This window comes from Salvelinus fontinalis, chromosome 13 (assembly GCF_029448725.1).
Source record: "Salvelinus fontinalis isolate EN_2023a chromosome 13, ASM2944872v1, whole genome shotgun sequence".
NCBI lineage: Eukaryota > Metazoa > Chordata > Actinopteri > Salmoniformes > Salmonidae > Salvelinus > Salvelinus fontinalis.
In genome coordinates, this window is record NC_074677.1 from 15,032,977 (window position 1) to 15,173,572 (window position 140,596).

General features: G+C 41.0%; 3 protein-coding genes across 7 annotated transcripts in view; 1 reads left to right on the forward strand and 2 right to left on the reverse strand.

Annotated features, from left to right (window-relative positions):
* Positions 1 to 5,207: 5,207 nt before the first annotated feature.
* Positions 5,208 to 73,477, reverse strand: rasa4 (RAS p21 protein activator 4). 2 transcript variants are annotated; one of them, XM_055941831.1, is made up of 21 exons: positions 73,098 to 73,475; positions 61,092 to 61,148; positions 59,411 to 59,524; positions 54,540 to 54,601; positions 48,283 to 48,409; positions 40,336 to 40,417; positions 40,062 to 40,196; positions 39,331 to 39,422; positions 31,100 to 31,217; positions 29,025 to 29,178; positions 26,846 to 26,910; positions 22,479 to 22,591; positions 21,674 to 21,866; positions 16,400 to 16,537; positions 16,064 to 16,208; positions 11,515 to 11,687; positions 10,828 to 10,965; positions 10,000 to 10,135; positions 9,246 to 9,366; positions 8,865 to 8,923; positions 5,208 to 6,638 (listed from the first exon to the last, which is right to left on the reverse strand). In XM_055941831.1, the coding sequence occupies exons 1-21, from the start codon at positions 73,160 to 73,162 to the stop codon at positions 6,511 to 6,513; spliced, it is 2,415 nt and encodes an 804-aa protein (XP_055797806.1). In that variant the 5' UTR covers positions 73,163 to 73,475; the 3' UTR covers positions 5,208 to 6,510. The 2 variants fall into 2 exon arrangements, with proteins under 2 accessions (XP_055797806.1, XP_055797807.1); XM_055941832.1 differs by lacking the exons at positions 5,208 to 6,638; positions 8,865 to 8,923; positions 9,246 to 9,366 and having other exon boundaries at positions 10,047 to 10,135; positions 10,833 to 10,965; positions 73,098 to 73,477.
* Positions 73,478 to 83,034: 9,557 nt separating this feature from the next.
* Positions 83,035 to 129,366, forward strand: LOC129868146 (myelin protein zero-like protein 1). 4 transcript variants are annotated; one of them, XM_055941833.1, is made up of 6 exons: positions 83,043 to 83,415; positions 90,356 to 90,528; positions 93,097 to 93,310; positions 93,596 to 93,725; positions 101,985 to 102,105; positions 104,140 to 106,079. In XM_055941833.1, the coding sequence occupies exons 1-6, from the start codon at positions 83,343 to 83,345 to the stop codon at positions 104,239 to 104,241; spliced, it is 813 nt and encodes a 270-aa protein (XP_055797808.1). In that variant the 5' UTR covers positions 83,043 to 83,342; the 3' UTR covers positions 104,242 to 106,079. The 4 variants fall into 4 exon arrangements, with proteins under 4 accessions (XP_055797811.1, XP_055797808.1, XP_055797812.1 ...); XM_055941834.1 differs by having other exon boundaries at positions 83,044 to 83,415; positions 101,985 to 102,093; XM_055941836.1 differs by lacking the exons at positions 101,985 to 102,105; positions 104,140 to 106,079 and adding an exon at positions 122,283 to 122,693 and having other exon boundaries at positions 83,035 to 83,415.
* Positions 129,367 to 134,641: 5,275 nt separating this feature from the next.
* The window catches only part of klhl35 (kelch-like family member 35), a 7,464-nt gene continuing 1,509 nt past the window's right edge, over positions 134,642 to 140,596 (reverse strand). Inside the window, exons 2-7 of the mRNA XM_055941838.1 lie at positions 140,031 to 140,596; positions 139,381 to 139,565; positions 138,830 to 138,948; positions 138,418 to 138,606; positions 135,826 to 136,014; positions 134,642 to 135,253 (exon numbers count right to left, since the gene is read on the reverse strand). The exon at positions 140,031 to 140,596 is cut by the window's right edge and continues 327 nt beyond it. Coding sequence (XP_055797813.1) covers positions 135,056 to 135,253; positions 135,826 to 136,014; positions 138,418 to 138,606; positions 138,830 to 138,948; positions 139,381 to 139,565; positions 140,031 to 140,596 — 1,446 coding nt within the window. The 3' untranslated portion in view covers positions 134,642 to 135,055. The remainder of the gene's footprint in view (positions 135,254 to 135,825; positions 136,015 to 138,417; positions 138,607 to 138,829; positions 138,949 to 139,380; positions 139,566 to 140,030) is intronic.

Genomic DNA, 140,596 nt, shown 5'->3' on the forward strand with positions numbered 1-140,596 from the left:
TTGTGTAGCTTTGAGTAATTATCGGTTAGCTAGCCAGCTATTTTTCGCCTGCCGCGCTGCCGTCCTCCTACCTAGCCAACACTGCTAGCTAGCCAACTTCTACCGAATAGCAGCACTGTAGAAACTTACATTACAACGGAACGACTTGATTAGCGTAGTGTTAGCTAGTTGTCTTTGCTGTCCTTGTATCCATGATAATTGCGTAGTTTAGAGAAATTTAGTGAAATTGTCGAGGTTACCTAGCCAGCTTCACTTTCAACGTAGCCACTGCTAGCCAGGCTACTTCACCAGCCAGCAGTACTATATCATTTTAGTCAATAAGATCTTGTATTTTATTCTTATTTTTTTGCAACGTAAGCTTAACTTTCTGAACATTCGAGACGTGTAGCCCACTTGTCATTCTAATCTCCTTTGCATTAGCGTAGCCTCTTCTGTAGCCTGTCAACCATGTGTCTGTCTATCCCTGTTCTCTCCTCTCTGCACAGACCATACAAACGCTTCACACCGCGTGGCCGCGCCCACCCTAACCTGGTGGTCCCAGCCCGCACGACCCACGTGGAGTTCCAGGTCTCCGGTAGCCTCTGGAACTGCCGATCTGCGGCCAACAAGGCAGAGCTCATCTCAGCCTATGCGTCCCTCCAGTCCCTCGACTTCCTGGCACTGACGGAAACATGGCTCACCACAGATAACACTGCTACTCCTACTGCTCTCTCTTCGTCTGCCCACGTGTTCTCGCACACCCCGAGACCTTCTGGTCAGCGGGGTGGTGGCACCGGGATCCTCATCTCTCCCAAGTGGTCATTCTCTCTTTCTCCCCTTACCCATCTGTCTATCGCCTCCTTTGAATTCCATGCTGTCACAGTTACCAGCCCTTTCAAGCTTAACACCTGAAACCCCACCTCTTCAAGGAATACCTAGGATAGGATAAAGCAATCCTTCTGCCCCCCCCCCCCCCCTTAAAAGATTTAGATGCACTATTGTAAAGTGGCTGTTCCACTGGATGTCATTAGGTGAATGCACCAATTTGTAAGTCGCTCTGGATAAGAGCGTCTGCTAAATGACTTAAATGTAATGTAAATGTTAACATCCTTATCATTTATCGCCCTCCAGGTTCCCTTGGAGAGTTCATCAATGAGCTTGATGCCTTGATAAGGTCCTTTCCTGAGGACGGCTCACCTCTCACAGTTCTGGGTGACTTTAACCTCCCCATGTCTACCTTTGACTCATTCCTCTCTGCCTCCTTCTTTCCACTCCTCTCCTCTTTTGACCTCACCCTCTCACCTTCCCCCCCTACTCACAAGGCAGGCAATACGCTTGACCTCATCTTTACTAGATGCTGTTCTTCCACTAACCTCATTGCAACTCCCCTCCAAGTCTCCGACCACTACCTTGTATCCTTCTCCCTCTCGCTCTCATCCAACACTTCCCACACTGCCCCTACTCGGATGGTATCGCGCCGTCCCAACCTCCGCTCTCTCTCCCCCGCTACTCTCTCCTCTTCCATCCTATCATCTCTTCCCTCTGCCCAAACCTTCTCCAACCTATCTCCTGATTCTGCCTCCTCAACCCTCCTCTCCTCCCTTTCTGCATCCTTTGACTCTCTATGTCCCCTATCCTCCAGGCCGGCTCGGTCCTCCCCTCCCGCTCCGTGGCTCGACGACTCATTGCGAGCTCACAGAACAGGGCTCCGGGCAGCCGAGCGGAAATGGAGGAAAACTCGCCTCCCTGCGGACCTGGCATCCTTTCACTCCCTCCTCTCTACATTTTCCTCTTCTGTCTCTGCTGCTAAAGCCACTTTCTACCACTCTAAATTCCAAGCATCTGCCTCTAACCCTAGGAAGCTCTTTGCCACCTTCTCCTCCCTCCTGAATCCTCCTCCCCCTCCCCCCCCCTCCTCCCTCTCTGCAGACGACTTCGTCAACCATTTTGAAAAGAAGGTCGACGACATCCGATCCTCGTTCGCTAAGTCAAACGACACCGCTGGTTCTGCTCACACTGCCCAACCCTGTGCTTTGACCTCTTTCTCCCCTCTCTCTCCAGATGAAATCTCGCGTCTTGTGACGGCCGGCCGCCCAACAACCTGCCCGCTTGACCCTATCCCCTCCTCTCTTCTCCAGACCATTTCCGGAGACCTCCTACCTTACCTCACCTCGCTCATCAACTCATCCTTGACCGCTGGCTACGTCCCTTCCGTCTTCAAGAGAGCGAGAGTTGCACCCCTTCTGAAAAAACCTACACTCGATCCCTCCGATGTCAACAACTACAGACCAGTATCCCTTCTTTCTTTTCTCTCCAAAACTCTTGAACGTGCCGTCCTTGGCCAGCTCTCCTGCTATCTCTCTCAGAATGACCTTCTTGATCCAAATCAGTCAGGTTTCAAGACTAGTCACTCAACTGAGACTGCTCTTCTCTGTATCACGGAGGCGCTCCGCACTGCTAAAGCTAACTCTCTCTCCTCTGCTCTCATCCTTCTAGACCTATCGGCTGCCTTCGATACTGTGAACCATCAGATCCTCCTCTCCACCCTCTCCGAGTTGGGCATCTCCGGCGCGGCCCACGCTTGGATTGCGTCCTACCTGACAGGTCGCTCCTACCAGGTGGCGTGGCGAGAATCTGTCTCCTCACCACGCGCTCTCACCACTGGTGTCCCCCAGGGCTCTGTTCTAGGCCCTCTCCTATTCTCGCTATACACCAAGTCACTTGGCTCTGTCATAACCTCACATGGTCTCTCCTATCATTGCTATGCAGACGACACACAATTAATCTTCTCCTTTCCCCCTTCTGATGACCAGGTGGCGAATCGCATCTCTGCATGTCTGGCAGACATATCAGTGTGGATGACGGATCACCACCTCAAGCTGAACCTCGGCAAGACGGAGCTGCTCTTCCTCCCGGGGAAGGACTGTCCGTTCCATGATCTCGCCATCACGGTTGACAACTCCATTGTGTCCTCCTCCCAGAGCGCTAAGAACCTTGGCGTGATCCTGGACAACACCCTGTCGTTCTCCACCAACATCAAGGCGGTGGCCCGTTCCTGTAGGTTCATGCTCTACAACATCCGCAGAGTACGACCCTGCCTCACACAGGAAGCGGCGCAGGTCCTAATCCAGGCACTTGTCATCTCCCGTCTGGATTACTGCAACTCGCTGCTGGCTGGGCTCCCTGCCTGTGCCATTAAACCCCTACAACTCATCCAGAACGCCGCAGCCCGTCTGGTGTTCAACCTTCCCAAGTTCTCTCACGTCACCCCGCTCCTCCGCTCTCTCCACTGGCTTCCAGTTGAAGCTCGCATCCGCTACAAGACCATGGTGCTTGCCTACGGAGCTGTGAGGGGAACGGCACCTCAGTACCTTCAGGCTCTGATCAGGCCCTACACCCAAACAAGGGCACTGCGTTCATCCACCTCTGGCCTGCTCGCCTCCCTACCACTGAGGAAGTACAGTTCCCGCTCAGCCCAGTCAAAACTGTTCGCTGCTCTGGCACCCCAATGGTGGAACAAACTCCCTCACGACGCCAGGACAGCGGAGTCAATCACCACCTTCCGGAGACACCTGAAACCCCACCTCTTCAAGGAATACCTAGGATAAAGCAATCCTTCTGCCCCCCCCCCCCCCCCTTAAAAGATCTGATGCACTATTGTAAAGTGGCTGTTCCACTGGATGTCATAAGGTGAATGCACCAATTTGTAAGTCGCTCTGGATAAGAGCGTCTGCTAAATGACTTAAATGTAAATGTAAAATGTAAACATCGGGGCCTACCAGGGGTGCATAATTAGTCCCCTCCTGTACTCCCTGTTCACCCTTGACTGCGTGGCCACGCACGACTCCAACACCATCGTTTTGTTTTCCGATGACACAGGTCTGATCACTGGCGATGATGAAACAGCTTATAGGGAGGTCGTCAGAGACATGGCAGTGTGGTGCCAGGACAACAACCTCTCCCTCAATGTCAGCAAGAGAAAGGATCTGATCATGGAGTACAGGTAAAGGAGTGGCCGGGCACGCCCCCATTCACATCAACGAGGCTGTAGTGGAGCGGGTCGAGAGCTTCAAGAACTCCCTGTCATCCAGAACCTCTATACCAGGCAGTGTCAGAGGAAGGCCCTAAAAAATGTCAGACTGTGCTTGAGCACGGCAAGCATTACCAGAGCACCAAGACTGTGACCACAAATATCTTGAACAGCTTCTATCCCCAAGCCATAAGGCTGCTGAACAAAAGGCTACTCAAACTATTTGCATTGACTCCTGTTTTTTGTTGTTGCACTGACGATGCACACTCACTGGACTTCTCACACACTCATACATACTAAACTGACAGGGGTTTAGACTGTTTGGTGCCAAAAATAAGGGGTTAAATGATGTACAAAAATAATATACAGAACAGACACTTCAGAACAAAGTTCCTTTAGATTTTCTTTGGGGGGGGGGGGGGGGGGGGGGGGAGACTATCTGTAGTTCCATAGTGAATCAGTGATTCTATGCATTTGTATGTGCTAATAACAGTAAAGCCAAAAATAATACACTTGCTGTTAATAATACAATTAAGCATGTGCTCTGGTCACATGCAAAACATTTAAAATTGTTAGAATCTAATAAATATTGCACTTGATTAAATCTTAAATTAATGCATTTGGTTTGTAAATAAACAATAGTTTATATGGTTATCTACAGTATATCCACAGTCACTATCCAAGCCAGCACCATATTGGTGTTCAATGTTTAGGTCTATTTTTCTAGCTGGTTTGAATTATATTTATAATTTTCAAATGATTAGGGAAAGAAGGAATTTCAAACTGTATTTGCAGGTGCTATATTAAAAAAATGTACTCATATGCCACATGGAGGTAGATACTGCATAAAGTCCTCCGGTCCTCTGTAGCGCAGTTGGTAGAGCATGGTGCTTGCAACACGAGGATAGTGGGTTTGATTCCCTGGACCACCCATACGTAAAAGATGTATGCACTCATAAATAAACTGCTTTGGATCAAGTGTCTGCTAAATGGCATATATTATTAAGTACCCTGTACCGTCCAGCTCCGGGTTAAAGTTTCACCAAGGATCAGCTTCCCTTCCCCCAATCATAACATTAACCATTATTGGTTAAAATGCTAAGCTGACCCAAGATCAGTGTCCAGGGGCAACTTCACCATACAGTTTAACATGGCAGTATAGCACTTCACAAGTAAACAAATGAAACTGAGCCACCTAGTGGTTAATAACAATAACCTATTTTAATGGTTGAACATTTTACATTCACATGGCAAAACAGATAGAAAATGCAAACTCAAATGCTCAATATATAAAAATTTACAATATTTAAAATAACACACACACATTGACATACAATAAAAACCTTACACATAAAAAGGTTAGAATTTACACTGAATGCAACAAAGGTTTTCGAATATATTCCACAACACATTTCTGAGAACGTATGAGACTAATCTTTCAGAGGTCTGTCTATTCATTCTCAGTTAATACATGCATTATTATATTTATACATAAATGTATTTTGGTATGCATTTTGCCCCTTGTCTGTAAATTCTTTGTGCATGTCAAAAGTCTGTTTACATTAGATCTTGACAACGCTGTTACGCCAGTTTGTTCTTTACAGTATTTCAAGCACATAGTCACTTTGAAATGGCACATAGAACACACAACAACAAAACACAGATGTAGCCCATGGCATTAAAAGCCTGTAAGAAAGATTTGGGAACATTACAGATTCACAAGTAAGACAAAAAAAAATTGAATTTTTGAACTTTCAATTTTCTGACAATAAATTAAACTCCTGTGACAATGGTGCATGAACAATTAAATCACGCTTAACAAAGAAATTAATAAACAACCACAGAAAAAGAAGATGCACCCTCATGGAGAGAGCGCTACTCTATTGATATTCAGAATGTCAGTGTTGCCATCAGTTGATATGCTTTCAATAGGCTGATTACTTTACAAATACTTCAGCAATACTGCTCTTGGTCTCAATCTACTCTTTACTATCGCTGCATTATTCATGTACAGTATAAACCCATTGTTAAAATATCATGTTAAAATTTCCATGGGTAATATTTACCATACATTCATAACCGTTACACCTGCACTATGTATGGGGGGTGGGGTTGTTGAACCTCAAACCCAATGTCAAACACATAACAAAATCCAGTCCCCATCAGTGCTTCTTAAAGGGATGTTGCTGGTAGACCTGTGAAGTTAATATGAAGAGCAGAACATCGCCCAACAACTCATCTACAAGAAGAAGTTTATGATGAACATGGTGTAATGACCAAAATGTCTTCACTGATGTTCCATACAGGTTTTCTTGACAAGGACAAGTCAAAATTAATTAATGTCAAGAGCTGAGTAAAAGGAGTAACATTGAGACTAGGGCTCTGTCCCTTTATAGCGCATTTACCCTATGTGCCCTTGTCACAAGTAGTGCACTATAGAGGGGATTAGGGTGCCATTTGGGACACTAGGCCTGAGAACTGCCGGTTGCATTGACATTCTGTTACGTTTGCAGCTCCAGGAGAAAGTTCCTATTCTTTAACCTCTCCTCCTCCTCCACTGCAGTGTGGGAGTTCTGCAGGTCCTGTAGGACACTGAACAACCTTGTGATCCCATCCAGCTTCTTCTCACCTGGGACATGAGAGGTCAGATAACAGATTACAGAATGGGCCCAACCAGCACAGAAATACAGACACACATCTTTCAAAACACACTTTAGACTCAGCAATATGACGTTGCACGAGCATCACCGCAGATGTTGCAGATGAACACGATGCACTTGTATACACACGAGGGCACGGGTAAGCTTCAAAAGCTATTACCTGAAATCTGCAGGACCAGAAACAGCAGAGAAGTTTAGCCTCGCACTTCAATGCTCTTAGTTGTTGCAGAAATCAACACGATATTGCTAGTTCACTTTGTCGATTGCTGACTCTACCTTTAAACTATAGGGTGGTAGGTAGCCTAGCGGTTAGTGTTGAGCCAGTAACGGTCGCTGGTTCAAATACCCGCGGCGACAAGGTTATAAATCTGGCAAGTTTTTTTACTAAGTTAAAACAGTACAGTATATAAAACATTCTAGTTAATCATGACAATCCCGTGCCCTCTTCTAGGAAGGCATACAAGGGTATAGAAGGCCATATCATTAAATGATTTTGATGAGCCATAGAAGAGGCTTTTGTCTTTCTTTAATATTTTTTTATTTTTATGACATGCATTCAAAAGAATAATAACCATTATCTTGATTATACACTGCTCAAAAAAATAAAGGGAATACTAAAATAACACATCCTAGATCTGAATGAATGAAATATTGTTATTAAATACTTTTTTCTTTACATAGTTGAATGTGCTGACAACAAAATCACACAAAAACTATCAATGGAAATCAAATTTATCAACCCATGGAGGTCTGGATTTGGAGTCACACTCAAAATTAAAGTGGAAAACCACACTACAGGCTTATCCAACTTTGATGTAATGTCCTTAAAACAAGTCAAAATGAGGCTCAGTAGTGTATGTGGCCTCCACGTGCCTGTATGACCTCCCTACAGCGCCTGGGCATGCTCCTGATGAGGTGGCGGATGGTCTCCTGAGGGATCTCCTCCCAGACCTGGACTAAAGCATCCGCCAACTCCTGGACAGTTTGTGGTGCAACGTGGCGTTGGTGGATGGAGCGAGACATGATGTCCCAGATGTGCTCAATTGGATTCAGGTCTGAGGAACGGGCGGGCCAGTCCATAGCATCAATGCCTTCCTCTTGCAGGAACTGCTGACACACTCCAGCCACATCAGGTCTAGCATTGTCTTGCATTAGGAGGAACCCAGGGCCAACCACACCAGCATATGGTCTCACAAGGGGTCTGAGGATCTCATCTCGGTACCTAATGGCAGTCAGGCTACCTCTGGCGAGCACATGGAGGGCTGTGCGGCCCCCCAAAGAAATGCCACCCCACACCATGACTGACCCACCGCCAAACCGGTCATGCTGGAGGATGTTGCAGGCAACAGAACGTTCTCCACGACGTCTCCAGACTCTGTCACATGTGCTCAGTGTGAACCTGCTTTCATCTGTGAAGAGCACAGGGCGCCAGTGGCGAATTTGCCAATCTTGGTGTTCTCTGGCAAATGCCAAACGTCCTGCACGGTGTTGGGCTGTAAGCACAACCCCCACCTGTGGACGTCGGGCCCTCATACCACCCTCATGGAGTCTGTTTCTGACCGTTTGAGCAGACACATGCACATTTGTGGCCTGCTGGAGGTCATTTTGCAGGGCTCTGGCAGTGCTCCTCCTTGCACAAAGGCAGCGGTCCTGCTGCTGGGTTGTTACCCTCCTACGGCCTCCTTCACATCTCCTGATGTACTGGCCTGTCTCCTGGTAGCGCCTCCATGCTCTGGACACTACGCTGACAGACACAGCAAACCTTCTTGCCACAGCTCGCATTGATGTGCCATCCTGGATGAGCTGCACTACCTGAGCCACTTGTGTGGGTTGTAGACTCCGTCTCATGCTAGCACTAGAGTGAAAGCACCGCCAGCATTCAAAAGTGACCAAAACATCAGCCAGGAAGCATAGGAACTGAGAAGTGGTCTGTGGTCACCACCTGCAGAACCACTCCTTTATTGGGTGTGTCTTGCTAATTGCCTATAATTTCCACCTGCTGTCTATTCCATTTGCACAACAGCATGTGAAATGTATTGTCAATCAGTGTTGCTTCCTAAGTGGACAGTTTGATTTCACAGAAGTGTGATTGACTTGGAGTTACATAGTGTTGTTTAAGTGTTCCCTTTATATTTTTGAGCAGTGTATATTGTTACAGTATCTTTATGAAAAGAAAAAAGCTTCAAGAACCCTACCTTCCAAAGTCTCCCTGTCATCCTCGTCTTCTGGCTTGATCATCTCTTGGTATCTTTTCCTGAAAGAAAACAAACAATCAAAAGTAAAATGTGCATCAGCCTACAGTACCAAAACACAGGAACCTGCAATGCATCTGTGAACAGACTTGGGTTCAAATAGTATTTGCTTTCTTTCAAATACTTTGAGCAATTGATTGAGCCAGAGTCCCAGATGGGTGGGGCTTGCACTTTTGGGACTATTCCATTGGATCCATTGCGCAAGACAAGCTTGATCGACCGCAGCTAAGTATTTGGAAGAAAACAAATAGAATTTGAACTCAGTTCTGTCTGTGAGAACAAACAAGGGGGATATAGGTTTCTCCAATATGTTTTGAACTGTACCTCAAAGCTTGTCGGACTCCAATAAGGTGTCGATAGATGAGCTGGGATTCCAGATCTGGGTCGAGGGGATCGTACCACTCCTGTAACGTCACCCCGTGTTTGGTCTTGTCACATCCTGGGTCTGGACAGACAAGAGCAGCTATTGACTCAACCCCATAAACATTATTAACCACCTGTCCAGCACTTGCCACTGGAGTGGTCAAACCAGCTCTGTGAGCACTACTATGTGCGCACAATTTTGTTCCAGCCCTACTCCAACACACCTGATTTAACTTATCATCTGGAGTTTGATTTTCTGAACTAGGTGTGTTAGAATAGGGCTACCTTGTACTGTATACATACGGTAAGAGATCAATAGAACGCAGACCATGGGTGATTGCACCGTGGGTGGTAGGAGGCGACAGCCTTGTGGTTAAGAGCGTTTGGCCAGTAACCAAAAGGTTGCTGGTTTGAATCCCTAATATGCCCTTTACCAAGGCACTTAACCCTAATTGCTCCTGTAAGTCACTCTGGATAACAGCATCTACTAAATGACTAAATGTAAAATGCAAATGTGACATGAACATATATTGGGGTTGACATTCCATCCAAGCATTTTACCCAAACAGTATGAAATACACATGAATAGTAGCCTATATTTAGGCTAATTTTGATGTGCGGCAAATGAGGAGATTCTGGATCCATACCCCAACTCTTACCTGATCTATTGTAGCATTGTATTGCATTGCATGGCAGACACGCCAATCTGTGGTACCTGCTTTGTCCTTCTGGTGGCAGCAGCTCCATCGATCTCCTTTGTATATCCCTGGGTGGTAGGAGCTCATAGTGTCTGTGTTGTGGCTGCAGGCTTTTCTCAGGGCCGAGAGCCACTGATTCAGCTCATTCACACTCTACGGGGGAAAGAGATAAAGAGAGGGGGTAGAGACCCAAGTGGGTGCTACACATTGGTGGTGGATGAGATGAGCATCCCGCTTACTACAATATGTAAAGTGCTTTGGGTGTCTAGAAAAAAAGCTAAGTCCAATCAATTATAATTTTTATTATTATCATCATCATCATCAATTAATTATTATTAATCCCATAATTCAAATCTGGGCCAGTATTCATAAAGTGCCTCAGAGTAGGGGTGCTGACCTAGGATAATTTCTGCCTTTTAGATCATAATGAATAAGACTAAATGGATAGGTCGGACCTGATCCTCGATCAGGACTCCTACTCTGAGACACTTGATGAATACAGGTACTGTACTACCAGTGACCGGCAACAGTGCTGTATGTGGTATGGGTTGCGTATTGTGTGATAATCACGTGTTCATCTTGCATGTGTTACATTATGTATTCTGTATTGATGTTTTTTAACTCGTGTGTGTGTGTGTGTGTGTGTGAGAAAACCAATCAAATTTATTGTGAACATTTATGGCTGTAATAATGTTGACTGATTCTGATTCAGAAATACAGTAGGCCTGCATGGCTACCCTATTCCCTATATAGTGCACTACTTTTGACCATAGCCCTGGTCAAATGTAGTGCACAATATAGGGAATAGGGTGTTATCTGCTTTGGGGTCTTGTGAAGAAGCTGACCTTACAGTCCAGGTACAGTGTCTCCACCAGGCCATTGTCTCGGCTGGAGATGATCTGCATGACGTTGGCACTGCCAAAGCTCTTCTCCTCCACCTTCTCCACTGCTCGGATCCTGGGCAGGGAGATGAAGGAGCTCTTCTGTGATAGCAGGGGAAACAATTTAATTCAATTTAACCATCTGTCACCTTACCTTAGAATTACTACTGCCCGAATTCCAGTCTGTTTGTACTATCATGCCAACCCCTCGTCACTCATGTTCATGCCAAATAACATGTTTGGCTTGACAAAGACAGCAACGGAGTTTGCAAGAGCACAAACAGATCTGGGACAAGGCTAGAATGAATATACTACAGTGGTATTTCAGACATACAACACACAGGCACAGAAATAGACAATAAGACAAGAATACAGTAATAAAATACATTCCTCCATGATAGTGGGAAGACAACAAGGGATGTGGGAGAGATTGTGTTTCATGTAGCGTTTTTCACACAATAGTACAAGGGCCTTGAACTAGTTGCCATTGGACGCCTGGAAACAAATACCTGGGTAATGTTCATTATAAAGCAAAAGGAAGATAACGGGCTGAAACAGAAATTCTCCAATAAAAAAAGTCTACAGTATCAATAAATGTCAATGATTGACTAACTACAACAGGTGATCTTCTCAAGCTGAGAAGGCACTCACCTTGGAGTGCTGGGTCCGGGCGTAAGACAGGGTGTCTTTGCTGAGGGTGACGTAGTACTTCTTAAAAGGTGATGTCATCAGCATGCTCTTGTCCTTGGTCCTGTGTAGGAGAATGAAGCCCTCCTTCTCCATGGAGCCACACTGGAGACTCATCCTCTGCTGCAGGCCCAGGTCTGGAATACACAGTAGTGTCAAGCCATAGGGAATCACTCACAACTAGCTAGCATGGCTAAAATCTTATCATCCCTAAACATAACAGTAGCGTTTGACATAACCTCTACTATAGCTCTAGGTCTGGAACACACAGCAGAGTCATGTCAGCCCATAGTGAATCAGATGAATGAAAAAGGAAACCGCACATTGCTCTTGATAGTATCACTGATCTTCAATAAGCTTACGTATCAGCCTCATGGCCTTTGTGAATTTTTTTAAATTGGCACCCTTATGTAGACCTAGCCCCACCTACATGGGTGGCCCATAGGGAATCACAGCTAGCATATAAGGCTAACTACTTTGTAAGCAGAACTTGTGTTCTGTTATAATCTCCACCCGGCACAGCCAGAAGAGGACAGCCACCCCTCATAGCCTGGTTCCTCTAGGTTTCTTCCTAGGTTCTGGCCTTTCTAGGGAGTTTTTCCTAGCCACCGTGCTTCTACACCTGCATTGCTTGCTGGTTGGGATTTTAGGCTGGGTTTCTGTACAGCACTTTGTGACATCAGCTGATGTAAGAAGGGCTTTATCAATACATTTGATTGATTGATTTAGCATCCCTAAACACACAGCATTGTCAGTCCATTGGAAACCACACATAGCTAGCATGACTAACATCTTAGCAGCCCTAAAAGGTAACATACTGTTTGATCTCTACTATCAAAAAAGATAGGCTGAAATAGCTGAATTATACTGAACAAAAATATAAAAAACACAACATGTAGTATTGGTCCCATGTTTCATGACCTGAAATAAAAGATTCCAGATATCTTCCATATGCACAAAAAGCTAATTTCTGTAAAATGTTGTGAACAAAAATTGTTTACATCCCTGTTAGTGAGCATTTCTCCTTTTCCAAGGTAATCTATCCACCTGACAGGTGTGGTATATCAACAAGCTGATTAAACAGCCTGATCATTACACAGGTGCACCTTCTGCTGGGGACAACAAAAGGGCACTCTAAAATGTGCAGTTTTGTCACAACACAATGCCACAGATGTCAGTTGAGGGTGCACCCAATTGACACAGTGACTGCAGGAATGTCCACCAGAGCTAAGAGATAATTGAATGTACATTTCTCGACCATAAGACATAATTTTAGAGAATTTGGCAGTACATCCACCCAGCCTCAAAACCACAGACCACGCCAGCCAAGGACCTCTTCAACTGCGGGATCGTCTGAGACAGCCACCCGGACAGCTGATGAAACTGAGGAGTATTTGTGTCTGTAACAAAGCCCTTCTGTGGGGGAAAAACTCATTCTGATTGGCTGGGCCTGGCTTTCCAGTGGGTGGACCTATGCTCTCCCAGGCCCACCCATGGCTGTGCACCTGCCCAGGCATGTGAAATCCATATATTAGGGCCTAATTTATTTATTTCAATTGACTGATTTCTTTACATGAACTGTGATTCAGTAAAATCGTTGAAATTGATGCATTTTGCTTTTATACCTTTGTTCAGTATAATTGTATTAGTGAAGTCAGTGATTTGAGTTATTGGCATGGCAAACACTTCAAAGCATTCCACATTAAATCACAGTCAAATACATGTTGTTTCTAACAACCAGCAAACCATAAGGAATTAGCTAATAACCACCAGCTAAAAACATAAGAGCATGGGAGAAATCTTGTTGAGTTTACCCTCTACATATCTAGGGAATTTGCTTATAGCTAACCACATATTATAAGCGCATGGAAGAGATGTTGTAGTGGTTACCCTGTAAAGAATAGGAGATCTTATAGAGTTTTCCCTTTGAGGACTACAAATATGCTAAGGATATAGCTATTGGCTAACTTCAATTCCGCAAGGAAACATTCTATGTTATCAATAACAGGGAAGGCTGAATTACCATAATAATTGCATAGACTATACAAAAGTACAATACAAGTCAAAAGTTTGGACACCTAATCATTCAAGGGTTTTCTTTATTTTTACTATTTTCTACATTGTAGAACAATAGTGAAGACATCAAAACTATGAAATAACATATTTGGAATCGTAGTATTTAGATGTATAATTTGTAGTAACCAAAAGTGTTAAACAAATCAAAATATATTTTAGATTTGAGATTCTTCAAAAAGCAGCCACCCTTTGCCTTGACAGCTTTGCACACTTGGCATTTTCTCAACCAGCTTCACCTGGAAGGCTTTTCCAACAGTCTTGAAGGAGTTCCCACTTGTTCTGAGCACTTGTTGGCTGCTTTTCCTTCACTGAGGTCCAAGTCATCCTAAACCATCTCAATTCGGTTGAGGTCAGGTGATTGTGGAGACCAGGTCATCTGATCCAGCACTCTATCACTCTCATTCTTGGTCAAATATCCCTTACACAGCCTGGAGGTGTGTTGGGTCATTGTCCTGTTGAAAAACAAATGATAGTCCCACTCAGCCCAAACCAGATGGAATGGTGTATTGCTGCAGAATGCTGTGGTAGCCATGCTGGTTAAGTGTGCCTTGAAATATAAATAAATCACAGTCAGTGTCACCAGCAAAGCACCCCCACACCATAGCACCTTCTCCTCCATGCTTCATGGTGGGAACCACACATGCAGAGATTATCCATTCACCTACTCTGCATCTCACAAAGACACAGTGGTTGGAACCAAAAATCTCAAATTTGGACTAAACAGACCAAAGTACAGATTTCCAACGGTCTAATGTCCATTGCTCATGTTTCTTGGCCCAAGTAAGTCTCTTCTTATTGGTGTCCTTTACTAGTGGTTTCTTTGCAGCAATTCGACCATGAAGGCCTAATTCATGCAGTCTCCTCTGAACAGTTGATGTTGAGATGTGTCTGTTACTTGAACTCTGTGAAGCATTTATTTGGGCTGCAATTTCTGAGGCTGGTAACTAATGAACCTATCCTCTGCAGCAGAGGTAACTCTGGGTCTTCCTTTCCTGAGGCAGTCCTCATGAGAGCCAGTTTCATCATAGCGCTTGATGGTTTTTGCGACTGCACTTTTAGAAACTTTCAAAGTTCCTGAAATTTTCCCGGATTGACTGCCCTTCATGTCTTAAAGTAATGATGGACTGTCGTTTCTCTTTGCTTATTTGAGCTGTTCTTGCCATAATATGGACTTAGTCTTTAACCAAATAGGGCTATCTTCTGTATAACACCCCTATCTTGTCACAACACAACTGATTCCACAAACTAACTTTTAACAAGGCACAACTGTTAATTTAAATGCATTTCAGGTGACTGTCTTCACTATTATTCTACAATGTAGAAAATCGTACAAATACAGAAAAACCCTGGAATGAGTAGGTGTGTTCAAACTTTTGACTGGTACTGTATATTGTGAAGTGGAAACGTCTAGGAGCAACAATGGCTCAGCCACAAAGTGGTAGGCCACACAAGCTCACAGAATGGGACAGAAGAGTGCTGAAGCTCGTACAAATCGTCTGTCCTTGGTTGCAACACTAACTACCGAGTTACAAACTGCCCCTGGAAGCAACGTTAGCGCAATGACGTTTTGTCAGGAGCTTCATGAAATGGGTTTCCATGGCCGAGCAGCCGCACACAAGCATAAAATCATCATGCGCAATGCCAAACGTTGGCTGGAGTGGTGTAAAGCATGCCGCCATTGGACTCTGGAGCAGTGGAAATGCCTTCTCTGGAGTAATGAATCACACTTCACCATCTGGCAGTCATGAATCTTGGTTTGGCGGACGCCAGACCAGGAGAACGCTATGTGCCCAAATGCATAGTGCCAACTGTAAAGTTTGGTGGAGGAGGAATAATGGTCTGGGGCTGTTTTTCATGGTTCGGGCTAGGCCCCTTAGTTCCAGTGAAGGGAAAACTTAACGCTACAGCATAGAATCATCTAGATTATAATTGTATGTTTCCAACTTTGTGGCAACAGCTTGGGGAAGGCCCTTTCCTGTTTCAGCATGACAATGCCCCCATGCACAAAGTGAGGTACATACAGAAGTTGTTTGTTGAGATTGGTGTGGAAGAACTTGACTGGCCTGCACAGAGCCCTGACCTCAACCCCTACGAAGACCTTTGGGATGAATTGGAACGCCGATTGCAAGCCAGGCCTAATCGCCCAACATCAGTGCCCGACCACACTAATGCTCATAGCTGAATGGAAGCAAGTCTCTGCAGCAATGTTCCAACATCTAGTGGAAACCTTCCCAGAAGAGTGGAGGCTGTTATCAAATGAAATGTTATTGGTCACATACACATATTTAGCAGATGTTATTGCGGGTGTAGTGAGATGCTTGTTATTGCAGCAAAGTGGGGACCAACTCCATATGAATGCCCATGATTTTGGAATGAGATGTTCGACGAGCAGATGTCCACATACTTTTGGTCATATAGTGTATGTTATAGTGTTTACCTTCAGAGTTGTCACAGCTGACCAGTCTAATGATGAAGTCTTTGAGCTGGGTGATACCCAGCTGGATGGCTGGCTGCAGTGGCACCATCCAGGGCTCTTTGGAACAGCAGGTCAGAGTGTCCAGGTTGCCAATGGTCTGAATGGCCTGTAGGGGTATGGCGGATGGGAGAAGAAGAGTTGTACCACTAAAAGTATATTTCTAACACAGATGGCAACCGGGAACTAAATCCACAATTTTGTGCCTACAGTAGCCAGTAGCAGCAGTGCGTAGCACCACCATTTTGTGCCTACCTTAGCGAGTAGCAGCAGTGTGCGGCACCACCATTTTGTGCCTACCTTAGCCAGTAGCAGCAGTGTGCGACTGGTGCGGGCATCCGCATGTTTCTCCCGGAGGTGGAAAAGCTTGGGGGACATGATAGCCGGAGAGATGAAGCGCAGACACAGGAAACTGGTCACGGCTATAAACTTCACCTTCTGCAAACACAGGCCACACAACAGAGATTACACTGAGTGGGGGAGTTATCATTATCATTTTAAGCTTAATTTTGATTTCAACATCCAATGTATTGAAAATAAACCAAAATGTAAAAAAAAATGTCATGCAAACAACGGGCTGTTTTACTATAATTTGCAGGTAATTAACAAACACATTTAGCATCCCCTGGTTTCCATGCATTGCCTACAAACTACTGATTTGGACCTTCAGCACATCTACATTTTAAAAAGTAAAATCCATTTAATATAGCCTACACCGTCACAATAAATCCATTATATATTTTAGATAGGTCCAAAGAAACATGAAATGTAGCCTGTTTCAGAAGAACATTACAGCACAATCTGAGTTGTCCTTATGTTAGGCCCTGATCTGGCTATGGCTGTGGGCTATACTAGTTCATTTAGCAGACAATATTTGCTTAGAATTCCATGGTATTGTTTTATAGTATGGAGAATAGGCCTATAGTTGAACATAGCTGAATCAAATAGAAAGGATATTTTCCCCAAATTATTTCTGAGGGACTGCGCCCATGCGGCTATTTTGTGTTGAGCAGTTAACAAAAGAACAGGTCCATTTAGAGTTATTCATGCAACTTAAGATGTGAAACAAACCTTAGAATGTATCAAAAATCAAAACATATAGCCTAAGGCTGCATGACGCAACTAATGATGATTTGAAAAAAGTTACATGAAAGGCAAAAGCTCTGCTCCGATTCTTACTCAGGCTACACACTTCAGTCTCTCATTCACAATTTGACAAACACTTGATAATACTCTCATCCATCAGACCATTCTTAATTTAACCTGTGCTCTACATATAGCTTACACTATATATACACACAAAAGTATGTGGACACCCCTTCATAGTAGTGGATTTGGCTATTTCAGCTACACCCGTTGCTGACAGGTGTATAAAATTGAGCACACCGCCATGAAATCTCCATAGACAAACATTAGCAGTAGAATGACCTTACTGAAGAGCTCAGTGACTTTCGACATGACACAACAAGTCAGTTCGTCAAATTTCTACCCTACTATAGCTGCCCCGGTCAACTGTAAGTGCGGTTATTGTGAAGTGGATATGTCTAGGAGCAACAGCAGCTCAGCCGTGAAGTGGTAGGCCACACAAGCTCACAGAATGGGACCGCCGAGTGCTGAAGCGCGTTGCACATAAAACTTGTCTGTCCTCGGTTGCAACACTCACTACCGGAGTTCCAAACTCCATCTGGAAGCAACGTCCGGAACAAAACTTTACATGTTGAGTTTATATTTTTGTTCAGTATATTAATTAGCCTAAATTATGACTATCCAATCATCACATTAAGAATAGTAGGCTATCTTACATAAGTCTGCAAAATGCAATGATTCATGGAATGCATTATTATAAAAGGAGCTTTTTTAATGGTGAAAATTACCTTCCCCAAACTTGAAATTTATACACCGCCTATGTAAACCAAGGTAGGCTACACTGTTGTAAAGCAGATTAATGTGCTTACTTTTAAGAATTTAGCATTAAACATAGCAGCTTGACCAAGCCGGGGTCCTCTTTTTTTAAGTGTCCAGTCAAAACTCACACGCGATTGTGCAATGACGGATTATAAGAACACGTTTCACCAGGCTCTGCAGGGTACATCCTCTCCAATTGTGTTACAGGAGTCCTAGGCCTATAGGCTACGTTTTTTTGTTATTGGGTCACTTTAGTTGTGATACAAACCTTATCAAAACATATAGGCCTATGGGCTAGGCTACATGTGTGCGACTATGATTTGAAAAAGTCACAACAAAAAAAGGCATGCACTGTTTCTTGCCTTAGAATGCACACGCTGAGCACAAATGATAATACATCATTCACAAGTGATAATACTGTCAGCCATCAGACTATTCTCAATTTAATCTTGTCTTTACATATACTAAATAATATATACAGTATGTGTGAAATTAGTTTTGATTTAGAATAGACCGTAATCATGTATATGTCGTAACAGGGGCAGGAGAAAGAAATACGTAATTTTCATGCCACCAAGGTAGGGTACTTATGTTGTAAAGTCTGTGGTGGTCCTGTGTGGCTCAGTTGGTAGAGCATGGCGCTTGCAATGCCAGGGTTGCGGATACAATTCCTAAGGGTGACCAGCACGAAAATGTAGGCACTCACTACTTTAAGTCGCTCTGGAAAACATGCATATGCTAAAATGTAAAAGCGAAGCAATGTGCTTAATATTAGAAAAGTTGAGAAATAGAGGAAGCTGATGGGATGCGCTTCTTTTTAAGAGGCCATCAAAACTTTGTTCTCACACACAATTGTGACCCGATTAAGGAAACTAGGCATATGTCGCAAGTCACGACTTCACAGGAGAGCCGTTTGAACGTAAAACACATTTTTTTTCCATCAAAATGCGTTTTGTTTTGGCAGAAATGCCTTCTCGAACATGTGAACTTTCATGTGCCTTAATAACAAACTTGTATGCCATCTGTAAATACGAATAAAAGTGTTAAATTACAAGCCTTGTTGGTTAAGCCACAGAAAAAGACAGCAACCTTCTGACTAGCCATGATTGGCTGAGATAATGAGTGGGCTGGACATGCCGAGAGATGAGTTCGGATTGTTCTGCCATATACTGTAGGACTCTGTCTATTTGAACTTGTCAGTCTGTGTTGGTAATCCTGTCCAACGTGGCTTTAAAACCTTTCTAGCTCAGGGGTTCCGCTAGCGGAACACCCACAACATTCCACTGAAAAGGCAGCGCGCGAAATTCAAAAATATTTTTCAGAAATATTTAACTTTCACACATTAACAAGTCCAATACAGCAAATGAAAGATAAACATCTTGTTAATCTACCCGTGGTGTCCGATTTCAAAAATGATTTACAGTGAAAGCACAACATATGATTATGTTAGGTCAGAGCCAAGTCACAAACACACACAGACATTTTTTCAGCCAACAATAGGAGTTAGAAAAAGAAGAAATATAGATAAAATGAATCACTAACCTTTGATTATCTTCATCAGATGACCGTCATAGGACATCATGTTATACATCTATTGTGTGTTTTGTTCGATAATGTGCATATATATATATATATATATATATATATATAAAAAAAATATATATATATATATATATATATATATATATATATATATATAAAAATATCAGTTTACATTGTTTTGATTCCAAAACTTCCGGTGATTTTGCAGAAATACTCATAATAAACATTGATAAAAGATGCAAGTGTTATTCACAAAATGAAAGATAAACTTATCCTCTATGCAACCTCTGTGTCAGAATTCAAAAAAACTTTAGGGAAAAATAATAATCTGAGAACGGCGCTCAGAACCCAAATTAGCCAAAGAAATAGCTGCCATTTTGGCGTAAACAGAAGCTACAAAAACACTATAAATATTCACTTAACTTCAAATAACTTCATCAGAAGGCACTCCCAGGAATCCCAGTTCGACAATAAATGACTGATTTGTTCCATAAAGTTCCATAAAGCCCATCATTTAGCCACTTGTTGTTAGCATGTTCAGCCCAGTAATCCATCTTCATGACGCACGAGCAATCCCTCCAGACAAACTCAAAAAGTTATGTTACAGGTCGTAGAAACAAGTCAAATGATGTATTCAATCCATATTTAGGATGTTTTTAACATGAATCATCAATAAGGTTCCAACCGGAGAATTTCATTGTCTGAAGAAAAGCATTGGAACGAGAGCATACTCTCTCAAGACCTCGCATAATGAGACCGAGGCTTTCTGCAGACCACTCAGTAAAATAGCTCTTATGAGCCCCTCCTTTATAGTAGAATCCTACAACCAGTATCTAAAGACGGTGACATCTAGTGGAAGCCCTAGGAAGTGTATGCACATCCATAACTAACAGGGAAATCAATTGGCACCGTTTTGACAATCGAGTTCTCACTTCCTGTTTGGATTTCTTCTCAGGTTTTTGTCTGCCAAATGAGTTCTGTTATACTCACAGACACAATTCAAACAGTTTTAGAAACTTCAGAGTGTTTTCTATCCAATAGTAATAATAATATGCATGTATTACCATCTGGTACATTGTAGGAGGAAGTTCAGTTTGGGCACGCAATTCATCCAAAGTGAAAATTCTGCCCCCTATCCAAAACAAAATATTGTGTAGTGGAGCTGCATAAGAGTTCCTCTCCACTTTCTGGAGGATCAAGTTTTGAAATCAGTGGAATTAGAGTAAGATACCTAAAGAGATGCAGAAAACACCGGTCTCCGGATTACATTTTCAAACTAAGGGAGATGCATCCATCATGCACGATGATGTATACAGGTAAGACAGTCTAGCTTCAGCTAGCTATATTTTCAGACATTACACGTTTCTAATTTTGACAGAAAAATGGTTTCATTTCAAGCTAAAGTGTACTGTTAGCTAGCTAGCGGACATTATTACTCGTATCCCAAAGCCGTATTCATGCAGGGTAGTAACGACATGATTTGGCACTGTGTTTATTGTTGTTTAACTACCTAACGTTACCTGGCTGGCTCGTTACGTGCCGTGTGTGATCTTAAACATCGTTTACCTAGCTAGGTTCATTGTTTATGTAGCTACATGTTGTGGCAAACCTCTTCAAGGTTAGGAGCATTTGTCACAAAGTAAGTGGGAAACTGCTACCAAAATGACCCAAAATGACTGCAAATGCAGTGTATGATATACCATTTTGTAGCGCTGAGTCTCTACTTTTATCCAATGTAAAAAACAATTTCAAATTTTGCTACATAAGACTGAATCCAGGTGGTGAGTCACAATTGCATAGCCTTTAGAAATGTTGCGCAAAATGAGCTCTCATGAAGTGTTCTATTTGATTTTGGATTTAGTTTGCATTGATGACAGAGTGATTAGAGGGACAATAGAGTGCTGAGTACCAGGCCATTAGCGACTGGCAGTTAGCAAGTTTGGTAGGCTACTAATGACCGTCAGCGGCATCAGAGCAGTTTTGGAGCCTAGATACCGTGATCGTGACCGAAACCATGACTCATGACCACCGGTGTGTCGGTAATATGGTGACAATAACAGCCCTAGATGGGATTCATATAGGACACCACCAAAACAATGCTAGGGGAAACACTGCTGTTGTACTAACCCTATACTCAGGCTCAGGAAAGCGCTTGTTGACGCACTGGTAGAGCTGTTGGAAGGCCTGGCAGAGTGCAACAGGGCAGTAGGAGGCTGACTGGACGATCGCATGGAGCAACTCAGAAAGGTAGGACTGCAGGAGGCTGGTGCTCTGCTGGATCACCTCAGCCTCAGTGTGCACCCGGTGGAGGCCCGTACACCTACACAACACACACACACACACACGCACACGCGCGCGCGCACAAGCAGGCGCACACACACGCAGGCACACACACGCAGGCAGGCAGACGCACGCAGACACGTGCACAGGCACACATAAGCGGACACACGCACGCAGGCACCCACCCACACACGCACGCAGGCAGGCACCCACACACGCAGGCAGGCACACACACGCAGGCACACACACACACGCAGGCACACACACACACGCAGGCACACACACACGCAGGCACACACACACGCAGGCACACACACAAGTCATCTACAATAGTCAGAGACTGAATAATGAGATGTAGCATGTGTGGCTAAGTGTAAAAAATTAAGATGCATCTTTTCTTGTGAAAACTAGGAAAAAGTCTCTGCACACTTCCAGTCAGATGCACATTTCTTAAAATTTTACATGAGCTTTTCGGTCAGTCGACCTTCATCGGAGCATCGACTGACTGAAAGCTCAGCTACAATTAAAGCAATGTGTATTTGACGGGAAGTGTACAAAGACTTTTTCCTATTTCTCCAGTTGCCTTCAGCACCTTCACTAAATCAACACTGGGTGTGAGGTAGATTCTGCCTACATCATCTTGAAATCTTACCCAGCCTCCTTCAACTCCACTTTGTTAGGGTCCAGCTCTACATACTTCTTCTCCTCAAAGATCCTGTTGATCAAGGGGCCCAGAAGCCTGTGCAGATACTGCATGCCTGCCACCTGTGGTAGTCAGATGGCAAAATGTCCGCCATGCTACAGTATTTGTGGAGCATCTGTCCAATGCTCCACTTTTCAATGAAAACATAGCTTATGAATTAAAATCATAGTAAAATGGATATCCTTCAATACACATGTATATACACTACCGGTCAAAAGTTTAGAACACCTACTCATTCAAGGGTTTTTCATTTATATTTTTACTATTTTCTACATTGTAGAAAAATAGAAGACATCAAAACTATGAAATACTACATGATTCAGTATGTGTTAACCCTCCCCAAAAAGTATCAAACAAATCAAAATATATTTTATATTTGAGATTATTCAAATAGCCACCCTTTGCCTTGCCTTCTATTATGTTTTGCACACTCTTGGCATTCTCTCAACCAGCTTCACCTGGAATGTTTTTCCAACAGTCTTGAAGGAGTACCCACATATGCTGAGCACTTGTTGGCTGCTTTTCCTTCACTCTGCGGTCTGACTCATCTCAAATCATCTCAATTTGGTTGAGGTCAGGGATTGTGGAGGCCAGGTCATCTGATGCAGCACGCCATCACTCTCCTTCTTTGTCAAATAGCCATTACACAGCCTGGAGGTGTGTTTTGGGTCATTGTCCTGTTGAAAAACAAAATGGTAGTCCCACTAAGCCCAAACCAGATGGGACGGCGTATCGCTGCAGAATGCTGTGATAGTCATGCTGGTTAAGTGTGCCTTGAATTTTAAATATATCACAGACAGTGTCACCAGCAAAGCACCCCCACACCATAACACCTACTCCTCCATGCTTTACGGTGGGAAATACACATGCGGAAATTATCCGTTCACCCACACCGCATCTCACAAAGACACGGCGGTTGGAACCAAATATCTCCAATTTGGACTCCAGACCAAAGATCAAATTTCCACCGGTCTAATGTCAGTAAATGCTTGTGTTTCTTGGCCCAAGCAAGTCTCTTCTTATTGGTGTCCTTTAGTAGTTCTTTGCAGCAACCATGAAGGCCTGGTTCATGCAGTCTCCTCTGAAAAATTGATGTTGAGATTGAACAGCTGCCTCCGGTAAGACAAGGGGTAAAGGTCTGTGTCTATTTGTAAATAACAGCTGATGAACAAAATCTAATATTAATTTGGTGGATAAATGTGCGGATTTTCTTTATGCGGATTTTTGAAGATTTGCCTGAAAATCTATCGCCAATTGGATGGAAACTAGATACTGTAATTTGTTTTTAATGGTCAAACATAAAACAAACAGCTTCTTAGCAAAGAGCAATTTCTCAAGCAAGAATTTAGCAAGGACAGTCAGAGTGGTTCGAGGAAAACTGAAATCTAGCAGAGAAGTTTGGAGGTCTTATTGGTCTATAAACTAATTTACCACCTGGTGATGTCATCAAGCAGGCCAAAACACCATCCCACCAAAACAGGCTCTTACACTAAAAGGGCATAATCATAATTTTCACAGTATTATTATGCACAAAGTAGATGTCCTAACCGACTTGGCAAAACTATAGTTTGTTAACAAGAATTTTGTGGAGTGGTTGAAAAACTAGTTTTAATGACTCCAACCTAAGTGTATGTAAACTTCCAACTTCAACCATACATACATACATACATACAGTGGGGAGAACAAGTATTTGAAACACTGCCGATTTTGCAGGTTTTCCTACTTACAAAGCATGTAGAGGTCTGTAATTTTTATCATAGGTACACTCAACTGTGAGAGACGGAATCTAAAACAAAAATCCAGAAAATCACATTGTATGATTTTTAAGTAAATAATTAGCATTTTATTGCATGACATAAGTATTTGATACATCAGAAAAGCAGAACTTAATATTTGGTACAGAAACCTTTGTTTGCAATTACAGAGACCAAATGTTTCCTGTAGTTCTTGACCAGGTTTGCACTCACTGCATCAGGAATTTTGGCCCACTCCTCCATACAGACCTTCTCCAGATCCTTCAGGTTTCGGGGCTGTCGCTGGGCAATAAGGACTTTCAGCTCCCTCCAAAGACATGTGTTTTCTCATATATCTACATATCATACACACACACACACACACACATATACATATACATATATATATACACATGAGAAAACACATGTTTTTGTTTTGTATTATCTTTTACCAGATCTATTGTGTTATATTCTCCTACATAAATTTCTAATTTCCACAAACTTAAAAGGTGATTTGGGTGTCAATGTCATTTTAGGCGGAAATTTAAAAAAATGGGTCCAATCCTTAAGGAAGTCTTTTGCTCGCCTGAGGTAGAGCATCTCATGATAAGCTGTAAAACCACACTATTTACCAAGAGAGTTTATCTATATTTTTCGAAGCTGTCTATTTATCACCACAGACTGATGCTGGCACTAATACCGCACTCAACGAGTTGCCCTAATATGGACTTGGTCATTTACCAGATAGGGATATCTTCTGTAAACCACCCATACCTTGTCACAACACAACACATTAAGAAGGAAAGAAATTCCACAAATGAACTTTTAACAGTGCATACCTGTTAATTGAAATGCATTCCAGGTTACCTTATGAAGCTGGTTGAGAGAATGCCAAGAATGTGCAAAGCTGTCAAGGCAAAGTAGCTATTTTGAACAATTTTTAATAATCTCGAATATAAAATATTTTGATTTGTTTAACACTTTTTTGGTTACTACATGATTCCATGTGTGTTATTTCATAGTTTTGATGTATTCACTATTATTCTACAATGTAGAAAATTGTAAAAATAAATAAACCCTGGAATGAGTAGGTGTCCAAACGTTTGACTGGTACCGCACGCACGCACACCGCCCCCCCTTCAGAAAGTATTCAGACCCATTGACGTCTTCCACATTTTGTTACGTTAGAGCCTTATTGTAAAATGGATTACATTTTTTAAAAGCCTCAGCAATCTACACAAAATACCCAATAATGACCAAGTGAAAACAGAAATACCTTATATAAGTATTCAAACACTTTGCTATGAGAATCGAAATTGTGCTCAGGTGTATCCTGTTTCCATTGATCATCCTTGAGATGTTTTTACAACTTGATTGGACATGATTTGGAAAGGCACACACCTGTTTATATAAAAGGTCCCACAGTTGACAGTGTATGTCAGAGCAAAAACTAAGCCATGAGGTCAAAGGAATTGTCAGCATTGAAGGTCCCCAAGATCACAGTGGCCATAATTCTTAAATGGAAGAAGTTTGTGACTGCCAAGGCTCTTCCTAGAGCTGGCCGCCCGACCAAACTGAGCAAGCGGGGGATAAGGGCAATGGTCAGGGAGCGGACCAAGAACTCGACGGTCACTCTGACAGAGCTCTAGAGTTCCTCTGTGGAGATGGGAGAACCTTCCAGAAGGACAACCATCTGTGCAGCACTCCATAAAATGAGGCCTTTATGGTAGAGTGGCCAGACGGAAGCTACTCCGCAGTAAAAGGCACATGACAGCCCGCTTGGAGTTTGCTAAAAGGCACCTAAAGACCCTCAGGTCTGATGAAACCAAGATTGAACTATTTGGCCTAAATGCCAAGCATCACATCTGGAGGACACCTGGCACCATCCCTACGGTGAAGCATGGTGGTGGTAGTAGTATCATGCTGTGGGGATGTTTTTCAGCGGCAGGGACTGGGAGACTAGTCAGGATCAAGTCAAAGATGAACGGAGCAAAGTACAGAGAGATCCTTGATGAAAACCTGCTTAGGACCTCAGACTGGGGCAAAGGTTCACCTTCCAACAGGACAACGACCCTAAGCACACAGACAATGCAGGAATGGCTTTGCGACAAGTCTCTGAATGTCCTTAAGTGGTCCAGCCAGAGCCCGGACTTGAACCCGATCGAACATCTCTGGAGAGACCTGAAAATAGCTGTGCAGCAATGCTCCCCATCAAACCTAACAGAGCTTGAGAGGATATGCAGAGGAATGGGAGAAACTTGGCAAATACAGGTGTGCCAACCTTGTAGCGTCATACCCAAGAAGACAAGGCTGTAATCACTGCCAAAGGTGCTTCAACAAAGTACTGAGTAAAGGGTCTGAATACTTATGTAAATGTAATATTTCCGGTTTTTATTTTAAATAAATTAGCAAGAATTTCTAAAAACCTGTTTTTGCTTTGTCATTATGGGGTATTGTGTGCAGATTGATGGAGAAAAAACGATTTAATACATTTTAGAATAAGGATGTAACCTAAAAACAAAAAAAGTCAAGGGGTCTGAATACTTTCTGATAGCACTACATGTTGCCGGAAATAGGGTTTACCTTTAAAAATGACTCCATGGACTTCGATGCCAAGGAGTTGCTGCGAAACAAGGTGTTGGGTTCACCTGAGGAAAGAGGTCAAAGAGAAAAGCCAGCAATGACATATGTAAGGAATAATCAATGAGGTGCTATGCGTACTCTGGAAAATATAGCACGACGTGGATGCTGAGTGGGACTTAATGCAACTCCGTTGATGGTATCTTCTAGACAACGCATAGAGCCCTGAGTTTATTATCCCTTTTATACCATGGATATAAATCTACATTTTCCGCTAGAAATTTATTCATTTGCCAGTAGAAATGTGACAACATCCACTGAAGTAGCTTGCAAGTGTAGTAGGTACTTCAGCGGATGTTGTCACACTTAAAGTTTACAAGCTAGCTACAGTAGTTGCTGTGGTAACCAAACAAACAGACTGCTAGTTTAGTAAACCAAAGCATCCTCCTTGCTTGCCATTTTGAAAATCTAATTCAATAATGCCAATGTTTTCAATTTGACTTTTGCTTTCAAAAGCAGCTCAAAATAATTAACTTCATAGCCATTGAATTATACCGGGCTTTATAGGGAATTATACAACAGATGTGTCTAATCCTGTATGCTGATTGGTTAAAACCACATTCCAGCCGGTGTGTATTCCACAAATAACCACCAGCTAAATCTATGATGTTGAAATGCCTATTTACTCTGTTCCATCTGACTGAGCAATCCACTGTCTCATCAGCCCAGCCAGGCAATTTATAAACTAGATCTACACTGTAAAAGGCATCTTGGCAGTATCTCCCATTTCTTTAAGACTAGCAATTGGTTTTCAACAGCGGAGATTTGTAATAACTTTGCTGTCTGTCTCTCCTACATTTGCAGCATTATTTCAATATTGAAAGTTGATCTCCAGCTTTCTGAGACAGACAGGATAGCAGCTTTTCTCAGCCAGTCGAAATCATTAAATCAGCATCATTTTTATGGATATAATGTATACAAAGAAATGTCAATTAAAAACACAAAATGCAGCTAGTTTGCTGTCATTGCAGCTTAAGTTTGAAGTGATTGTGTTAGCTGTGTAGTTAGCGATCTCTTCTGAACAGTGGTCTGGCGAGAGAAAATGTTCTGTCAGGCAAAATCGCTCATTTGCTCATTGTTATGATGTATCCCAAACAAATAACTAGAAAAATGCTTAAACAAACACAAATGCAGCTACTTTGCAGTTATTATGGCTGCACTGTTTGACTTGACTGTTAGCCAAAGTTGGAACGTTGCCAGCCATCAGGCCAACGGATCATTTGGAACGAAAAACTGTGCCCATACATTTAGAACAAAAAATAGATAGAACCAATAGCACGAGCTGGCTTGGACAGCAACCCTAGATGTGTGTCGGGACTATATCTCGTGGAAGGATGAAATAGTATTTATAAATCCATAAAAATAATGTTTTTAAAATGAAAATGTCAATCATTATTTGAATATGTTCATAACGCGTTGTATAAAAGTGATAATGCCCTCGAAGCCGGTATTTGGAGAATGTCTGACCAGTTTCAAGAAGCTAGGAGTATGTCGCACATCACTACTTCACAGGAGAGGCATTTTAATGTTTTTTTTCCCATGTGGCTTAATAACAAAGCTGTAAAAAAAAGTTAGCCTTCTCGTCAGGACACTCATCAACACTGACTGTTAATAATGAGGAGATCACATTACATTGCATGAAAACAGCTAGTCAAACTAGAAACGTGGAAGGATTTGATAGCTTTAGCGGCAGAGGGGACAGGATGAATTCATGCATGTTCATCACTCACATTAGGTTAGGTCATCAGATGCTCCCAAGAAAATGTGTCTAAGATTTGTTTGTGTAATGCTAGCTAGCATTTTTTTCCTTGTTGAACATGCTTTTACAATGTATCCAATTTCAGTTTGTGTGGTTGTTGGTTTACCTTTTCTGTCCTGTTTTCTGGTTTTAATGTTCATTCTATAATGCCCTTCTAGGCAATCAGAAAAAGAGTATTCACCAACACTGTGGTATTATTAAGCAATAAGGCCAGAGGGGGTGTGGTATATGGCCAATATACCACAGTGAAAGACTGTTCTCATTTGAAATAATATATTTAAAATCTAAACATTCCACATTATTGGGCTGTGCTTAACACAAGTTTTGTCCAACTCCAATTTAGGTGTGTGAAGTCTGACTTACTAGTCTTGTCCAACTCCAGCTTGAAGAGAACATCAAGGAACTCCTTGGCCAATCCCTGACCCAGGAAGAGCTTCACCAGGTTGGAGGCCACTTCCTGTCGACTCTCAGCTGTAGTGGTCTCATCGATGAGCATGATCAAATCTGGCCAATTGCCCTATGATACCAAGCCAAGATTTATCATCACAAGTGCTTGTGGTCCTGTGTAAGAGCATGGCATTGGCAACACCAAGGTTGTGGTTTTCATTTCCTACAGAGGTACACCTACTGAAAATGAATTCTGTACTGTAAATTGCTATGGATTAAACAGTCTGCTAAGAGGCATATTGTATTGTGCTGCATACCATGCAGTAAATCAACACAATATAGGATTAATAGAATCAGGATTAACACCAAGCATATTAAACTCAGCAAAAAATAAGAAATGTCCCTTTTTCAGGACCCTGTCTTTCAAAGATTATTCGTAAAAATCCAAATAACTTCACAGATCTTCATTGTAAAGGGTTTAAACATGGTTTCTCATGCCTGTTCAATGAACAATGAACAAGTAATTAACATGCACCTATGGAACCGTCGTTAAGACACTAACAGTTTACAGACGGTAGGCAATTACGGTCACAGTTATGAAATCTTAGGACACTAAAGAGGCCTTTCAACTGACAATGAAAAATACCAAAAGAAAGATGCCCAGGTTCCCTGCTCATCTGCGTGAACGTGCCTTAGGCATGCTGCAAGGAGGCATGAGGAATGCAGATGTGGCCAGGGCAATAAATTGCAATGTCCGTACTGTGAGACGCCTAAGACAGCGCACAGGGAGACAGCTGATTGGACAGCTGATCGTCCTCGTAGTGGCAGACCATGTGTAATACCTGCACAGGATCGATACATCCGAACATCACACCTGCGGGACAGGTACAGGATGGCAACAACTGCCCGAGTTACACCAGGAATGCACAATCCCACCATCAGTGCTCAGACTGTCCGCAATAGGCTGAGAGAGGCTGGACTGAGGGCTTATAGGCCTGCTGCAAGGCAGGTCCTCACCAGACATCACCGGCAACAACGTCACCTATGGTCACAAACCCACTGTCGCTGGACCAGACAGGACTAGCAAGAAATGCTCTTCACTGACGAGTCGCGGTTTTGTCTCACCAGGGGTGATGGTCAGATTTACGTTTATCGTCGAAGGAATGAGCGTTACACCGAGGCCTGTACTCTGGAATGGGATCGATTTGGAGGTGGAGGGTCCGTCATGGTCTGGGGCAGTGTGTCACAGCATCATCGGACTGAGCTTGTTGTCATTGCAGGCAATCTCAACGCTGTGCATTACAGGGAAGACATCCTCCTCCCTCATGTGGTACCCTTCCTGCAGGCTCATCCTGACATGACCCTCCAGCATGACAATGCCACCAGCCATACTGCTCGTTCTGTGCGTGATTTCCTGCAAGACAGGTATGTATGTCAGTGTTCTCCCATGGCCAACAAAGAACCCGGATCTCAATCCCATTGAGCACGTCTGGGATCTGTTGGATCGGAGGGTGAGGGTTAGGGCCACCCCCCCCCCCCAGAAACGTCCGGGAACTTGCAGGTGCCTTGGTGGAAGAGTGGGGTAACATCTCACAGCAAGAACTGGCAAATCTGGTGCAGTCCATGAGGAGGAGATAAACTGCAGTACTTAATGCAGCTGGTGGCCACACCAGATACTGACTGCTACTTTTGATTTTGACCCCGCCTTTGTTCAGGGACACATTATTCCATTTATGTTAGTCACATGTCTGTGGAAATTGTTCAGTTTGTCTCAGTTGTTGAATCTTATGTTCATACAAATATTTACATATGTTAAGTTTGCTGAAAATAAACAGTTGACAGTAAGAGGACGTTTCTTTTTTTGCTGAGTTTATTTAATGTACTTAAAATAGCTTAGAAAAACTGTTAATTCAGTCTTTGGTTAAAATGCAAAGGTTAAAAACCAGCATACATGGCCCGTGGCCCTCAATGACCAGAGCTGTTTAGCCCTGATCTTATGCAACCCAGGCGACACTTGAGAGACTGAGGAGTGGCATTGACTTGGTGCTCACATTAAGATGGGGGCCCACGGATTGGCACAGCAGCTCCGTAAGTGGTTGGTAGTGGCCGGAGGGCAGGACCGTCTCATCTCGGAAGCGCAGCTGCAGGCGCAGAGATCCTAGACTGCCCCTGGAGCAGAGTAGAAAAGAACTTAACGGGAAGTCATATCAAAACAAAGGAAAATATTTTGGGGGCAAACCCTTGCAGAAAATACAAATGAAATGAATAAATAAAAAAATCTTCAAACATAAATATCTTAAAATATATACAGTACCAGTCAAACATTTGGACACACCTACTCATTCAAGCATTTTTCTTATTTTTATTTTACTATTTTTCTATAAATAATAGGGAAGACATCAAAACTATGAAATAACACATATGGAATCATGTAGTAGCCAAAAAAAGTGTTAAACAAATCAAAATATATTTTAGATTTGAGATTCTTCAAAGGTGCCACCCTTTGACTTGATAACAACTTTTCACACTCTTGGGATTCTCTCAACCAGCTTCATGAAGTAGTCACCTGAAATGAATTCAAATTAACTGTTAAAAGTTAATTTGTGGAATTTCTTTCCTTAATGTATTTGAGCAAATCAGTTGTGTTGTGACAAGGTAGGGTTGGTATACAGAAGATAGCCCTATTTGCTAAAAGACCAAGTCCATATTATGGCAAAAACATCTCAAATAAGCAAAAAGAAACAGTCCATCATTACTTGAAGACACGAAGGTCAGTCAATGCAGAAAATTTAAGGACTTTGAATGTTTCTTCAAGTGCAGTTGCAAAAACCATCAAGCGCTATGATGAAACTGGCTCTCATGAGGACCGCCACAGGAATGGAAGACCCAGAGTTACCTCTGCTGCAGAGTATAAGTTAGAGTTCAACCTCAACCTCAGAAAATGCTTCACAGAGTTCAAGTAACAGACACATCTCAGCATCAACTTTTCAGAGGAGACTGTGTGTGTCAGGCCTTCATGCTCGAATTGCTGCAAAGAAACAACTACTAAAGGACACCAATAATAAGAACAGACTTGCTTGGGCCAAGAAACATGAGCAATAGACCGGTGGGAATCTGTCCTTTGGTCTGAGTCCAAATTTGAGATTTTTGGTTCCAACCACCGTGTCTTTGTGAGATGCAGAGTAGGTGAACAGATGATCTCCATAAGTGTGGTTCCTATTGTAATGCTTGGAGGAGGAGGTGTGATGGTGCTTTGCTGGTGACACTGTCTGATTTATTTAGAATTCAAGGCACACAACCAGCATGGCTACCACAGCATTCTGAAGTGATACGCTATCCCAGCTGGTTTGCGCTTAGTGGGACTATCGTTTATTTTTTCCAACAGGACAATGACCCAACACACACCTCCAGGCAGAGTAAGGGCTATTTAACCAAGTAGGAGAGTGATGGAATGATGACTGCTGGATCAGATGACCTGGACTCCACTATCACCCAACCTCAACCCAATTGAGATGGTTTGGGATGAGTTGGACCGCAGAGTGAAGGAAAAGCAGTCAACAAGTGCTTGGCATAAGTGGGAACTCCTTCAAGACTGTTGGAAAAACATTCCAGGTGAAGCTGGTTGAAAGAATGCCAAGTGTGTGCAAAGCTGTCATCAAGGCAAAGAGTGGCTACTTTGAAGAATCTCAAACAAATCAAAATATATTTTATACTTAACTTCTCTAGGGTAGGGGCAGCATGGGGAATTTGGGATGAAAGCGTGCCCAAATTAAACTGCCTGCTACTCAGCCAAAAAAGCTAGAAAATGCATATTAGTAGATTTGGATAGAAAACACTCTGAAGTTTCTAAAACTGTTTGAATGATGTCTGTGAGTATAACAGAACTCATATGGCAGGCAAAAACCTGAGACAAAATCCAACCAGGAAGTGGGAAATCTGAGGTTTTTAATTTTTCAACTCTTTGCCTATCGAATACACAGTGTCTATGGGGTCATATTGCACTTCCTAAGGCTTCCACTAGATGTCAACAGTCTTTAGAACCGCGTTTGATGCTTCTACTGTGAAGTGAGGGCGAATGAGAGGGGATTGAGTCAGAGGTCTGCCAGAGAGCCATGAGCTGACCATGCGCACTCATGTGATAGTTAGCTTGCGTTCCATTGCATTTCTGAAGAAAAAGGAATTCTTCGGTTGGAACATTATTGAAGATTTATGTTAAAAACATCCTAAAGATTGATTCTATACATCTTTTGACATGTTTCTACGAACTGTAACGGAACTTTTTGACTTTGTCTGCACCTAGTGATCACGCCTCATGAATTTTGATTACTGGGCTAAACGCGCTAACAAAAAGGAGGTATTTGGACATGAATGATGGACATTATTGAACAAAACAAACATTTATTGTGGAACTGAGATTCCTGGGAGTACATTCTGATGAAGATCAAAGGTAAGTGAATATTTATAATGCTATTTCTGACGTCTGTTGACTACACAACATGGCGGATATCTGTTTGGGTTGTTTGGGCTCTGAGCACTGTACTCAGATTATTGCATGTGTGCTTTTTCCGTAATTTTTTTTTTTACAATCTGACACAGCGGTTGCATTAAGGAGAAGTGGATCTAAAATTCCATGCATAACAGTTGTATCTTTTAGCAATGTTTATTATGAGTAGTTCTGTAAATTGCTGTGGCTCTCTGCAAAATCACCGAATGTTTTGGAACTACTGAACTTAACGCGTCAATGTAAACTCAGATTTTTGAATAAAATATTAACTTTATCGAACAAAACATACATGTATTGGGTAAAATGAAGTCCTATGAGTGTCATCTGATGAAGATAATCAAAGGTTAGTGATTAATTTTCTCTATTTCTGCTTTTTGTGACTCCTCTTTTTGGCTGGAAAAATGGCTGTGTTTTTCTGTGACTTGGCTCATAACTAACAATCGTTTGGTGTGCTTTCGTCGTAAAGCCTTTTTGAAATCGGACACTGTGGCTGGATTTACAACAAGTGTATCTTTAAAATGGTGTAAAATACTTGTATGTTTGAGGAATTTTAATTATGGGATTTATGTTGTTTTGAATTTGGCGCCCAGCAGTTTCACTGGCTGTTGACGAGGTGGAACGCTACCATCCCACATACCCTAGTGAGGTTAACCCTTTTTTGGTTACTTCATGATTCCCTATGTGTTATTTCATAGTTTCTCTCTTCACTATCATTCTACAATGTAGAAAATAGTAAAAATAAAGAAAAAACATTGAATGTGTAGGTGTGTCCAAAAGTTTGACTGGTACTGTTTATAAACAATTCAAGGGCTGTAAGTTCAGGGTGTGTTTAAAATAAAGTCAGAAAATGTTTTGAACACAACCTACTATGCAGGTACATTACAGACTACATACAGCACGCCTCACACTCAACCTTTATGTGTGTCCAAAAGATGAAGTGGAAAAAAGATCTGAAAAACACTTTTCCAATAGTGGTAAGAATGGCCCAGACTGTGGAATGTGGTTATTTATACAATGGGTGGGTCTAATCCTGAATGTGGATTGGTTAAAACCGCATTCCAGCCAGTGTATATATTACACAAGTCACCACCATCTAAATCTTTGATGTTAAAATTCCAATTTACTCTGTTCCATCTGACTGCGCAATCCGATGTCTCATCAGCCCAGCCAGGGAAGTTATAAACTTGATCACCACTATAAAAAGCATCTAGACATTATCTCACATTTCTTTTAAACTAACTTTTATTTTTCAACAGCGGAGATTTGTATAGGCCTTGCTGTCTGTCTCTCCGACATTTGCAAAATCGTTGCAATATTCAAATTCGATCTCCAACTGTCCCATAGTAATAAACGTGTAGGGGTTGGGTGTCGGGGCGAGAGAGGCAGGCAGTGTTTCTCAGCCAGTCGAAATCATAAAATCAGCTGGCATCATTTTTATGGATATTTACAACAAAATGTGAATTGAAAAACAAAATGCAGTGAAACGAAGTGCAGCTAGTGTGCGGCCTTTTCAGCTTCAGTTTGAAAATGTGTTTGCTGTGTTGTCTAGCTCCTCTGAACAGTGTCCTAAACAGAGAGCACATTTTCTATGCCAGGCGAAATCGTGCCTCATTAGCTCATTGTTATGGATGTATCTAAATAAATGTCACTAGAAAACAGCTTTAACAAATGCATATACTATTGTTATTATGTCTGCACTGTTTTACATGACTAAGTTAGCCGTAGTTGGCTAGCTAGCAAGCAAGGTATAATAACGTTGCCAGACCGTTCTAAATGTTCCATTGCCATACTAACGACTGGGTCGTGTCCGTAGATACAGAACAAAAAGACTGAACGACTGGGTCGCGTCTCTGGCAACTGAACCAATAGAACGAACGACCAGCCGGTTTGGGAGCAATCCTAGATTTGTTTCGGGACTATAACTTGTGGAAGGATGAAATAGCATGAATAAGTTAAATCAAAATAAGTTTTTTCATATAAATATGTAAATCATTATTTGAATATGTTGGTTACCTGTTGTATAAAAGTGATAATGCCCTCAAACCTGGTGTTTGGAGGATATATTGGCACGGTTTGTCAGCCCTCATACCATTTCATCCTTCCACAAGATATAGTCACGAAACAAATCTAGGGTTGCTCCCAAACCGGCTGGTCGTTCGTTCTATTGGTTCGGTTGCCAGAGACGCGACCCAGTCGTTCAGTCTTTTTATTCTGTATCTACGGACACGACCCGCGCTAATATATCCTCCAAACATCGGCTTCTCGGGCATTATCATTTAAATTAGGGAAAGTTACTCATCAAGCCATATGGAACAAAATTGACAGTCTTACTGTCAGGATTTGGCCAGGATTGTTCCGGTTTTGGCCACTAGATGCCCCCATTGTGCTCTTTGACCCTTTTGTTTTCCCTTGTTTCCAGTTATTATTTGCACCTGTGCCTCGTTTCCCTTGAATGTATTTAAACCCGTAGTTTTCCTCAGTTCTTTGCTCTGTGTTTGAATGTTAGCACCCAGCCCTAGCGATGCTGTGAACATTTGTTGCTCCAGTTGGACTCTCTTGTGGTACTCTGGTTTTGTTCTCGTTTATTTATCTTTGATTATCTTTTGAGGCTTTTTCCTGCTGTACCTACCACCTTGTGGATTTACCTTTTGACTTGGAATTACTTTTGACGTTGTGGATTTATATTTTTTCCTGAAGAACTTTCCTTTTTTCTTTATTAAAACACAGTCTCAAGTACTGCTGTGTCTGCCTCATCTTCTGGGTTCTGCCGACTATTAGTGGCTAAGTGACTGTTTCTCACACCGGAGACCCGAGTTCGTAACCGGGTCCTGACACTTACTAGCACTGTGAGCAAAACCAGCTTAATTTTATAGAAGCTAGGGTGCTTGGTGAAGCTGAGGGAATCGTACAAAGTCGTATGAAATCAAGAACATATTGGCTTGTAAAGTTCAGGGGGGGAAAAAAAGAAGCTCAACCATTTAAAGACATCCACAAGCCCACACAGCATTGCATTAGGGTTTCAAAATTCCAGTAACTTTCCAGAAATCCTGGTTAGAGAATTCACAACCCTCTACTGAGGAGCTGGCATATAAAGGATTGGATGAGTGATCCAGACTTGACACTCATCATTTCCTGACACAAAACACACACGACTAGTCAACAAGACTACAGGCCCCAGATGGCAACCGCCTGTCAGAAATTAATCAAGAGGAAGTCCAGAGGTGGTATTTTTTTTTAAAGAGACAATATAAACAACAGCTTGACTGGCTGAAAAGAGTGGGAAGAAAGAAGATAATTTGAGAAGACATGGATTACGTGGGCTTAATCTGAGAATTTTACCACAGAGTTGATCGAAGTCCTCTGGTGAAAACCGACTTTCAATGGGTTGCCATGCCGACACTGCCCAAAATGTAAAAACATTTTTTGTATAACTTTCATGAATAAGCATTAATAAACTATTTAAGAATAGTGTATTATCGGTAAAAAATATATACATGTTATAAATGCTTTATAAGAATGTAATGGCATGAACATTATTGTATAGTGTAACCACGGTTTGACATCTCAACAGCACCAGTCCTCATCATGGCATTTGATTTCAATTGTTGTGATTTCATAACTATGGGTGACATCATGAATATGGAGGTAAATCTTGTTAGAGTTATTGCTTGGAGAGCAGCATAGACACCGCTGAATAATCCTTTGTTTGGGATTGGCATGACATTTTAACAGCCCTCCCTTCTTTCCAGGTTATGAAAATGGAAAGTGAAACAGAGCAGTGACAGACAGATGTCCATCAATAATCGTGACCGGCCAAAACAATGTTACGCATCGCCTGAGAGGGAAATGTAGGATTTTTTTCATATGAAAACCTAATTCAATCGCCAGAATGTATTTAAATCCTTTATTTTCCTTTTGAACTACTTGCCATTACATCATCGTTACAGATTCAACTATGCTACTTTCGAGAACCAATTTGATAAATAGAATGCAAAATAGAATGAGCATAAAAATAAAAGGAAGACGGAAGACATTAGAATGAGGCCATTGGGGAAACGTTAAGTTGGTGGAGTTATACTGATTAATTGGGGGAGAAGGGATGGTGGTTAAATCACTGTCTGCATTCTAAATGCCACCATATTCCCATAAAAGTACTGCACTATAAAGGAAATAGGGTACCATTTGGGATGCATACACTATGTTCATACTGTACAGTAAAAGGTTTGGCTTTTTAATCTTACAATTACAACCACTTCCTGATGTATGCAGCACTAAATATATAATACACTGACCTATGGTCCCTGTGACTAATAGCGCATCTGGTCATCTCAGGTCCTTATTTGGTAGTTATTTCCACAGGTTTATACTGTGTCGACCAATCTTCTCCTAGTGAAAGCCACTATTTGGTTAGGGGTTAGGGTAGAGAGACCAATATTTTGGATTTCCCTTTATTAAAAAATGGGGAAACATCAAGTAAACGGTGAGAATGAAAAGCAGCACACACGATCCACCACCAGTCATGCACTGGTCTATAATACAACCATTTATGAAGTACTTACATGCATAACAATTAGCATTTGCTTACAAACACATTAGGGCCAGATCATAAGCTGCATGCTTGTAAGCTGGTAATGATGATTAAAGACGCTTATGGAGAAGCATGATGACATGACATTAGTTATACATAACGTCATTCTTTATGGAGTTCACAACAACGATTTTATGAATGGCTGCACAAAATGACCTAAAGCAGTGCTCTGTCCATAGAAATGTACTCCTATGGCTACACAATATAGCCGCCAGTTCACCCATTATGGCATTTAAGTGAATGGGAAAGCTCTTCTAGGGTTCTAATTCTATGGCTATGTACTGCACCAGGAAGAGCATGCCCTCTCAAATCCTCCCCAACCATGATCACATTCAGAGGTTAACGGAGATTTCTTGTCTCTCAATACCAGCCACCAGCTGAAAGAACATACATAGTCCGCCAGTGCCAGCGAGCCATGTAGCCGGCCCAATCGCCCTACATTGCCCTTGTTTCTGGCACTAATCTGGGTTCCCGCGGGGGCATACTGCTTTTGTCCCCTCCTGTCCAAAAAGGATGCATATCCTGCTACAGCCCTCTTCCTTTTATATAAGCCCCACTCCTCCTCTCCTCACAATTTCCCTCCCTCTCTAATCCCTGCCCAGAGTCCACATGGCCAAATGATCCTTTATGGAGGAGAAATAAACCAGGGATTTAGCCCGGGAAAAGGATTAGCACTTCCTGTCGGCACATGGACCGGAACAGATGCACCCGCCCACACTCTCGCAAACGCATGCACATACACACATGCACATACACACATACACTCACACACTACACTCCCATGCGCATAAAAAGCTAACTGAAGCTGGCTAGCTTCAGAAAACCCTGAAAAGATGTAGCTTCCATCTTAGTGTACCCCTTTGGACTGTGAGATACAAAACAAATTACCGGAGCCTGCTTCCTCCACCTAATTTACAACACTACTCTATGAGGATACTACGCACTTGTCACTCTTCTACACACTTTGTGTTTCATTACTTATTTATTGACATTGGCCAATACCAATAATAATAATTATTGTTAGATTTCAATGTCTGACTGCCATGTGGGTATAAAATAAAACAAAAAAACTTGGATAGAGGAGCTTGCATGTCACCAAGCCATTTCTATATTGTCAGCTAACGGTTGTTTCCTTGGTGCAAAAAACTTGTTTGCATTTATAATAATAGTGGCAACCCATTGATACTCACTCATGCTGACTATGTTTGGGCTTATCAGGGACCAGGCGAAACCAGCCCTCCTCCTGGTGTGCTGACTGCAATCTGTGGATGTTGAACAAAACCTGAACAGAGGAGAATAAACATCAACACATTTGATTACAATACATTGTAAACTAATTGTATTCAATGTATATGGAGAGTAGTGTTGATTATGTTGTGATCCTGTGTGTCTAAATCTGACGTCTACAGAACATGGCCCAGAGTAAGAGTGCTGATCTAGGGTCAGGTCCCCCCTGTCTAACAGGCTAAACTCAGCACTGCTACTCTGAGACTCTTTTTTGAATATGGACATAACCAGGGTTCCAATTATCCATTCAACATTCATATTTAAAACATTTATGGGGAGTGCCCACATATTTTTAACTTTTCAGCTGTGACTGACCGGGCTTCAAACCCCAGGTCTCCTGCACAACATAATACCATTCCTTACAAAATATGCCTACTGAGTTAAAGCCTAGGTATTAGCTTAGGGAGATGACTAAGACCTGCCGACTTGCGTTAAGGTTACACGACCAAACTACCTACATTAAAAAGTAAGTGCTTCACACCACTGTTATTCAGACTTGGTAGTAGGGCTACAAAATTCCAGTAACTTTCCAAAGGTTATCCTGCTTATTCCTTTCTGATTCCGGGAATCTTCCAACCGGGATTTCTGGGAAACCTGGGAATTTTGGGAAAGTTACCCCAACAGAACTTCTCACCTTTCCCAGGAAGTCATTCTTGCTGACCAGGTCCCAATCCCACACCTCAACACTCAGAGGGGTGTCCAGGGGAGCATCGTCCAGCTCAAACTCAAAGCTCTCGTTCCAGCGCGGATAACAGGACTTCTTGACCACCTGAAACCACAAAAACATCCATTCGCAGATTCCTATATTCAATTCACAAGTCAAAAGGGCCTTTTCAAAGAGTTTTTCCAATGAATGTATTAAATATCTTAATGTAAGGACCATGGATGCAGGCAGGTCTTTGGCTTACCGCACTTTCGTAGGTTTTGCAGTTGTATTGTACTCTGACAAAAGGGTCCGACGCTCCATTGCGATCCTTTTTTGCAAGGTCTCTGAAGCACAAACCCACACAAAAAGAAAAGTTGAGCATTTTACAGATTAGTTGACATTGAAGCACATTGTATCTCCACTCTCCATCAGATCTGGGTCACTCAAAACAGTATGTCTTCTTTCAAACACATCAGAAGGCGTTTGATTAAGTTCTCTCCGGTGCAATGGGATCAATGGAATAGTCCCAAAAGTGCAATCCCGCGCACCAGGCAAGCAAAATCAAGCGCACCTAAAGTAATTATAAGAAAACCAATGTTATATTTTAACCCATAACCACAGGTCTAGTCTCAATCACAAAAAAATGCCCTCCCACGCACTATTTGAGATGAGGTCAGTATGAGATCATTGGGGATGAGCTCAGAGAAAGTAATCAACACGCCTCGTTGTAGTATCTAGAGTCAGCCTGGCGTATGTCTGTCTGTGTGAATCCAGCTGCTCCGGCAGATGGGCTGAAATACAAACAGCACAGACTACGCCCCAGGTATTTATGAAGAATGAGTTCACGGGGTTTGGAAGCTGTGTGCCCAGTACACGTAACGCTCAAACCTGTGAACAATACAAAGATGGAACTGTATGTTCGTAGTAGACTAAACCAGACTACTGCTGATTTATCAAGCTATGTTTACAGCGCAAACTCAAAATAAAACATTTTTAAAATAGGCCCAGTGCAGTCAAAAATGTGATTTATTCCACTTTTAATACTATACAGTGCAATTTGTTATTGATCTACACAATATTCCATACTGTCAAAGTGAAAAGAAAATTCTACAAATTAATCTTATATATATATATATATATATATATATATATATATATATATATATATATATATATATATATATATATATGAATAAAACTAAAATATAGTCATTGTATAAACACTCACACCCTTTGTATTGGCAAGTCTAAATTAGTTCAAAAGTAACATTTGGTTGAACAAATCACCTAAGCTATATGGACTCACTGTGTGTGAAATAATAGGGGTTGACATGATTTTTGAATAACTACCCCTTTCTCTGTCCCCCATACACATAACATCTGTAAGGTCCCTCAGTCAAGTATTGAATTTCAAGCACAGATTCAACTAAAGACCAGGGAGCTTTTCAAAAGCCTCAAAGGGCAGTGGTTGGTAGATGAGTAACAATAACAAATCAGACATTGCATACATCTTTAAGCATGGCCAAGTTCATAATTATGCTGTGGATGATGCAGTCATCCTTCTGAACTAAGCTGCAGGACAGGAATGAAACTGCTTAGTGATGTCACGGTGAGGCCACTGGTGATTTTAAGACAGCTTCAGAGTTCAATGGCTGTGATGAAAAAAAAAGGATAGAGCAATATTGTAGTGACTCCACAATAATGACCTAAATGACAGAGTGAAAAGAAGAATACAAATATACAGAATAAAAAGTGTTAAAGCCTGAATTAAAAATGTATTAAATTGAGATTTTTTAGGTCACTGGCCTACAATAACCTATAATGACAAAGTGGAATTGTGTTTTTTTTTTTTTTTTTTTTTTTTTTTTTTTTACAGATTAATTAAGAATGAAAAGCTGAAATGTCTTGAGTCAATAAGTATTCAACTGTTATGGCAAGCCTAAATAAGTTCAGGAGTAAAAATGTGCTTAACAAGTCACATAATAAGTTGCATGGACTCACTCACTGCGCAATAGTGTTCAACATGATTTTTTAAATGACTACCTCATCTCTGTACCCCACACATACAATTATCTGTAATGTCCCTCAGTCGAGCAGCGAATTTCAAACACAGATTCAACCACAAAAACCAGGGAGAGTTCCCAATGCCTCGCAAAGCAGGCCACCTATTGGTAGATGGGTTAAAAAGCAGACATTGAATATCCCTTTTATCATGGTGAAGTTATTGCACTTTGGATGGTGCATCAATACACCCAGTCACTACTAAGACACAGGCGTCCTTCCTAACTCAGTTGTCGAAGAGGAAGGAAACCGCTCAGGGATTTCACTATGAGGCCAATGGTGACTTTAAAACAATTACAGAATTTAATGGTTGTGATCGAAGAGAAATGAGGATATATAAACATTGTAGTTACTCCACAATACTAACCTAATTAACAGAGTGAAAAGGGAGCCTGTACAGAATGAAAATATTCCAAAACATGCATCCTGTTTGCAAGAAGGCAATAAACCAAAAAAATTGGCAAAGCAATTCCCTTTTTGTCCTGAATACAAAGTGTTATGTTTGGGGCAAATCCAATACGTTACTGAGTACCACACTCCATAATTTCAAGCATAGTGGTGGCTGTATCATGTTATGGGTATGTCTGTAATCGTTAATGACTGGGGAGTTTTTTATAATAAAAAAGAAACTAAATGGAGTTAAGCACAGGCAAAATCCTAGAGGAAAACCTGGTTCAGTCTGCTTTCCACCAGACACTGGGAGATGAATTCACCTTTCAGCAGGACAATAACCTAAAACACAAGGCCAAATCTACACTGGAGTTACTAACCAAGAAGACAGTGACTGTTCCTGAGTGGCCGAGTTTTGACTGAGTGGTTTACAGTTTTGACTTAAATCTAATTGAAAATCTATGGCAATACCTGAAAATGGTTGTCTAGCAATGATCAACAACCAATTTGACTGAGCTTGAAGAATTTTGAAAATAATTTTTAAAAAGTGGGCAAATGTTCCACAATCCAGGTGTGGAAAGCTCTTCGACTTACAAAGACTCATAGCTGTAGTCGCTGCCAAAGGTGATTCTACAAGTATTGACACAGGGGTGTGAAAACTTATGTAAAGTAGATATTAATTTTCAATAAATTAGCAAACATTTCTAAAAGTATGTCTTCACTTTGTCATTATGGGGAAGTGTGTAGATGGGTGAGAAAAATGTTTACTTTAATTTAAGCTATAACCAAATGTGGAATAAGGTATAAGTACTTTCTGAAGGCACTGTATATTAGTGTTTGATTTTTTTATTAATCTAGAAAAATAGTATTGTCTAGATAGTTGACAATTTTCTTACAAATAAATACATTTTAAAATCACACTTTGTATCACAATAAAATGTGAAGAAATCCAAGAGATGTTCTATAGGCACTGTATATTTCCACACTATGAGGTTAGAATAATACTGTGAAAATGATGATTATGCCCCTTTAGTGTAAGAGCATGTTTTGGTGGGATGGAGTTTTGGCCTGCTTGGTGACATCACCAGGTGGTAAATTAGTTTATCGACCAATAAGAAAGAGTTCCAAACATCTCTGCTAGATTTCAGTTTTCCCCCTCACCACTCGGACCACTCTGACTGTCCTTGCTAAATTCTTGCTTGAGAAATTGCTCTTTGCTAAGAAGCTGTTTGTTTTTAATGGTCAAACATAAAACAAATCACAGTATCTAGTCTCCATCCAATTGGCAACAGATTTTCAGGCAAACTTTCAAAAATCTGCATAAAGAAAATTTGCACATTTTTCCACCAGTGGTGTTTCCACCAAATTAACTAGTTGCAGATACAAATCAGTGAGCGATTACATACGGCACACAGTGTAATATCTCGCTGAAGTTTTCATGTACGGAATAAAAATATAAAGTTCAATGTGTTTCCATTGCATTTAACTGTACAAATAGTTGTCACAAAAACTTGTATTAAATAGCAAATGTGCCTACTCTGGTCTTGCCACGTGCACTCTAGCCAACTGCTCGCAGATAGTGTGGGTAGGCTGTGTGGTAGGTTAGTCTACGCATGAGATTAAGGATAAGAGCGAGAATATTTTTACTTGTCAAACGGCAGTCAAGCGTCAATCATGCCACCAGAATGAGACCCTCAATATTTATTGGAAAGGAGCATCATGATCACTGTGCACCTCCACCACCCTGTGAAGTTCATCATAATTTAATTAATCTGTAGCCTAATAAACTGCATGGTTTTCCGAGTCGTCGTGGAAGGACCACACCATACTGCATGACTCCAAATGTAAATCGATATGATGGTTGTTATATAAATATTTGCGCTTAAAAAGGTGTTTTCGGCCTCCCGGGTGGTGCAGTGGTCTAGGGCACTGCATCGCACCAGAGTCTCTGGGTTCGCGCCCAGGCTCTGTCGCAGCCGGCCGCGACCGGGAGGTCCGTGGGGCGACGCACAATTGGGCTAGCGTCGTCCGGGTTAGGGAGGGTTTGGCCGGTAGGGATATCCTTGTCTCATCGCGCTCCAGTGACTCCTGTGGCGGGCCGGGCACAGTGCGCGCTAACCAAGGGGGCCAGGTGCACGGTGTTTCCTCCGACACATTGGTGCGGCTGGCTTCCGGGTTGGAGGCGCGCTGTGTTAAAGAAGCAGTGCGGCTTGGTTGGGTTGTGCTTCGGAGGACGCATGGCTTTCGACCTTCGTCTCTCCCGAGCCCGTACGGGAGTTGTAGCGATGAGACAAGATAGTAATTACTAGCGATTGGATACCACGAAAATTGGGGAGAAAAGGGGATAAAAAAATAAAAAATAAAAGTGTTTTCACCAAAATTTCTCACATAATTGATTTGACAGACAAAACGATCCCACTATGTCCATGTCGGAATTTATAAAGTTGCACCAAAACTTTGTTTCAATCACAGATGTCGTGACTTTTTTCACATAACTATGGATGGAAAAGCAAGTAAGGTACTTGTTACGCAGATTTTTTTTGCTAATGAGATAAAAACGTCTGTATTTGACTTTTAATACAAGAAATATACTATATACAGTTGAAGTCGGAAGTTTACATACACTTAGGTTGGAGTCATTAAAACTTGTTTTTCAACTCCTCCACAAATTTCTTGTTAACAATCTATAGTTTTTGCAAGTCGGTTAGGACATCTACTTTGTGCATGACACAAGTCATTTTTCCAACAATTGTTTACAGACAGATTATTTCACTGTATCACAATTTCAGTGGGTCAGAAGTTTACATACACTAAGTTGACTGTGCCTTTAAACAGCCTGGAAAATTCCAGAAAACGATGTCATGGTTTTAGAAGCTTCTGATAGGCTAATTGACATAATTTGAGTCAATTGGAAGTGTACCTGTGGATGTATTTCAAGGCCTACCTTCAAACTCAGTGCCTCTTTGCTTGACCTCATTGGAAAATCAAAAGAAATCAGCCAAGACCTCAGAAAAAAAATTGTAGACCTCCACAAGTCTGGTTCATCCTTGGGAGCAATTTCCAAACGCCTGAAGATACCACATTCATCTGTACAAACAATAGTACGCAAGTATAAACACCATGGGACCACGCAGCCATCATACCGCTCAGGAAGGAGACGGGTTCTGTCTCCTAGAGATGAACATACTTTGGTGCGAAAAGTGCAAATCAATCCCAGAACAACAGCAAAGGACCTTGTGAAGATGCTGGGGGAAACGGGTACAAAAGTATCTATATCCACAGTAAAGTCCTATATCGACATAACCTGAAAGGCCGCTCAGCAAGGAAGAAGCCACTGCTCCAAAACCGCCATACAAAAGCCAGGCTACGGTTTGCAACTGCACATGGGGACAAAGAATGTACTTTTTTGGAGAAATGTCCTCTGGTCTGATTAAACAAAAATAGAACTGTTTGGCCATAATGATCATTGTTATGTTTGGAGGAAAAAGAGGGAGGCTTGCAAGCCAAAGAACCTCATCCCAACCGTGAAGCACGGGGGTGGCAGCATCATGTTGTGGGGGTGCTTTGCTGCAGGAGGGACTGGTGCACTTTACAAAATAGATGGCTTCATGAGGAAGGAAAATTATGTGGATATATTGAAGCAACATCAAGACATCAGTCAGGAAGTTAAAGCATGGTCGCAAATGGGTCTTCCAAATGGTTCATGACCCCAAGCATACTTCCAAAGTTGTGGCAAAATGGCATAAGGACAACAAAGACAAGGTATTGTAGTGGCCATCACACAGCCCTGACCTTAAACCCATAGAAGATTTGTGGGCAGAACAGAAAAGGAGTGTGCGAGCAAGGAGGCCTACAAACCTGACTCAGTTACACCAGCTCTGTCAGGAGGAATGGGACAGAATTCCCCCAACTTATTGTGGGAAGCTTGTGGAAGACTACCCGAAACATTTGACTTAAGTAAAACAATTTAAAAGACAATGCTCCCAAATACTAATTGAGTGTATGTAAACTTCTGACCCACTGGGAATGTGATGAAAGAAATAAAAGCTGAAATAAATCACTTTACACTATTATTCTGACATTTCACATTCTTAAAATAAAGTGGGGATCCTAACTGACCTAAGATAGGGATTTTTTTACTCAGATTAAATGTCAGGAATTGTGGAAAAACTGAGTTTAAATGTATTTGGCTAAGGTGCATGTAAACTTCCGACTGTATATACACACAAATGTATGTGGACACCCCTTAAAATTTGTGGATTAGACCATTTCAGCCACACCCGTTGCTGACAGTTGTATAAAATCGCTCACAGTCATGCAATCTCTATAGACAAACATTGGCAGTAGAATGGCCTTTGAAAGTCAGTGACTTTCAAAGTGGCACAGTCATAGGATGCCACCTGTCCAACAAATACATAAAATTTCTGCCCTGCTAGAGCTGCTCCGGTCAACTGTAAGTGCTGTTATTGTGAAGGGAAAACGTCTAAGAGCAATAGCGTCTTAGCCGTGAAGTGGTAAGCCACTCCAGCTCCAGCCCACTCCAGCTCACAGAATCGGACCGCAAAATAGTTTGTCCTCAGTTAAAACAATCTAACGAGTTCCAAACTGCCACTGGAAACAAAGTCAGCACAATAACTCTTAGTCGGAAGCTTCATGAAATGGATTTCCATGGCCGAGCTGCCGCACACAAGCCTAAGATCACCATGCGCAATGCCAAGTGTCGGCTGGAGTGGTGTAAAGCTCGCCGCTATTGGACTCTGGAGCAGTGAAAACACAATGACATTCTAGATGATTCTGTGCTTCCAGCAGTTTGGGGAGGCCCTTTCCTGTTCCAGCATGACAATGCCTCCATGCGAAAAAGTGAGGTCCATACCAAAATGGTTTGTTGAGATCAGTGTGGAAGAAATGTTATTTAACTAGGCAAGTCAGTTCAGAACAAATTCTTATTTACAATGACGGGCTACACCGGCCAAACCCGGACGACACTGGGCCAATTGTGCGCCGCCCTATGGGATTCCCAATCACGGCCGATTGTGATACAGCCTGGCCTGCACAGAGCCCGGACCTCAAACCTCATCGAACACCTTTGGGATTAATTGGAATGTCGACTGCAAGCCAGGCCTAATCACCCAACATCAATGCCCGACCTCACTAACGCGCTTGTGGCTGAATGGAAGCAAGTCCCTGCAGCAATGTTTATCTAGTGGAAAGCCTTCACAGAAGAGTGGAGGCTGTTATAGCAGCAAAAGGGTGATCAACTCCATATTTAATGCCTGTGATTTTGGATTGAGATGTTTGACGAGCAGGTGTGCACATACTTTTGGTCATGTAGTGTATATAACATCCAAAACATCAGAATTATTCATAAACAATTGGTTATACATAGAGAAGTGTTAAAAAAATGGTTTAATAAAAATGTTATGTATACAGTGATGGTAGACCCCACCTCATCCACTACCAATGAGCAGCACTGGCCTTGTGTGATGTAGTTGCTGTACAAAGCGATGCCGTCAACGTATCTAGAGTAAAACCTGAGAAGTAGTTCCACTCTAGATCCCACAGGTAATTTGTCACCTTCTAGGTAATGAATGTGTATGTACCAAGACATTTAGTAGGCAATTTTATCCAACTTCCTGTAGTAGATGCATACATTTTGGTATGGATGGCCACCGCGAGAATTAAACCCACAATCCTGGCGTTGTAAGCACTATGCCCCAACAAATGAGCCATACAGGACTAGCCAACATCCATGTCTTACCTGGCCTCCAGTACTTGGCAGCGCAGTATTCTGGGGACGTCCCCTAACACTGATATCTGGAGGTGAATCTCCCCTTGCACCTCCTCATCTGGGTCAATCTCAGTTAGGTTCACCCAGCCGTCCAGCCCTTCAACACACAGGAAAGTTAGTGTGGGGACACGTGAGATATATGGTCCTATAGCAAATGCACTTTACACGCTCATAACCAAAGTTATGTAGAATAACCAAATGTATATAGAAGAAAACATGCTCATAAAAACACACACTTTCCTGTTTGGGATGGCTTGTGTATTGCTCTGATGAGATAAGGTAATTCATGAGGGGAATACAGTGTGTCGTACACACACACATGCTGTGAATAAATCCCACCAATAACATCCTTTCTCTGTGTCTCAGGCTTTTGGAGGCTTAATGTAAAAGACCTAATGCCTGTGATACATTCGCTTCTGTGCGAGTAGATGTTGAACCCGGTTTAAACCTGCATTCAACAGCCTCCGAACTGGAACAGATCTAATACATGCACTGCAATTTGGACTCAAATATACTGTACTCTGATGTCTTAATATCAGACCTGGAAAACCTCTGGATAATACCAATGACTAAGGATAATAACAGATTTAGTCAACCAAGCACAAGCAATAAATTGACGATTTATCGGGAAATAAACCACAGGCAATAAGTTCCTTGATTAAAAGGAAAACATTAGGACAGCCTCAGTCTCACTAAATCTGTTATCCTTACAGTCATTGGTATTATCCAGAGGTTTTCCAGGTCTGATATTTTAGAGTACAATAGCTATTTCACATTTATTTCCTACATACGACTCATGTATTTTGTCAGAATTCAGCTCATCATAAAGTCAATGCATAAAATACAGAAGCTGAATGAAACAACCAGTGAATTGGCTCTTCATCCCTCCAGATAATTTCCAACTACATTCAACCAGTAGGCCTATTTATTCCAGCTTCCCAATGATTTATGAAGTGTCCTATCAAGTCGGCAAGATTTCCCAGAATGGTTCTGTTTACCCTTGAAAGAAGTGTTTTTTCTCCTGATTGATATTCCAGGGTATGTCTCTAGTCAAGCAACATTATTCTTTATTGCCGGCTGAGTGTGGGACAAAAATAAATCTGGCTACAACCACAGACGTTTCCACAAAGCAGGACGGAAAAAAAGCTTTGAGGCTTTTTTTATTAGCCTGTCTTGTTTCTAATGCAGACACAGATCATTGGTTCAGCGGACTGCGCGTGGGTTACAAACAGTGCGATCATTGGTTCAGTGGACTGCGCGGGTTACAAACAGTCCGATCATTGGTTCAGCGGACTGCGCGTGGGTTACAAACAGTCCGATCATTGGTTCAGCGGACTGCACGTGGGTTACAAACAGTCCGATCATTGGTTCAGCGGACTGCGCGGGTTACAAACAGTCCGATCATTGGTTCAGCGGACTGCGCGTGGGTTACAAACAGTCCAATCATTGGTTCAGCGGACTGCGCGTGGGTTATAAAACAGATGGAACATTGGTCAATGGTCTGTGCTAATAGCTACTTGTGGCCATGAGGCAATATGGGACCCTATTCCCTACATATTACACTATTTTTGTCAAAAGAGGTGCACAATATAGGGAAAAGGGTACCATTTGGGACACACCCATGAGGCCTTAAACTTCAGACTGACAGCAGTAGTTTCATCGCCTCTATTTTGAGGGCTGTCTTGATTATTCGGTTATTTTTCAATCTCCATCTTAGAAGTCAAATTTCCGTTGCGCTGAAAATGTACAATTAACTATCTATTCCAGAACAAACAGTGAGAGGAGTAAGTTGTGTTGATGACAAAGGCTTTTCTCTGAACACTGTGAAATGTTGGCTGGCATTCAGCCAGGGAACAGAAACTGGAGGAAGGGAGACTCCTGTCTACAATGGGCACAACATTGATGAAGTCATTTCAGAAAAGTGAACTGAAACAAGAGTCGGTCACTTTCCATTTCGAGCACAGCATGAAAAGTAATGTCAGTAGTTTTAGAGTAGAAAAATACACCAGTAACACTGAATAGTTCATGTACGGTCTCTGGCCCACTAGTCCCTTTATAGTGCACTACGTTTTACCAGAGCCATATGGACCCTGGTCAAAAGCAGTCCACTATAAAGGGAATTGGGTGACATTTGGAACAGAAACCATGTGAAGACCATTCTGAGGAAACGTCGCCGTCCTGTCTATTTTTATTTTTTTTACCTTTATTTAACTAGGCAAGTCAGTTAAGAACAAATTCTTATTTTCAATGACGGCCTAGGAACAGTGGGTTAACTGCCTGTTCGGGGGCAGAACGACAGATTTGTACCTTGTCAGCTCGGGGATTTGAACTTGCAACCTTCCAGTTACTAGTCCAACGCTCTAACCACTAGGCTACGCTGCCGCCCCTCTATGGTATATGCTATCCTAACAAACATGTACAATGCGGGAAACTGAACTAAAAAAAACAAAATCATATCAAATATGGATGAGTACGAGTTGACTTGACTTAAAACATTTTAAAATCAAAAATCACATTTATTTTATAAAGCCCTTTTTACATCAGCAGTGCTTTACAGATACCCAGCCTAAAACACAAAAGAGCAAGCAATGCAGAAGCTGTGGCTAGGGGAAAAAATCCCCAGAAGGCAGAAACCTAGGAAGAAACCCAGAGAGGAAACAGGCTCTGAGGGGTGGCCAGTCCTCTTCGGTCTGTACCGGGTTGAGATTTAAGAATATCTGTGGCCATTAAGGCCAGATAGTTTTTCTAAGATGTTCAAACGCACAAATGTTCTCCACAGCATTCTGTTTAGGCCTAGTATACACTTGACCAAACCTTGGTAGAGGCCAGTCGGCATCAGTGAAAGGTCTCATCCATGAGTGTTCAAACCGTGACTGGCAAATATGCACACACACTAGGGGTCTCTAACCTTTCAAGCCTTGACCTGCCTGCTTCAAAAGGTGATTCATTGCGCTCACAGTCCTCTTTCCCACCCCCTTCCTCAGAGGTCCCTTTCCATACAGCCTGCTTCTCTCAAGGTTATTTCCACAGTAATCCCCCAGACACCTCAAGTGTGAGAGCCCTAGCAGAGAAGCACCTTCACACTGTCAAGCAGTAGAACATGGTCTGACATCACACAAAAGGGATCTATTTTTGTGATCATTTTCAAACTGGAATGATTCTCATTTAATTATGTCTTCAGAAAAAAAAGTAACATGTTAAAGGCTCTGATGGTGTAGCAGATAAAAGGGTGAGGGGTGATGACTGTTCGTCTCCTTTAATGTTTGGCCTACCGTTTAAACAAGGATGACCAATGAAGTCACTGTTCATCCCCTTCAATTTAAGCCTTGGTCTCCCCTTTGGAAACAAAGGCTTCTCCTGGTTGGTCAGAGAAGTTTTAAAGCAACGCATCTGCAATGGATTACAATGCGGAGACAAGAGGGTAGGAATATGCTTGCCCGACTCGTTATGTATAAGGACTTCCCTTAATCAAAACAATGACAAAGCAATAGACCCCTGGAAAAGTGCTCCATCTAGCCTTTGTGATTATGAGTAAGATGTTCTTTCACTGTTTGTAAATGATTACCAGTACACAAAACTGAGATCCAATGACATACTGTATACAGGAGATGCAATATAAAGAAGCTAACGTTTATATGTTGTCTTGTAGTGTACGGTGTTTGGTAAAAATGTTTGATCGTAACGCAGACTACAACAAACTGGTATATCATTGGCCTGTCTTAAGCATGCAGGATGCCCTACAAAAATCCTGTATAAACAACATATCATTCATATTATAGGAAGTAATAAAGCGTTATACCAGTTGGCTTGCTACCATGTGAATCATATCAGAGTTGATCAATCAGCTCGTAATTATCTAGAAGTATCTTGGGAATTTAAACATGCTGCCACATCTTACAAATACACAATGCTCATTGGAGTTATTAGCTACACCTTCGGCAAGTTCCAGCCACCAAGACTAATGACAATTCCCGCCCTCATCTCCGTGAGTGCCAGAAAGTCACCATCATCCCTGCATGGAAGAAAACTGAGTAAGACTACCCCCCACGACCAGCATCGGTGTCACGACCCTACTGTGAAGTGTGACTCAGGCCCCTCACCCACATGTCACTCTCTTCACGAAGCTCTGTAGTCACCCCTGTGTTTGCCCAGTGAGTCAGCCTGCCAACACTAAAATAAGCCAGCAGGTAGAGACGATCAGACAATGGCTCAAAGCAGCGTTGGTGGGATAAGTGTTATTCTAACCATATGACCATAAGTCTGATTTTGCACTGAGAAAAGGCCCACTTGAATTTTATGGGCCGGTTTCCCAGACAAAGATTAAGCCAAGTCCTGGACTAAGAAGTTATTTATCATACTTTTTAGTCCAGGACCAGGCACAGGCTTGATTCTGTGTCCGGGAAACTGTCCCATTAAAATCCAGTGGGCCTTTTCTCAGTGCAAACCCAGACTTATGAACCAAGTGAGTAAGACTTTGTTTAAAGACCTCATTCAAGGAGAATCCACTTGTGAACCTATGTGATCATGTGATTGTCGTGTTCGTTATTTAGAAAACAAAAGTATGCTCTAGGGCTATGTGATGACTCACCACACCAGCGTCATGGCAACAGTGGAATGCAGGGATCCTTGAATCAATAGTCCAGATAATGACTAAGCACACAAGATGACTTTACTCCTGAACTCATCTGATCCCTTTTACTCTTACAGGGTAGAGGGAATTCCTTTACTGGAAGGACGAGACATACACTCCCGGTCAAAAGGTCTACATTGTAGAATAATAGTGAAGACATCAAAACTATGAAATAACACATATGGAATCATGTAGTAACCAAAAGAAAGTGTTAAACAAATCAACACATTTAAAAAAATGTGAGATTCTTCAAATAACCACCCTTTGCCTTGATGACAGCTTTGCACACTCTTGGCATTCTCTCAACCAGCTTCATGAGGTAGTCACCTGGATTGCATTTCAATTAACAGGTGTGCCTTATTAAAAAGTTAATCTGTGGAATTTCTTTCCTTCTTAATGAGTTTGAGCCAATCAGTTGTGTTGTGACAAGGTGGGGGTATACAGAAGATAGAGCCCTATTTGGTAAAATACCAAGTCCTTATTATGAACAGAACAGCTCAAATAAGCAAAGAGAAATGACAGTCCATCAATACTTTAAGACATGGTTAGTCAATACGGAAAATTGTGCAGTCGCAAAAACTATCAAGCGCTATGATGAAACTGGCTCTCAAGGGGACTGCCACAGGAATGGAAGACCCAGAGTTACCTCTGCTGCAGAGGATAAGTTCACTAGAGTTCCCAGCCTCAGAAATACCAGCCTAAATAAATGCTTCACAGAGTTCAAGTAACAGACACATCTCAACATCAACTGTTCAGAGGAGACCACTACTAAAGGACACCAATAAGAAATAGAGACTTGCTTGGGTTAAGAAATACGAGCAATGGACATTAGACTGGTGGAAATTTGTACCAAATTGGAGATTATTGGTTCCAACCGCCGTGTCTTTGTGAGACGCGTTGTGGGGGAACGATGACCTCCGCATGTGTATTTCCCACCGTAAAGCATGGAGGAGGTGGTGTTATTGTGGGTGATTTGCTGGTGACACTGTCTGATTTATTTAGAATTCAAGGCACACTTAACCAGCATGGCTACCACAGCATTCTGCAGCGATACGCCATCCCATCTGGTTTGGGCTTAGTGGGACTTAGTGGGACACCACCAGGCTGTGGAAGGGCTATTTTACCAAGAAGGAGAGTGATGAGTGCTGCATCAGATGACCTGGCCTCCACAATCCCACAACCAAATTGAGATGGTTTGGGATGAGTCAGACCGCAGAGTGAAGGAAAAGCAGTCAACAAGGCAAAGGGTGGGTATTTGAAATATATTTTGATTTAAGAGTTTTTGGGTTACTACATGATTCCATGTGTTATTTCATAGTTTTTATGTCTTCACTATTATTCTACAATTTAGTGGGTGTTCTAAAACTTTTGACCAGTAGTGTACCGTAGTTCAACAACATGGGTCCATTTGACCCGACAACATGCTAAGATCATTTCTGAGAACATGGAAGTTGCTAAAACTCAAAGAAATTGGTCAGTGTTAGCGTAAAGGAAAGTGCACATGGCTAAATAATTGGACATGTTTTGGGTCAAAACACAGCTTGTATATTGCCTCAGACCATGATTTGAGGAAAACACCGCCGCAGCGAGGTCTCACCTTGTGGTTTGGCAGCAAAGGCTTCCTTATTGATGGATACCTTCCCGATGACGTCATCACGGCTGGAACGACACAAGGGCTACAGGTTAGGTAGATTCCACTGAACTTGCTCTTCAAGTTTGTACCACTGTCAATAATAAATTCAAATGAGTCTGCAGTGTGCATGTTTATCACAATGTAGGCTAGCCGTCACAGGTTTTTCTTGCACAATACTGTAGTTTTAGCAACTTCTCATGTCCAAAGGTCTTATAAGACAATGGGTCACTTGTATATGCTAGCTCAATCAGCTTCCTGGTTTTATACCGGCGCAGCCATTTTTTTGCACACTGCAGCTGATTGCATGCCCAGGGAGAAGAGGACGCTAAATACCCCTGAAACTTGACAACTAAATTATAATTTTAAAATATAGGTCTACAGTGCATTCGGAAAGTATTCAGACTGCTTGACTTGTATCACATTTTGTTACGTTACAGCCTTGTTCTAAAATGTATTAAATTGTTTTCCCCTCTCATCAAATCTACACACAATACCTCGTAATGACAACGCAAAAACATGTTTAGAAATTTTTGCAAATGTATAAAAAAAAAACGGAATTAGCACTTTTACATAAGCATGCAGACCATTTACTCAGTACTTTGTTGAAGCATCTTTGGCAGCGATTACAGCCTCACGTCTTCTTGGGTATGACACTACGAGCTTTACACACCTGTATTTGACGAGTTTCTCCCTTCTCTGCAGATCCTCTCAAGCTCTGTCAGATTGGATGGGGAGCGTTGCTGCACAGCTATTTTCAGGTCTCTCCAGAGATGTTCGATCGGGTTCAAGGCCGGGCTCTGGCTGGGCCACTTAAGGACATTCAGAGACTTGTCGCAAAGCCACTCCTGCATTGTCTGTGTGCTTAAGGTTGTGTTCTTGTTGGAAGGTGAACCTTTGCCCCAGAGGTCATGAGCAGGTTTTCATCAAGGATCTCTGTACTTAGCTCCGTTCATCTTTGTCTCGATCCTGACTCCCAGTCCCTGCAGCTGAAAAACATCCCCACAGCATGATGCTGCCACCAGGCTTCACTGTGGGGATGATGCCAGTTACCTCCAGACGTGACGCTTGGCATTCAGGCCAAACTGTTCAATCTTGGTTTGATCAGACCAGATAGTCTTGTTTCTCATGGTCTGAGAGTCCTCTATGTGCTTTTGGCAAACTCCAAGCGAGCTGTCATGTGCCTTTACTGAGGAGTGGCTTCCATCTGGCCACTCTACCATAAAGGCCTGATTGGTGGAGTGCTACAGAGATGGTTGTCCTTCTAAAAGGTTCTACCATTTCCACAGAGGAACTCTGGAGCGCTGTCAGTGACCATCTTGGTCACCTCCCTGACCATTGCCCTTCTCCCCCGATTGCCCAGTTTGGCCGGGTGACCACCTCTAGAAAGAGTCTTGGAGGTTCCAAACTTTTTCCATTTAAGAATGATGGAGGCCACTGTGTTCTTGGGGACCTTCAACGCTACAATTTTGTTTTGGTATCCTTACTCAGATCTGTGCTTCGACACAATCATGTCTTGGGGCTCTACAGACAAATCCTTCAACCTCATGGCTTGGTTTTGGTTCTGAAATGCACTGTAAACTGTGGGACCTTATATATAGACAGGTGTCTGCCTTTCTAAATGCTGTCAAAATCAGTTGAATATACCACAGACGGACTCCAATCAAGTTGTAGAGACATCTCAAGGATGATCAATGGAAACAGGATGCACCTGAGCTCAATTTAGAGTCTCATAGCAAAGGGTCTGAATCCTTATGGGAAAAAAAGGTTAAAGTTTTTTTATTTAATACATTTGCAAACATTTCTAAAAACCTGTTTTCACTTTGTCATTATGGGGTATTGTGTGTTGATGAGGGATTAAAAAAAATCTATTTCAGAATCAGGATGTAACGTAACAAAATGTGAAAAAAGGGAAGGGGTCTGAATACTTTCCGAATACACTGCATGTTTCCACATAGCAGACGTGACATGGACACACCTACCCATTCAAGGGGTTCCCTTAATTTTGACTATTTTTTACATTGTAGAATAATAGTGAAGACATCAAAACTACAAAATGACAAGTAGTAACCAAAAAAAGTCTTATTTTAGATATTTCAAAGTAGCCACCCTTTGCCTTGACAGCTTTGCACATTCTTGGCATTCTCTCAACCAGTTTCATGAGGAATATTTTTCCTACGGTCTTCAAGGAATTCCCACATATGCTGAGCACTTGTTGGCTGCTTTTCCTTCACTCTGCGGTCCAAGTCATCCCAAACCATCTCAATTCGGTTGAGGTCGGATGATTGTGGAGGCCAGGTCATCTGATGCAGCACTTCATCACTCTTCTTCTTGGTCATATAGCCCTTACACAGCCTTGAGATGTGTTGGGTCTTAGTCCCACTAAGCCAAACCAGATGGGATGGCGTATTGCTGCAGAATGTTATGGTAGCCATGCTGGTTAAGTGTGCCTTGAATTCTAAATAAATCACTGACAGTGTCACCAGCAAAGCACCCCCACACGATCACACCTCCATGCTTCATGTGAGAACCATACATGCGGAGATCATCATTCACCTATTATGGGTCTCACAAAGACATGGCGGTTGGAACCAAACATCTCAAATTTGTACTCGGACCAAAGGACAGATTTCCACCGGTCTAATGTTCATTGCTCATGTTTCTTGACTTAAGCAAGTCTCTTCTTCTTATTGGTGTCCTTTAGTAGTGGTTTCTTTGCAGCAATTCAACCATGAACGCCTGACTCACGAAGTCTCCTCTGAACAGTTGATGCTGAGATGGGTCTGTTACTTGAACTCTCTGAAGCATTTATTTGGGCTACAATTTCTGAGGTTGGTAACTAATGAACTTATCCTCTGCAGCAGCGGTAACTCTGGGTCTTCCATTCCTGTGGCGGTCCCAATGGGAGCCAGTTTCATTCATAGCGCTAGATGGTTTTTGCAACTGCACTTGAAGAAACTTTAAAAGTTCTTGAAATTTTCCGGATTGATTGATGTTCATGTCTTAAAGTAGTGATGGACTGTTGTTTCTCTGTTGATTTGAGCTGTTCTTGCCATAATAAGGACTTATTTTTTTTACCAAATAGGGCTATATTCTGTATACCACCTCCACCTTGTCAACACAACTTATTGGCTCAATCGCATTAAGGAAAGAAATTCCACAAATTAACTTCTAACAAGGCACACCTGTTCACCGTAATGCATTCCAGGTGACTACCTAATGAAGCTGGTTGAGAGAATACCAAGAGTGTGCAAAGCTGTCATCAAGGCAAAGGGTGGCTACTTTGAAGAATCTGAAATATATTTATATTTGTTTAACACCGTTTTGTTTACCACATGATTCCATGTGTTATTTCATAGTTTTGATGTCTTCACTATTATTCTACAATGTAGAAAATAGTAAAAATAAAGAAAAACCCTTGAAAGAGTAGGTGTTTCTAAACTTTTTACTGGTACTGTACCTCCTTGAAAAAAGCAGAAGACAACTTCTTCATGTAACTTATTCCTTAACCTTTTGCACTCATACCTGTATACTGGTTGAAACTGGCAGATTTTGACACTGATAAGCGCCTAAATTGGAACGGAGTGGCTTTACAATGTGATTTTATAAAACAACGTTTTAGTTCAAGCTCTGCGCTTCACAATTCTGTATGGGTTTTGATTGACAGACGTTCTGAACTTCAGCACCGCACACGACAAGTTGCCGCCCCCATCTCTCCTGCTAATTGGGCACCTTATGCAAATGTTTTGTTGTCAGAGTGAGAGAAATGCTGTAAATTAAGAGGACTCAATGTATTTTGCAAGATCAAATGTCATACAAACAAGCCAAACACCCAAGCACAAATGTGCACTTCACATTTCCATATCATAAAACTCATGTCATATACAGTGTCAACGTTTTTGATCACTATGCTTGATGTACAGTTACAAGATAACATGGTGTCGTACCCTCGGTTGTTTTCAACAGAATGAGCCTGTTTGTCTATTGTGAATACAATTTGCTGCAGAACACGCACCAAAATTACAAATCGGTTTCTCTGAATTGCCTTGTTAAAGCCTAACACTAAAGATCATCTTTTATAACTTAGCAAGTCATGTTAGCAATAGAACAAGCTTTCAAATGCCCACCTGACCCAGATTGCAATTTATAAATGGGCAGTTTTTGGATTGCGTAAACAGTAATTGTGTGACGTCAGGATGCAACTACGAGTGTGCTTGTTCTAGTTTCTCAACGGCACAGCTAGCAGAGCCCTTTGAATCATAAGTGTATTGAAATTCCTTGAGTTGTGAGGCCACTTGGAGACACCAGTTAGTCCTCTCACTCAAACCCTTGTAATTTATGTGTCTTATGTTGCACCTACCCCACATTTTCCAGGAATATTCTCATCATGCTACTGAATGTATCCAGAATATTTTTAGATTAACAAATGTGGCGATAAGTATAGTAAAAATCAACAGCGTAATGTTTATGTTCAGTATTGTATCAGGTGAACTGTTGTGTCCTCAACTTTGGTCTAATAATGTTCCCATAATCTCAAAACTGTTTTTCAATTGTCACCATACTTATGCTTTTCTTCTGTAAGAAACATTTCAATTTAGTCCTATCCATATAGACCAATTCCCGTGAGTGTAAAGGGTTAATGTACTGCACTGTTTTGAATTCAGTATTAAAAAAAGGACCTAAATATATTTGAATAGGGTCCATAATGGATATAAATAATATCAAAATTAAAGTACAGTACTGCATAGGACTTGAAAGGACTGTTTACTAATGCTGTTGTAAAAACCTTGTGTGGCAATGATATAAAAGCTGACTTTGAGAAGAGACAACGTCATTACCTCAGAGAGTCCTCATCCAGCACATGGAAGGAGATGGTATGGAAGGACGGGGGCAGGTGAACGTTATACTCCTCCCCCCAGAAGGGAGAGAGCGTCTTCCATATCGTAGCCGTCCTGGGAGAGAGAGATAAGGTCATACTATTATCAACATTGAAAGGCATATTGAGATACGGTCATAAGAAAACACCATAAAGGCATATTAATAACTTGATGCACGCATAAATAATACATAATAATCTATACTAGTCCTGAATTTGAGTAACGATGTGTTTTCCAATGACAGAGATTTATCTTAGTTTGTGTCATTGACAAAACACAATAAACCTTGATTGTTTGTTGCTAATAGGTATCCATCAAGGAATTTGGAACTAACAACAAGATAACCAATGTAAAACATACAGGGTCTGTAAAATGTATATAGGTTCAGAAATTTTGTGAAATAGCAGTTACAAATAGAAATCAAAATGGATGGACATCAGAAAAAGAGGATTAAAAACAAACTAAATATAACTATTGTAAAATAGATTGCATCTGTAAAATGTGTATAAGATGTATAAACTGAAGGTAGAAGCCTAGTGTTATTGTTTATTAGTTTACTCCAATTGGGGGAAGGGTGGTAGGGTTGTGGGGAATAATAAAATGTATATTCTAAAAAAAGTTTGTATATCTATATATCTATCTTTGTATATCTATGTGCATGTATATGGATACATATATTTACTCCAAAAAATATACGGGGGATTGGAAATGATGCAGACAATTACATTGATGGAAGCAACAATCATTCTGCAATATTAAGCTGATCCACCCCTTATTTTTAATTTTTTTTAAACAGGCCTCGATCATTCTCTATTGGTAGGATTTTTCTGCAATTCATGCGTTGGCCACAAATCCTAGTATAGAACAAGTCAACAACATTTGGATATGAGTAAACGAAAAACTTAAAAAAAACTTTTTTTAAAGTGTGATTTTTACAAGACAGTTACTTAACTCACCTAAGTAATTTATTTCCCCATCACCCCTCCACCTCCCACTGAATCTCACTATGGAGACAGGCAGGCTCAAATTCCACAATTAAGGGTTTTACTAGTGAGAGAGCATACAGCCATTGACTTCAGCTTTTTGCAGTCAGCCCCCATTCAGCGAGCCAGACAAGAGGTCATTCAGTTAAACATTAACAAGCAAAGCTGGCCTTTTCTTACTTTACTGTTCAGTCTACAGCAGATTGTCAGGCTGAGGCAACCAACCGACTTAGCCAGCAGATTGCTCATAACAACAACCGCTTGGTTAAAGATAATGGCCATATTGTCCTAATCCTTTTGGATAACACAGTCCTAAATTAAAGGCATTTCTATTCTATGCAGACAAACCTCAGCTAAAAATGATTTTAGTCCATCACAATCGACAAACAAGACATTGTAATTCTAGATATAATACGTTGATTAAAAACACACTCTTGGCTTTCATCAAAACACACCCAGGTGGATCTAAATACAACGCTTTAGCCAGCTGAGATGTGCCAAACTAATTGAAAGTAAGCGGTGCGCGATGGAAATGATCTAATTAATCAAAAGCGGTAAAATGTATGATAATCGCCTTAGCGCAAACAAAGCAGTGCGGCAGAGAGGATCTTCAGCCGGCTTAATAGGTCTGCCAGAGACAGGACACACAACACACATACCTAATGATGGCCTCATTGTCAATCCTCACGATGCAATATGGATCACTGCTTCCAGTTCTGCAATGGAAATCAGAGAGAGCATAACAAACACATTCACTGATGAAACTCGGAGAAGATGACAGTTACACGGTAAGGCATAGCTACATAGAGTTCATAAAACATTATTACTATCCCAAAACTCATTCATAAGCTGTACTAATGCTTATGCCAACAACCGCATGTTGAAATTTCATAGCCTGTGTCAGTATTGTCACTTATAATGCGGACATAATATATTAAATGCTTATGTACTGATATGTTTGCTAGGAGTAATGCATGTAGAATGGCGTCCTTATGTAGGTACCCTTCAAATAAAAACGTCCATAGACACTCAATGGTCTACCCGAGGCAGAGGTTACATATAATTCTTGAAATGTTTAATTCTAACAAAAATAAAATAACATTGCGGATGGATGGATAAGCCTAGTTGTACTGATGCTTAAGCTCTACAACCACAAGGTGAAGAAATATTAAAACAAAGGTTTGAGCCAGCATAGGAACATTTAACATGCTTTTTTGTGTGTGTGTGTGTGTGTGTGTGTGTGTGTGTGTGTGTGTGTGTGTGTGTGTGTACGTGCGCATGTGTGTTCACGTGCATTTCCTTTGGTGTGAGTCAAAGCCTACGGCGAAAGGGCACCAGATGCGTAAACAGCATCTCTAGTCTAGCCTTTGCAGCTTCCCAGTTCAAAAGAGCCATCCCGGGTACCGGCAGACATCACAACCGGTCCGGGTCTGCTGCTGGCCTTTAAAGCCTCAGGCTGCGTCCCAAATCAAATCAAAAAATCTAATCAAAGTCTATTGGTCACGTACACAGTTTAGCAGATGTTATAGTAGGTACAACGAAATGTTTGTGTTACTAGATCCTGACAGCGTAGTAAAAAATGTCAAACAAAATTATTATTAAATACTAGAAGCAAGACATCAAAGGTTAGGACGAAGTAAAGAATCCAAATAAACACCATCAGTAATCGAAATGCAATCTATGCGAATATACAGTGCCTTCAGAAAGAATTCACACCCCTTGACTTTTTCCACATTTTGTTGTGTTACAGCCTGAATTTAAAATTGATTAAATTGAGATTGCATTATTGTGTGTGCGGGCTGATGAGACAAAGTGAAAATTGTTGCAAATTAATAAAAAAATGAAAAGGTGACATTTGAGTCAATAAGTATTCACCCCTTTGTTATGGGAAGCCTAACTAAGTTCAGGAGTAAAGAACTCCTTAACAAGTCACATAATAAGTTGAATTGACTAGATGGACAATAAGTGTTTGACATTATTTTTTAATGACTACCTCATCTATGTACCCCACACATACAATTATCTTTAAGGTCCCTCAGTTGAATATGCCTTTGAGCATGGTGAAGTTATTAATTACACCATCCAGAGTGTATCAATACACCCAGTCACTACAAAGATACAGGCGTCCTTCTTAACTCATTTGCCAGAGAGTATCGAAACCGCTAAGAGATTTTACCATGAGGCCAATGGTGACTTTAAAACAGTTAGAGTTAATGTCTGCGATAGGAGAAAACTGAGGAAGCATCAACAATATTGTAGTTACTCTAAAATAGAGGTCGACCGATTATTATTTTTCAATGCCGATACCGATTATTGGAGGACCAAAAAAAGCCGATAGCAATTAAATCGGACGATTTATTTTATTTTATTAATTTATTTGTAATAATGACAATTACAACAATACTGAATAAACACTTATTTTAACTTAATATAATACATAAATAAAATCAATTTAGCCTCAAATAAATAATGCAAAAACAAAGTTTTAGAGAAGAAAGTAAAAGTGCAATATGTGCCATGTAAAAAAGCTAACGTTTAAGTTCCTTGCTCAGTACATGAGAACATATGAAAGCTGGTGGTTCCTTTTAACATGAGTCTTCAATATTGCCAGGTAAGAAGTTTTAGGTTGTAGTTATTATAGGAATTATAGGACTATTTCTCTCTATACGATTTGTATTTCATATACCTTTGACTATTGGATGTTCTTATAGGCACTTTAGTATTGCCAGTGTAACAGTATAGCTTCCATCCCTCTCCTCGCCCCTACTTGGGCTCAAACCAGGAACACATCGACAACAGCCACCCTCGAAGCATCGTTACCCATCGCTCCACAAAAGCTGCGGCCCTTGCAGAGCAAGGGGAACAACTACTCCAAGTCTCAGAGCGAGTGACGTCACCGATTGAAACGCTATTAGCGCGCACCCCGCAAACTAGCTAGCCATTTCACATCGGTTACACCAGCCTAATCTCGGGAGTTGATAGGCTTGAAGTCATAAACAGCTCAATGCTTGAAGCATTGCGAAGAGCTGCTAGCAAAACACACGTGCTGTTTGAATGAATGCTTACGACCCTGCTGCTGCCTACCATCGCTCAGTCAGACTGCTCTATCAAATCATAGACTTAATTATAACATAATAACACACAGAAATACGAGCCTTTGGTCATTAATATGGTGGAATCCGGAAACTATAATTTTGAAAACAAAACGTTTATTCTTTCAGTGAAAGACCATTCCGTATTTTATCTAACGGGTGGCATCCATAAGTCTAAATATTTCTGTTACATTGCACAACCGTCAATGTTATGTCATAATTACGTAAAATTCTGGCAAATTAGTTTGCAACGAGCCAGGTGGCCCAAACTGTTAAATATACCCTGACTCTGCGTGCAATTAACGCAAGAGAAGCGACACAATTTCACCTGGTTAATATTGCCTGCTATCCTGGATTTCCTTTAGCTAAATATGCAGGTTCAAAAATATATACTTCTGTGTATTGATTTTAAGAAAGGCATTGATGTGTATGGTTATGTACAGTCGTGCAACGATTGCGCTTTTTTTCGCAAATGTGCTTTTGTTAAATCATCCCCCGTTTGGCAAAGTTGGCTGTCTTTGTTAGGAAGAAATAGTCTTCACACAGTTCGCAACGAGCCAGGCGGCCCAAACTGCTGCATATACCCTGACTCTGTTGCACAGAACGCAAGAGAAGTGACACAATTTCCCTAGTTAAAAGAAATTCATGTTAGTAGGCAATATTACCTAATATGCAGGTTTAAAAATATATATTTGTGTATTGATTTTAAGAAAGGCATTGATGTTTATGGTTAGGTACACGTTGGAGCAAAGACAGTCCTTTTTCGCGAATGCGCACCGCATCGATTATATGCAATGCAGGACACGCTAGATAAACTAGTAATATCATCAACCATGTGTAGTTAACTAGTGATGATTGATTTTTTATAAGATAAGTTTAATGCTAGCTAGCAACTTACCTCATCTTCCTACTGCATTCGCGTAGGAACAGGCAGGCTCCTCGTGGAGTGCAATGTAAGGCAGGTGGTTAGAGCGTTGGACTAGTTAACCGTAAGGTTGCAAGATTGAATCACCGAGCTGACAAGATAAAAATCTGTAATTCTGCCCCTGAACAAAAGCAGTTAACCCACCTTTCTTAGGCCATCATTGAAAATAAGAATGTGTTCTTAACTGACTTGCCTAGTTAAATAATATATATATATATATATATATATTTATTTATTTTATCGGCCAAATCGGTGTCCAAAGATACCGATTTCCGATTGTTATGAAAACTTGAAATCGGCCCTAATTAAATCGGCCATTCCCGATTAATCGGTCGACCTCTATTCTAAAATACTAACCAAATGAAAGTGAAAAAGAAGCCTGTACAGAATACAAATATTTCAAACCATGCATCCTGTTTGAATTAAGGCAATTAAAGTAAACCCGCAAAAAATGTGGCAAAGAAATGTACTTTATGTCTTGAATACAAAGCGTTGTTTGGGGCAAATCCAAAACACATCAGAGTACCACTCTTCATATTCTCAAGCATGGTGGTGGCTACATCACGTTATGGGAATGATTGTCATCGGCAAGGACTTGGAGTTTTTTGGGGGAATAAAAGGAAACAGAATATAGCCAAGCACAGGCAAAAATCCTAGAGGAAAATCTGTTTCAGTCTGATTTCCAATGCACACCGGGAGACAAATTCACCTTTCAGCAGGACAATTACCTAAAACACAAGGCCAAATATACACTGGAGTTGCTTACCAAGATGACATTTAATGTTCCTGAGTGGCCTAGTTACAGTTGACCTAAAAAAATGTAAAATATATATTTAAAAATTTAAAAATTGTCTTGAAAATCTATGGCAAGACATGCAAATGACTGTTTAGCAATGATCAACAACCAACTTGAAGAATAATGTGCAAATATTGTCCAATCCATGTGTGCAAAGCTCTTAGAGACTTACCCAGAAAGACTCACAGCTGTAATCACTGCCAAAGGTGACTCTAACGTGTATTGGCTCAGAGGGTTGAATACTTATGTACAGTTGAGGTCGGAAGTTTACATACACCTTAGCCAAATACATTTAAAACTCAGGTTTCACAATTCCTAACATTTAATCCTAGTAAATATTCCCTGTCTTAGGTCAGTTAGGATCACCACTTTATTTTAAGATTGTGAAATGTCAGAATAATAGTAGAGAGAGTGATTTTATTTATTTCATCACATTCCCAGAGGGCCAGAAGTTTACATACACTCAATTAGTATTTGGTAGCATTGCCTTTAAATTGTTGAACTTGGGTCAAATGTTTCAGGTAGCCTTCCACAAGTTTCCCAGAATAAGTTGGGTGAATTTTGGCCCATTCCTCCTGACAGAGCTGGTGTAACCGAGTCAGGTTTGTAGGCCTCCTTGCTCGAACACGCCTTTTCAGTTCTGCCCACACATTTTCTATGGGACTGAGGTCAGGGCTTTGTGATGGCCACTCCAATACCTTGACTTTGTTGTCCTTAAGCAATTTTGCCACAACATTGGAAGTATGACCAAGCATTAAAGAAAATTACTGCACAAAACAAATAACTCAAACACAGCCATATTGTATGCTACATTTTTGGGGGGAAATCACATCCCTTGCTTGTCAGATCTAGACTCAGAGCGTCTGTGGTTTGAGAAGGTATCTTCTGAAGCCGGACTCTTTGCAAAGTTCTCGGCCCTCTACAGCTCAGCTCACCACCCCTTAGCGCTAGCAGCCGGGCCAAGCCAGTTTGTGGGTATCAGTGGGTGCTTCCCAATAACATAAGTGTACAGCTGCATGATACATGCCGAAAAAGTAGTTTAATACTTCCCACAAATCTAAAAGTATTGGATTGGTGGAAGGCAAGGCATGTTCTCGTGGGAGTTTGTCATATTTCTAATAACAGTCATTTCCCTTCAAATCAGTGAAGGGAAATGAACAAGTACACATTGTTGGATTGTTGCTCCAATATTCTGGACATAGCCTTTGTTTCTCTGTGAGTCAGATCACATCCTTCTCATTTTGCCAAGAAAGGAACCCTCAGTCAGTCTTCTAAGAGCCTATGTTATCTAAGGGGTCGTGGCTGGATAGAAATTGTGCGCAAGTCCCAAATATAGAGCACTCTGGTCAAAAGTAGTGCACTGTATATAAAATGGGGTGCCATTTTGGAACAAAACCAGTGTGTGTATTTCTAATGTGGTAGATGACCTGATTAAAATGTTTGGACAAGTACGTATGCCAAATAGTGTCAACAAGAGGCTGTAGAGCCAGGGTGGGCATCATTTTAGATGTTAGGTCGGATAACACTTTGGCAAAAATGGTGATGTGATATAAAAAGGTACTGCAAGTTTCTAACAAGCCAGCCATATGACTGGAGGACAGGCTCCTTCTCTTAAGCTATACTGAACAAAAATATAAAAACGCAACATGTAAAGTGCTGGTCCCATGTTTCATGAGCTGAAATAAGAGCTCAGAAAATGTCCATACGCACAAAAAGCTTATTTCTTTCAAATGTTGTGCACAAATATGTTTACATCCCAGTCTGTGAGCATTTCTCCTTTGCCAAGATAACCCATCCACCTGACAGGTGTGGCATATCAAGAAGTTGATTAAACAGCATGATCCTTACACAGGTGCATCTTGTGCTGAGGACGATAAAAGCACAATGCTTATTTTTTGTCACAAGACAATGCCACAGATGTCTCAAATTGAGGGAGCGTGCAATTAATATGCCGACTGCTGGAATGTTGCCAGAGAATTGAATGTTAATTTCTCTACCATAAGCCACCTCAAACATTGTTTTAGAGAATGTGGCAACCGTCCAACCGGCCTCACAACCGCAGACCACACCAGCCATGGACCTCCACATCTGGCTTCTTCACCTGAGACCAGCCACCCAGACAACTGATGAAAATGAGGAGTATTTCTGTCTGTAATAAAGCCCTTTTGTGGGGAAACTCATTCTGATTGGCTGGGCCTCCTCCCCAGTGGGTGTGCCCATGCCCAGTCATTTGAAGTCCATAGATTAGGGCCTTATTAATTTATTTAAATTGACTGATTTCTTTATATGAACTGTAACTGTGTAAAAAAATATTTGAAAACATTTAAATACAAAAATTTAAATAAAAATCGCTGAAATTGTTACATTTATATTTTTGTCCAACTTTGTTCCTCAAGGTTGCTTCCTACTGAAGGAGTTTTTCCCTTGTCATTGTCTCCTCTGTGTGCCATTTGGAAACATTCGTTTTGGCTTGCGGCCAAAAGTGTAACAAAACAATTGGATTCTCCTGCTTAAGTAAACAACGCTAATCAAATAAACTATTTTATTCTCCTGGTCTTGCCATTTTGTTTTGTGCCATTTGCCTCTTGTATCACACCATCCAAAGGAAAATTGTTTATCTAAGACACCGTGACAGAACAGTTTCTCACCTTGAAGAAGAGACAATCGGCGCTAAGCGCCAACGAGGCGATATAGCCTAGTCAGGGTAGAGTTTACGTTAAAAAAAAGTGTCGATTGTTTAGTTGAGGGAATTTATTTATCTGTCAGATGCAGGATTAGTGACTCGTAGTACGGCAATTAGCGGGCTGCGGCATCGTTGAGCGCTGAATATTGCTGCAGGTGATTTATTTCAGCACGCCTTCATCGCTCTGTGATGGAGCGAAGCAGTGTCGTCAAGCGAGACATTTTTGCGCAAACACTTCCACTACGGCGCTATCTCACCGCAGCTACCACAGAGCGCATGCAAATGCAAACATTTGCGGGGTTAACAGTTGCACAGTAATGTGTGTTGAACACACAAAAAAGGTTATATCTACCCAAAATCACAATTTAAATCAATATACTTAACTAGATAGCAATCCACGTGGTGGTTCCTGGGCTCTATTTGTTCTATTTAGTATGCAAATGTCATTATTTCAAACCTTTGTTTATTAAAAAAAAATCTGATTGAACAAGTCAAAGGAAGCATGAGCTACATACAGTGATGGGGTTAACTGGGGACTGTCAGAATCAGGTGTTACATTAAACATGGCTCTACTTTTGTCAGTTTAAACACGTAGGCAACGTTTAGTGTGAACCACCTGCAGTACTGTGATAGTCACTAGTGCTAAGGAAACGTTTGTTGGTTGTTGTTTTTTTTTTACCCATGAGCCTCTTACAAATAGCTTCTTCCATTGTGAGGTTGACACTTGTGTATTTAGGGGATGTGTCGTGGGTAAATGTGGACAAGATAGTTGCTAACCATGGTCACACACAGAAGACATTAGTCACGCACACAAAAACAGTGTGTATTGATAGGAAGAGGATCTGTGTGTTTTAGTGGCCACCTGTTCCCCATGAGAAATAGACGGGGTTCAAAGTCATTTCATGTATCATTTGACAGACAAGCAGTGTAAATCCACTCTCCGTCTGTTTATGTAGAGTGAAGGAGTGAATATTCTCTACCTCCATCTACTTTACTGTAGCAGCACTTAAAACCCATTGGAAAACATGCATGTCCAAAGAGAAATTCTCTCCCTCTGCCAAATACTGAAAAGTTGAAGTAAAAATGGAATGACATTTCTCATGACACACTTAGTCTAATCAAATTGGGGCATTTGAGACACAGACCTTTAAGACACAGGCATGTTGTTATTCAGGTTGACCGTCTTAAAAAGGAGGTGACCTCAAATCATGTGAAAAGAGTGCAAACAAACCGTCAACACTTTACACAATGCCCAGCCAATGAATATGTCAATAAACACATTAAATCCAGGATGTGGAGGCAGCTCTTGGTTTTCACTCACACACACGTCTGTATGTGACAGACCAGGGTTTGACTTTGTACCCGGATCTCCTGTAAACCACGAGACTGTTTGCCCTCTGAGTTAAAGCCTGGGCATTAGTTCAGGGAGCTAATGCAAGTCTCCAGGTCTCAGGGAAATGTTACTCATCCCACAAGTGTTGTTCACCAAACCACCTATGTACAGCACTGAGGTGTTAAAATGGAGTCAGTGTACATACTTGACACCACAGCTGCCTAAGCATTGGAGAGTTAATGCAAGTCTCCAATCCTCTGGGAAGGTGTTTACAATAAAGTGAATTTAGTGTACATACTAGACACAGCAGCTGTGTATCCTAGTGAACCGGTGCTTACCACCGGTGAAGAAAAGGACAGAATTAGCATATTAAAGTGTTATTCTGAAAGAATTCCGGTTGGCCGATTTCACAGTTAATTAGTATGAAATACCAGTCTTTCTATCAACACAGCACCAGAAAGGTCACACTATAACCAAGCAAAAAAAACTCCTGTGGAATACCTGTCATTAATCATTCTTACATATATTTTCTCACATTCCTGCATCATGACCACAACCTAGCCCTTTATCATGGCTCTCAGTTCAGTTACATTACACGAGTCATTGGGCGAAGGTCTCTTTGTATGGGGGAGACAAATCTGTTGAAATCACCCTGGATGTATTATACTTTAGAATTGCATTGGGGCATACTTATTTCACTGCACAGCCTTACCTATGGATTGTGCATCAATGACATGGGGCATCAGTTTACTCACACTATTGCGGGACTCAAACAACTGAATTGAGCCACATTTATTGTCAACCTATGTGTATTGAACACTATTCCCGAGGAAAAACAATACTGTGTGAATGTTTTGGAGTTTGATAACTCTGGGAAAATATATCTTGGGTATTCGACTAGACTGATACCCCATTTCATTGATCCCCAATCCTTAGGTAAAGCTGTACAGTGCAATAGGAATGTCAATACACACAATAGGCTGACTGGGGAGGTGATTTCACAGTCCCGCGATAAGAGCTACATTGCTAATATTTGCATAAACTCTTCACAGTTGTGTTCTGTGGGTGTCACCGAGTAGACTGATACCCCAATTCATTGCTTTACATTCCAACCTTGTTTAACATTATCTAGTCTAAATATGGCATGATTCCACCAATTGTAACCTTCTGCATCACTTCCAAAGAGGTACTTTTATTTTGAAGGCAAACCGCAAATTCCACTATTGTGCCTAATCTTTATTGTAGCTAGCTTCACAACACAACCCGGTCGAGCGTCACTAGCCAAATGAAGCTAGCTGGCTGCTTATAAAGTTAGCTTTGGGCAACAGGGTTAAGTAGCTGGCTAGCTTAATTTATTTTCATTAACTGAAGTTCAATTTCAATAGGTGAACAACAATACTTACTCACAAGGAATCCTAAATCATTGCTAGGAATAATGAAAATGACTGCAGTTTCTACTGTTCATTGTTTTCAGGCCGGTTGTATTGGTGCTAGCTATGTACCAAACTAAAGCTAGCTAGCTACCCCAGAAGTTGCGGTCGAACAAATAATGCTTTATTACCAATGGGGTATTGTAAGCACATCGTTCGTGGTCGGTGTTTGTAGACTTTTTTGTACAGCTTTAACAGTACTACTGATAGTAGTGGTGGCGATTGGCTTGCACTTGCAAATTCACAACACACAACATTCTACAATATAACTGTTATTTGACGTGTCAAATTAAAAGATTATTTAATGCGTCAAATAGTGTTATTGGACGTGTATCTTTTTTGACATGCAAAGACCCAAGCGGCATTTCGGATTATGGATTTCGCCTTTGAGTTGTCTCTCTGAAATTTTCTTACTCTTTCAGATGACTGCTTGATCCACACAGCAGACATTGTGGGCTAGGTTAGGAATGCTGTGTTGCCCGTGTAGCGCAAAATTTTACTGATACCGATGTTAGCATTTTAAGCTAATATTGGCCGATTCCGATATGTTCACCGATATATATTGCATCCCTAATTGATACACACCTTTATATTGTTAGTGTTCCCACACGGCCATATCTCCATGTTACTGCACGTTTACGTAAAATAGATGGAAAACAGAGTCGACTACCTGTGCTAATTAGCTATCTGCGTCTCCTAACAACTGTGTGTAAACGTAAGACGGACGCCACAAACGTGTTGTCACTGAAAAATACTGTCGGCTGTAAGTGTTTTAAAACAGTGAGTGTAGATTTTTGAAATTATTTCTCTGATGGGATATTAAATTAGAGGGATTCATGTTTCTAGAATCATACCGCATTTGATAATCGATTCACGTTTAGAGTATTTGGCTGTTTCGGCTTCCATGGTTCTGTCCCAAATGTCACTATTCTCTATGTAGTGCACTACTTTTTACCAGAGCTCCATTCAAAAGTAGTGCACTACATAGGGAACAGGGTACTATTTGGAACAAGTCATATTGGAGTATAAATTATCAATGGAGGCAAGAATGTTTAGAATACTTGCAATGGAAAAGCAGAGTTGATGAAACCAATTTGTTTAGATTTTATATCAAATCTCAACAATGCAGAGAGAAAAAGTAAATAGAGAAATAATAGAAAAGTAAAACATGTAATAATAAATACATAATGAGTAACGTAATGAATAACTTGGCTAAATATATATATATATATATATCTCAGAGTAAAGGAAGATGTGGAGCGAGGTACTGAAAATTGGGGGAGCACAGCTTCGTTTGCCAATTAGCAGTGAGCTGAGTGGGAGATGCTTCTATTTTTTCAATTGTCCAATGCACTGTCAATCTATGTTTAGTTCAGCTTCAGAGTCTGCTTGTTTCTATCCAAAGCATGGAATTCTGTAAACAGATAAGAGATGTGGAGAGTGATGAGAGATGATACACTACTGGACTCTGGAGCAGTGGAAACACGTTCTCTGCAGTGATGAACCACACTTCACCATCTCGCAGTCAGATGGACGAATATGGGTTTGGCAGATGCCAGGAGAAAGCTACCTGCCCGAATGCATAGTGCCAACTGTAAAGTTTGGTGGAGGAGGAACAATGATCTGCGGCTGTTTTTCATGAGTCGGGCTAGGCTCCTTAGTTCCAGTGAAGGGTAATCTTTACACTAAAGCATACAATGACATTCTAGACGATTCTGTACTTACAATTTTGTGGCAACAGTTTGGGGAAGGCCCTTTCCTGTTTCAATCCCATCTAACACCTTTGGGATGAATTGGAACACTGACTGCAAGCCAGGCCTAATCGCCCAACATCAGTGCCCAACCTCACTAATGCTCTTGTAGCTGAATGGAAGCAAGTCCCTGCAGCAATGTTCCAACATCTGGTGGAAAGCCTCCCCAGAAGAGTGGACGCTGTCATAGCAGCAGAGAAAACAACTCCATATTATTGCCCATTATCTATATCATTTATTTTTCTAAGAATGGCTTTCCTTTGAAGTCATGTTTTCATGGTAGAGCAGGTTCTGTTTGATGTGGTTGTTGATTGACATACCGCATATTCATTATCCAGGGCTGTTTACTTTGATGTGTTTTGTATTATAATCATATATTTACACAATCAAGGATACGTGTTTGAGGAAATAACTTTGTAGTCTACACAATGAACCCATTTGTCAATAATGAAAATATACCAGCGTTTTTTTTTACAGCATCAAAAGGTTGGTTCAGTCTATCATTGAAATACCCTAAAGTAGTTGATTCAATTCACATTTAAATATCAAAAACAGATGAGCAAAAGCCTATCAATTAAGTCCTCTCCTAAGCAAAGTCTGGTAAAATCGGTGAACAAAAAACGAAGAGTAAAACATGTACAGTAACAGTACTTACATGTCCTTAATTGGCAAATTTTTCCCCTCCACAATTCTGATAAATAAAGTGTTTCGTTTTGCCATTTCTCCAAGTCCCAGCGTCCAAACGGTGATGACTCAACTGTGAAATCACACGCAGATTGTTCCTCCTCAAAAACAGCTGTCAAACAGAATTTGGGGGTTTCGCGCCTGACAGCAGTAAATTGAACAAACAGGCAAACCTCGTCAATATTATTTTTGCCACGTATCATACACCTGTCTGCAACTCATTTCACAAGACAGGTCGGTGGTTTGTATATATCAACGTACTTGTGACCCACTCGCTCGTGGTTGGAAAGAAAGCGATTGTGAGTATTTGATAGTAGACTACGGTCTTCTTCGTTGGAGTTGTACGGAAAGACTACATCCAAAAGTTATTTTTGCCGCCACCTACTGTGCGGGGTGAAAATTAATGAAACTGAAAGACAACAATTATGTGGCTAAAAATACAGTAGTAGGTGTAACCCTGAGCTGGATACGACATCCTGTATAGCATCCAGCTCAGAGTTACATCCAGCACAGAGTTGCAACTGGCACAGTTAAATCCATCTTCAGGCTCAGAGTTACATCCAGCATCCGGCTCACTTACATCCAGCATGATGCAATAATGAGCTGGATGTAACACTTCAAACTTAGAGTCCCTTCTGTAACCTGTCTCCTCCCCTTCATCTACACTGATTGAAGTGGATTTAAAAAGTGACATTAATAAAGGATCATAGATTTCACCTGAATTCACCTGGTCAGTCTGTCATGGAAAGAGCAGGTGTTCTTAATGTTTTGTGTACATTAAACACAATGTCATGCTGTTAAAACCTCTTATGGATCCGACCCTTTTTTCGCCGAAAATTACATACTCAAATCTAACTGCCTGTAGCTACCGGCTCTGAAGCAAGGGTATGCATTTTCTTGGAACCATTTGAAGATAAACACTGAAGTTTGTGGAAATGTGAAAGGAACGTAGGAGAATATAACACATTAGATCTGGTTAAAGATAATACAAAGAAAAAAACTTTTGTTCCATCATCTTTGAAATGCAAGAGAAAGGCCATGTCTTATCCCAGCTGCAAATTCTATTTTGGCCACTAGATGGCAGTAGTGTATGTGTAAAGTTGTACACTGATCCGATGAACCCTTGTATTTCTGTTCAAATGTATCAAGACTGTCCAAATGTGCCTAGTTTGTTGATTAATAACTTCATGTTCAAAACTGTGCACTCTCCTCAAACAATAGCATGGTATTCTTTCATTGTAATAGCTACTGTAAATTGGACAGTGCCATTAGATTAACAAGAATTTAAGCTCTCTGCCAATATCAGATATGTCTATGCTCCTTACAACCTCATGCTAATCGCATTAGCCTACGTTAGCTCAACCGTCCCGCAGGGAACCCACCGATCCTAAAGAAATTTTAACCTACCCATTTGTCTGTGTTAGCCCAACTCATGTTGCCTCTGACCAGTACAGATGCATCTATGTTCATGTCGCTGACTCTATCTTTAAAAGGGATATTGTCTGAAATAAATTCCACAAAGTTATTCCAGTCTCAGCTTCTTCCCTGGGTGAGCTCCCACCAGATCTGTACTGTATTAATAGGCAGAGCACCCCATGCTCTTGTTTAAACCTGCGGTGGCATGGTCACACACACCTCAACGTTTTCCACATTTTGTGAGGTTACAGCCTTATTCTAAAATGGATTAAATAAATTGCTTTCATCAATCTACAGTCAATAACCCATGATGACAAAGAGAAAACAGGTTTAGTAATTTTTTTAAATGTACTAAATATAAAAAGCTGAAATAATTAGTTTACATAAGTATTTAGACCTTTTACTCAGGACTTTATTGAAGCACCTTTGGCAGCGATTACAGCCTTGAGTCTTCTTGGGTATGACGCTACAAGCTTGGCACACCTGTATTTGGGGAATTTCTCCCATTCTTCTCTGCAGATCCTCTCAAGATCTGTCAGGTTAGATGAGGAGCGTCGCTGCACAGCTATTCTCAGGTCTTTTCCCAGAGATGTTCGATCGGGTTCAAGTCCAGGCTCTGGCTGGGCCACTCAAAGACATTCAGAGACTTGTCCCGAAGCCACTCCTGCGTTGTCTTGGCTGTGTGCTTAGGGTCATTGTCCTGTTGGAAGGTGAACCTTTGCCCCAGTCGGAGGTCCTGAGCGCTCTGGACTAGGTTTTCATCAAGGATCTCTCTGTACTTTACAAAAATGTTTGGTACCCTTCCCCAGAGCTGTGCCTCAACACAATCCTGTCCTGGAGCTCTACAGACAATTCCTTCGACCTCATGGGTGGTTTTTGCTCTGACATGTACTTTCGACTGTGGGACCTTATATAGGCAGGTGTGTGCCTTTCCAAATCATGTCCAATCAATTGGATTTACCACAGGTGGACTCCAATCAAGGTGAAGAAACATCTCAAGAATGATTAAAGGAAACAGAATGCACCTGAACTCAATTTCGAGTCTCATAGCAAAGGGTCTGAACTATTATGTAAATAAGGTATTTCGTTTTTTTATTTTTAAAACATTTGCAAAATTGTCTAAAAACCTGTTTTCCCTTTGTCATTATGGGGTATTGTGTGTACATTGATGAGGAAAACAATGTATTTAATCCATTTTAAAATAAAGCTGTAACGTCACAAAATGTGGAAAAAGTCAAGGGGCCTGTCTCGCCCTGACCTTAGAGATCCTTTTTATGTCTCTATTTTGGTTTGGTCAGGGTGTGAGTTGGGGTGGGTATTCTATGTTCTATTATTTGTATTTCTATGTTTTGGCCGGGTAGGGTTCTCAATCAGGGACAGCTGTCTATCGTTGTCTCTGATTGAGAACCATACCTAGGTAGCCCTTTTTCCCACCTGTCTTGGTGGGAAGTTGACTTTGTTTAGGGCACATAGCCTTTAGCTTCACGGTTTGTTTTTGTAGTGTTTATTGTTTAGTTCGGCGGCATTTTGATTAATAAAAGAAAATGTATGCTTACCACGCTGCGCTTTGGTCCACTTCCTTTAACGGCCATGACAGGGCCTGAATACTTTCCAAATGCACTGTACAGTTGCAAGAAAAAGTATGTGAACCCTTTGGAATTACCTGGATTTTTACATAAATTGGTAAAAAAATGTGATTTGATCTTCCTCCAAAAGACGAACACAGTGTGCTTAAACTAATAACACACAAATCTTTGTATTTCTCTTGTCTTTATTGAATACATAATTTAAATATTCACAGTGTAGGTTTGAAAAAGTATGTGAATCCCAAGGCTAATGACTTCTCCAAAAGCTAATTGGAGTCAGGACTCCACTAACCTGGAGTTCAATCAATGAGATGAGATTGGTTAGTGCTGCCCTGCAATATAAAAAACCCTCACAAAATGTGAGTTTGCTATTCACAAGAAGAATTGCCTGACGTGTCACGTTCTGACCTTTATTTCCTTTGTTTTGTCTTTATTTAGTATGGTCAGGGCGTGAGTTGGGGTGGGCAGTCTATGTGTGTTTTTCTATGTTGGTTTTGTGTTCGGCCTGGTATGATTCTCAATCAGAGGCAGCTGTCAATCGTTGTCCCTGATCGAGAATCATACTTAGGTAGCCTGGGTTTCACTTTTGGTTTGTGGGTGTTTGTTTCCGTGTCAGTGTTTGTCGCTGTTTGTACTGTTTCATTTGATCATCGTTTATTGTTTTTGTTCATGTGTTCAGTTTTGGATTTATATTAAAGACATGAACACTTACCACGCTGCGCTTTGGTCCAATCCTTCTACCACCACAGACGATCGTTACATGATGTGAACCATGCCTCGACAAAAGAGATCTCAGAAGACCTAAGATGAAGAATTGTTGACTTGCATAAAGCTGGATAGGGTTACAAAAATATCTCTAAAAGCCTTGATGTTCATCCGTCCACGGTAAGACAAATTGTCTATAAATGGAGAAAGTTCAGCACTGTTGCTACTCTCCCTAGGAGTGGCCGTCCTGCAAAGATAACTGCAAGAGCACAGCGCAGAATACTCAATGAGGTTAAGAAGATTCCTAGAGTGTCAGCTAAGGACTTAGAGAAATCTCTGGAACATGCTAACATCTCTGTTGACGAGTCTACGATATGTAAAACCCTAAACAAGAATGGTGTTCATAGGACACCACAGAAGAAGCCACTGCTGTCCAAAAAAAACCATTGCTGCGCGTCTGAAGTTCAGCACCTGGCAAAATATTCTGTGGACGGATGAAACTATATTTGAGTTGTTTGCAAGGAACACACAACACTATGTGTGGAGAAAAAAAGGCACAGCACACCAACATCAAAACCTCACCCCAACTGTAAAATATGGTGGAGGGAGCATCATGGTTTGGGGCTGCTTTGATGCCTCAGGGCCTGGACAGGTTGCTATAGGCGACGGAAAAATGAAATCCCATGTTTATCAAGACATTTTGTAGGAGAATGTAAGGCTATCTGTCCGCTAATTGAAGCTCAGCAGAAGTTGGGTGATGCAACAGGACAACGACCCAAAACACAGAAGTAAATCAACAACAGAATGGCTTCAACAGAAGAAAATACGCCTTCTGGAGTGGCCCAGTCAGAGTCCTGACCTCAAACCGATTGAGATGTTGTGGCATGACCTCGAGAGTGGTTCACACCAGACATCCCAAGAATATTGCTGAACTGAAACAATTTTGTAAAGAGGAATGGTCCAAAATTCCTCCTGACCGTTGTGCAGGTCTGATATGCAACTACAGAAAAAGTTTGGTTGAGGTTATCGCTGGCAGTTATTAAATCCAAGGGTTCACATTCTTTTTCCACCCTGTACTGTGAATGTTTACACGGTGTGTTCAATAAAGACATGAAAACGTATAATTGTTTGTGTGTTATTAGTTTAAGCAGAATGTGTTTGTCTATTGTTGTGATTTAGATGAAGATCACATGAAACTTTATGACCAATTTATGGAGAAATCCAGGTAATTCCAAAGGGTTCACATACTTTTTCTTGCCAGTGTATACATATTATACATCATATGATTTCCTCTTCATGAACAAGTAATATTTTATAGAGAGAACCCTGCAGAGTACACAACTTAGAGTATGATGTGGGAACTGGTACCTACTCCAAAATCAAAGAAATAAAATGTATAAATACATTTGTAATGCTTGTTATTTTGACCATTGCCACTGTCAACAAAGAAACAAATACCACAATGCTGCATACTGACATTTCTGTAAATAATTATTGAGCTACACATAATGAAACAGCATGGGAATGGCAATGTTTTTGGGCAGTATTAGCAATGCATTCAGCTACAAGTGTTTGTGCCAAACAAGACTAACCTAGAGATTGCAGTCAGGATTTATAAAATCATATCAGGAAAGAGTAACAAAATATGTAGTCAACATGTAGTTAATCATTAATTTATGATAAAACAGTTTCAATCAAACAATCACTTTATTTACTGTTTTTAGTCTATCTTGTGAGTGATAGCGTTCTGGTGGTTTCTGTTTGATAAACACCTGTCAAACAGACAGCCTCTTATGTAATTATGCCATTTGAAACATTTAGGTCGGGCAGGACCCTTCACAGCCCTGTGTGTCTTTTCCTGTCAGTGTGGAGATGGTTGTAGACATAACATGGACCATAGCTGCAGCAGTTCAGCTTGAGTTAGTGGTGTGGCATCCATCCAGCTCACCCATCCATGCAAAGGAATTTAAAAAGCAGTATAAGTCAACACATGTAAGACATTCAGTGATACTGAGAGCATCAACATGTTTTGCAATATTGTCCATAAACAATATTGTGTTTTTGGTTGTCTCAGACTGGATTCTCGCAGACTGGGCTTCGATGTCCCCTCCTTTATCCAGCAGGATCTTCACCTCAACACGAGGTGTAGCAGCCAGGATTAGAGGATTGAAACCTGGGGACAGACAGTTAGATGACTCTTTAACACCATCATACACTTCCACTTCTACACACAAATTATCAAGTTCCCTGAAAGATGGACATATAAACATAAAAATGTAGGTACGTTGCGTGATGTATATGGAGGGTGGGGACACTGTGGTAATGGGCTACTGTGCTGTAGGTATGGGCGAGGTTGTAATGTTCAACATAGACACTGCTCACCACTACTGTCATAGGGGTAGATAGAGCTGTTAATAAGAGTCTACCTTCAAATTATAACTACATCATATTACATTAGAATTTGTGAATTATGTTGAAAATGTACTGAAACCATGTTCAGTATTACGAAAAGGATGGGGGACCGAACACTGTCTCTATTGTTTTGTTATTAGAAGAATTAAGGAACCAGCTTCTACTGTACATGCTCACATACCTGCCATGATGTCGACCTGAGCAGGGAAGGCCACTATGAGTCAGTCGGGGGCCTGGGTGAGAATGCCCGGTCCCAGGCCTGTCAACTGCTGCCACAACATCTGCTGCTGGCCCACCATCAGCCTTGGCAGGTCTGGGCTGGAAGGCTGGAGCTGTCAGGGTAGTCTGCCGTACTAAAGTGTGGATTGCTGGGTGGCCAAGGTACAAAGCTGGTCTGCAGGGGCTGCCATAGGTTATCCTTCAAGCCTTTGGCCTTCATTTACTCTTTGGTGAACTTCTCCTTGAGGATCATCTTCTTATTCTGCAGCTGGGCCTTCTCTATGGCTGAGATCCTCTGGCCCAGCTCGTTCAGCTTGGCCTCCATCTCTTTCACAAACCACTCCAGGGGCTGGTACGGGTGAATGGGCCTGTCAGGGCCAGCAGGCCTGTCTGGACCGTCTACAGCAACGGGGTTATCCTGTAGACGGCTCAGTCTCTGCCTGAGACAGCCACACATGACAACACAACCAGTTAGCTACAAGGTTGTACCATACAATATTACAGTAATAATTACCTTTAACGCTTTGAGGCTTTGTGAAGTCAACTGGTGTCTAGTTATCTTCTTAGTCAGGGAATTAACAAAGTTAGACCTATATTTACTGTTGGACTGACCTTTTGTGGTGACTGGTGGAGTTGTTGTGATATTGGAGGGTACTCTGTCTAGCGTTTGGGGAGGCACCATCATGGCCATGACTTCGAATGGAACTCATGGAGCCTGATTGGGTTAGGTAAGATGCTGCAAAAGTATATTTGGTATCAAGTTCAACTCCATCCAGACAAATAAACAAACATGCATGTAGAAGTATAGTAGTTGTTTGTCTGTTAGTAAACCAGCTGTCCCTACCTTAGAGGTGTCATGGCGGGGCAGGGGGGGGGGGGGGGGGGGGGGGGGGGGTTGTGAGCTGAAACAGGTCTGGCACGGGGACTGACAGGATGTTGCTGGGGTAGTCGAAGAGGTAGAACACCACACTCTCCTTTCCTTCCGTGTCCTCCTCGTTGCTGCAGGATGATTCTCAAATCTCGCTCATCTTCCAATTGTCAGGGACACCCTTTGAGGAAATGCACTGCCCCGTCCAACCCTGGGAGTAGCCAGAGCAAGTCAAGAGTTTCAGATTCCTTTGATCTCAATTTAGTTGACTAAGACATTTCAGTTCTCCATAAGAATGCCCATTCAGGTCCTGAACTAAGTGTAATTGTGAGTGTAGAGCTCCCTAGGTGAACCATCCTCACATTTACTTAACCAGAACTCAAGCTGAGAGTGATCCATTTTCATTTCATGGATCTATTTTCCTGCCACAGTGTGACTGAAAAAACAACAACTGCGACCCGTCTGTCATAGTCTGTTATTAGTGGACAACGGGTCGCAGTCATAGGAGTTATTTAGTTACATAAAGGAGTTATTATACACCCAATGTATTATGTTTGTGTATGCCTATGCATACTATTTAGGTTGTTATAGCACTTAAGTGTGCCCTTTCAGTATATTAGTCCTGTTATGAGAGTTAGTGATTATTAGTTAGTTAAGCCTAAAATGGAGCCAGTGCATGTTACTTCAGTATTATGCCCCACTCTTTCTGGTGTCTTGTGGGATTCAGTGAGATTCCACCATTCAGTTATGAAGTAATGCACTAGTCATTAATGTGTTACCACTGACACCTAGTGGTGCTTTAGATCAGGCCCTTTATGTGTAGTAAACTTATAGTGATGCCTTTATAGTTTATATTGTAAGTGCTTTTATAGTTTATATTGTATGTGGTGTCAAGTAATGTCATTCTATACAGTGGCTTGCGAAAGTATTGGCTTTGACTAGGCCATTCCAAGACATGTAAATGTTTCCCCTTAAACCACTCAAGTGTTGCTTTAGCAGTATGCTTAGGATCATTGTCCTGCTGGAAGGTGAACATCCGTCCCAGTCTCAAATCTCTGGAAGACTGAAACAGGTTTCCCTCAATAATTTCCCTGTATTTAGTGCCATCCATCATTCCTTCAATTCTGACCAGTTTCCCAGTCCCTGCCGATGAAAAACATTCCCACAGCATGTTCTCGGGGTCATGAGAGGTGTCGGGTTTGCGCAAGACATAGCATTTTCTTTGATGCCAAATAGCTAAATTTTAGTCTCATCTGACCAGAGTACCTTCTTCCATATGTTTGGGGAGTCTCCCACGTGTCTTTTGGCGAACACCAAACATGCTTGCTTATTTTTTTCTTTAAGCAATAGCTTTTTTCTGGACACTCTTCTGTAAAGCCCAGCTCTGTGGAGTGTACGGCTTAAAGTGGTCCTATGAACAGATACTCCAATCTCCGCTGTGGAGCTTTGCAGCTCCTTCAGGGTTATCTTTGGCCTTTTTGTTGCCTCTCTGATTAATGCCCTCCATGCCTGGTCCGTGAATTTTGGTGGCCGCCCTCTTGGCAGGTTTGTTGTGGTACCATATTATTTCCATTTTTTAATAATGGATTTAATGGTGCTCTGTGGGATGCTCAAAGTTTCAGATATTTTTTTATAACCCAACCCTGGTCTGTACTTCTCCACAACTTTGTCCCTGACCTGTTTGGAGCCCTCCTTGGTCTTCATGGTGCCACTTGCTTGATGGTGTTGCAGACTCTGGGGCCTTTCAGAACAGGTGTATATATACTGAGATTATGTGACAGATCATGTGACATTTAGATTGCACACAGATGGATTTTATTTAACTAATTATGTGACTTCTGAAGGTAATTGGTTGGACCATATCTTATTTAGGGGCTTCATAGCAAAGGGGGTGAATACATATGCACGCACCACTTTTCCGTTTTTAATATTTTTTAGAATTTTTTGAAAAAAGTTTTTTTATTTAATTTCACTTCACCAATTTTGACTATTTTGTATATGTCCATTACATGACATCCAAATAAAAATCCATTTAAATTACTGGTTGTAATGCAACAAAATAGGAAAAATGCAAAGGGGGTGAATACTTTTGCAAGGCACTGTAATAACTGTATATTATTCCTGATATTAACGGCACTCTGCACTCTGCTTCCTCCTATAGGACAACCACACACAAGCACTATCACCTTTCCACATCCTCAGTTATGGATCAGTGGTACAAGCAGTAGTGATCAAGCCATAGCCCTGCACTGTAAACTAGAACCAATCGTTCTCTATGTCTTGAGATCAGAGTGAGCGAGAGAGGGAGCGAGAGAGAGTGAGAGGTACCAGTTAATTCAGCCTCATTTACTGCCTTTAAAAAAACTAAAACATAGCTGATATGGCGTACTTGCTTAAACAAATGTGGTTTCTACTGAAAATTCAGATGTACAAACTATGGAATAAGGGAACGACGAGCGGATAAGAGACAATCTGTTATTTCGATTAAGAAATTAGCGAGCTAGGATGGACGTAGTCAATATAACGATTTGTTCAGCACTTTTGAAATGTATCATTGTACATAAACATTACACAAAAAGTTGGAAATCGCAAATTCAACAATGAGTGGTTTGGAAGGAATCAGTGGCTAACTGTTTGTCACCGTTATAGTGAAATGATTGTATTGTTTAGTGTTGTGTAGTAGCTTTGAGTTTGCACCACCATGATTTACATGCTAAAATCGCCACTGCATATACAGTAGAACGTGGTAGAAGGTGAACTCTATTTACTTCAGATCAGGTGCGAATGGGGTGTTTCCACTTTGGTGCATGGGATTTTAAAACAACTTTACCGTCTGGTGCTCCGCGTAAGATAAATCGAGTGCACATTTTATGTCATCGTCTTTCCAGTCATGCTAGTGCGTTTTCCTGTGTTTTTTTTACACACAGGAGGAGGGTGCATTGAGCAGCTGGACGTTGGCTAATGTTGGACCAAAAAACAGGGAGGGGGAGATATTGATGCGTTCTAAATTATGGAGTTAAGGAGGACAAACCTCGCGTGCAATTGTGTTTTACTATATGGAATAACGTTATGTCTCTTTTTCGGTAAGTAAGTTACTGTAAACCTATTTAAAGAAGCTAATAACATGATCGCTATAGTTGTTAGCTAGCCAGTAGCTATAGTAGTTTGCATGCTAACTAGCCGCTAGCAAATTAAGCTTTAGTTAACTGGCTAGCTAAACAGACGATAGTTAGCTAGTAGTGCGTGACTTGGTACGATAGTCGTATTTCAAATCAAGGTGTGTGTGATGTATATATGAACTATGGAGTACCAGTTAGTTAGCTAGTTACATTCTTGACTTATAGGGTCTGGTTAGCTTAGTTTGTTGGTAACTAGCTAGGAATGCTAACCTAGCTCCCTAACATGAAACCAAAGAATATCAAAATACACAGAGACGCGAGGAAGCGCCTGTTGTTGTGAAACGTGTCACGTGTTGTTCACATAATTAACTAAACATTTCTGAATCTATTGTTTTGTCATGATGAGTAAGAATTTACCAACTTATTGGCTAAATATGACGGATTCATAGTCTGTGGACAGCAAGTTAAACATATTTTACTTAGCTAATTTCATTTTATAAAAAGTTATAATAAAATCTGTCAGACATGATTATTGTAGCGCATCATTTGTGGTCTACTACACTTTTGAGATAGAACAATGATATTGCTTCCAATGGACTTGGTTTTCATTTGTGTGTTGCTTGCCCAGTCTGTTGGGTTGAAATTCAAAGGCTTGAAGGGAAAGGGTCCACCTGTTTTATTATTGCGTTCTGTGCTGTCAGCATGTTTTTGTCACACTGCATACATTCCTCCCTGGCCTGGCTCTTTCTAAATGGAGAAGATGTTGCCAAATAGGTACAGAACTCTGATGAACAACCCGAATTTACCTATGCCAAACTAGTTAACAACAGAGATTAAGAAGCAAATGTCGCGCTGACAGAAATAAACATTTCTCTGGGAAGAAGGATGACTCATGGTGTAATCGTAACAACACACAGGAACTCAAGCCCTTTTGTTCACCTGACATAGAATTCCTCATAATCAAATGTCAACCATATTATCTCCCAAGAGAATTTTCGTCGGTTATTGTCACAGCCGTGTATATCCTCCCTTAAGCCGATACCACGACGGCCCTCAAGGAACTTCACTGGACTTTATGCAAACTGGAAACCATATATCCTGAGGCTGCATTTATTGTAGCCGGGGAATTTAACAAAGCAGATTTGAGAACAAAGCTACCTAAATTCTATCAGCATATTGATTGTAGCACTCATGCGAGCAATACACTGGATCACTGCTACTCTAACTTCCGCGATGCATACAAGGCCCTCCTCAGACACGATACGTATGTGGCAGGGTCTACAGGCAGTCACGGACTACAAAAAGAAAACCAGCCACGTCATGGACACGACGTCTTGATTCCAGATAAACTAAACACCTTCTTGCCCGCTTTGAGGATATAAAGTGCCACCGACGTGGCCCGCCATGAAGGACTGCGGGGCTCTCTTTCTCTGTGGCCGACGTGAGTAAGATGTTTAAAAGTGTTAACCCTCGCAAGGCTGCCGGCCCAGACAGAAACCCTAGCCGCGTCCTCAGAGCATGCGCAAACGAGCTGGCTGGTGTGTTTACGGATATATTCAATCTCTCCCTATCCCAGTCTGCTGTCCCCACATGCTTCAAGATGGCCACCATTGTTCCTGTACGCAAGAAGGCAAAGATAACTGAACTTAGTGACTATTGCCCCGTAGCACTCACTTCTGTCATCATGAAGTGCTTTGAGAGACTATTCAAAGATCATATCACCTCCACCTTACCTGCCACCCTAGACCCACTTCAATTTGCTTACCGCCCCAATAGGTCCACAGACAATGCAATCGCCATCACACTGCACACTGCCCTATCCCATCTGTACAAGAGGAATACCTATGTAAGAATGCTGTTCATTGACTACAGCTCAGCATTCAACACCATAGTAGCAACATCTCCACTTTACTGATCCTCAACACTGGGACCCCACAAGGGTGCGTGGTCAGTCCCCTCCTGTACTCTCTGTTCGCACATGACTGCGTGACCATGCACGCCTCCAACTCAATCATCAAGTTTGCAGACGACACAACAGTAGTGGGCTTGATTAGCAACAACGAAAAGACCACCTACAGGGAGGAGGTGAGGGCCCTCGGAGTGTGGTGTCAGGAAAATAACCTCACTCAACGTCAACAAAACAAAGGAGATGATCGTGGACTTCATGAAACAGCAGAGGGAGCACCCCCCTATCCACATCAACGGTACAGCAGTGGAGAAGGTGGAAAGTTAAGTTCCTCGGCGTACACATCACAGACAAACTGAAATGGTCCACCCACACAGACAGTGTGGTGAAGAATGCGCAATAGCGCCTCTTCAACCTCAGGAGGCTGAAGAAATCTGGCTTGTCACCTAAAACCCTCACAAACTTCTACAGATGCACAATCGAGAGCATCCTGTCGGACTGTATCACCGTCCTGATACGGCAACTGCACCGTCCACAACCGCAAGGCTCTCCAGAGAGTGGTGCGTTCTGCACAACACATCACCAGGGGCAAACTACCTGCCCTCCAGGACACCTACAGCACCCGATGCCACAGGAAGGCCAAAAAGATCATCAAGGATAACAACCACCTGAGCCACTGCCTGTTCACCCTGCTACCATCCATAAGGCAAGGTCAGTACAGGTGCATCAAAGCTGTGACCGAGAAATAGAAGCTGAAAAAAAGCTTCTATTTCACCTGAATAAATGGATCACTGGTCACTTTAATAATGTTTACATATCTTGCATTACTCTTCTCTTATGTATATACTGTATTTTATAACCTCTATTGCATCTTGCCTATGCCGCTCGGTCATCGCTCATCCATATATTTATATGTATATATTTTTATTCCATCCCTTTTACTTAGATTTGTGTATTAGGTAGTTGTTGTGGAACTGTTAGATTACTTGTTAGATATTACTGCACTGTCGGAACAAGAAGCACAAGCATTTCGCTACACTTCATTGGAAATGTGGCTTTCCTTTTTTTTCTGATAGCTGAAAATGTCTTAAGCCTAGCAACTGTAAAGCATCAAAGCTTTGATATAAGCTATACATTTAAGTGGCTATATACTAGAGGTCGACCGATTAATCGGAATGAACGATTTAATTAGGGCCAATTTCAAGTTTTCATAACAATCGGTAATCGGCATTTTTGGACACCGATCATGGCCCATTACATTGCACTCCACAAGGAGACTGCGTGGCAGGCAGACTACCTGTTATGCGAGTGCAGCAAGGAGCCAAGGTAAGGTGCTAGCTAGCTAGCATTAAACGTGTCTTATAAAAAACAATCAGTCTTAACTTCTTCTGGCTGCAAGCCTGAGGCCGGCCATAATATGACAACAGCCACTTCAAGTGCAGGGCGCGAAATTCAAAATATATTTTTTAGAAAAATTTAACTTTCACACATTAACAGGTCCAATACAGCAAATGAAAGGTACACATCTTGTGAATCCAGCCAACATGTCCGATTTTTTAAATGTTTTACAGCGAAAACAGCACGTATATTTATGTTAGCTCACCACCAAATACAAAAAAGGACAGACATTTTTCACAGCACAGGTAGCATGCACAAAGCCAACCTAACTAACCAAGAACCAACCAAACTAACCAACAAACAATTTCATCAGATGACAGTCTTATAACATGTTATTCAATAAATCTATGTTTTGTTCAAAAAATGTGCATATTTCAGGTATAAATCATAGTTTACATTGCAGCTACAATCAGAAATTGCACCGAAAGCAGACAGAATAATTACAGACACCAACGTCAATTACCTAAATACTCATCATAAAACATTTCTGAAAAATACATAGTGTACAGCAAATGAAAGACAGGCATCTTGTGATTCCAGCCAATATTTCCGATTTCTTAAGTGTTTTACAGCGAAAACACAATATAGCGTTATATTAGCTTACCACAATAGCCAGAAACACAAGCCATTCCCCAGTAGCAAAGGTTAGCGATCGTAACAAACCAGCAAAAGATATATAATTTTTGACTAACCTTGATATGCTTCATCAGATGACAGTCCTATAACATCAGGTTATACATACACTTATGTTTTGTTCGAAAATGTGCATATTTAGAGCTGAAATCAGTGGTTATACATTGTGCTAACGTAGCATCTTTTTCCCACAACGTCCGGATATTTTTCTGACACTTTTTCTGACACACATATTCTGACCAAATAGCTATTCATAAACATAACTAAAAAATACATGTTGTATAGGAAATGATAGATACACTAGTTCTTAATGCAATCGCCGTGTTATAATTCTAAAAATGACTTCATTACGACATCCAGCTTAGTTATAGCGAGAGAGTAACCAAACTCTGGGCGCAAACGACTAGTTCACATGTACGACAGATATATGAAATAGCATCATAAAATGGGTCCTACTTTTGCTGATCTTTCATCAGAATGTTGTACAAGGGGTCCTTTGTCGGGAACAATCGTTGTTTGGATTTAGAACGGCCTTTTTCCCTCTCGATTTAGCAAGCACACTTGCCAAGTGGCACGAATCTCTCCATGTCAACAAACGGAAGAGAACAGAACACGGCAAAACTCCCGAAAAAATGTCAATAATCTGATTAAACTATATTGAAAAAACATACTTTACGATGATATGGTCACATGTATCAAGTAAAATCAAAGCCGGAGATAGTAGTCGCCTATAACGACAGCTTTTCATAAGGCAATCCCCGGTTCCTTCTCGCCCCTTCCTGAAAACAGGAAATGGGTGACACGTCATTCCAAGAGGATTTATTCCACTTCAGACCAAGATAAACACTCAATTTCTTCTCTCACTGCCTCTTGACATCTAGGGGAAGGTGTATGACGTGCATGTATACTAATACGTATCATGCCCATTTATAGGCAGGACCTAGAACAGAGCCTCGATTTCAGACTTTCCACTTCCTGGTCAGGAAGTTTGTGCCAAATGAGTTCTGTTTTACTCACAGATATAATTCAAACGGTTTTAGAAACTAGAGAGTGTTTTCTATCCAATAGTAATACTAATATGCATATTGTACGAGCAAGAATTGAGTACGAGGCCGTTTGAAATGGGCACCTTTTATCTGGCTACTCAATACTGCCCCTGCAGCCCAAACAGGTTAACATAATCACTAGTTAACTACACATGGTTGATGATATTACTAGTTTATCTAGCTTGTCCTGTGTTGCATACAATCGATGCGGTGCCTGTTAATTTATCATTAAATCATAGCCTACTTCGCCAAACGGGTGATTCAACAAGCGCATTCGTGAAAAAAGCACTGTCGTTGCACCAATGTGTACCTAACCATAAACATCAACGCCTTTCTTAAAATCAATACACAAGTGTATATATTTTTAAACCAGCATATTTAGTTAATATTGCCTGCTAACATGAATTTCTTTTAACTAGGGAAATTGTGTCACTTCTCTTGCGCTCTGTGCAACAGAGTCAGGGTATATGCAGCAGTTTGGGCCGCCTGGCTCGTTGCGAACTGTGTGAAGACTATTTCTTCCTAACAAAGACAGCCAACTTCGCCAAACGGGGGATGATTTAACAAAAGCACATTTGCGAAAAAAGCACAATCGTTGCAATGAATGTACCTAACCATAAACATCAATGCCTTTCTTAAAATCAATACACAGAAGTATATATTTTGAAACCTGCATATTTAGTTAAAAGAAATCCAGGTTAGCAAGCAATATTAAACTAGGGAAATTGTCACTTCTCTTGCTTTCATTGCACGCAGAGTCAGGGTGTATGCAATAGTTTGGGCCGCCTGGCTCGTTGCAAACTAATTTGCCAGAATTTTACGTAATTATTACATAACATATAAGGTTGTGCAATGTAAAAGGAATATTTAGACTTATGGATGCCACTCGTTAGATAAAATACGTAACGGTTCTGTATTTCATTGAAAGAATAAACGTATTGTTTTCAAAATTATAGTTTCCGGATTTGACCATACTAATAACCTAAGGCTCGTATTTCTGTGTGTTTATTATATTATAATTAAGTCTGACTGAGCGGTGGTAGGCAGCAGCAGGCTCGTAAGCATTCATTCAAACAGCACTTTTGTGCATTTACCAGCAGCTCTTCGCTGTGCTTCAAGCATTGAGCTGTTTATGACTTCAAGCCTATCAACTCCCGAGATTAGGCTGGTGTAACCGATGTGAAACGCTAATAGCGTTTCAATCGGTGACGTCACTCGCTCTGAGACCTTGAAGTAGTTGTTCCCCTTGCAGAGGCTTTTGTGGAGCGACGGTAACGATGTTTCGAGGGTGGCTATTGTCGATGTATTCCTGGTCCGAGCCCAGGTAGGGGCGAGGAGAGGGACGGAAGCTATACTGTTACACTGGCAATACTAAAGTGCCTATAAGAACATCCAATAGTCAAAGGTATATGAAATTCAAATGGTATAGAGAGAAATAGTCCTATAATTCCTATAATAACAACAACCTAAAACTTCTTACCTCGGAATATTGAAGACTCATGTTAAAAGGAACCACCAGCTTTCATATGTTCTCATGTTCTGAGCAAGGAACTTAAACGTTAGCTTTTTTACATGGAACATATTGCACTTTTACTTTCTTCTCCAACACTTTGTTTTTGCATCATTTAAAACAAATGTAACATGTTTCATTATTTATTTGAGGCTAAGTTGATTTTATTGATGTATTATATTAAGTTAAAATAAGTGTTCATTCAGTATTGTTGTAATTGTCATTATTACAAATAAATAAATAAAATTGGCCGATTTAATCAGTATTGGCTTTTTTTGGTCCTCCAATAATCAGTATCGGCGTTGAAAAATCATAATCGGTCGACCTCTACTATATAGCCCCAATGCCCTCCCAGCGTCTCAATTTTGAATACATTAAGCAACAAACTAAATGGTGGTTCTTTATCAACAGGTACAAATCTTACAGCGGCCATAGAGTTGTATGCCCCGGCAGAGGTGCTGGTTGAGAATGGCACCACGGGGATCCTCAAGTGTTCCTTCAAGTCCAGGGAAGTGATCAGCAGCGCAGCCACAGTCACCTGGTCGTTTCGTCCAACGGGATCCGACCCCGGAAGCGCTGTTTCTGTGAGTGATTTCTTTCTCTAGGGTCCATGAACAACTCCCAAGAAGTTTCTCTCAGGTTTTCCACGAGAAGTGTTCGAGCACAACATTTTTCCTCTTATTTAGGCCCACTGCCACAGAAAAGAACGAGGGAGTATGTGTGTTTGTGACTGGTCCAATGGAAGGACATTAGCCTGAGGAGGGTTGTGTTATGTTATAGGCAACTTCTTCCTGACCATCTGCCTCCTTCCAGTTCATGTTTCTCCAAACTTAACCCAAAAACAATCATTTGGTATTTGTTTCATTCGTCTGTTGTTGATATAGTCCTAAATGTTTTTCATGTCAGCAATAAAGTTTAAAAGATATAACTTTCAAAATACAGAAATACAAAAAGTTGTATATTTTTAACATGATTGTATTCAATTGAGATTTTGTGTCACTGAACCATACACACAATACTCCATAATGTCAAAGTGGAAATATGTTTTTAGATATTATTTTACAAATTAATTAAAAATGAAAAGCTGAAATGTTTTGAATCACTAAGTATTCAACCCCTTTGTTATGGCAAGCCTAAATAAGTTCAGGAGCAAACATTTGCTTAACAAGTCACATAATAAGTTGCATGGACTCACTCTGTGTGCAATAAGTATTTAACATGATTTTTGAATGACTACCTCATCTCTGTACCCCACATGCAACTATCTGTACGGTCCATAATTCGAGCAGTGAATTTCTAACATAGATTCAACCACAAAGACCAGGGAGGTTGTCCAATGCCTCGCAAAGGCGGCCACCTATATTAAGCTGATCCACCCCTTTTTAAGCTTACCCCCCCCCCCCCCCCCCCCCTTTTTATTATTTTTTTTTAATACAAAGAGGCGGCCACCTATTAGTAGATGGGTAAAAAAAAAATACAAAAAAGCAGACATGGAATATCCCTTTGAGCATGGTGACGTTATTAATAACTCTTTGGATGGTGTATCAATACACCCAGTCACTACAAAGATACAGGTGTCCTTCCTATCTCAGTTGCCAGAAAGGAAAGAAACCGCTCAGTAATTTCACCATGAGGCCAATGTTGACTTTAAAACTTTTACAGAGTTTAATGGCTGTGATAAGAGAACTGAGGATGGATCAACAACAGTTGATCGACAGAGGGAAAAGGACACCTGTACAGATGAAAAAATATCCAAAACATCCATCCTGTTTTCAATAAAGCACTAAAGTAAAATTTATAAAAATGTGTCAAAGAAATTAACTGAATGTCCTGAATACAAAGCGTTGTTTGGGGAAAACACAACACATCACTGAGCTCCTCACTTCATATTTTCATGCATGGTGGAGGCTGCATCATGTCATTGTTATTGGCAAGGTCTAGGGAGTTTTTTAGGATAAAAAACAGCGTAATAGAGCTAAGCACAGGCAAAATCCTGGTTCAGTCTGCTTTCCAACAGACACTGGGAGACATAAACCTTTCAGCAGAACAATAACCTAAAACACAAGGCCAAATATACACAGGAGTTGCTTACCAAGATTACATTGAATGTTCCTGAGTGGCCTAGTTACAGTTTTGACTTAAATCAGCTTGAAAATCTATGGCAAGACTTGAAAATGGCTGTTGAGCTATGATCAACAACCAACTTGACAGAGCTTGAAGAATTGAAATAATAATGTGCAAATATTGTACAATCCAGGTGTGCAAAGTTCTTAGAGACATACCCAGAAAGACTCACAGCTGTAATTGCTGCCAAAGGTGATTTAAAAATATATATATATTGACTTACAGGTTTGAATACTTCACAAAATCAAACATTTGAAAAGAGAAATGTTTCTCCCACTTTGATATTACAGAGTATTTTGTTTAGATCGTTGACAATTATTTATTTTTTTATATACATTTAACACAACAAAATGTGGAAAAAGTCAGGAGGTGTGAATACTTACTGAAGGCACTGTATTTTTTGCATGCTGGGATTTGTATGGAAATGGCAGGAAGAAGCAGAACTATTACCCCTATTCCCATTTCCCTCCCCTAGAGACCTAGCTAGCTGGCTCATCTTGCTCTTAATGATGCGCTTGTATTCTGCCTCGTAACAGTGTTCAGTTGGAGAGGGAGTCACCGACACCCACACTAGTCCACACAGCTATCTGTCCATCCCATCTTTTAAACAAATTGACTATTGAGGATATCCGCCTGTCATGTACACACTAAACAAAATCGTCCATCAGTTTGGTACAGTAGCAGATACGAACATAATACAGAGTATCAGGGGAAGATTAGCTGTTGCTTGGCAAAAGTGCCCAGTGATGTAGGTAAGCCATAAGCTTACAACGGTTAAACCTGTTTGCTTGTCTTTCCCATTTCTGTTATGAGTCCTTAGCCAATTGACTATGTCCCAAATGGCACCCTATTCCCTATATAGCCTAGTATAATACTTCTGACCAGAGCCCCATGGGCACCGTCAAAAGTAGTGCACTATAAGGGGAATAGGGTGCCATTTCGGACGCTGACAGTGTGCAATTCTGCAACGATATATTTTCTCTTCAGTCATTCTTATATCGTTTTTTTCTAATGTCTTTTTTTTTTAGATTTTCTATTACACTTCTGGCAAGCACTACCCAGGGAGTGTGGCTCAATTCAAAGACAGGGTGAAATGGGCGGGAGATCTGAACAAAAAAGACGCCTCTGTCCATTTAATTGAGGCGCAGTTCAACGACAACGGCACCTACTCGTGTGCCGTGATTAACCCGCCCGACATATCTGTCACCGCCGCTCAAACACAGCTCAAAGTCGTCATCAAAGGTAAACTTGCAAATGGATTCACAACAGTACAGCAACACTCAAGTCAATTTTCAGCAGGAAGTGACCATGCTCTCTCACATTGAAGGATGACTTGGAATAAAACTGCCAACTGAGCGATTAACAATATCTTAATAACCAGGGGTTGAGAAACACTCATACAAGAGATTAACCATTTTAACACTGATATATAGCCTCAAACGTTGAACTGGCAGTATTGGCACAGCTGTGACTTTGTCATACAACATTACAATTATGTTGCAATGCTTACGTTGCCTTGTTTTGCAGAGTCTCTCCCTCAGAACAGCACGGCTGTCATAGTGAGCGCCGTGTGTGGCGCTGTCATCGGGCTCATTCTCATCGCTGTTGTTACCTGCCTGATCATCAAGAGGCATCAAACCAGTCATGAATACGAAGGGTAAGACATCCTCCCTTGTATAAGCATCAGGGTAGTAGATAACTTTAATATCTGGACTTTGGTCAGTATCAATCATTACACCTGATCATCAGTATCTGTAGAGTATTTTAGGGGCCATCAATAAATGCAATATGAAATATTTGATGAAACGAATGAAATCACACCGGAAACCTTTCTATCGTTGTGATATGTTTTGTGTGCAAAGACTACTCGGCTCTGTCAAAAAACAATTTACTACATGCAGTTAATAGCTCTTGATGAGGTCAATCAAAAGGAACTGCATCTCAGAAATTACGTATCAGATGTTCATAGTTGTCTTTTTTCTGAAAGCAACCCTTGCAGTGAATGGACCTTTACTTTCAAAAAATGTTTTCATGGCCTATTTGGTTGTGGGGCCTGCCTGAATCTGTCTTCTTCCTGACCTCCCCCCTGGCATGTCTCTGAGTCACCAACTGACACACACACACACACTAACGTTTTTAGTCATCAGACCTTAACACTTAGCCCTAACTCCGCTGCATGGGATATGGGGGTTGAGTTACAATGGCTGCGATTGTCGCTTGTGTCCTCTCTCTTGGAATAGAAAATAACATGTTTTCTATTAAAACATTTTATGTGTTGGAAATAACATTCGATGGTAGAGCATGGCGCTTGCAATGTCAGGATAGCGGGTTCGATTTCCGGGACCACCTCTACGTAAAAAAATGTATGCGCTTGACTGTAAGTCGCTTTGGATAAACGCGCCTGCTTAATGGCATATGTTGTTGTTATTATATATTAATGAAAACTCAGAAGAAAGACGTGACTGGATTTTCCAGTGTGTGTGTTGGCTATGTAGGGTTAGACTGTACCAGCGGTACTTGTACTTGTAATGCCCTATTACCATGATGAATTACTTACTGACCTAGTAGGTGTCCGATCTGCTTAGCTCAAATGTGTGCTCCAGGTTTACCATTAGAGACCTGAGTGGAGGAAGTCATGCGATCTCCGACAAGAAGGTGTTTAGAGGGTGGCTAAATGCCAAGCGTAGACAATGCTCTCTCTTCGCTCTGATTCACATGATTAGTTACAAGGTTTTTCTTGACCTAGGCCTAATATTAAGCATGATTTGACGCACACCCAAATAAGTAGGGGTGCTGACTAACGGAATAGTACAATTATGAAAACACTTTTAAGATAGACATGCAATAATTTAATGGGTATAAAACGCCAAGGTGTTTGATATTTTTTTCCGGATCACATTAAATGCAAACAGATAGTTTTGATTGCAGTGTTAAAAAAAGTATCCATCTTCTAGACTCAATTCGAGAGAGGAAAATAGTCTATCATCCAAATCACCATAATTGTTGACAATAATGTCGCACTTCGAAAGACCAGAGATGTTGCTTTCCAAGATCTGTCTGTCAATGCCCACAGTGACGGATTTTTAAAAAATAGGTGCGCCGTTAAGCTTGGCTTGTCATCTAACGTTCATGTCGTTGTCTGCCACTCACATGTCACTCATCCATTACTGACCACTAACCCCTTCCTCTTCTGTTTCACTGTCATATGGCTCTCCTGTTTCCTCTAACGCTACCTCCTGAACAATATACATTGCCTTCAGAAAATATTCAAACCCCTTGACTTATTCCACATTTTGTTGTGTTACAGCCTGAAATCAAAAGGGATTAAAATTAATTTCTTATTAGGGCTGACCCCATTTAGTCAACAAAGATTTTTTTTTTTGTCGAGCAGTGGCAAATATATGTAAAAACACTTATGGGACATGAGACACCTGTCTGATTCACGCCTGTTTGAGTGGACTAATCCATTGTGGAGGCCTCGGGGATGGCACACCAGTATCACCAGTAGTACATTTATCGTAAATTCTCAATTTCTCATCTACACTGTGTTTGGTTACGGTAGTTTCTGTTAATGCATTCAATTTATTATTTTTATTATTACTGTTTTACCGTTGTCATTGTAGGAGTGAACACATTGTTTGCAGAGCGCCCAACCTAGGCTAAACTTGGTTTATTTCATTTACGAGTTGTCAATTTATTAATTGTCTTTTGTTTGGAGCCCTCCTGTCGATCTTGAGTAAGGACACACACCTGATTATGCATAGAAGTAGACCTAGGCTACCTGGCCTGCGCACAAATGTAGGCCTATAAATGTGCCCATTTTGGAATCTGATACTATTTCTGATTATCTTAACTCACCATCACTGTGGAGCTGACAATAGTTCCTCAATGTAGCATATTTGAAAAATCTTTCCAGCCATCTCCCTTGCAATAACCACAAAAATGTTATGCTTTGATCCGGTGGAAACGTCATAAAATAGGCCTACCTGATTACTTATCCCTTGCGCAAATAGCCTACATCTGTGTCTGTCCCAAGATCACTGGAGTGAGGGCCCAGAATATTTTCTATGTTGCAAGTTTGCTAGCATGAGCTATTGGCCGGACCAAGTTAATAGTTGATACAATGTTTCAAGTTCCTTGCAGACAGGCCATGCGAAGCCAATGGGATTTATAGGATATTTATTTTTATCATGATATTTTATAGCTGCAGGCTGCAATGTTTTTATTTGTTGGCTTTATGTAGGCTATTTTTACATGTTGGCAATATAAGTTACTTTTAGATTTGTATTTTCATTTAGATAGAATTTTGATTAACCACATGACATTGATTTTGAGACATGAATACTTTATTATAAATTAAACTGTTCCATGAAAATGTGCATATGAAAATCATAACTGACATGCGGATCAGTAGAAATGGTACGATTTACTTTCCAAATGGAAAAGGTTGCCAATAGCTGGTGTAGTCTATTACCTCAACTTCAGGAGCGTCGGGTCGGGAACAGGTTTTTTTTCTTCTGGTTAGGCTATATTATCTCTGCTGCCCTCTTTAGTAATTTGTGTGTCCTTATTTTTAATCGCAGTGCTTAAAGCATCAGACAAGCTCAGTAGCCTACATATAGTTGATTATATTCAAACATTGAGCTTGTCTATATATGGAAAATACACGTAAAAATTTTGGTCGAGAGAACAGACTCGGTTAACCAATTTTTTTGTTGTTGTAGTGAACAGCCCTATTTCTCACACAACTACACACAATACCCCATAATGCAAAGTGAAAACATGTTTTTAGAATTGTTTGCAAATTTGTTAAATTACATTTACATAAGTATTCACATCAATACATGTTAGAATCTCCTTTGGCTGGGATTACAGTTGTGAGTTTTTCTGGGTAAGTCTTTAAGAGCTGTGCACACCTGAATTGTACAATATTTGCACATTCTTTTTAAAATTCTTAAAATATCAAGTTGGTTGTTGATCATAGCTAGACAGCCATTTTCAAGATTTGCCATTTTTAATCCAAAACTGTAAATAGGCCACTCAGGAACATTCAATGTCCTCTTGGTAAGCAACTCCAGTATATACAGTTGAAGTCGGAAGTTCACATAAACTTAGGTTGGAGTCATTAAAACTTGTTTTTCAACCACTCCACAAATTTCTTGTTAAAACTTCTTATGGCTGAGATCCCGTTAACGGCATCGACTTGACAACAGCCAGTGAAAGTGCAGTGCGCCAAATTCAAACAACAGAAATCTCATAATTAAAATTCCTCAAACATATAAGTATTTCTCACCATTTTAAAGATAAACTTGTTGTAAATCCAGCCACAGCGTCCCATTTCAAAAAGGCTTTACGACGAAAGCACACCAAACGATTATGTTAGGTCAGTACCTAGTCACAGAAAAACACAGGCATTTTTTCTGCCAAAGAGAGGAGTCACAAAAAGCAGAAATAGTGATACAATTAATCACTAACCTTTGATGATCTTCATCAGATGACACTCATAGGACTTCATGTTACACAATACATGTATGTTTTGTTCGATAAAGTTCATATTTCTATCCAAAAATCTTAGTTTACATTGGCGCGTTATGTTCAGTAATGTTTTGCCTCCAAAACATCCGGTGATTTTGCAGAGAGCCACGTCAATTTAGAGAAATACTCATAATAAACATTGATAAAACATACAAGTATTATACATGGTACTTTAGATAAACTTCTCCTTAATGCAACCGCTGCCAGATTTAAAAAAAAAAAAACTTTGCGGAAAAAGCACACCATGCTATAATCTGAGTACAGCGCTCAGAGCCCAAACAAGCCATACAGATATCCGCCATGTTGTGGAGTCAACAGAAGCCAGAAATAGTATTATAAATATTCACTTACCTTTGATGATCATCAGAATGCACTCCCAGGAATCCCAGTTCCACAATAAATGTTTGTTTTGTTCGATAACGTCCATCATTTATGTCCAAATACCTCCTTTTTGTTCGCAGCGTTTAGTACAGTAATCCAAATGCGCAGGTACTAGGTCCAGACAAAGTCAAAAAATTCCATTACAGTTCGTAGAAACATGTCAAACGATGTCTAGAATCAATCTTTAGGATGTTTTTAACATAAATCTTCAATAATGTTTCAACTGGAGAATTCCTTTGTCTTCAGAAATGCGATGGAACGCAGGTCGCTCTCACGGGGGCTCGCGTAGTCAGCTCATGCCGGACACCTTACTCAAAGAGCCCTCCTTCCCTCATTCTTCACAGTAGAAGCATCAAACAAGGTTCTAAAGACTGTTGACATCTAGTGGAAGCCTTGGGAAGTACAATATGACCCCAACGACACTGTATATTCAATAGGCAAACCTCAGATTTCCCACTTCCTGGTTGGATTTTTTCTCAGGTTTTCGCCTGCCATGTGAGTTCTGTTATACTCACAGACATCATTCAAACAGTTTTAGAAACGTCAGTGTTTTCTATCCAAATCTACTAATAATATGCATATATTAGCTTCTGGGACTGAGTTGCAAGCTGTTTACTCTGGGCACCTTATTCATCCAAGCTACTCAATACTGCACCCAGCCATAAGAAGTTGACAAACTATAGTTTTGGCAAGTCGGTTAGGACATCTACTTTGTGCATGACACAAGTCATTTTCCCAACAATTGTTTACAGACAGATTTATATCACTTATAATTCACTGCATCACAATTCCAGTGGGTTAGAAGTTTACAGACACTAAGTTGACTGTCTTTAAATAGCTTGGAAAATTCCAGAAAATTATGTCATGGCTTTAGAAGCTTCTGATAGGCTAATTGACCTCATTTATGTCAATTGGAGGTGTACCTGTGGATGTATTTCAAGGCCTACCTTCAAACTCAGTGCCTCTTTGCTTGACATCATGGGAAAATTCAAAAGAAATCAGCCAAGACCTCAGAAAAAAAATTGTAGACCTCCACAAGTCTGGTTCGTCTTTGGGAGCAATTTCCAAATGACTGAAGGTACCACGTTCATCTGTACAAACATTAGTACGCAAGTATAAACACCATGGGACCACGCAGCCGTCATACCACTCAGGACGGATACGGGTTCTGTCTCCTAGAGATGAACGTACTTTGGTGTGAAAATTGCAAATCAATCCCAGAACAACAGCAAAGAACCTTGTGAAGATGCTGGAGGAAATGGTCGCTCAGCAAGGAAGAAACCACTGCTCCAAAACCGTCATAAAAAAGCCAGACTACGTTTTGCAACTGCACATGGGGACAATGATTGTACTTTTTGCAGAAATGTCCTCTGGTCTGATGAAACAAAAATAGAACTGTTTGGCCATAATGACCACCGTTATGTTTGGAGGAAAAAGGGGGAGGCTTGCAAGCCAAAGAACATCATCCCAACTGTGAAGCATGGGGGTTGGCAGCATCATGTTGTTGGGGTGCTTTGCTGCAGGAGGGACTGGTGCACTTCACAAAATAGATGGCATCATGAGGATGGAAAATTATGTGCATATATTAAAGCAACATCTCAAGACATCAGTCAGGAAGTTAAAGCTTGGTCACAAATGATCTTCCAAATGGACAATGACCCCAAGCATACTTCCAAAGTTGTGGAAAAATGGCTTAAGGACAACACAGTCAAGGTATTGGAGTGGCCATCACAAAGCCCTGACCTCAATCCTATAGAATATTTGTGGGCAGAACTGAAAAAGCGTGTGTGAGCAAGGAGGCCTACAAACCTGACTCAGTTACACCAGCTCTGTCAGGAGGAATGGGCCAAATTTCACCCAACTTATTGTGGGAAACTTGTGGAAGGCTACCCAGAACGTTTGACCCAAGTTAAACAATTTAAAGGCAATATTACCAAATATTAATTGAGTGTATGTCAACTTCTGACCCACTGGGAATGTGATGAAAGAAATAAAAGCTAAAATAAATCATTCTTTACTATTATTCTGACGTTTCACAATCTTAAAATAAAGTGGTGATCCTAACTGACCTAAGACAGGGAATATTTACTAGGATTAAATGTTAGGAATTGTGAAAAACTGAGTTTAAATGTATTTGGCTAAGATGTATGTAAACTTCTGACTTCAACTGTATTTGGTCTTGTGATTTAGGTTATTTTCCATCTGAAAAGTTAATTTGTTTCCTAGTGTCTATTGGAAGCAAACTAAACCAGGTCTTCCTCTAGGATTTTGCCTGTGCTTAGCTTCTGTTTTCTTTTTATCCCAAAAAACTCCCAAGTCCTTGTTGATGACAAGCATATCCATAACATGATGCAGCGACCACCATGATAAAACATTTGAAGAGTTAATCAGTGATGTTGGATTTGCCCCAAAAAGAACACTTTGTATTCAGGACATGAAGTTAATTTCTTTGCCACATTTTTGCAGTTTTACTTTAGTGCCCTATTGCAAACAGGATGCATGTTGAAATATTTTCTTTGGGAAAACCTCCCTGGTCTTTGTGGTTGAATCTGTGTTTGAAATGTACTGCTCAGCTGAGGGACCTTAAAATGATCTGTATGTGTGGGGTGAGAGATGAGGCATGCATTCAAAAATTATGTTAAACACTGTTTCCATGCAACTTATTATGACTCAATAAACAAATGTTTACTCCTGGACTTATTTAGGCTTGCTATAACAAAGGGTAAAATACTTATTGACTCAAGACATTTTACAATTCCACTTTGGCATGGGGTATTATGTGTAGGCCAGTGACACAATCTCAATTTAATCAATGTTAAATTCAGGCTTTAACACATCCAAATTTTTCAAAAGTCAATCGGTGTGAATACTTTATGAAGTCACTGGACACATGCTCTAAAAATCTCACAAACTAAATGCTAACAGTTTTAAGTTTAATTTCTATCACATTTTAAGAAATCTATAAATGTATATTTTGGAGTCCTAGGCCCATATTTATAAAGTGTCTCAAGAGTAAGGTATCTGGTCTAGGATCAGTTTTTACATTTAGACCACAATGAGTAATATTACAGGGGGGACCTGATCCTAGATACCTCAAACTCAACTCTGGACTTTGAAGCCAGTTCCACTGCATTTTTTTCATTGTTCCCTTTGAATCAGGGACTCGTTTAATTATCAGGTAGAATGGAAAACCAGCAGGCTCCGGACCCTATTGTATAGTACGCTACTATTGACCAGCGCCAACATTTGCTTCCGGAGAGTGCCATGTTTGCACTTCAGTTTTGTTTAATAGGATCCCTATTTACTGTTGCATAAAACATAAAATACATGACTGAAGTACAGAACAGTTATGTACAAGAACAACATAAGATACTATTACATTGACAATATGACCTTTCATAAAATTGTTAAACAACCAAGAGCCAAAAAATAAGTGTGTTTTATTGGACCACTGATTGACATTGGTATGACTAACATACAACACTAATCTTTCAAGTGGGTGATCACATCGTTATCTCATTGGGGTGGGGAATGATGTTTTTCTCTAATCCACTTTATTTATTCTCTTCTCTTATTGACCAATTGATTGTCACATAGGCTATTAGATATAGTAACTATTTTTAAGTCAGTGTTTTTTCGTTACGTTAATGCTGTTTCTTAGTTTTTTGGAAAGCTGCAGTTCAACTGTCTTTATAAGCATCAGCTCCTTGTTCCCATACAGATCCATGCCTTGTTAATCTTCTAGTACAGTGTCTCTGCCCATGTATGTCACTCCTGCCAACCTCTCTTCCCAGCCACTTGGAGCAGTCATTTCAAAATGTGCAGCATAACTCATGTGGAATCTGCCCATCTCTCATTTGCATTTGTATCTGTCTCCCATGTCTTCTCCTGTGTCTGACTGTATGTGTCCATGTCGCCCATTTCTCTGTGCGCCAATGCTTCCTGAACTGCACAAAACAAACCTCCGATTCGTAAACCCCTCCCCCGGTGCAAAATCTAGCTGCACTTCAGTGGCGAGTGTGAGCTCCCATGCCACACGCCCGGGGGGGAAGAAGCACGAATCCAGCTTGGAGGGCTCCAGGTGTAGCAGCCCCTCCGCCCCGGTCCAGGTAGGCGCTACAGTGAGTGACTCAAACCAACCATATACACCCACTGTCGCCCAGGGGACACGAACAGGGGAAGAGAGATCTAATAACTAACTAGAGCTGAGATGCACAACAGCATTAGCCTTTTCCCAGATCTATTTGTGCTCCTGCCAACTCCATTGCTGTCATTGTCAAGTCAACATTTTGCATGACTATTCCATAAGTAGTTGACGAGAGCAAAAACAGACTAGTACCTAGCTACGACAGCATAGGCCAGGGTTTCCCAAACTCCGTCCACAGCTGATTCAAATAGTCAACTAATCATCAAGCTTAGATCATTTGAATCAGTTGTGTAGTTGGGCCGAAAAACAAAACGTGCACCCCTTGGGGTCCCGAGGACTGATTTTGGGAAACGCTGGAACAGGATTTCAAGCTGATCTCTTTGATGGCTTTAGTGTCTGGTTGTCTACCTTTTTAGTTTTTCATCCTTCTGATTTCTGATTTTGGAAATCAGGGTTGTGTTCAGAATGGGAACATTATAACAAAATGTTGACGTTTCAACCTACTGAATGAGACCCAGGTTGACACACTCCCTAGCATACTAGCAGATACCCATAGACTTTCAGTCATTGCGCTAACGCTAGTTAGCATTGGCTCACGGAACTACCTCTAACTTCCTTCATACTGGACACGGATACATAAAATGGTATCCACAAGTTCATCTGACTCTGGGGAAGTAGATAAAGAGCCTCATTGCCAAAATCCATTTCAAGGGCCATTACACTCAAATCCAAGTTTGTCACGTTTTTTCGCACTTGAAAGTAGTCTAACGTTGAGATTAGTCCATGTTCCAGACCATCTGTTGTGTAGGTCCAGCTATATGTAGGTCCAGCTAACCAAAATCAATGAAAAAATAATTGACATTAAAGTTCCAGATTTGCGGTACTTATCTTTCCCATTCATTTGGGGTTGAAGCATAGCTGGATCTGCAAAACCAATGGCATGGGATGTGGACTCATCTTGATGTTAGACAACTTTTGAGGTCTGAAAACATCTGACAAGCATTGGAGTGTAATGTCCCTTTAAGTCTAAGGGAGAGACCCATAGACATTGCTGCCATCAAGTACTGGAGGCGGATACCCTTGCTCTACAGACTTACTAAATCAGTGGTCACCAACCCTGGCCCGGGAACAGGCTTTTGTTCTAGCCCAGAAGTGACCCACCTGATCCAACTAATCATCAAGACCTTGATGAATGGAATTAGGTGTTTTGGTGCTGGACTGAAACAAAAGTCTGCACATCCTGTAGCTCTCCAGGACCAGGATTGGTGACCACTGAATGATGTAATGCGTGAGATCACTATTATTCTGGTTAAGCCCTAAATGCTTATGTCAACAACTGGCTAGAGTGTCACAGCATCCCGTTTTGCAAAGCTGCTGTTGCTAACATAAGCATGTATAGATGTTCATGTAGTGCCTCTGAAGGTGTCATGCATTGCTTATGAAAGTTCATGGGAGTCCTCTGACGTTATCAAACACTATTGCAGGCCTATGTCTAGGAAAAGGAGAACCTTTAATCTTTGTGTGTCTGAGAGGCTTTTGTTTGCGGTCGACTGGTTTAGTTTGTTGATCTTGTGAGGGACAGTCTTGAAATGTGCCTGTCGCTCATTACATTGAGACATGTTAGGTCAGATCTGTGGTGGCTAGGATAACGCCACCACATTCCTCTGTCAGTCAAAACATGAAGTTGTACTGTACTTGGCCTGGGAGAAAAAACAACATGTTTTCTTTTGCGCAACAATCTGGCATTGTTTACAGGCTTTTATCTTTATCTGGCTTCATTCAGAAGCAATGGGCCAAATATCTTCCATTAACAACACTGCTTTGATGTCTTTGTTATTTGGCATTGTTATCTGCAGTTGTCCCCATTTTAAATCCCACGGCCATTTACGTTTCCCACGGCCATTTGAACTTGACAGCTAAACCAGTGAAACAAATTTTGTTACTAACACAGTTTTCCTCCTTCCCCTTTGCCATATCTCCCCACCCATCCATCCGCTCATCACAACAGGGGCCGGTGATATACGCCCAGTTGGATCACTCGGGCACCAAGAACCCCAACTCATTCCACAAGATGGAGCCAGTGGTCTACGCTGACATAAGGAAAAACTGAAACGGGGTGGGGGGAGAACTGGAGACGAAAAGGGAAAGGCCACCATAGCTAGCTGCTTTGGGGTGGGTGGGGAATGTTTAAAAACGGGGGGATTGATGCGGTTTAGAATTATATATTTTTTGTCTCATAAAAACCCTTGTCTGCTGAAAGCATTTATTGCATGTTTAATGTGTGTGATACAAAATGTATGCTACCAATGCTTTCAATACAACACAGAGATTAGAGAAACACTTTTAATACATTAACTGCATGCTTAGTAACTGTAAAATACATAGGTTCAAGTCGTTTTTTTTTTACAATACAGGTACCATGTTAAATTGACGGTTTAGACATAGGGTTTGGATATAGAATAGGATACCTGAAATACATCGCTGTTTTGGCTGCAATCATGCTACCTTCATCTAATCATGTATAAATGTTTACAAGGTAACAATCACATTAACACCATATATCACTCTGGTACACAGCCATGGAAAGCCTCTTGGTGAAATTACTTCAGTGTACAGTTTGTGTATTGTGCTGTAGAATTTAACATTGCATTGTTATATCTATGACTAAAACACTGCCTGCCACTGGGTTCGAAACTGAACTGTTCAGCTGAAACAATGATACAAAACAAATTTATATTTTTTACATTGTTTTTATTGTACAGAAATGTATACACTGTTTGCATGTAATTTATTAACTAACCACAACTAATCATGGCAATAACCACGTTTGACACATTTTAGTTTTAACATCCGTTTTAGATTATGTAGGTTTGACGTGATCATGTGAGAGAGATAATATCATCAAATATTCTCTTCCGTCTTTCAGAAGCAATGGACCAAATATCTTCCTTTAACAAAACTACTTTGATATATCACTGTGCTTTAATATACAAAGTTGACATTCCAAGTCTTATTTTACGTTAAGCCAAATGTTTCTGTTCCAATGACTCACTCTCAATCATGTTTGATTGAAGCGATGCATTAATAATCAGTTTAAATGCTGTATTAATCCCTTCCATATTTGAATGCAGCAGTCTTACCCCAACCAACATTTATGCATATGGATAGTTAACTATGTAAGATCTAGAGCTTGTTACTGTAATTCATTCCTTTCTGGTCAATGGTAGTATCTCTTGGTGTTTTAACAAAATAATCAATTATGTGTTTCAGAATTCCAATTTGAAATTGTGTGTCATTTTTGTCAAATAGTTTGAAAAAGCGTGGCTGGTGGTCTGTCTTGATGCTATACTTCACACTTTCACGTCTTAAAAATCCTTTACCCATTGGGCACACTGGTTGAATCAATGAAATTACATTGAACAAATGTGGAGTAGACGTTGACTTGACATCTGTGCCCAGTGGGTAGCGCTTTAGTGTTTTGAACCGTATATTTTCGCAGTTGACAAAATGGTTCTGATCCCCCAAGAGAGCTAGAGGTGTCACTCCTGTTTTCCAGGGCTGCCTCATCCACTAGTCCTGCAAAAGTAATTATTAGTCTACATTCCTAAAAATGAATCAAATGCTGGTGCTTATCTTGCTGTCTCGTGCTTGTGCAGTATTTGTATATGTGTTTAGTAGTTGTTGAGTAGCGATATTAGCATGTGTAATTTGGTGCTTGTTTATATAATATCTTATGTTGAAAAACATGCACTATGTCCTGCGTATCAAAGACCACATGCACTATATGATTTAATTTTTCTTCTCCGTGTCCTGTGCTTCTTTTTGATGTCTTAACTGGAATGTAGTCATTTATTGCCTTTTGCATTTCATCTACTAACTTGAACACCTGCTCTCTCTCATACAAGTTTACATACACTTAGGTTGGAGTAATAAAAACTCGTTTTTCAACCACTCCACAACTTTCTTAAACTATAGTTTTGTCAAGTCGGTTAGGATATTTACTATGTGCGTGACAATACATTTTTCTAACAATTGTTTACAGACAGGTTATTTCAATTGTATCACAATTCCAATGGGTCAGAAGTTTACATACACTAAGTTGACTGTGCCTTTAAACAGCCTGGAAATTCCAGAAAATGATGTCATTGCTTTAGAAGCTTCTGATAGGCTAATTTACCTCATTTGAGTCAATTGGAGGTGTACCTGTGGATGTATTTCAAGGCCTACCTTCAAAGTCAGTGCCTCTTTGCTTGACCTCATGGGAAAATCAAAAGAAATCAGCCAAGACCTCAGAAAAGAAATTGTAGACCATAAGTCTGGTTCATCCTTGGGAGCAATTTCCAAATGAGTGAAGGTACCACGTTCATCTGTACAAACAATAGTACGCAAGTATAAACACCATGGGACCACGCAGCCGTCATACCACTCAGGAAGGAGACGGGTTCTGTTTCCTAGAGATGAACATACTTTGGTGTGAAAAGTGCAAATCAATCCCAGAACAACAGCAAAGGACCTTGTGAAGATGCTGGAGGAAACCGGTACAAAAGTATATCCACAGTAAAACGAGTCCTATATCGACGTAACCTGAATGGCCGCTCAGCAAGGAAGAAGCCACTGCTCCAAAACCGCCGTAAAAATGCCAGACTACAGTTTGCAACTGCACGTGGGGACATCGGGTCATACTTTTTGGATAAATGTCCTCTGGTCTGATGAAACAAAAACAACTGTTTGACCATAATGACAATCGTTATGTTTGGAGGAAAAAGGGGGAGGCTTGCAAGCCGAAGAACACCATCCCAACCGAGAAGCACGGGGGTGGCAGCATCATGTTGTGCGGTGCTTTGCTGCAGGAGGGACTGGTGCACTTCACAAAATAAATGGCATCATGAGGGAGGAAAATTATGTGGATATATTGAAGAAACATCTCAAGACATCAGTCAGGAAGTTCAAGCTTGGTCGCAAATGTCAAATGGTCATTGTCCATATGGAAGACCCATTTGCGACCAAGCTTTAACTTCCTGACTGATGTCTTGTGATGTTGCTTCAATATATCCACAATTTTCCATCTTCATGAAGCCATCTATTTTGTGAAGTGCACCAGTCCCTCCTGCAGCAAAGCACCCCCACAACATGATGCTGCCAACCCCGTGCTTCACGGTTTTGATGGCATTCTTCGGCTTGCAAGCCTCCCCCTTTTTCCTCCAAACATAACGATGGTCATTATGGCCAAACAGTTCTATTTTTGTTTCATCAGACCAGAGGACATTTCTCCAAAAAGTATATTCTTTGTCCCCATGTGCAGTTGCAAACCGTAGTCTGGCATTTTTTATGATGGTTTTGGAGCAGAGGCTTCTTCCTTGCTGAGCAGCCTTTCAGGTTATATCGATATTGGACTCGTTTAACTGTGGATATAGATACATTTGCGCCTGTTTCCTCAAGCATCTTCACAAGGTCCTTTGCTGTTGTTCTGGGATTGATTTGCACTTTTCACACCAAAGTATGTTCATCTCTAGGAGACAGAACCCGTCTCCTTCCTGAGTGGTATGACGGCTGCGTGGACCCATGGTGTTTATACTTGCGTACTATTGTTTGTACAGATGAACGTGGTACCTTCAGGCATTTGGAAATTGCTCCCAAGGATGAACCAGACTTGTGGAGGTCTAGAATTTTTTTCCTGAGATCTTGGCTGATTGCTTGACATCACGGGAAAATCATAAGAAAAGAGGCACTGCGTTTGAAGGTAGGCCTTGAAATACATCCACAGGTACACATCCAATTGACTCAAATGAGGTCAATTAGCCTATCAGTAGCTTCTGAAGCCATGACATAATTATCTGGAATTTTCCAAGCTGTTTAAAGACACAGTCAACTTAGTGTATTTCAACCTCTGACCCACTGGAATTGTGATACAGTGCGATAAGTGAAATAATTTGTCTAAACAATTGTTAGAAAAATCTATTGTGTCATGAACAAAGTAGATGTCCTAACCAACTTGCCAAAACTATAGTTTTATTAACAAGAAATTTGTAGAGTGGTTAAAAAACTAGTTAATGACTCCAACCTAACTATATGTATACTTCTGACTTCAACTGTGTGTGTGTGTAATTCATTTATTTACTTCATTGTATGTACTTTTTATACAGTGCCTTTAGAAACTATTCATACCCCTTGATTTATTCCACATTTTGATGTTACAGCCTGAATTTAAAATGGATTAAATAAATAAAAAATCTCACCCATCTACATACAATACATCAAAATGACAAAGTGAAAACATGTTTTTAGACATGTTTGAAAATGGAAATGAAATATTTCATTTACATAAGTTTTCACACCCCTGAGTCAGTACATGTTAGAACTTTTGGCAGCGATTGCAGCTGTGAGTCTTTCTGGATAGGTCTCTTAAGAGCTTTGCACACCTGGATTGTACAATATTTGCACAAAGTTATTTTTTTTCTTCTTTTTTTAAGCTCTGTCTAGTTGGTTGTTGATCATTGCTAGATTTTGCCATCGATTTTCAAGACGATTTAATTCAAAACTGTAACTAGGCCACTCGGGAACATTCAATGTCGTCTTGATAAGCAACTCCTGTGTATATTTGGCCTTGTGTTTTAGGTTATTGTCCTGCTGAAAGGTGAATTTGTCTCCCAGTGTCTGTTGGAAAGCAGACTGAACCAGGTTTTCCTCTAGGATTTTGCCTGTGCTAAGCTCTTATGTTTCTTTTATCCTTAAAAACTTTAGTCCTTGATGATGACAAGCATACCCATAACATAATGCAGCCACCACCATGCATGAAAATATGAAGAGAGGAACTCAGTGATGTGTTGTTGGATTTGCCCCAAACAGAACGCTTTGTATTCATGACATAACGTTAATTTATTTTTGCAATTTTACTTTAGTGCCTTATTGCAAACAGGATGCATTTTTTTTATTCTGTACAGGCGTCCTTCTTTTCACTCATTTAGTTTAGTATTGTGGAGTAACTACACTGTTGTTGATCCATCCTCAGTTCCTCCTATCTCCGCCATTAAACTTTGTAACTGTCACCATTGGCCTCATGGTGAAATCCCTGACATACTATCCAAAGTGTAATTAATAACTTCACCATGCTCAAAAGGATATTCAATGTCTTTTATTTTTACCCATCTACCAATATGTGCCCGTCTTTGCGAGGCATTGGAAAACCTCCCTGGTCTTTGTGGTTGAATTTGTGTTTGAAATTCAGTGCTCGACTGATGAGGTAGTTATTCAAAAATAATTTTAAACACTATTATTGCACACAGAGTGAGTCCTTGCAATGTATTATGTGACTTGTTAAGCACATTTCTACTCCTGAACCTATTTCAGCTGGTCATAACAGGTTGAATACTTATTGACTCAAGATATTTCAGCTTTTAATTTGTAATTAATTTGTTTAAAAAAATAATCTTAAAACATTATTCCACTTTGACATCATGGGGTTAGTCTGTGTAGGCCAGTAACACAAAATTGAAATATAATCCATTTTAAATTCAGGCTGTAAAACAACAATGTGTAAAAAGTCAAGGTGTGTGAGTTCTTTCTGAAGGCACTGTAGTTATACAGAACACTCTGGATCTGATGGTCTAATTTTATATAAAAGCTAGTCCTGATTAAATGTCTGTGTGGTTGTTTACAAAGATTGTATTTTGGGTTGTTTACCAGATGGAATACTGCTGGCCGTGCAAGTCAAACATTTGTCATTCCAAACTTGCTCTACCCATGCACTCCAGGGTGAAGTTTCCACTAGTAACAGATCTATGGATCAGCTTCCCCTACCCCAATCCTAACTGTAACTATTAGTGGGGATAATGCAAAACTGACCTACTCCTACACAAGCACATTTGCAATGTTCTGCATGTCATTTACAGAGGTCAGCAGCCAGAGGGGTATCCTACGAGGCAAGCTAGATTTACTCAGGGTTTTCTAAAGCTAACCAGCTTCAGTTAGCTTCACATTTCAGATCAGGCTTCTTCCGTCCTACGACAGTGGGTATTGCTCCTCCGTCTGCTGCTAACTCTAGCAGGTTGTAAGTGCGAGTGCATGTCGCACATGGCTAGTCGAATGCCGAACTTCATTGAGACAATGCTGAAATCAAAATGAAAGAAAATGTATCTTGCAAATTCAGCAGGCTATGGTGTGAAATAGTCTTAGAAGTGCAGTTTTAGAAATGCATTTTTTTACTTATCATAAATGCCATCTTTGGTGTGCTTATCAATGCACAAGCACCTTTTTTCCCCACATCGGAGAAGAAGAAAAAAGTCATACATTTCAAATGGGAAACTGGGCCCAGGTTAGTTCTGAAGGATTCATTGCCATATAAATTTAGGTGGCTAGGGTTCGAGCCCAGGCTCTGTTGCAGCCTGCTGTGACCGGGAGGTCCATGGGGCGACGCACAATTGGCCTAGCGTCGTCCGGGTTAGGGAGGGTTTGGTCGGTAGGGATATCCTTGTCTCATCGCGCACTAGCGACTCCTGTTGCGGGCCGGTCGCAGTGTGCGCTGACCAGTTCGCCAGGTGTACGGTGTTTCCTCCGGCACATTGGTGCGGCTGGCTTCCGAGTTGGATGCGCTCTGTGTTAAGAAGCAGTGCAGCTTGGTTGGGTTGTGTTTCGGAGGACGCATGGCTTTCGACCTTCGTCTCTCCCGAGCCCGTACGGGAGTTGTAGCGATGAGGCCGTTTGCTTGCATCAAAATACAGCAAAGCTCAAATACAGTTCCAGGGGTGTGTAGGCCTATAGGCCATTTGACTCCAGACTCTAGAGACATTTTGTATTATGCAAACAAATGTTGATTGCAACAGCAGAACACCCAGACACACACACACATACACACACAATAACAGTGCATACTGAGCTGGACTATTTGCATGAAGGGGGACTGTATGAGTGACCGATTAAAGAAATCCCCAGAGAAATATCCATCCTATTTAAGCACCTCGAATAAATCAACCTAAAACTGCACGTTCTCCTTGCGAAGGATACCCCTGAAGCTTTAGATTTTTTGATTGTGATTACTTGATATATATAAAACACTAGTTTGAAAGGCAAATTCATCAGTGCCCAGTAGCGGTGCGTGGGTAAAATCACTGGGGAAGACAAGACAGAAAAAGAAAGCCATAATATAACCTATGATAATTGCGTTGTTTGCTCTATAACCTGTTAGTTAATATGCCTTGCAACCATGATATATAGGCCTAAGTAGTAGTGGAATAAATATTTTTATTTGTCACATGTGCCGAATACAACCGGTGTAAACTTTACAGTGAAATGCTTCCTTACAAGCCCTTAACCAACAATGCAGTTTTAAGAAAAATAAGTGTTAAGAAAGTATTTACTAAAATAAACTGAAGAGAAATACAAAAATAACAAATAATTAAAGAGCAACAATAAAATAACAGTAACGGGGCTACATACAGGGGGTATCGGTACAGAGTTAATGTGCGGGGGCACCGGTAAGTCAAAATAATTGAGGTAATATGTATACTACTGGTCAAAAGTAATAATAATATAATAATTAATATAATATAATATAATAATTGTGAAGACATAAAAAACATGAAATAACACATATGGAATCATGTTGTAACCAAAAAAGTGTTAAACAAATAAAAATGTATTTTTATTTGAGATTCTTCAAATAGGCACCCTTTGCCTTGATGACAGCTTTTCACACTCATGGCATTCTCTCAACCAGCATCATAGGATAGTCACCTGGGATGCATTTCAATTAGCAGGTGTGCATTGTTAAAAGTTTATTTGTGGAATTTCTTTCCTTAATGTATTTGAGCAAATAAGTTGTGTTGTGACAAGGTAGGGTTGGTATACAGAAGACAGCCCTATTTGGTAAAAGACCGAGTCCATATTATGGCAAGAACAGCTCAAAAAAGCAACGAGAAACGACAGTCCCTCATTATTTTAAGACATGAAGGTCAGTCAATACGGAACATTTCAAGAACTTTGAACGTTTCTTCAAGTGCAGTCGCAAAAACCATCAAGTGCTATGATGAAATTTGCTGTCATGAGGACTGCCACAGGAATGGAAGACCCAGAGTTACCTCTGCTGCAGAGGATAAGTTCATTAGAGTTACCATTCTCAGAAATTGCAGCCCAAATAAATACTTTTTTATTTCATTTATTTCACCTTTATTTAACCAAGTAGGCTAGTTGAGAACAAGTTCTCATTTACAACTGCGACCTGGCCAAGATAATGCAAAGCAGTGCGACACAAACAACAACACAGAGCCCTTTCTTCACAGAGTTCAAGTAAAAGACACATCTCAACATCAATTGTTCAGAGGAGACTGTGTGAATCTGACCTTCATGGTCGAAATTGCTGCAAAGAAACCACTACTAAAGGACACCAACAAGAAGAAGAGACTTGCTTGGGCCAAGAAACACGAGCAATGGACATTCGACCGGTGGAAATTTGTCCTTTGGTCTGGAGTCCAAATTGGAGATTTTTAGTTCAAACCACCATGTCTTTGTGAGACGCGGTGTGGGTGAACGGATGATCTCCGCATGTGTATTCCCCACTGAAAAGCATGGAGGAGGTGGTGTTATGGTGTGGGGGTGCTTTGCTGGTGACACTGTCTGTGATTTATTTAGAATTCAAGGTACACTTAATCAGCATGGCTACCACAGCATTCTGCAGCGATACTCCATTCCATCTGGTTTGGACTTAGTGGGACTATTATTTGTTTTTCAACAGGACAATGACCCAACACACCTCCATGCTGTGTAAGGGCTATTTTACCAAGAAGGAGAGTGATGGAGTGCTGCATCAGATGACCTGACCTCCACAATCCCCCGACCTCAACCAAATTGAGATGGTTTGGGATGAGCCGGACCGCAGAGTGAAGGAAAAGCAGCCAACAAGTGCTCAGCATTTGTGGGAACTTCTTCAAAACTGTTGGAAAAGCATTCCAGGTGAAGCTGGTTGAGAGAATGCCAAGAGTGTTGAAAGCTGTCATTAAGACAAAGTGTGGCTATTTTATAAAATCTAAAAGAGTAATTTAACTATGTACAGTTGTTTCTAGATCAGTCCTTACGAGCTGATCAGTCCTTTCAGAGCAATTTAACTATGTACAGTTGTTTCTAGATCAGTCCTTACGAGCTGATCAGTCCTTTCAGAGCACACAATGCATATATGAATCACTGAGGAATCCTGAAACGAGTCCCTGAAGAGGTCATTTTTGAAATTTTATAAATGAGAATGTTGTGACATACACTAAAAATTGTAAACAAATTTGTGCACAACATTTGAGAGTTGGACTAGTTGTTGACATGTTTACCTGCAGGTGGACTAGTTGTTGACATGTTTACCTGCAGGTGAACTAGTTGTTGATTAGGTCAGTCATACAGAGGAAAGGGAATTTAAAAGTTACTCTATATGCAAAATGTCTCTCTGATTTGTTTAATACTTTTTTTGGTTACAACATTATCCCATATGTGTTACTTCATAGTTTTGATGTATTCACTATTATTCTACAATGTAGAAAATAGTAAAAATAAAGAAAATAAAGAAAAAATTGGTAGGTGTTCTAAAACTTTTGACCGGTAATGTGGCATAGTATAGAAACAGTATATACATGTGAGATGGGTGATGCAATATTTACACACAATTAAAGTGACTAAGATACCGTAGAATAGTATAGAGTACAATTTATACATATGAGATGAGTAATGCAAGATACTTTATTAAAATGGCTAATGTTTCATTTCCTTATATGGCCAATGATTCCTAATCTATGTCTATAGGCAGCCACCTCTGATGTGCTAGTGATGGCCGTTTATCAGTCTGATGACCTTGAGATAGAAGCTTTTTTTCAGTCTCTCGGTCCCAGCTTTGATGCACCTGTACTGACCTCGCCTTCTGGATGATCGCGGGGTGAACAGGCAGTGGTTCGGGTGCTTAATGTCTTGATGATCTTTTTGGCCTTCCTATGGCATCGGGTGCTGTAGGTGTCCAGGAGGGGGGATAGCTTACCCCACTGTATCTCAGCAATTTAACAATATGTGATTTGTCACACTTTGCCTGGACTCTAGAACACCAGTGGCAATTTACTATGTGGATTTGGGATCAGTTTGAATGTGATATATTGCTATATATATCTTATTAGTACAGTAAACAGGCACAGGTTATTCCTTTTTGGTAGTTTATTCCATCAATGCACTGGGCGTCACCTGCAGGGTCTGATTACAATCCTGCAGATGGCAGGATGGAGTCTTGACTCAATACTGCCATCTGCAGGAAAATAACGAGATTCCACCATGCCATAGTACTACAGTATATTGCATTTAAATTGGGACTGGCTTAGAGTCCAGTAGGAGGACAGTGTCACAAGGCTACACAGTCATAGGCCTACACTTCACTAATGCTGGAGGGAATACACAGCCAACTTTGATTGTGAGCTAGATTGAAATGTTGAATGAAATGTGTGCAACACAAATGGTGAACAACGGTTTTCCATCCATTGAATCAATGTAGGGAGGTAACGTGATATCATAAGGGAATTGATTATATCGCTCTTACTGGTACGACTATTTATCTCACCCGCTCTGGAAGAGAAGTAGCCTATGTGAGCTCTTTAATAGTAGCCTAAACGTACAGTTAAAGTATCCATCACCAATAAATGAATGAACTTCATTAATAATAGGCTGTTTTATGCTGCGAACAACAGGCTTTAATTAACATACCAGAATCGTCGACAAAAATAGGTTTGTGATAGGCCTTCAATTAAAAGGTCAAACTTGTTCTGAACTACAGTAGACAATAACAGGAAAAAATGTATTTAATCACAAATAAAATGAAGAGGTAGTAAACTTTCATGATGACACTTCATTTAATCGTTGAAGTGTTGGCTAATAGTTTACTGAAACGTAAGGAAGCTATCCGATTTTCAATAGCACCGATGACAACAACCTAATAATTTGATGATAAGAGAACTGTGCGTAATGGATGGATTTGGAGGACAGATAAATGCTTCTGGGACAAAGTTACAAAGTTACAACATTTACTATGTTATTTAATGATCATAGCTCATTGAATCTCTCAATAAACCAGAGAGGATAACTGCTGGCAGGCAGCACTGCTGCAAAAAAAAGATGTTGGCTCTTGGAGTGCAATCACCTCACTCTCTCCCAATTCACCAGTGGATACAGTTACTATTAGAACTTCTAACATTAGAATTATCAACAGCGAGAATGAATGGAGCTAGTTAAGATACAAAGCCTGGACAAATACACTTGATCTGTAAAGAATGATCTCAGCTACAGCCCAACACATTCAAATAAACAATCAATGAAGCCCAAACATACAAACAAAATATATATACACTGAGTATACTAAACATTAGGAACATCTTCCTAATATTGAGTTGCAGCCCCCCTAACAAGGTGTTGAAAGCGTTACACAGGCATGCTGGCTGGATGTCTGGAGTGAGGTCCTTTGGGTGGTGGACCATTGTTGATACACACAGGAAACTGTTGAGCGGGAAAAACCCAGCAGCATTGCAGTTCTGGACACAAACCGGTGCTCCTGGCACCTACTACCATGCCCAGTTCAAAGGCACCTAAATCTTTTGTCTTGCCCATTCACCCTCTGAATGGCACAAATACACAACCTATGTCTCACGGCTTAAAAATCATTGTTTAACCTGTCTCCTCCCCTTCATCTACACTGATTGTGGTGGATTTAACAAATGACATCAATAAGGGATCAATATAGCTTTCACCTGGATTCACCTAGCTAGTGTATCTCATGGAAAGAGCAGTATTCTTAATGTTTTGTATACTCAGTGTATTCTTTGCTTTTAGGCCCAAGGCTCAAAAGGTTGGAGGGAGACATGTTGGATGGGTGGGGTTAAGGGAATGGGGTGGGAGCTTATAAAAATATATATATATATATCTCTTTACATACTGAATTTATTGTTAATTTTTGGCTCTGTGATGCGAGCTAACTATTCAATTATATGAATGTGTGTATTGTTCATGTAGCCCCCACCAACGAGGAAATGAAAACATTTATAAAGATTTGGTCAGAAAAAAAATCCTAGTATCAAGATCTTCCTCCTGGCTATTCATTGGAAGTAGTAGGGGGTGGGGGAAATGCTTTTGACTGCCCATATGACATGTGATGAAAGTATGTAACCTGCCTATTTATCACCATCATTGCTTTTCTGGAGAATGAGATTAGCGTTTGTTTCTATATACACATCTCAGTCCTGACTATTACATGGAAGAGGCCTGTTTTGTTGACAGCGCTGTGATGTATTTACTATTACTACTACCAAACATTCAGATCTCATGTAACATGTGTTTAGATACTAATTGAAGTTCAGAAGAACAGCTATCAGAGATAATTTCATCAACCGCCAGAGTCCTCACCTCAGAAACCCTAAGGTGTTATTGTCTTATTGTTGAACTGACCTTTGAGTATGATAAGAATTTGTGTTTTTCTTCTGTAAGTGCTGGTGATATCATCTATCATGTCAGTCCTCACTTTTTCATGGAAGCGTCCAATTGCATTCCAGTGAAGGCACAGTGGTATCAAATTAAGGTAACATCCCTCTCAAGCTTCTGGGAGAGAATTGACCTGAAATTGAAAATGTTCTCGCCTAGCTACTCACTGAACCCTACGATCACTCGGCTACGCATGCCTCTCCCTAATGTTAATATGCCCTGTCCATTGCTGTTTGGGTTAGTGATTATTGTCTTATTTCACTGTAGAGCCTCCAGCCCTGCTCAGTATGCCTTAGCTAGCCCTTTTGTTCCACACCCACATATGCGGTGACCTCACCTGGTTTAAATGGCGCCTCTAGAGACAAAACCTCTCTGATCGTCACTCAATGCTTAGGTTTACCTCCACTGTATTCACATCCTACCATACCCTTGTCTGTACATTATGCCTTGAATCTATTCTTCTGTGCCCAGAAATCTGCTCCTTTTACTCTCTGTTCCGAACGCACTAGACGACCAGTTCTTATAGCCTTTAGCCGTACCCTTATCCTACTCCTCCTCTGTTCCTCTGGTGATGTAGAGGTTAACCCAGGCCCTGCAGCGCCTAGCTCCGCTCCCAAGTCTCTCACCGTTGCCGCTTGTTATAGACCCCCTTCAGCCCCCAGCTGTGCCCTGGACATCATATGTGAATTGATTGCCCCCCATCTATCTTCAGAGTTCGTACTGTTAGGTGACCTAAACTGAGACATGCTTAACACCCCGGCCGTCCTACAATCTAAGATAGATGCCCTCAATCTCACACAAATTATCAAGGAACCTACCCTAAATCCGTAACCATGGGCACCCTCTTAGATGTCATCCTGAACAACTTGCCCTCTAAATACACCTCTGCTGTCTTCAGCCAGGATCTCAGTGATCATTGCCTCATTGCCTGCGTGCGTAATGGATCCGCGGTCAAACGACCACCCCTCATCACTGTCAAACGCTCCCTAAAACACTTCAGCGAGCAGGCCTTTCTAATCGACCTGGCCAGGGTATCCTGGAAGGATATTAACCTCATCCCACCAGTAGAGGATGCCTGGTTGCTCTTTAAAAGTGCTTTCCTCTCCATCTTAAAACCTCTACCGCTTCTCTCTCCCGGATCCGGGATCCTCCTCATCAAAAAAGCTGACTAGCATAGCCTAGCCTAACGGGACAGGGATATCATATAATATAATTTTCATGAAATCACAAGTCCAATACAGCAAATGAAAGATAAACATCTTGTGAATCTAGCCATCATTTCCGATTTTTAAAATGTTTTACAGCGAAAACACAATATGTATTTCTATTAGCTAACCACAATAGCCAAACACACAACTGCATATTTTCACCATGTTTCCACCGCATAGGTAGCTTTCACAAAACCGACAAAATAGAGATAAAATTAGTCACTAACCAAGAAACAACTTCATCAGATGACAGTCTTATAACATGTCATACAATACATTTATGTTTTGTTCTAAAATGTGCATATTTGAGGTATAAATCATAGTTTTACATTGCAGCTACCATAAAAAATAGTACCAAAGCAGCCAGAATAATTACAGAGAGCAACGTGAAATAAATAAATACTCAACATAAAACATTTATGAAAAATACATGGTGTACAGCAAATGAAAGATAAACATCTTGTGAATCCAGCCAATATTTCTGATTTTTTAAGTGTTTTACAGCGAAAACACAATATAGAATTATATTAGCTTACCACAATAGCCAAACACACAAACGCATTTATTCACCGCAAAGGTAGCTTTCGCAAAAACCAGCAAAAGATATAAAATTAATCACTAACATTTAGACAACTTCATCAGATGACTGTCTTATAACATCATGTTATAAAATTATGTTTTGTTCGAAAATGTGCATATTTATAGCTATTTATTGGTCCAGAATAAATCGTTGTTTGGTTTTAGAATGTCCATTTCTTCAGTTGAATTTGCGCCACAATGCTAGCCAAGGTTGCTAACATTCCCATCCTCTCTTGACGCAAAGAACAGAAAACTCAAAAAGTCCCAATAAACGTTGAATAATCTGATAAAACTCGGTTGAAAAAACCTACTTTATGATGTTATTATCACATGTATCAAATAAAATCAGAGCCGGAGATATTCGCCGTGTATACGTAACGCTTTCACAAGACAATGTCGAGCTCCGCCGCGCGCCTTAGAAGACAAAAAAAATTCCGGACCTGTCACTCCAAAAGCTCTCATTCGACCTCAGATCAAGCTAGACACCCCATTCCACCTTCCACTGCCTGTTGACATTTAGTGGAAGGCGTATGAAGTGCATGCATATCGATAAATAAAAGCCAGTTGAATAGGCAGGCCCTGAAACAGAGCCTTGTTTTCAGATTTTTCACTTCCTGTATGGAAGTTTGCTGCAAAATGAGTTCTGTTTTACTCACAGATATAATTCAAACAGTTTTAGAAACTTCTGAGTGTTTTTCTATCCAATATTATTAATAATATGCATATTGTATGATCTAGAAAAGAGTACGAGGCCGTTTCATTTGGGCATGATTTTTTCCAAAGTGAAAACAGCGCCCCCGTATTGACAAGAAGTTTTAAATAACCATGCCCCATTCAAAAAATGTAGAACTAAGAACAGACATAGCCCTTGGTTCAACCCAGACTTGACTGCCCCTGTCCAGCACAAAAACATTATCATCGCCTGCAGCAACTTTCCCAAGCCCCCCCCCACCCCCCCACCCGCTTCTCATTCACCCAAATTGTAGGAGTAGGTGACATATGTGGGTAGATATCACACTGTTGGACAGTAGATGTAGTGGTGTGGTGGTAACATAAGATACATGGATAACATATGGAGATGGAGGATGGTTGAGCATTGGAGTGACGAACCACATGTTGACATGGGTCATGGGACCGTGGTGATGGAGGTCTACTGGGGGACGTTCTGGCCCTCTGACCCTTTGACCCTTGTATATTCTCCATTGTGCTGACAGATTGACCAGACAAAGCGCTTACTAGGCGCTTTGACACACTAGATTTATAGTCTATTCATTCCACTAAAGAAAAACATACATACCAGAGAAATATGCCTATAAGCAATTGGATACCCTAGGGATAGCGGGGACAGAACAAAGAGTGCATTGATTTAGTGGTGAGGGGAAGGACACAGAGTATGTTGACACTAAGATAGAGGGTCTGACCACTATTATAATTTAACTGAAAGCAGATGATGGGCGTTAGTATGTGTGAACAAGCAGGAAGCCTGAACTAAAAAGATAAGGATGTTGAAGAATTAGGGGAAGTATGTTTATTTGCATATGGGGTGGACTCATATGCTATTTGGGTATAAAGAGGGAACCAGTGCTCTGGGTGGGTGTGTTCCGTGGGACATTCGAGATGGTTATACTATTGTAAATAAAAGCATGTTTTGATTTCACAAGTTCTGATAAAGCGTTATATTTCTGAGATGATTTTCCACGACAAAATCCAGACAGCTGAAGTTCTGAAAGAGCTGCAAAAGCTGGATCCCTACAAATCAGCTGGGCTAGACAATCTGGACCCTCTCTTTCTAAAATTATCCGCCGAAATTGTTTCAACCCCTATTACTATCCTATTCAACCTCTCTTTCATATCGTCTGAGATCCCCAAAGATTGGAAAGTTTCCGCGGTCATCCCCCTCTTCAAAGGGGTAGACACTCTAGACCCAAACTGTTATAGACCTACTACCATCCTACCCTGCCTTTCTAAAATCTTCGAAAGCCAAGTTAACAGACAGATCACCGACCATTTCGAATCCCACCGTACCTTCTCCACTATGCAATCTGGTTTCCGAGCTGGTCAATCGGTGAACCTCAGCCACGCTCAAGGTCCTAAATGATATTATAACCTCCATCAATAAAAGACAGTACTGTTCAGTCGTTTTCATCGACCTGGCTAAGGCTTTCGACTCTGTCAATCACCGCATTCTTATTGGCAGACTCAATAGCCTTGGCTTCTCAAATGACTGCCTCACCTGGTTCACCAACTACTTCTCAGATAGAGTTCAGCGTGTCAAATCGGAGGGCCTGTTGTCCGGACCTCTGGCAGTCTCTATGGGGGTGCCACAGGGTTCAATTCTCGGGCCGACTCTTTTCGCTCTTGCTGCTGGTGATTCTCTGATCCACCTCTATGCAGACGACACCATTCTGTATACATCCGGCCCTTCTTTGGACACTGTGCTAACAAACCTCCAAACAAACTTCAATGCCATACAACACTCCTTCCGTGACCTCAAACTGCTTTTAAACGCAAGTAAAACTAAGTTCATGCTCTTCAACCGATCACTGTCCGTACCCTTCCGCCCAACTAGCATCACTACTCTGGATCGTTCTGACAACTACAAATACCTAGGTGTCTGGTTAGACTGTAAACTCTCCTTCCAGACTCACATTAAGCATCTCCAATCCAACATTAAATCTAGAATCAGCTTCCTATTTCGCAACAAAGCCTCCTTCATTAATGCTGCCAAACATACCCTCGTAAAACTGACTATCCTATTGATCTTTGACTTCGGCGATGTCATTTACAAAATAGCCTCCAACACTCTACTCAGCAAATTGGATGTAGTCTATCACAGGGCCATTAATTTTGCCACCAAAGCCCCGTATACTACCCACCACTACGACCTGTATGCTCTCGTTGGCTGGCCTTCACTACATATTCGTCGCCAAACCCACTGGCTCCAGGTCATCTATAAGTCTATGCTAGGTAAAGCCCCGCCTTATCTCAGCTCACTGGTCACCATAGCAACACCCACCCGTAGCATGCGCTCCAGCAGGTATATTTCACTCGTCACCCCCAAAGCCAACACTTTCTTTGGCCGCCTTTCCTTCCAGTTCTCTGCTGCCAATGACTGAAACAAATTGCAAAAATCTCTGTAGCTGGAGTCTTATATCTCCCTCTCTAACTTTAAGCATCAGCTGTCAGAGCAGCTTAACAATCACTGTACCTGTACACAGCCAATCTGTAAATAGCCCACTCAATAACCTCATACCCATATTGTTACTTATCCTCTTGCTCTTTTGCACCCCAGTATCTATATTCTCTACTTGCACATCATCTGCACATCTCTCATTCCAGTGTTGAGGCTACATTGTAATTATTTGAACTCCATGGCCTATTCTGCCTTACCTCCCTACTCTTCTACATTTGCACACACTGTACATAGATATTTCTATTGTGTTATTGACTGTAGGTTTGTTTATGTGTAACTCTGTGTTTTGTCGTCCTGCTTTGCTTTATCTTGACCAGGTCGCAGTTGTAAATGAGAACTTATTCTCAACTGGCCTACCTGGTTAAATAAAGGTAAAATAATAATAATAATTTAAATTAAATAAAAAAATATATATACAGTACCAGTCAAAAGTTTGGTCCCACCTACTCATTCAAGGGTTTTTCTTTATTTTTACTGTTTTCTACATTGTAGAATAATAGTGAAGACATCAAAACTCATGATTCCCACGTGAAGCATGGAGGAGAAGGTGTGATGGTGCTTTGCTGGTGACACTGTCAGTGATTTATTTAGAATTCAACGCACACTTAACCAGCATGGCTACCACAGCATTCTGCAGCGATACACCATCCTATCAGGTTTGTGCTTAGTGCTACTATCATTTGTTTTCAACAGGACAATGTCCCAACACACCTCCAGGGTGTGTAAGGGAGATTTGACAAATAAGCAGAGTGATGGAGTGCTGCATCAGATGACCTGGCCTCCACAATCACCCGACCTCAACCCAATTGCGTGGTTTGGCATGAGTTGGACCGCAGAGTGAAGGAAAAACAGACAACAAGTGCTCAACCAATGTGGGTACTCCTTCAAGACTGTTGGAAAAGCATTCCAGGTGAAGCTGGATGAGAGAATGCCAAGAGTGTACAAAGCTGTCATCAAGGCAAAGGATGCCTACTTTGAAGAATCTAAAATGTATATTGATTTGTACATTTTTTTGAACTACATGATGTGTTATTTCAGTAGTTTTGATTTCTTCGCTATTATTCTACAATGTAGAAAAAAGTAAAATAAAGAAAATCCCTTGAATGAGTAGGGGTGTCCAATCTTTTGACACGTATTATACATACACACTATACGTGCTTGCACACACACACACACACACACACACACACACACACACACACACACACACACACACACACACACACACACACACACACACACACACACACACACACACACACACACACACACTCCCTCTCTTTCTCTCTCTTTCCCTTTCTCTCTCTTTCTCTCACACACACACTCACATACATGCTCTGTGTTTTTGAATACCGCTGATTAATTATGTACCAGTAACCGTAACTATGCAGAGTAGAATAATTACATGTTATTCACGTATGATGGCTATCTAGAGAAACCATGGAGAATGTTGGGCAAATGCCCTGCTCTGCTCAAGTGGAATGCATATTTTCAAGTATTGTGGTGGCAGTATCATCAAATCAAACTTTATTTGCCACATGCGCCGAATACAACATGTGTAGACTTTCTGTGAAATGCTTACTTACAAGCCCTTAACCAACAGTGCAGAAACTGCACTAGGTCCCATGTTATGTGGCTCAGTTGGTTGAGCATGGTGCTTGCAACGCAAGGGTCGTGGTTTTGGGTGACCAGGATGAAAAGTTATGCAAATGTATGCACTCACTACTGTAAGTCACTCTAGATACAGTAAGAGCCTCTGTTAAATGACTGAAATGTAAAATGTCTTGTCAGTGGAAGGGACTGGGGAGTTTGTAAGGATCGAAAGGAGAAAGGCCCAGGTAAAAAGGTAGAGGTCAACCCGCCTTCTGAAAACCTAACCCTGGGATAGAGTTTTATTTTTCAGCTGGACAATTACACAAATTGTAATGCCAAAGACACACCAGAATGGCTATCTAAGAGGTGGTGAGTGTTCCTGAGTGGTCCAGTCTAAAATTTGTTTGAAAATCACAGTCAAGGTTTGAATATTTCTGTCCAGTTGGTAGACTATGGCACTTGTAACGCCAGGGTAGTGGGTTCGATTCCCAAGACCACCTATATGTAAAATGGATATACACTGGAGGGAAACATGTTGGATGGGTGGGAGGTTAGGGGTGGAGGATCATTTTATTTTTTAATTATCTTTAAATACTCAATTTATTGTTACTTTTTGGCTCTGTAATGCGAGCTAACTATTCAATTATGAATTTGTGTATTGTGCTTGTGATCCCCCTCTCCCAACCTCAACAAGAAAATACATTTTTTTAAATAAAGATTTGGTCACAAATTAAGAAGTAGGGGTGAGAATGCTTTTGCCCATATGACGTGATGAAAGTGATGCCTATTTATCGCCATCATCGCTGTTCTGGAGAATGAGATTAGCATTACTATCTACAACATCTCAGTCCTGACTATTCCGTGGAAGAGGCATGTTGACAGCACTGTGACGTTTTCAGTAGCAGTGTGTGGGTAAAATCACCAGGGAAGCCAAGCCAGGAAAAATAAGCCATATTTAAACCGATGTGGTGTGATCATTGCGTTGTTTGTTCTATAACCTGTTAGTTCATATGCCTTGACACCGTGATATACAGGCCTAAGGCTGAGACAATAAGAAGACACAGTGGCAGAATAAATTTAACAACACCTTGGTTTTATTACAAAACCAGAGATCAACATCTGTTCTGGTGAAATCCCAAAAATATATTGCATGTAACAAACATTTACATGACCTACAGCATGGTCTAACAAGTAAATGTTTCCCACATTTTCAGACTACTAAACAACTATTGATTTAGAACCACGGAGAGTTACCGCAAGTCCACTATTCCAGCCAATCACTCACGCTTAGTCTAATTCAGTGACAACTAAAAGATACAAAAAACGATTTAGTCCAATCAACGTAAGCTAAATATTTGTCTGTCTATGGTAGATGTGGCTGTCCATGGTACTAATTTCTGTGTGTGTGTGTGTGTGTGTGTGTGTGTGTGTGTGTGTGTGTGTGTGTGTGTGTGTGTGTGTGTGTGTGTGTGTGTGTGTGTGTGTGTGTGTTCATGCTTGCATGTTTTTTTCTACATGTTGACACCGTAGTTGTAGAGAAATACCAATGCCATCCTCCTCTTTCATGTTGCCTAAACTGCCTATGACTCTGTCACACAGTACACACTTTTAGTTTTTGTTGTCCTAGGCTTCCTGGCTAAAATGCTTGCTTGCTAGCCAAACTTCCTTTCATGGGAAACTGAAAGAGAGCAGCTCTCCAGTTAGGCTGGTCTGTGATTCACAGACACCTTTCCTGGTCATACGAATAAGGCAACCTCACAGAGAGTTACACACACTAAATAACTTTATTTCCAGAGGACTTATGAGATGGATGTGGTTCTGTAGTGAGATTAATTAATATACTAATAAACAGCATGAGACAATCAGTAATAGCATTAGAGCAATAATAATTGACTAAAATGGTGACATAAGCAAAGGACTGTATAACACATACAGTTGAAGTCGGAAGTTTACATACACCTTAGCCAAATACATTTAAACTACATTTTTCACAATTCCTGACATTTAATCCATGTAAAAATTCCCTGTTTTAGGTCAGTTAGGATCACCACTTTATTTTAAGAATGTGAAATGTCAGAATAATAGTAGAAAAAATGATTTATTTCAGCTTTTATTTCTTTCAGGGCATTCCCAGTGGGTCAGAAGTTTACATAAACTCAATTAGTATTTGGTAGCATTGCATATAAATTGTTTAACTTGGGTCAAACGTTTTGGGTAGCCTTCCACAAGCTTCCCACAATAAGTTGCATGAATATTGGCCCATTCCTCCTGACAGAGCTGATGTAACTGAATCGGGTTTGTAGGCCTCCTTCCTTGCACACGCTTTTTCAGTTCTGCCCACAACGTTTCTATGGGATTGAGGTCAGGGCTTTGTGATGGCCACTCCAATACCTTGATTTTGTTGTCCTTAAGCCATTTTGCCACAACTTTGGAAGTATGCTTGGGGTCATTGTCCATTTGGAAGACCCATTTGCAACCAAGCTTTAACCTCCTGACTGATGTCTTGAGATGTTGCTTCAAAATATCCACATAATTTTCCATCCTCATGATGCCATCTATTTTGTGAAGTGCACCAGTCCCTCCTGCAGCAAAGCACCCCCACAACATGATGCTCCCAACCCCCATGCTTCACGGTTGGGATGGTGTTCTCCGGTTTACAAGCCTCCCCTTTTTTCCTCCAAACATAACAATGGTCATTATGGCCAAACAGTTCTATTTTTGTTTCATCAGACCAGAGAACATTTCTGTCAGGTGGCAGGTGTCCTTCCCCTCTAGCAACCTCCCTAGCAACCTATCAGTGGCCTGGTAGCAGAGGTCACTGGCAGTTTGGGGAGACAGTTTATGAGCCCCTAGTCATCCTGGCACTATAGGGGGAATGGGTGGAGTGAGCTGCATGAAGTTTTAAAACTCACAGGCAGGGAAATCCATAACAGCAAGGATGCACAAGGCCAGCTAGTTAATATTAGCCTACTACATCTAGCAACACGTTGAACTTCAATCCTCTCAGGCCAGGGGAACAATGTATGCATTTATGGTTGGATCAGAATCACTGTTATAATCATTGGCCAGTACAAAGAATTAAGTAAAACCACAAGTCCAAATTCCTATCTCCATCCATGGCCAATTTAGGACTGATTTTTTGGGACAACGACACAATGACATGCAACAATTATACTTACTTATGACGTTTGGCTTCTGATGTGAAGTGATTGGTGTGAAGCCAAATCCAAACTGGTTTCCCTTTACACTTTTTTGGTGCATCAGGATCATTCACAGTTGAGCTCACTCGGTTTAACTGAAGACTGATTGGCTATTATTAGTATTTATTTTTTATCAAAGGAGGCCAAATGTTCGCTCGCTGCTCTTGCATGGTTAGAGCATTGGGCCAGTAACCCAAAGGTTGCTGGATCGAATCCTCGAGCTGACAAGTTAAAAATCTGTCGTTCTGCCCCTGAGCAAGGCAGTTAACCCACTGATCCCCCCCGGGCGCAGAAGACGTGGATGTTGATTATGGCAGCCCCCCGCACCTCTCTGATTCAGAGGGGTTGGGTTAAATGCGGAAGACACATTTCAGTTGAATGCATTCAGTTGTTAAACTGACTAGGTATCCCGTTTCTCTTTCCATTCAATGCTATGGGCGGCAACAATGTCATACTCTTTTTGACCAGACAGCATCAGATAGATGGGCTACACATACTGAGACAGAGGGGCGCTGTTTTGTTCACTTGGATGTTTTCTAGCGTGAGATACATTCAGCCTTTTGCAAATTGAAGGAAATTTATGAAACACCTAGATCAATTATTTTCTTTCTTGGGAATTTTTGGGGGGAAGCCTTGGCATCCATGAATATACACCACTGTTACAAGTGGACCAAAACCATGCCAGGAAAATTCACCCCACACCATAACATATTATTTGTATACCTCATTTACTCAAGTGTTTCCTTTATTTAGTCAATTACCAGTTGCCTACAGTCGGGAAGGCTGCAATTTGGCCAGCATGCGCACCAAATATAGCCTACAGCTTGTTGCTTTGTGGCCATAGACATGTAATCCATAGAAGGGTTATGGAACCCCTGGCAGTTTGACTATTAAACTTGTGTGTACCCTAGCAATGGCTGCCAGTCCTGGTTACTGCCATCTATGGATTTTAATCCGGCCATGAAAACATCACTAAGCCTTGACACATTTCTGGTAGCATTCGTGCGAAACTGAAAGCGCAAACCACCGCATTTAACCATGGCAAGTTGACTGGTAATATGGCAGAATATAAACAGTGTAGTTATTCACTCCGCAAGATAATCAAACAAGCTAAACGTAAGTATAGAGATAAAGTGGAGTCGCAATTAATTCGTTCAGACACGAGATGTATGTGGCAGGGACTACAGACAATCCCGGACTACAAAAGGAAAAGCAGCCACGTCGCTGAGACCGAAATCTTGCTTCCGGACAGGCTAAACACATTCTTCGCAAGCTTTGAGAATAAGACAGTGCCACCAATGCAACCCACTACCAAAGACTGTAGGCTCTCCTTCTCCATGGCCGAAGTGAGTAAAACATTTAAACGTGTTTACCCTCGCAAGGCTGCCGGCCCAGACGGCATCCCTAGCCGCGTCCTCAGAGCATGCGCAGACCAACTGGCTGGTGTGTTCACGGGCATATTCAATCTCTCCCTATCCCAGTCTGCTGTCCCCACATGGTTCAAGATGGCCACCATTGTTCCTGTACCAAAGAAGGCAAAGATAACTAAACTTAATGACTATCGCCCCGTAGCACTCACCTCTGTCATCATGAACTGCTTTGAGAGACTAGTCAAGGATCATATCACCTCTATCTTACCTGCCACCCTAGACCCACTTCAATTTGCCTCCACTCCGCTGATCCTCAACACTGGGGACCCACAAGGGTGCGTGCTCAGCCCCCTCCTGTTCACCCATGGCTGCGTGGCCAAGCACGCATCCAACTTTCTTTTGAGGGAACATTGATCATAAGTGGCTTGTTTTCTCTTGTTCTTTATACCATGTCTTGTTTCGAGGTGTTTCAACTGATTTCATGTCAATGCTAATATGGCTAAAATTCACTAGCTAGCTAACCAACAACTGTAACAATCTATTTGAGAGACAAGTGCTCATTATGCAAATGTATTTATGCTTTCAATAAACATTGGAGACTAAATATTGCTTACATGTTGTCAACATCTAAGCCAACCCTGTCTACTTTGTTCCATAGTTGTGCACTAGTCGCTAAACAACCAACCACTCTATTAAGGTTGGTTGAATAATGGTTTATAAATACACTTAAAATGGTCATAAGACAAACTCTTATTCCATCATGTAATCTTGCAAGGGTTTCACTGTTGAGGAACATTCTCACTTTTGGACTTGATGCATTGGTGCAATTATTTATTTATCCCAGGAAATAAGGCAGCATGTCAAGATCTGTTCATCCATGCAACACGCTCAAAATAACGTCAACATCGAATGTGCCCACGTGTTAACACTAACGTCATGTAACAGTGCGAAAATAATGTGGTCGAAAAGGTCAGTGTGCAAAATCCAGACATGAAAGATTGACGCGAAAGAAACTAAGTGTTGTAGGTAAAAAAATGGCAACACAGGAGAGAGAAAGTAAATTTTCCATGCTATGTGTTAAGCTTTTTTGGATACATGAATTCTGCTGGACGATTTGGCATAGGTAGTTAGCTAGCGTTTAGCTAGCGTCAACACAAGCACTATCATTGTTAGCTGGATAACATAACAACTAGCTGGGCCTGGCTAGCTATATGCCTAAACTATAGAAATCATGATGATGATGATAACTAGGGGTAATGTATAGAGTCTATGAAAACTGTCATACTCTTCTTCTCTGATTAAAAAACATGAGCTGGCGCACCCAGAAAAATGTGTTTGTGTGGAGGTGCTGACTAATGGCAGTTTATTTTGATAGTTTATACTCTTCTTCTCTACCACAGATTCCCAAAATGTCTCAGACTCCAGGAATGGGAAAATGCTTATAAGAAAGAAACGGATGAAGACAGAGACTGAGTTGTCGATTTCCATTGTCTTTTTCTTCCGTTTTTAACATTACAAGAAACAATCATGTTTTTCTAAAGTAGCTAGCTATCTAGGCTACTCACCATATTATAGGCTACAGATTTGAGTCACCTCTAGAATAGTTATTTTTATGTTATTGAGTAGACCTATATATCTTTGTTTAATGTAATTAATCTAATTATTAATCTAACAACAAAAATCCTTATTGTTTTGTAAGAAATATAAGGTATTTTTACCTGTTGCAATAAAATTGACTAAAGTAGAAGCTCTTATTTTGTTAGTAGGTATTTTCAATTGGTAATGAGTAATTATATAGAAATGTATCATTAGGTAACTATAAAGTTACACTTCACTTTAAATAGCTAAATCCTGTGTAAGAACTATCGACAACTTTGTATTTATTACAGATATGTAAGTACACCTCAAGATATCCTTCATTTTAACTAGCCAAATCCTGTGTAACACTTAGCAATTACATTGTACTTATGCAGATATTACATGTACTCTCTGGTGTACTTGTGGGTTTATCCTCTGACTCGTATGGCAAGGAGGTTTAGGTTGTCATAATGGGTAATTTAGATTAAAAAACATGAGCTGGCACACACCCAGAAAATGTAGTTGGTGTGGAGGTGCTGACTAACGGCGAATAACGCTAACATACACATTAATTATACATTTGTTTTGAAATTATAATCTGTTATGACACCCATATGGTAGACCCCAGTTAGTGAGGTTTGTCTATGTCTAATCTGTTATTGTAAACCCAACCAAATTAACCCAGATGGTACACTTTTTGGGGGAAAGTGCTAGCAACCACATTGAGTCGAGATTTTGAAGAGTGCACATTCACGGGTAGGTAATTAAAGCCTATTGATCCGCCAACCTTTGTAATCTTGGACACCCAGCACATCAACCTTCAGTTATTACTGAATCAGATGCAGCTGAGAAGAAACTACACACTGAATTGGAGATTTTAGGGGAAACTTGCCCATGTGTAACAAGTATTTGTTACTCCTCTGTAATTACAGACCGCAATAACCACCAGTTACATGTTGTTATGACAGTGTAACTATGAGCTATTACAATTAACTACAATACTTGTTATAGTGTAATTAAACATGCAATTACACTGTAATAAGGACCCCTTAAAATGAAGTGTTACCCTACTTTCTTAAGAAGACATTCCTATCGACAGTACATGAGAACATTTTCAATTTCACCATTTCAGGTTAGTTCTCTAAGGAAGCCTGCGAGGGATGTTGCCAAAGGTTTTCTGAGAAACTTCAAAGTTGGTCGGATGGTGATTTGTTTGTTTGTTCGCGTACATCAGTCCCATAATACCAGAAGAGTAAAGATAGATATATGATACCACTGTGCCGTCACTGGAATGTAATCAGACGCTTCCATGAAAAAGAGAGGATGAAGATAACAGATAATATCACAACAGCTCTTACAGCAGAAAAATACAATTTCTTATCATACTCAAGCATCAGTGGTAAAACATTTTGGCAAATGCGATGACCACCTTAGGGTTTCTGAGGTGAGTACCCTGGTGGTTGACGAAATGATTTCCAATTGCTGTTCCTCTCAGTTCCAATTAGTGTCTAAACACGTTACATGAGATCTGAATGATTGGTAGTAATAATAGTAAAAACAATGGCATGTTTTCATGGATGCCAAGGGAAGCCAGGCCTCCCCAAAAATCTAACTGAAAACTGTCTGAGATTGTAGCTCACCATAACAGCACTGTTGCAGACTACAGGGAACATTGTCAGTTTCAATGATCTGATATCCATTTATCCAGAAATGTATTCAATACCTTCTCTGTAGGAAAAGCAGCTTTATTGGAATCTCACACTTAAATTAGTAATAATCAAAAATACTTAACCTTGTCAGCCAAAAGCAGAAAACACTGGAAAACAATATTGGCATGTCAATCACATTGTACAGGTATGAGCTGGAAAGTTTGCACAGTGATTCCTTCATTCAAATGGAAAGTTAAATCAGCATTAGAATACAATAAAAAAAAGTGATTTGGGAGTTCAGGTATGTACATCATACACATACAGTATGTTTCATATTGAAGTATGGGATTTCCTGTCTGAAAGTGTCGTTCAATTCAAATTGTGACTTAGTTTCTTCATACACTAAAACATTTACAAAAAGGAAACTATATGAATACATAAACCTGACCAGGTTAGAGTGAAGATAAACGTTCAAATAAGTTTTATCTACAAAATAAGTATTGTTACTGTTAAAAAATAATTCATTTGTGCTATGTGGTCTGTTGTCGTGGAAATTCAGTACAGAGAGAGACTTGGTCATTTCTTCAAACATTCATCTTTATGTAATATCGATTAATTACTGCAATAATGAAACCGTCGGCTGAGAGCCTAACTGATAAGGAAGAAACAGATATTATATAGGCCCTAAAAATGCTTAGTCAGTCCTTTCTAACATTCCCATAAGCCCCCTTGTTTCATGTCCTGGTTATCTGCACGGGATGATGTTTAACTTCCAACCCAGCTTAGTTTCCCAGATGCCAGGAAGATGAGACAATGAGGCATTGTTCTAAACTCTTCCAGGTTATCTCTATCTCGGGTCACACAAACCCCATCTTGGAAAACAATATTGACATGTCAATCACATTGTACAGGTATGAGCTGGAAAGTTTGCACAGTGATTCCTTCATTCAAATGGAAAGTTAAATCAGCATTAGAATACAATAAAAAAGAGTGATTTGGGAGTTCAGGTATGTACATCATACACATACAGTATGTTTCATATTGAAGTATGGGATTTCCTGTCTGAAAGTGTCGTTCAATTCAAATTGTGACTTAGTTTCTTCATACACTAAAACATTTACAAAAAGGAAACTATATGAATACATAAAACTGACCAGGTTAGAGTGAAGATAAATGTTCAAATAAGTTTTAATCTACAAAATAAGTATTGTTACTATTAAAAAATAATTCATTTGTGCTATGTGGTCAGTGTTCTGTCGTGGAAATTCAGTACAGAGAGAGACTTGGTCATTTCTTCAAACAGTCATCTTTAAGTAATATCGATTAATTATCGCAATAATGAAACCGTCGGCTGAGAGCCTAACTGATAAGGAAAAAACAGATATTATATAGGCCCTAAAAATGCTTAGTCAGTCCTTTCTAACATTCCCATAAGCCCCCTTGTTTCATGTCCTGGTTATCTGCACGGGATGATGTTTAACTTCCAACCCAGCTTAGTTTCCCAGATGCCAGGAAGATGAGACAATGAGGCATTGTTCTAAACTCTTCCAGGTTATCTCTATCTCGGGTCACACAAACCCCATCTTGGAAAACAATATTGACATGTCAATCACATTGTACAGGTATGAGCTGGAAAGTTTGCACAGTGATTCCTTCATTCAAATGGAAAGTTAAATCAGCATTATATTTTATCAGCAAGCCATTGTCAGCTCAAGCAAAACCCATTTTCCTTGACCATACACCCAGACTAACTGCAGGAAGCTAGAGTGGAAACCATCTCTTTAACAGTTGCCAGCCCAAGCTTCAAAAGACTCCTCTCAGTTAACTTAGAAAGGAAGAAAGAGAGTCCCAAGAACCTTACTCTATTTCATAAAACAACCATTTGGTGCATAAACATAACATAATCTTGTAATTATGCTATCACAGTTCTTCAAAGTACTGTTCTGTTTTCTCTTTGATAACTTGGTCATTGTGACCTGTGCGCATCACTGAAAGTTTATGGGCTCTATTCAACCCGTATCGCGGAAGATCAGCGTTACAACGTGATTGAAATTGAAAGGCAACGTTCCTGCGTTAGCGGAGACTGTATTCACGCGGTAAACACTGCAAATGCCGGCTCAATCGGAAATTACCTTTACATTTCTTTACATTTACATTCCTTTACATTACCTTTCTATTACGCTTCAGCACTACAGATTGAACAGAGCCCTGAATGTATGTAAGTCTCCCATTTACCCCAATAAATGATTAAATCCGAGTTATGCATGTGGATCTCAAGTTAGGATTCATGTCAAGTGCTTGTTGATCAATGTCAGTTCATATGCCTGTCAGTTATGAGGCAATAATGACTTAAAATGCAGGAACTGAAGGACCTGTCTGCTGTATTAAGTGCTAAGGGGTGAATCTTGACTTCAAATTTTCTAAGTCAAAATCATATTTGAGTGGAAATTAGGATTTGCCCCTTAGACTGTGTATAAGAAATACATACAAATAGACGTGGCCACTAAACCATCACAAACATTTGTCTCAGATCATTTAACTGAACCTGAATCTAAATCAAAGAGTAAGTAAGGGTGGCCAGAAGCCTACTTTTCTCATGCTTCAAATGACAGGAGACTACGGGTAGTGATAATTAATCAGAACACTATAAGTCTCTATTTAGTTCATAAGAAGTCTTGTTTCACTATCTGTTTCTAACCAGTAATTACAGGCCATCAACTGTGGAATGTAAGCCTGTGGAATGTAAGCCTTGATGTGATTATATCATGTCTCATCTGCACTTGATATGGAATCTCCTCCCTCTTTGTATCTGTGTGGTATACCTGTCACAGAGCACACAGCATTGTGCAATTCTATATCTCCAAAATGGCACCCTACTCCCTATATAGTGCACTACTTCTGTTCAGAGCCTTGGTCAAAAGTAGTACACTATAGGGAATAGGTTGCCATTTGGGACACAACCACAGAGTTGACAGTGAGGTTCCTCATCTGACAGTCTTGTTGAGGTCATTGTCAGGATTGAGGCCAAATGGAAGATAAGCAAAATATGCAGGCTGGCAGGTTCCTAAAGGTGACATTTATAAAAAACAATAGGCACTCACTGAAACCTTCCATTGAAGCAAGGTCACTAAAGTGAGCAAATGTGTACAGTACAGTACCGTTCAAAAGTTTGGAGTCACTTAGAAATGTCCTTGTTTTTGAAAGAAAAGCAACATTTTTGTCCATTAAAATAACATCAAATTGATCAGAAATACAGTGTAGACATTGTTAATGTTGTAAATTACTATTGTAGCTGGAAACGGCCATTTTGAGCCTGTAATCGAACCCACAAATGCCAACGCTCCAGATACTCAACTAGCCTAAAGAAGGCCAGTTTTATTGCTTCTTTAATCAGAACAACAGTTTTCAGCTGTGCTAACATAATTGCAAAATAGTTTTCTAATGATCAATTAGCCTTTTAAAATGATAAACTTGGATTAGCTAACACAACGTGCCATTGGAACACAGGAGTGATGGTTGCTGATAATGGGCCTCCGTACGCCTATGTAGATATTCCATAAAAAATCTGCCATTTCCAGCTACAATAGTCATTTACAACATTAACAATGTCTACAATGTATTTCTGATCAATTTGATGTTATTTTAATGGATGAAAATATGTTTTTCTTTCAAAAACAAGGACATTTCTAAGTGACCCCAAACTTTTGAACAGTAGTGTATGTTCTGGGCCTCTTCCTCAATGAAATGGCATCTAACAACATATTACATAAATACACAACTGACAAGGCGTTGAAGCAACAACCTCAAAACGTGAGGTCTGAGGCGTATCTTGTCACCTCTTATCACTCTTGTGGTCTATAGATGGGGGAGGGAGTTGTAAGTACTTTCATCCAATAGTAGCAGGCTATGGGAACATGATTCAGTCAACTGCCTATCATCAGGCAGCAGCCCAGGTTCTGGGGTGAAGTTTCCCCTAGGTACAGAGCTAGGATCAGCTTCTCCTCACCCAATACTAACTTTAACCATTAGTATAACTGACCCATGATCAGCGTCTAGTGGCAACTTCCACCTACACTTCAGTGTGTCTTCTTTGGTGGCCACTGGGTGACAGTGACACAACCGTGGTAGCTGACACTGCGTGACATGGGCTTCTCGTCTGTCAGCTTGCCGCTCTCCGGACAGTATGCCCAAACCTGGTCGGTGGCCGAGGCACAACTATCTCTCCCCCCGACGATGTAGACCTTCCCCTCACACACAGTCAGGCCACAGCTCTCCTGATAGACAGACACAGAGACATAAGGGTCAGGGGCCTTATTCATAAAGCGTCTCAGAGTAGGAGTGCTGATCTAGGATCAGGTCGCCCCTGTCCCTGTGATCTTGTTCATTATGTTCCAAAAGATAAAACTGATCCTAGATCAGCACATCTACTCTGAAAAGCTTCATGAAAACCGTCCCAGGTTTCCTTTCCTTGGATAATATGTAATTTGGAACTTCCTGACTGAATGAATTTCAACCCATACAAGCCAAACTAATATGTGACAGGCAGCTCCAAAATCATGTGGCTTTAGAAGCTTTACACCCTACAAATGATAAATGAATGGCCTACTGCTCCTCAACTCCTGTTTCTTCTCATATGTGGCCAAATCAGAAATTATAATCACATTCGCTGTACACAGGTGTCTATACGGGTGTCTACATGGGGGTTGTTTTTGTTGTGATTTCAACAATTGTGATTGTAAATCCTTATCTGGCAACTGACAAACAGGAGTTGTCAAAAGCAAATTGATTTCCCTATTTTATGTAACCCACTGGTTACACCTACTAGTTTAGTATCAAATTCACTGACCAGTTTCATTGGCAAGTCCACCACTTTGCTCCAGTTGTCTGTCTTTGGTGTGTAGCTGTAAATCTGGTCCAGGAGGCCTCCCACCACATAGATGGTGTTATTGTGTGCGGTGGCATTGATGCATCTCTGAGAGAAGGGACAGGATGACACATACCGCCATTGGTCCTCTTCTGTGCTATAGCACTGAACCTGCATGGACCATAGAATTACATTTAGAACATACACTATGACCAAAAGTGGTCAATGGAAACCCATTTCATTAAGCTCCTGACGAACAGTTATTGTGCTGACGTTGCTTCCAGAGGCAGTTTGGAACTTGGTAGTGAGTGTTGCAACTGAGCGAGGACAGACTATTTTTACTCGCTACGCACTTCAGCACTCTGGTGTCCCGTTCTGTGAGCTTGTGTGGCCTACCATTTCGCGGTTGAGCCGTTGTTGCTCCTAGACATTTCCACTTCACAATAACAGCACTTACAGTTGACCGGAGCAGCTCTAGCAGGGCAGAAATTTGATGAACTGATATGTTGGAAACGTGGCATCCTAGGACGGTGCCACGTTGAAAATCACCGATCTCTTCAGAGGGGTCATTCTACTGCCAATGTTTGTCTATGAAGATTGCATGGCTGTGTACTCGATTTTATACACCTGTCAGCAACGGGTGTGGCTGAAATAGCCGAATCCACTCATTTGAAGGGGTGTCCAAATACTTTTGTATATATATTGTATAAAACAATAGGATCTCTATGGTATGGACAGCACAAGCAGGGTTGTTTAAGAGAAGGTTAAACAAAAAATTAGGTGTGCTAGAGATATAGAGATCACATATTAGGTATTACATTTTTTTTTAAACGTATGCATGTGTATACAAATGGCAAATTTTCCCTTTATTATGTTTTATTAGACATTTAGTATGCCTTTAAAGGGTTTTCTTATAATACATTACTTTTGGTGGTTTCCTGATTACAGATTAAGGCAAGTCTAGGAGTAAAACGACTTCTCAATGGAGAATCTCTATTGAAACTGCTTTTTAGTCCAGGACTATTCTGTGTCTGGGAAACTGGCCTAAAATGCACTGAACCTCTATGGACAGTAAAAGTAGGGTCTTGTAAGAAATGGCTAAACACTACATTTGACTAATACTACAGTATTGTGTGTGGCTTCCACATCAGCAGAACAACAGCAGATCCACTCGACACAAATAGTGTGTCTGTTTTGTATGCAAATACTAAATGAGGGGGTTCTTAATGGAGTATGATAGTATTGACAGTTTGGAATGCTGCTGGTTTCCTGGAATCCATTCTAAGAACCGTGTAAAAGGCAAGCCCTAAGGCACACAATAAAAGCATCTTTTGATCTTCAGAATTTGGTTATAGCCTACAGTCCAATGAGCATTACAGTATAGAGAACATCTTCAAATGAACAACAAGATGTAACATGAAAGTAAGTAATGTGATTCTGAAGGTGTTCTTTGGAAAAGGTCACTTCCATGACCACTTCCACAAATCTTTCCAAGAAATTCCACAAAAGCAAAGCAAGGCTCTCTATGTCAGAATTTAAGAACCTTGGTTGACATTTAATATATCTACATCGGGAGTACTTGTCATTCCATAATCCAGCTATTGTTTGTTTAAACCGTTGTCTAAGTGCGGTGTAGGCTAGAATATTTATTTTAATTTTATTTAACCTTTACTTAACTAGGCAAGTCAGTTAAGAACAAATTCTTATTTCACAATGATGGCCTACCCCGACCAAACCCTCCCCTCACCGGACGACGCTGGGCCAATAACGATGCTGGGCCAATAACAACAACACGTGCTGGTAGATGATGAAATGTCAACTATATTGCTATTCTGTTCTTAAACTTTAACCGTGATTTCATGATACGTGTGAAGTAAAGCAAATCGCTTTACTTGAATGTAATAGTTTACCTCAACTCTCAATACGCTTTTCGCACTACCATACCACCCAAACCGTACTGTGCTGGCTCAGGTCTTTTCGTTTCTTTTCACACATGGTTCCAGAAACTATGGTGGATGCGTAACTCAGTTCTCCTCAGTTCAGTATTCTGAAAGGGTAATCTAACCTCTACTGTATGCCTGACCCGTTTCGGTGGGAAATTTCCCATAGGTACAGATCTTTTGCCCGTGCTACAGATGCCTATATTGGTCCATTAATACAGGACTAGTAAAGGCCCAGTATATAAATATAAAATACATTATTAATGTATATATTTTTATTCCGATTTTTCACAGGGGATGCAGCATCCTCAGCACCCCTACTTCCTGCGGCTATGTCATGAAATTGCACAAGTGGGGGGGTGGGCATTTCCTCTTTTGTTCTCTATTGCTCCTCTATTGTTCCTCAAGCGAGGAGGCCGATGGCATAACGGAATCCCATCAGACTAACTCCTTGAATACCCTACTCCTTGAAGTTTGCAGTGTACTTTCATGTATTTATATTTGTGATATCGCTTTTCAACATTAAAAGTAAAATAAAATTGCTGGAGGGGGTCTATTAGTGGGGGAAATGCAAAACTGACCCATGATCAGCGTCTAGGGGCAATTTCGCTCTACACCACAGATTCCAGCTCACCTTGTTGGTATTGCAGTCATTGTTCACGGCCCCACCAATGACGTAGAGCTTGCCAGAGCAGCCCACAAGAGCCGCTGAGCTCACGGCCAGCAGTAAAGGGGCTACAGTCCGCCACTGGTTGTCGTAGACGCTGTAGCACTCCACATTGGACAAGCGCTCCAGCCCGTTGAAGCCTCCCACTGCATACAGCTACAACCACAAACACACGCACACAGCTTAACTCAGTACAATTCTTATTCTACCCAGTCTATGGTCAAATTGCAAACCAGCCTGCTCGGACTCTACAAATATTCATTATGGAAGAAATCCTAAGCGCTCACAATGCTGACTTTGACTTAATCACAAATGGATGTCAATTATTATGGGGCTTTGTATCCACAAAGGGAGGCAACTGGAACAAAGGCAGGCTCACCTTTCCAAGCAGAGCAGCCATCTTGTGCCTCCACCTGGCCTTGGCCAAGGAGGCGACGCGAACCCAGTGGTCCACCTGGGGCATGTACTTCCACACATCCGAGCTATTCAACTGGCCTCCTGCAGAACGATACAATCAAGTCAGGGTCAATATGAAGGCTATCAAGCATCTCAGAGTAGGAGTGCTCATCTAAGATCAGTTTTGCCATTTAGATCACAATGAATAAGATTTAATGGACACTCCTACTCTGAGACTCGTGATACATATAGCCCCATATTTCAGAACTGAGACATGATGGCTTGTTCACAGCTATTGCCCTGATAAAGTATGAATAGCTTATTATCTAGGGGACAGTTCCTAAATATCTACCATTACATAATACAAATAATTTGGTAGCACTTTACATTACAGCATGGGATAAAGTTGTAATAACATGGTAATAGTATGTTCACAAGTAATTGTCAAAGATAAAATACTAATATAAACCTATAGTAATATGCACCATCGTCTCATCTTGTGACGATCAACATTTCCTTATAACAGTGGCACACCTGACACGTATACTTCATTCTGCAGCTCACAACTGGCAAACTCGGACTTAGAGTATCCTGGGATGGTGGCACCGGGCACCCACTCTTTGGTGTAAGGGTTGAATTTCTCAGTGAAGGACAGTCTGGAGAAGCCGTTTCTGTCACAGCCTCCGATCACCACGATGACCTCCGCTCTCCCCATGCACCTGAGCACAGACAGACCGACAGAGTGAATATATTTGAACTGAAAAACTGAGAACACACTGGACAACAATACAGACTCCCTGAATATGTACTAGTACTTTTACAAATTAATGTGACTATTAGTGATATGAGTCTACAGCAGAGAGACATACCAGAACTGTATTTTCGCTCATAGAAGAATTCCCTCTTCTCTCTCCTTTACTTTGTTTTGTTTTCAGGTCAGAAAAAGGGTAGCAAAATCCTGGTCCTGAAAGAAGCTATGTTCCAGCCTAGCACTTGATTTAACCAAATAGTTTATCATCAATACTTTAATTAGCTGAACTAAATGTGTTTGCATTGGGCTGGGAAAAAAGCCTCCACACCCTGTGGCGATTCAGGACCAGTGTTAGCGACCACTATAGAGCATTATTGTACATACATACATAATGCTGGCTGATGTTTTTGACACCAATGGCTTTAATACTGACTTTCTCGGTCTGGTCCGCACAGAGTCCACTTCCCTCCCCAGGACATGGTACATCCTGGCCTCCTGCAGCAGTGGCCGGCACTCCCTGCAGTCCTGGACCAGGTCGTCCGACTCTATCACATTGACGAAGAAAACAGGGTCCACCAGAGGCAGACGCACCAGCTCCAACAGCTCCTGGAGGGCCCCTTTCCTTTCTGTGGGCACGTGGTGCACCCATTTCAGCACTGCCTCCACCAACACCTCCTCCTTGTCCACCTGGAGTTGCTCGCTGGTCAGAAGCTCCACCACACGCTCTTTGGCTAAGCTCAGGAACTCTTCGTGCTTGTAGACCTCCACAAAGTCCCTGTACAACATAGTCTGGCACTTGTCTGCCAGAGGCGTGATGAGGTACGAGCTAGCGAAGTCCATGATGCCTAGGCAGTTGGAGTGGTCCATACGCTCCTCCAGGAACTGCACACACGCCTTGCTGAGCACGCTGACACCCAGCATGTCGGCGGCGCCGAACACGCTTCCCACGTTGGCCTCATCCAGCGCCGCCTTGCCCTCATACACGAAGTTGAGCACCGT

Bases quoted from the DNA above. Each gene is read 5' to 3' on its own strand.
- rasa4 (XM_055941831.1), bottom strand. From the start codon at position 73,162: ATGGCAAAACGAAACACTTTATTTATCAGAATTGTGGAGGGGAAAAAT. The intron at 9,367-9,999 runs GTACCACAGATT...TTGTCTGTCCAG, and splicing joins CCACCAGAAGGACAAAGCAG to ACCCAGGATGTGACAAGACC. The intron at 8,924-9,245 runs GTACAGTTCAAA...GTTTTCTTTCAG, and splicing joins GGAGTCCGACAAGCTTTGAG to GAAAAGATACCAAGAGATGA.
- LOC129868146 (XM_055941833.1), top strand. From the start codon at position 83,343: ATGGAGTTAAGGAGGACAAACCTCGCGTGCAATTGTGTTTTACTATAT. The intron at 93,726-101,984 runs GTAAGACATCCT...TGCAAAATCTAG, and splicing joins ACCAGTCATGAATACGAAGG to CTGCACTTCAGTGGCGAGTG. The intron at 102,106-104,139 runs GTGAGTGACTCA...TCATCACAACAG, and splicing joins CGGTCCAGGTAGGCGCTACA to GGGCCGGTGATATACGCCCA.